The sequence below is a fragment of the Aplidium turbinatum genome, chromosome 8, assembly GCF_918807975.1.
Source record: "Aplidium turbinatum chromosome 8, kaAplTurb1.1, whole genome shotgun sequence".
NCBI classification, from domain to species: domain Eukaryota; kingdom Metazoa; phylum Chordata; class Ascidiacea; order Aplousobranchia; family Polyclinidae; genus Aplidium; species Aplidium turbinatum.
Genome location: NC_137479.1, coordinates 2,074,826 through 2,196,441, shown reverse-complemented (window position 1 = coordinate 2,196,441; position 121,616 = coordinate 2,074,826). Strand labels below are relative to the sequence as shown.

The 121,616-nt window shown below is 39.3% G+C and overlaps 3 protein-coding genes, 1 long non-coding RNA gene and 1 other non-coding gene across 6 annotated transcripts; 1 reads left to right on the top strand and 4 right to left on the bottom strand.

Moving 5' to 3' along the window:
• Positions 1-21,455: 21,455 nt before the first annotated feature.
• LOC145775202 (uncharacterized) lies at positions 21,456-27,992 on the top strand. Its single transcript, XR_014290133.1, has 4 exons — positions 21,456-21,552; positions 22,401-22,511; positions 25,968-26,051; positions 26,518-27,992. It is a non-coding gene; the product is annotated as an uncharacterized LOC145775202 (long non-coding RNA).
• Positions 27,993-28,106: 114 nt separating this feature from the next.
• On the bottom strand, positions 28,107-33,112 carry LOC145775201 (carbohydrate sulfotransferase 11-like). Its single transcript, XM_082586445.1, has 3 exons — positions 32,868-33,112; positions 29,988-30,160; positions 28,107-29,339 (listed from the first exon to the last, which is right to left on the bottom strand). Exons 1-3 carry the CDS (start codon positions 32,982-32,984, stop codon positions 28,571-28,573), a joined length of 1,059 nt encoding a protein of 352 aa, XP_082442571.1. The 5' UTR covers positions 32,985-33,112; the 3' UTR covers positions 28,107-28,570.
• Positions 33,113-41,710: 8,598 nt separating this feature from the next.
• Positions 41,711-41,815, bottom strand: LOC145776489 (U6 spliceosomal RNA). The gene has a single exon (XR_014290274.1). It is a non-coding gene; the product is annotated as a U6 spliceosomal RNA (small nuclear RNA).
• A 10,970-nt stretch (positions 41,816-52,785) lies between these two features.
• On the bottom strand, positions 52,786-63,706 carry LOC145775344 (rab9 effector protein with kelch motifs-like). Of its 2 annotated transcripts, XM_082586626.1 has the most exons (8): positions 63,503-63,706; positions 63,044-63,337; positions 62,551-62,732; positions 61,143-61,318; positions 60,824-60,994; positions 60,593-60,719; positions 57,213-57,447; positions 52,786-56,559 (listed from the first exon to the last, which is right to left on the bottom strand). In XM_082586626.1, exons 2-8 carry the CDS (start codon positions 63,311-63,313, stop codon positions 56,293-56,295), a joined length of 1,428 nt encoding a protein of 475 aa, XP_082442752.1. In that variant the 5' UTR covers positions 63,314-63,337; positions 63,503-63,706; the 3' UTR covers positions 52,786-56,292. The 2 variants fall into 2 exon arrangements, with proteins under 2 accessions (XP_082442752.1, XP_082442753.1); XM_082586627.1 differs by lacking the exons at positions 63,044-63,337; positions 63,503-63,706 and having other exon boundaries at positions 60,824-61,012; positions 61,164-61,318; positions 62,551-63,025.
• A 46,570-nt stretch (positions 63,707-110,276) lies between these two features.
• Positions 110,277-111,250, bottom strand: LOC145775420 (uncharacterized). The gene is made up of 2 exons (XM_082586714.1): positions 111,210-111,250; positions 110,277-110,976 (listed from the first exon to the last, which is right to left on the bottom strand). The coding sequence occupies exons 1-2, from the start codon at positions 111,248-111,250 to the stop codon at positions 110,277-110,279; spliced, it is 741 nt and encodes a 246-aa protein (XP_082442840.1).
• Between the last annotated feature and the right edge of the window lie 10,366 nt (positions 111,251-121,616).

Sequence of the window (121,616 nt, the reverse complement as noted above, 5' to 3'; positions counted from 1 at the left end):
CCATTAATTTTTAGCGAAAAATGTCACTTGATAAGGGCCCCCACTTTCAGCTCAGCCCAGGGCCCCATAAAACCTTAATCCGGCCCTGACTGGGACATACCACTACTACATTCCAGTTGGCGATGACTGTCATTTTTGCATTAATTCAACGTTAGCCAACGTTGGATCGGTGTGGAAGTGGCAAGTTTAGCTGACAGGGGTCTAAAATTATCGCTTTATCAACGCAACTTTTATCAAAGCACGCTTGATATCTTTAAGACATAACTTCCCTGGGTATAATTGAATTTCCGCAAGATGATGATGTTGTTTTTTGCTAGTTTGATTTATTTGTTTTTTGTCATTGTTTCATGTCGTCAAGTTATAGCCTATCTATTTTGTGAGTCGTGCAAGGCCTGGTGTGTTGCGCTTGAAATGGCTTTGCCCGTGGTAGGATTTCTTTGTGGGGTTTTCTTTGCCTGCCTTGCTCTTTGCTATGAGCTAAACGCATCAAGACGTGTTCCCCTTACGACCATCAGCACTCTTGATAACGCACCATGGCCGATCTTCATAGCAACTGTCCATACAAATCTTCAATATATCAGCTAAAGTTATGTAGGCTAATAAAGTTATAGCCTATATATGTTTATTTGTTTTGTAACTTTTTTTATTTTTTTATTTTCCCTTTATATCTTAAATTTTTCTGAAGGTGTTGCGACCGTGCCAAATTTTTTTCAACTCAATAACTTACTTCGATCACAAGCACGTTTTAACGTTCGCGTTTTGTCGCTTCTACCTTTTTATTGACCTTTGCTATGTTGACGTGTATTGTTTTGATATGATGGTCAGAAATAAAAAAACAACTGAACTGAACTGAACTTTTATTTTGTTGCACAACTTTTGAGGTTTTTGCTTGGAAAGTTCGACTCGCAGACAATGCCAAACTACGTAGGCTATCCTGTCAAAAATATACGCATCACAATGCGCTATGTGCGACGTCATAGTTTTTCACTGCTACAAACTGTTTGATTTCTTTTTCTGCTTCATCGTGTGTCACACGGCCGTAGCCCAGAGCATCACGCAGGCTCTTGCTCTATCGCTGAACTCGGCCAAATCCTGTGCAGAGCACCTTGCTTTTAGGTCAGGGCATTCGAGTAGATGTTGCATCGTTTGCTCCTGTTCGCATTTGCAACTTGTGCTCCCGATGGAATATCCCCAGTGTCTCATCAAGGTTTTACACCTGCCAATACCAGTTCTTAAGAGGTTGAGGCATCGCCAATACTTCCACGGTTCACGTTTTTGGGAGGAAGGCTCTCCATGGGTTGTGAGTCCCGCCTGCCATAGTTGAACCCGCACATTGGCGGCGACATCGTCTTGACCTAATGGGACAACTGAAGCAAGGAAACTTTTTCTTGACTTCAGACGCATGTGTGCTGGAGTTTGGCCATACAGTGGGTGTCTCAAATCTATGTCCTGACAAGATCTTTCCTTTCTGCTGGTCACGCTTCTTCTGATGTTGGGGAGAGCAATTCCAGACAGAATGTGCAGCGACGTGATGTTGGTTGGCTTGAGACAACCTGTAATCAGACGGCAGCTTTGGTTCAATATGGGGTCAATTTTCTTGGCATGTGCTGAGCGTTCCCACACTGGGCAAGCATATTCTGCAACCGAATAGGTCCCAAGGGAGGTTCTCTGGTGGTCCATGAGGAAGCTTGGAGTGAATGAGTGGATTGTCAGACTTGTTCAGGGTATGTACAAGCGAACTAAATGCAAAGTACGTGTAGGAGACAGTCACAGTGACGACTTCGAAGTCAAAGTTGGTTTGCATCAGGGGTCTGTCCTCAGCCCTGTAGCCTACTATTCATTATAGTACTCGAGGCACTGTCATGTGACTTCCGCACGGGTTGTTCTTGGGAACTCCTCTATGCTGACGACCTGATCATCATCTCTGAATGCCTAGACGAGCTTGTGGAAAGGTTGAGGATTTGGAAGGACGGCTTGGCTGCCATAGGCCTAAAGGTCAACATGGCCAAAACCAAGATCATGATAAGCGGAAAGGAGTTGCATCGACTTAAAGACTCAGGACGCTACCCTTGTGCTGTGTGTAGGGCCGGTGTGGGCACAAACTCCATCCAATGCCACACTTGCCTCCTCTGGGTTCACAAAAAGTGCAGTGGCCTAAGAGGAGGTCTGAAACCCGACCCATCCTTCAAGTGTAAAAGATGTGCAGGAGAAGCCCGGCCCATAGAGGGTAGAACTATCACTGACATCCAAATAGATGATGGAAAGTTAGAAGTGGTAGACGCTTTCTGTTACTAAGGTGACATGCTCAGTGCAGGTGGAGGTACCGTCCTCAACTCCACTACCAAAGTGAAGACAGCCTGGGCTAAATTCAAACAACTACTGCCCATACTCACCAACAAAGATATCCCCCTTTCCAGTAAAGGCAGGGTCTACAACAGCTGTGTCAAGAGTGTGATGTTGTTTTCTAGTGAATGCTGGGCTGTAACGAAAGAGGTAGGCTACTGGGAAGAATCAAACGAAATGACAACGCAATGATACGGTGGATCTGCAACATCAGACCGCAAGAGAACTAGTAGGCTACACCAGCTCAGACACTCTACTCGCCAGGCTAGGCTTGCGAAAGATTGAAGATGACCTCCGATTCAACCGTCTCCGCTGGTTTGGACATGTTGAAAGGAGCAGCGGATAGATAAATCAATTCCGAGATGTGCCAGTAGCTAGGACAAAGAAGCCTGGACGTCCCAGGAAGACATGGAGTGACAACGTAAACGATGACAGAAAGCGGTGGCGGATGACCAACACTAGCCCCCTAGATCGTGATGAATGGAGACTGAGGATGTGCCTTGCCAGACCCCGTCCTACCCTGATTCTAGGAAATGAGACGTAAAACAGGAAGAAGAAGAATAGCATAAGGCTAAAGCAGTTGACCGTATTGTGTCAGGGAGGGCACCCCAATCAGAGTTTCCGAGTTTCTGTAAAATATTATTTCTAGAAGCCACCTTAGCTCTTACTTTTTCGATATGGGATTTGTATGTGAGAGACCTATCTAATTTGACACCCAGGTAAGTGAGATTGATACAGTGTGCCAGTTTGGTTCCATTCCAGGAAATGTTTAGTTGGCGTGATGCATCCCGGGATCTAAGGTGGAATGCGCAGACTTGGGTTTTATTGGGGTTGGCACGCAGGTGGTTATCCGTGTAATATGTTGTCAACCCGTCCAGAGCATCGCAGAGTACTCTCTCCGTGGAAGTGAAGTGTTTGTGTTGTGTTGTTATACACAAATCGTCAGCGTATATGAAGCTTCTTGTACCAGGATGGATTGGTTATTGGTCGTTTGTATAAACGTTGTACAAAAGATGGGGGCTAAAACACTCCCTTGTGGTAGACCATTTTTCTGCTGTCTCCATCTGCTATTTTTGCCACAAAAATAAACATAGAAACGGCGATTGCTAAGCAATGATTGTATCAGCTTAGTGAATCGAAAGTTCTCGGTGATATTGAGGATCTTTGATATAAGGAGACGATGGTTGACAGTGTCATACGCTGCCGATAGATCTACAAAGACAGCTCCAGTGACGGCACCCTCTTCAAACCCATTCTCTCTGTGCTGTGTTAGATTCAAGAGTTGTCCTGTGCAGGATTTACCAGATCGGAAACCTGCTTGTTCATTGATGAGTTGGTCGTCTATGAAAGGTTGCAATCGGTTTAATATCAGCCTTTCAAACAACTTGAACAAATGACACAGCAAAGATATAGGACGAAAGCTTTTAGGGTCAGTTGGGTCTTTTCCTGGTTTCAACAATGCAATAATTTTGGCTTTTCTCTATAGCTTAGGAATTTGGTGAGAGCTGAGGCAGTTGTTGTAAAACTTTAGCAGCCATCCGAGAGCGATTGAACCGAAATGTTGCGAAAACCGAATTGAACCGAAACCGAAATGTTAGACGAGGGTTGCGTTCATTTTAAAGTCTTATTAGCTGGGTTTTAGACTGCTTTTTCATGTTATTTTTGCTTTTGCCATTTAGAAGGAGTTGACGGGCAATTTGATTGGCAGATACAGTGTAGTGGTGGTCTGGCTTAGTGTAGTCGGCCGACAGCAATTTAATTGTTTTCCAGGCTTTCCGACTGCTGTGAGACAGATCTGTGGATTCGATCATATCTTGCCACATTCTTCTCTTTTCGCTGGCGATAGCTGCCATCACGTTTTCTCCTGCTTCAACTGTAGAGTGAGAGAAAGGATCTGATTGGAACTTTTCTTTATAGTCTTCATAGAGGTCTGCTGAGTCTGAATTCAGACCAGGGATGTAACGTGTCCTACTGCCTCTAGGACTGTTTTTTCTTGACGCTCTTCGTACAGCTTCTATATGAAGTCAGGGTATTTATCTGATGACGTGTGTAAATTGGCGAAGTCAACGTCCAGATCTGAAGTAAATCCTTTCCAGTTAACTTTTCGAAAGTTGTATCGTCGTTGATATGGGACATCCTTTGGAGTAAGAACTGCCTTGATTCGGAGGCAGATTGGGCGATGTTGAGTATGTGGGATTGGATCCAATATGTGCTTCACACAGCCCATAGTGATGGAGTCACTTGCAAAGATGAGGTCCGGGTTTGAGCCTCGTTTCCATCTTCCGCTGTTAAAGGAAGGAGGCAGCATGGAGTCATGTATGAGGTGCAAGTTATTATCGTCAGCCCATTTTCCAACAGCTTCTCCAATCTCCATCCTTAGTGGTGTTTCTATAGCCCCAGCTCGAACTGTGGCTGTTGAAATCACCAATAAACAAGCCAGGCGTACTGCCATTTTGCACTATCAGATCGTTTGGTATGAAGGGTTCATTTGGGGGCTTATAGACAGATGTTACGTCTATTCCATGCAGATGGAGAGTTAGGCATTCAGTGTTATTGCTATCATCAGACGAAACTGAGTTAATGCGTGATCCAGATCTTACGTACATAGCACTGCCATGTTTCCCATGAGGGATTTCGTTGACGAGGTCCATTCCGGGTATTCTTGGCCTGTGGTGTGTAGCACTTCGGTGGGTTTCACTTCTAGTGCTTGTTAGCTCTGGTCGAAGTTACTTGTAGGGAAGGCCACGTAGAGGCTGTCTTCATCTTCCCCCTTTTACTATTTTACCTTTTACCTTTTTCTTTTCCCTTTTTCCACTCACGAACGAAAGCCACTAGCCTGCAGTTGCGCTGTTTCAATGTTTTTCTATTTTCAGTTGTTGTAAAAGTTAATGCATTTTAGCTTTTATTTTATTTTTTCTGAATTGAATGTAGGTGTAGACTCCAGATGCTGAACCTTTTCCTTTCACTGTGGATGTTATGGCACAGGTTATCGTGTTATGTTCATGTAATTGTAAATTAAGTTATAGAAAGCTTTGACCTTGTCGCTTTTGACCTTTTAAATTTAACCTTTTAGCGTCTGAAATGCAAAATTTGAAGGACTTGAGCCAAGGACGAATACAGAGAGGAATTTTTGCGTACGTCCCCTCTTCCAGTCAAAATTGTCTCAAAACTTCAAAAAATGTGGCAAATGTTAAAGAGCTTTTGCTCGCGATTTTAGATTTGTTGAAATAAATTTTTGATTTTAAATTGTGCTGAAAGGCAAAAATTGTGCGCCTTCGGCGCATAACATGCCGCCTAAGACGCTGCATAAGAAATTGAAGCTTTCAGTATTGCAAAGGAAGGACTGGGGGGGACCTCTCAGAGTATATGTGATACGATAATCCAATAAGCCCCCTGTCGATGACAAAACATCGTTCCCGCCCCTGCTTAAATTACCCCCCCCCTCACTCTCAGAAAGTGTCCTGCGCAAATGTCTTGATCTCAAAAAGAACTCAAATCAGTTCATGTGTCATTCATTAAACCATCACCGCAACTGAACTGGAATCATGGCTTGACTACGAATAGAACATGGTGGACGACCACTCAACGACTGGGAAACATTAAACTATAGCCAGTGGTTCTCAAAGTATGGGTCACCAGCACCCAAACATGGGTCGCGCTATGGTGATTCAATTCTGCCCAAAGGAACTTTTTTTTATTTCATTTTTCTAGTATTTTCAATTCCATTATGACTGAGTTATTGTATCATCAGCATTTTATGTGGCTTCATCTCAGTAACCCGGAGTATTGCATCAAGTGGTTTTCTGAGAGATTTGATGGCAGTCAGGTACAGCATAGCCAACTAGCAGCCTAACTAGGCCTACAATAGCTGCTAAAATTCACTTAGTTTTTCAGAGAATCGCGTTTGTTATGAATTTTAGATCAGTGGGAGGCAGACAGTCCAACGAGGACAATAGCTAGGAATGCAGTTTATTTTTTTACGACTGGCCGTGACTGTAATATTTTGCAGGATTTTTGATATAATCATAAGGTAAATTTTCCAAAGCTTTACAAGGAGTGGATGTTAAAAGCATGTTACATAAACGACATCTTCACCAAAGTAAACGATTTTAAAACTTTGTTACGGACAATCGTTCCCCAAATCAATCGTCATATAAAACAGTTAAGGTCTACTTAACCTGGCGTCTTACGTCATGGAATATTGCTAAAAAAATGAGCAGAGATTTCATCATCCTTTTGTAAGACCTGTGAAATATTTGGTCATCCTTTAACACCTGTGGAATTGCTGAACAATGCTTATCAACTATTTGTAACATCACAGATGCAAGTTATGTGGTTTGAAATATCTCAAGTCAGTTTCGTCATTTTAGAATTGTTGCTGGAAAGGTTGGTCGAATATTAAAACTGTTTTGCTTGTGCTTACCAACTAGACAAAATTTCCGTCTTTTATCCCAGAAATCTATATTGTGTTGACAAGTTTTAGTGCGTACCGTGTTGCGCCTCCTTTTCCACAGCCTGTGGCTATTCTTTGCTGAAATACAATTCCTGGAAAGATGTTTTCAGAAGAGTATTTTTTCGGTGTCATCGCAGACAAACGAAAGGATTAGGGAATTTTATGTTACAACTGTCCCACGGAGATATTATGGTTTTCCGCTGTGACCACACATCAATGCAAGGTAGAAATCCAAATATCATATCTCGAGAAGCTGTCTGTCTTCAAAGAAAAGCTGCAACTCTGAAAGAAGAAACTGGAGCGCTGGAGCGTGGACGAAAAGCAGCGTTTCCATCCATGAACAAGTATCTGGAAAAAAGGAATAAAATTTCAATTAGCAGATTTGATGTCATGAAACCCATCTTATTGGAGCATTTAAAAAACCTTATCACGGAGTTCGATCTCTACATCTCGGATATAAATCTGGCATCTCAGGAGTGGGTCAGAAACCCGTTTGGCAAAAATTAACGACATCAGAGAATATTGCAGGACTACAAGTTTACAGGAAGAGCTTATCGAACTGCATCACGATCACTTCCATCGACAACTTTTTTCCTTAGCGTCACTTGGAGAATTCTAGACTTAGGTTAAAAAGAAAAAGCCAATGTAATTAATGACAAAGAGATTAATTTTCTGATCCGGTTTGCAATGTCCATGGCGACCACGTATCTGTGAGAGCAAGGATTTTCGGCACCCATGGTTACTAAAGCCAAGGCTTGCAATCGCCTCGATCCTAGTGACGATCTGCGCATTACGCTCACTAAAACAGAGCCGTGCACTGAAGATATTATGAAGGAAAAATTCCAGTTTCATCAATCACACTAAAATAAATTAATCATTTGTTTGTGATAAATCATTGTTTCGTAGTAGGCTACTGGGTAGACAGTAGAGTTGTAAATGCAAAAAAACAAACCGTTTTTTTTTTAAAAAAAACGTGTTTTTTTTCAAAAAAAACTTGGGCCAAAAAAAACACGCGTTTTTTGTTTTTTTTTGTTTTTTTTCATATTTTTCTGGAAAAGTTGCAAATTTTTTACAATTTGCAGCTTAGTTTCATTATAGTGCTCTTGAAAAACATTAAACTAGTAAAATTGGTTTTATTGGTGTGCTGAAATTCCTAAGTGTGTGTGCTTGGCAGCAGCATATGTTTTTGCATAGCCCTATAGCCTACGTTGTTTCACTTTCTTTTTCATTCTCAGGCATGTTTGTGGCAGTAGATCTAACAAACATTGAATTATTGCAATTTGATACATGACATAATGTAGATGAGTTAATTTCTTTTTCCTTTTATGGAAGTGCCCTTTATGGAAGGTAGCCTACGATGTTAGTATACCGGTAGGCCTACTGGTTATTCTTGTACACACTCCATGGGTTGACGAAATTTTGGCAAAAACAAGATGGCAGTATTCAGAACACACATTACCTTGTTTGTGGTAATTTACTAATGCAAGCTATTTCCAATAGCTTGTTTAAACATGTTTTTTTTAACTGATAGCTTAACAACGATGAATATGCTTTATAAATGTTGAAACAGAAGTATTCTTTTCGTGTGTTGTAAGGTCTTAGACACTTTGTCATTGATGCTTCCTGCAGATCATTTGTGACATAATGCAAGAGATCTTATCACTGATATTTTTAGCTGTCAAAAGTCAGTGCATTTGTCAGAAAAGGTTTAGGTTAATGTTCCTTTCAAATGCCCACCACCCATGTTAACTATTGCTAGTAACTACCAACCATGAATGAAGAAAGTTTCCCTTTAAAGTGGAGTTTTTCAGCACTGCTCGCAGTGTTCACATAGTGAATAAATGCTTCATAATACTTTTCCTGACAAGAATAAAGTTTTACCCATATTAGGCTACCGCAATGCAGGATAAAGATACAAAACAAACATCAAAGATGAAAACTTATTTTATTTGGGAACTACGCTGGAGTAGAAAGGAGTGAGAATTGACCTCTTGTCGTTACGCATCAATAAAACCATGATGCGTAACTTTAATTTTTTTTTTTTTTATTGGGTGGAGAAAAGATTGATGAAAAGTTTGGCAAAAACAGAAAAGTGCTAAAGTTTCAAAGTCCTGAAAACTACAGTAGTTCAATTTGGATAGATAAGTGCAACCATACTTCTTTTAAAAATGTCTATGACAGCACAATGGTGTGATTAAGGGAAAACAAACATGACTATGACATCACAATGGAGTATTGAACCTCTTCAGGGAAAATAAAAAACATCAAAATTTTTCCATCTTTCACTACATTTAAATGTGATTTGGGCTAAAAGTTGGGGCTTTAGCACTACACTGCTTTTGCCAAACTTTTCATCAAATTTTCCTCTACCCAATTAAAAAACCATTTTTTTTTTAAAGTTACGCATCATGGTTTTATTGGTGCATAACGACAAGAGGTTAATTTCTTTTTATCTGAAAAAATAGTTGCCAAAACTTGTTTTAATGTTCATAAACAAATAGCCCACCCCAGAAAACATGGGGTAGAGCTAAATATTATCCAAATATGTTGAGCGGTTCTTGAGATATTGCCATTTCTCTATTGCTCCTTATCTATGAAGCCACCTAGTGGCCAAGGTTACTTCACTTATAACTAGAGAACCGTTTGTGTGATTTTCATCAAGTTGGCACCAAATGCACATCAACTGGAACAACCTCTTGACGTTGACCTGGAAAAGGTGTGGAGTGCTGGTCAAAAGTGCCTTTGTTAAGTAGAAAAACAGGACACTGACCACCTGGTCCTAACATGCCCATTAACCAAAATCCCAGGTGGCTTCAAAACTGTACACGAGTGTGGTACTGCATTTAACAACTGGCTCGACCAAATTACAGACAATACTTGAGATGGGCCAACCATAGGACACTGTTACTGCTATTTGAGACAGTGAGAAATCTTTATGGCTCGTGTGTCGAGACTTGGGATCTACAAAATTGCAATGAAAAAATAGGCCTATACCTGACATATAGTCTCATTTAAAGTAAGTTATACGAGTTATGAGACTGTTTCTTTGTTGAAAGAGACGCTATTGCAATGAGTTTACCCTAATTGCTGCATATTGTGACATTTAATGTCAAAATAGGTAAAAAAAACAAAAAAAACAAAAAAAACAAATAAAAAACAAAAAAAACAATAAAAAACAAAAAAAACGAGCTCGTTTTTTTTAAAAACAAAAAAAACCGTTTTTTTACATCTCTAGTAGGCAGTAATGGGCATTATCGGCGATAATTTACCGGCGATAATTATCGGTGATAAATTTTTATCGCTTATCGTTATTGCTCAATTATTTTTTCAGTTATCGTTATCGCCAAAGGCAATATTTGATTATTCGCCGATAAGTTTTATTTCGGATCAACACACAAGTGGAAAGACCATGAAAAGTAATATTTTTACTAACCACCTAGTTAATGAAACTAAAATTGAAACCAGTTCTTCTTCAGTGCCTGAAGTGTGTGTGCATAGGTTGTTCTCAGGGGAGGGGCACGCTCCACCCCCTACAGCGATGGCCCTGACAACACAATAATTTTTAGAGTTGCAAATTGCCATGCAATGAAATGCATGCAACAATTCTCTTGTTGTTTTGCTGCAATCGGCAATCGCGAGTGTATTTTACAATTAAAATGTAAGCGCACAGGCGACTTTGCTGTAAACAGCCCTTTAAAGGCATACTAAAGGAAAATTTCAAACCGGAATTAAGCATTAAAATGAGTAAACTGAACATTCAAGAATACATTTCAAAAACAATTACCCAAAAAAAAATTGTTTTCAATGGCGCTGGCAAGGCCCAAAGTCCAGTGTTTCATTTATTTTCATTTTTTTCAAAATGACCAAAACGTGCAAACACAGCTCAAGAATACGTCATAAAGTCCAGCAATAACAAAAGCCACGTTACCAATCTGATGTTTTGAGCAAACTGTCTGCTGTTTTGATGTTAAAATGTGCTGTTTTGATGTAAATACATACATAGCCTACAGTCAAATCGCCCGCAGTAACAATTATTGCGTGATCGGTTGATTGCTAGACTTTATGACGTAGACTTTATGACGTTCTTTACAGTCGCACGCTTCGTTGCTCAGGCCAATCTCGTTTTGAAAGCTCTGACAAAAGCACGCGCACAATGGTGGTCAGACCGCAATGGGGCAAAATTTTATTGAAAATCGTTTTATGGTAGCATGTTAAACACAAAGAACGTGGAAAATCGCCAAGTCAGGTTTTTCCTTTAATACCCCTTTAACACTTTAGCTGCCAGCGTTTTGAAAAAGTGAGAGGAGTTCTCCTTTTTCTCTTGTTGCCATGGTAATGAAAAAATGGGTTGCCAAACTGTTGAAACGCACTTTGAAATTTTGGAGCAAATCGGTGTTGCAATTGATCGTCGAAATGACCATTGCATTTACAAGCGCGCCAGTCAGCAAAACAGTTTTTTTGCATTGAATCAACCTGTTCAGACGTGAAATCAATGTAAAGAAAAATAATAGGCCGAGTGATTCAACGTATTCAAACATTGAATCAATGTAAATACGAACTGTTAGGCTAATTCGGTTCTTTGAACAAATCGAATGGCTTTTGTAAATATTTCTCAGTTGCAACCTATACCTGGTCAGCAAAAGTTCCTTTTTTACACGATTTCAACGTCTGGCGACGTTGAAACGATGTAAAAATGACAATTTTTGCTGGCCGATAGCTAGGCTACTGTACGGTACCGAAGTTTAACTTAACCAACTAGGCGATTGCAAACATATTTCCTTTCGATGAAACCTATAGGCTACCACGCTTGGTTTGCCTTTACATTACATTCATAAGTTTTGTTGACATCATAGCATAGTCAATTAGTCATGGCCTATATTCATAAGAAAATGCTTGCTTGGATTTTTTTAGCGACTAGGGTTAGATAGCATACCGTACAGGACTTCTAGCTAGTACCAGTAAGCAGTCTAGTCTAGTGACTCTAAATGAATAGGTATATTAGTCTAAACCTTAAAAAATAATAGAATATTTCAATTACCTTGCTGCATAAAAACTAAGCTCTTTTACATGACCTATGTGCATTGATCAATATACTAGTTGCCTGGCAACATGATCCCAGTCTAAGAATCTCTAGACCTCGAAGTTATTGCTAAATTCCAAGCTTTGTTCACACTGATTGGTGTTTTGACTTTTATTTAATTTTAAGAATTTGGCGGGGAAATGGGTTAAAAATCGTTTTTTTTGGTTGAAAATTGAAGCAACCTGTCAGGCCCCCAGACTGGCAACACATTATGATTTTTGCGGCATTGTGACGTCATGTGACGTTAAATTACATCACAATTGCACGAGCTAACTCGTTTCCAGCAGCAGAACTGTTAAGCAGAAAGCAAAATACAAAGTTTGGAATTTTTTATGGTATTTTCATTTGATTTAATTATTTTGCCTACTGCACGTAAGCGGCAGTGTAACTCAATTGATAAAAGCACCCAACTGGTATCTGAAGGTATAATTATAAGCATGGCGGTTACCTTAGTGGTTTGATTCTAGATCAAGAGGTTGAAGGTTCGATACCCATTGCCGCTGTTGCGCTTCTATTCATGCATAACTTACAAAAAGTTATTATGTTCGATTTTTCGTAATGTTAATGAAAACTGTTCGTGCTGCATGGAATGGGGCAGCACTAATCAAGAAAAAAAAAATTGTTGTTATCGGAGATTATCGGCGATAATTTTATCGTTATCGCTGACCTTTTTTTGATTTATCGTTTATCGTTATCGCTTAACTGAAAAATGAGTTATCGCGCCCAACACTGTGTGTACTGTGTAGGCTACTATGAATCATCACAACCATCACAACGAAAAAACAATATATGACAAACACAGCAGAGGTCTAGAAACAGGTAGAAGCGACAGATAGAAGCGACGTGCATGATACCAAAGCAGGACAATCAGTTTAAAATATGGCACGGTCGCAACACCTCAATAAAATTTTTATAAATTTAGAAGAAAAAAAAGAAAAAAATAGGCTAGTTTTAACAATTTATATGAGTAAAGAAAAAAAAAAAAAAGATAAAAAGACAGTTGCTATGTTGATCGACCTTGGTGGGTTATCATAAGTGTTGATTGTCTTAAAAAGGAAACACTCTTGATGCGTTAGTAGCTCATCCCGTAAAGCAAGGTAGGTAAAGAAAACCCTTGAAGGAAATTCTACAACAGGCAAACCCATTTCAGAACCAATCAATAAATGATCAATCAGAGTTCAGTATTTTATTAAAAATGGATAGAGAATCAGAGTCTTATTTATGGCATATGCATTTCGCTGTACAACTGCAGAGCATCATTAGTGCCTTATTCAAATAGAATCTATTTAAATAATATTTGAATAAGGCATTATAATGATGCTCTACAATAGTAAAGCGAAATGCATATGCTATAAATAAGGCCCTGATTCTCCATCCATTTTTAATAAAATATTGAACTCTGAACTGATACTTGATGGAGAATCGCTGGCCTGCTGCTTCGTAGTCAGGAGATCCCCTATCCTTAATAGAAGTCATGCTTGAAGGTAGCCATGAAGATTGGCTTTCTTGCCTTCCCGTCCACTTAATCTAAATCTTCAACCCCCAGGTGTAAGCCTGGATACGACAATGGAACTCAATAAATATAATGATCAATCAATCAATCAATCAATGGTTTATTTGTCAGTAACAGGAACATAGTACATGTTTGAAATAATATGCAAGTAACATACACAATGCAAAAGTTACACAAGTTCTCATACCGACAGGGAGACAACGGGACGACCATACGATCTACAAGTCAATTACCGCCCTACGGAAATGACGATATTGCCATTTGAAAATACAAGAGAAAAAAAATAAAACGTTAAAACGCAACGCACCAGGTCTTGTAACAAAAAACGATACAACAGGCTACATATTATTAAAACAGCATAGAAATATACTGGAGGGGTGTTCCTCTGATACCATAGTGATAAAGTTTTGTCAGAAGTATTTCATGATTTACTGTGTCAAAAGCCTTTGATAAATCTAAAAAGATGCCAAGGGTATTGCTTCTTTATTTTCCATTGCTTTGTAGATCTTGTTGGTTAGTAGTGTAGTAGCCTGGTTCGTGGAGTGGTTGTCTAAAACCAAACTTCTGGGTGTGAAAGAAATTACGCTGATCAAGGAAATGGTATAACCTTGAGTACATGACTTTTTCTAAGATTTTTGAGAAGCAAGACAAAAGACTAACTGGTCTATAGTTACTGCAATTGCTTGGGTCTCCTTTCTTATTGATGAACAACAATGACATACGCAAATACCTTGAAAGTCTATGTTTCACCAACAGATAGCCTAGGCCAGTGGTAGGCAGGGGCGCCGGAACGATTTTGGACTGGGGGGGCAAGATTACAAAAAAAGGGCACTTTTGTTTACTAAAAGGCCATTTTTTTTCAAGTTTTAAGATAAAATATAGCGATAATGATAATCCGGTATACAAAGAAGGGCATCATGCTATGTTATAATGATGTAACCTACTGTCAAGCCTTAAAGCAGCCTGCGGCCATAGCCGCTAAGTAGTGCTTGAATGAACCGCCGGTGCTACCTCCTCAATCGGCCAAGTTTGGCCGCCGGTCTCTTCTAGCCAATTATTTAATTTCGCAATAGAATGATTGTGGATTAACTGTCGAAAATATGTAGTATCAAAGAGTGACGCAAAATTAGGTCAGCGCGTCATAATCGCCACTGTTGCACTGTGCGGAATATTTGTTATTGATGGAATATATCCATCTGCGATCGCCAGCGCTGTAAGTCTTGTTTGTAATTCCCGACGTTTATTTTAACAAAGTCTTAATCCGAAGTGCTAATTTACATCGGCTGGCAATATTGTCGCTTTTATGTCGATTCGATGTTGTCGGACATTGAACCGTTGTTCAAAAGGAGAACTAAGTTAGTTGACATCAATGGGGAAATCATATTTTGCAAAAATTATGCTTCTTTTACTAATGTCTTTTAGTAATGTACATCATTGAAATAGCTAAAACCTCAATTGCTAAGGCAGCAGAGATCAGATGTCAGTAGATGTAACAGAAAAAATATTTCGCACTTTCTAGTGCATCGTCAGTTCTGATAAAGGGCAGTTAAAGCCTACAAGTAATGTTTTAATCATTGAAATACTTATTTTATTACCTTGCCGTCATCGTCAACACATGTCGAACGTTGTTTTTCGTTGCTAAAAAGAATTCTCTGAGGGGAGTGGCAAACTTCTATAAAATCAGCCACATTGGAGACACTCGTGCGAGTGTCGTTTGAATAGTAGCCTACTGGATTACAATCCCGATAAAGCAATTATTGCGTGGTGCAACGATTCTATGGTAGGACGTCGCCCAGGCCCAGACTTCAACAACGCTAAGTGATCATTTTAGCATTGTTGCAAGTTTAATTCTATTTACTTGTGCTATCGTTAATTTTATTTTGTATTTTGGCCTCCAAGCACGCAGATTTGGCCACCGAGAAGGAGCTCCCGGTAGGCCACGAGCCCACGATGGATGCCGAAAAAAAACGAGTTTTAAGGCCTGTACGCAAACACTTGACTGCCGAGTGACGATGCACGATTAGGCTACCAGTATAAAAGAAGCAGTGTGTGTTTTAGAAATATATTTGTCTGATGGAAACCGTCCTCAACAGCGATGGTCTACTATGTAGGATTTCCAGCCACACAACTCTAAATCTGTGTTTGCTTTCGCACTTTTGGATCACACTTTAGTTAGTGATTAGATCCACAGATTTTATTATTTATCACACATCTTAGAGTTGAAAGAGAATTGAACACCGTCACTTGGTCAAAGAAGTGAAGCAATCGTTTGCATTAGGTAATGTGTGATTTGTTACATAATTATGACGAACGCATTGGTCACTTTTTTACAAGAATTTCTTCACATCTCGAAATGTATTCTTTGCCTACACCCAGGTTTTGACGAGTACAAACAACCTTTTAAGTGTATTGGCCTTCCGCTTGTGTATTGTTATTTCAATAAGCCAAGTTGCAATAAAGGACGGAACGCCCTTCTGAAAAAACAATTATTATTATTCAAAAGAACATTTTCTTAAAATTGCAACCTAACTCACTCTGCAAATCCTTTCGTTTATTTTTCCACTCGCTTAAAATTAAAAGTATGCAATCGAACCAAGTTTAACGTAAACGTGACGAATAGAAACGTTAACAAAACCATATTTTACCATTGAAGTGGTAGAAGATTTCATAATTGCGCTTTATGTTTTAAACAAACAAGCCAAATTGTGATCGCGATCGATGTAACAAAAGAATGTCTACAAACCCATCATGAGTTGATTCTTCAGAATTCATTGTCGTGGTCATGTTAACGTAATACGTTGTTGGTACCCAACAAGCAAAGGTTTCTGTTTTTACATAGTTTAAACGCCTGGCGACGACGAAACGATGCAGAACATTTTTAGCTGGGCAAAGACATCAACAATCTGTGAAGACACAATTCAGTGGCTCTGCCAGACAGATCAGGTCACTGTTGAGAATTGATACATGCAGCTGGGTGTGATAGTGTTGCTGAGAGGCACAAAGTTGGGCGAAGGAAGTAGCTGATAGGTGATTACCGGCTCTTTTCAACCCGGGATAGCGGTGATAATCGAGTTTTGCAGAGCTTGAGTCTACAAGTTGAGCGACTGATGACTTTGTTGATCTTATGCGTTCGTTTCGCGTTTGAATTTTTTATTGGAAATGAATAAATGATTTATGTTGCTATTGCAAGATATTGCTGTGCCTAAAAGCTCTCACATCGTTGACACATCTTTGAAAGAGCTTCATCAATTATTGATGATGCATACTCGCAAGAATTATTCATTTGATCAATCTGATTTACATTTGTTTTTTATTTTTGTCCTGATCAGAGCTAGATTGCATTCTTGAGGAGCCCGTGGATGAGTTGATCTTGAAGGTTAAATCCCAACCGCTCTTTCCATCCAGGCAACAGATTATCGCTTTTCAAATTAAATACGGAATGTTCCAAAGATTGGTTCTAACATAGAATGCTTTCCTTCTTTCAAGCCCACGAAACGTTTGACGTAATGTTGACAAGTTTTTTTGTCCTTTTTTGATACGTATTGTAGATTCCATTTCAGTTTAATATATTTAAAAATGCTACAGGGCGAGTAGTTCTTCTTAGGTAAAGATTCTTTTTGATTTATTAAAAGCTTGTTTTGTACTTTACGAAGGGCTTATAGGCTAGTTTTAGGGTTGTTTCGAGGCTGAGTTGTATCGTAGTATATTTTAAGAATAGATCTTTGGTAAGGTGAGCTTGAGTTTGGTGCATCAACATTCAACAAGGCTCAGTACTGAACTGTGGGGATAGCGTTGCAGCCCAGCCAACTTCGGCAGTCACGTAACCTCAATAGCTCAATTGGTTAGCGCGTCACTTCGTGAACGAAGAAGCTTCATGATAAAGCGGTGCTGGTTCGACTCTCCGGGTGTGCGCTTGAGCAACACGTTTTCAGGACTGCTCGCCATTCAGCGGCACCTAATGCATGGATTTGGTAGAGCCCTGAGATGGCGACTTGGATCTCTATATTATAAACAATGGAGGCCATCCAGCCTGAACGAATACGTCATTTGTTACCACCGAGGAAATATTGCAGAAAGCAAAAATTATTTCAGAAACTGAACTAGTGCGTTGGAAGTTGGTTAAGGTAATGTTTGTCCTCAGACTGAGAAAACTTCTTTGAAGCTTCTTGCTGGTAATTTTTCTCTTTGTATGACCGACACAAGCCGCAAATAAAGTTTCTTCTTGTTGATGTAATTGTCTACAAATGTTGTTATGCTAACATCACTGCATGAGAGAGAAGTCATATGTGTCTTTCCTTTAGTGACTGATGGCCTGGACTTTAATGTATTTTTCTGAACGTGGCCCCGCCCTCGGTTATAACAAGTTTGGACACCCCTGAATTAGAACGTCCCATTGGCGTTCACTTCAAGAAAGTAGGCCTACTCATGACGAATTGTTACAGAAATTTTGCTTTGATTTTATGATTATAGTCAAATATTCAAGAGAAACATGAAGCATTATTTAAAAGCGATCAAGACAAGGTATAGTTTGTTTACATTGCACTGGAAAACAAAATATTTATTGCATTGACACCGACACTTGCCCTTGGCTAATTTTGGGGTGTTGAATTCAAATATACAGCAGATTTTCTTCTGGGAGATACAAATTTTGTGCAATTTGATCTTTTGTGTGTTTTCAAATTTGCAGTTTTTACACAAAATAGTTGATAGGGTTTAATGCATAATAGTCATAGTACGACGTTTTGAGGAAGGGGCAGACTCCCTGTTTGTTCAATAAACGTTTCAATGAAGAAGCATTTGGTGTCACTGCGCAAGAAACTGACATCCCGCGCTGCATTACTGAAGCGCCTGGCAGGCTCTAGCTGGGGGGCGAGGGCTGACACTTTGCGAATAGCAGCCTTAGCCCTTGTCTACTCTTCAGCAGAGTACTGTGCACCTGTCTGGTGCCGCAGTGCTCACTGCCACAACATCAACACTGCCATAAACAGCGCCCTGCGCACAGTGACCGGATGCCTGCGTCCCACACCATTGGACAATCTCCCCATTCTCGCTGGCATCCAACCTGCTGAGCTTCGTCGCGAAGAAGCCACTCTGTCCCTCGGTCGACGGGCACTGGAGCCTAATCATCTTCTCCACCACAAGATCTCTGCCTTCCCAAACGGGCACCCCCGCCGACTGAAATCAAGACACCCATTCGTGCCAGCCGCTCAACTTCTGATCAACGAAGCTGATGAACAAGACATCTCTGCGGCTACTTGGGCGGACCATAAATGGAATTCTGAATGGAGGTCAAGCACCACCAGACTCCATTCATTCATCCCCGACGCCGACACACGCCCCATCGGCCTGACACTACAGAGACAGGCGTGGGTGCGCCTCAACCGTCTCCGTACGGGCGTCGGCTTTTCCGCTCAACCATGCACCAATGGGGAATGGCTTCTTCCTCCTCCTGTGAATGTGGTGCCGAGGAACAGACCGCAGACCACATCATCAATGACTGTACCATCTTCAAGCCACCTAACGGAGTGGAAGGTCTGCGCGTCATGGATGATGAAACTAAAGACTGGCTGCTCTCTAGCAGCCTTCCAGTGTAGTCCGGGAACATCGTGAATCTGGGGTGGTAAAAGGATAGACCCTCGGCCCCAGAAGCTCAGACGACGACGACGAATGAACAAGCAGAAGCAAGCGTGAGTTAGTAGTATAGCCTCAAATTGCAGTATTAAAAAAAGGATAAATAGCTTAAAATAAGCTAATGATTACAAAATGTTTTGCTTTCGGGAGGGTTAACCTCTAAGCCCAACCAGCACAGCTTCATATGGAAGCATAAATGCACAGCATAGCATACGCAAACAATGTGTTAATCTAATGTGAAGCTGCAGTTTTTGTGGGTCGGTTCGGCTAAGCAAGCTGATATACTGTATGATTGGCGAGCTGCAACCCAAGTTTTTGAGGGCGGCATGCGATCGCTGGTCAATAAGTTGTTTACAAAGCAGTCACCAAAGCGAGTTGATGGATGACAGTTTGCATTAAAAAATTTAAAAAAAGCAAAGAAAATCATTTTGAGTGCCGCCGATACTGAAATTTGAAACATTTAACAAATTTGTGAATCAGAGTATGAGCAAATCAATATTGAAGTCCACAATGATCGAAAACAACGTCAAATTGAGCCCTGTTCGGTAAAAAAGTTTCACATGTAGCTCTTATGCTTGTAGATTTCCCCAGGGCAATCTCGCGCGATGTTCCTGCAGTAATCTACTAACAATTTTGTGTCCCATCTACCTTTGTAGCGATGCTCCATGGTGATGAGGTCATAATGAAATCGCTTATATTGTTCGTTGCTAACCGGCCCGAGGTTATCTGGAAATCATCAAGATTGACAAAATAGATTTGATGCTTATGTTCATGAAACGCTAATAGCATTGTAGTGACCAGAATTTGGTAGTTATGTGCTTTTTAGTTACTAAGAAAGTATTATGCATTGCCACAAAAGATAGCCATGCCACTCTCTTCTTGCTTTTTATCTTTTTGACAAATGCTCGTCACGTACCAGAGTGCCAATAGGAGGTTTATCGAACACACCTGTCCTGATTTTGGCAAACGACAACTTGGGAAATGCAGAAAGTATGTATTGAAAGCATTCAATGTCGTTATCGAGTCACTTTATAAACTGTTTTGTCATTCCGAGTTTTATGTGAAGTTGGGGAATCACCATTTTCTCATGGCTGGCGATGAAGTCATGCACAATGCATTCCCTAAAAGTTCCAAAGTACGAGCTAAGCCATTCATTTCCATTTAGGCAAACTGCTGAGAGGCTGCAAAGTAACTGGTGTCGTCTTTAAAAAAAAAATGGTGTCGTCCTAGAAGCTTTCAAATTCCAAAATTATGAGCCTGGTGCTCTCCTTTCATCATTTTCGCTGTTTTCACATGACGAAAACCTATAAAAAAAAAATGGACCGGAAGTTCTTCAGAATGTGGAATTGGTCGAATGGCTAATGGAATGCTTGGATAGGACATCTTATTCTGATTTCTCTTGCCAACTAACTTTGTGTTAACCAAGCAAAAATAGCAGCCAGTTACGTGATCTTGGGGTTTTTAGGCTGCTTAGTATTCCAGTAGTCCCACATGAGCACACGCAGTGCTCCTTCCAGATACCATCAGCATAGTAGGCTGCTTGGCTTTATATGCACGCCGTATACTCTGAGTTGATTAATCTACAAGCACGTCTGCCAACATGCAAAGGGAACAGAAGTCAGTTGAGTCTTTGTGATTGTGGGATGGCACGTTGCGCTAGTCGTGACTTCGAGACCAAAATAAAGATACCCACGTATAGCAATACAAGCATCCACGAATACTTTTCTATAGAAATAAGAATTTTCAAATTGCATGAAAACTAGATGTTGTAGACAAAAACCGACTTCAGATTTGAAATCACAGCAAAAAATCTATCTACAATCAGCTGAAACTAAAATCAAATACAAAATGTTTCCCTATGTCATCTACACGTAAACAATCAACTGTGGTCCTCCCTAAAACTGTTTTCTCGATCTGCTACTATCTGCAATGCGTCATATCTTGAGATACGGAGATGGCGACCCAACCTGAACCTGGTGATTTTGGCGACGTCAATTGCAGATAACGTCGTTATGTCTTCATGACGTTTTCAAGTATTGTGACGTCAAAACAGATAACGTCATGTCAATGGCGGTCGCGATCGACATGCTCAAGGTGTTGCGTTGTGTCGTTGAAGTATGCTCAGGAGAAATGCGACGATGCGCTATTGAAGCAGTTTCTGTAAGCGGCTGTTTGCATTTGGTGTGGAGTTGCAAGTTCTAGCTCTAGCCAAATCTGATATTTTTACATTGATTCAACGTTCGCATACTTTAAGATTGCAAATACAATTCCAATCAGCATTAAGATTATTATTTGAAGTCACATTGTGTTGATTTTGAAAATAATTTTTTGTCGACGATTAAAAAAAATCTTCAAAACTTGATGGGAAAAAACTTTGTTCATAAATATTCTCTGAGGTGTTACAGTTAAATCATATTTTGTGGAACTTACTCAGACTTTGGCTTATATGATGCAAAGTAATTGTAATAATCGTTGTTACTCCAGCCTATGAAGGAACGATGGAAGAACTGCCAACAAACAAAGTGAAGCATGGTAAACTATGTGCACTGCTTATTTATAAACTATTCAACTCTTTGACCATTTGTCGTGGTGTTATTATACTATTTTTATCTTTTTTCACAGGTGCAGATAAAATAATCTGTTTTAGCCTAATGCTGCAGGTTCGATTCTTGACAAACTTCCGGAATCCATTTCCTTTGTCATTGCACATAACAAGAGAACTGCGTTCCGAAAGCTCTTGAAAAACGATTGTTACCACAGCGAACCTGCAGCATTTGGGTGAAACTGATCATTTTATTTACACAATTGAAATAAGTTGCTATCACGCTGCTAAAAGCGAAACTCAGTCTATTCTCATATCTCTTTGATTTAGTAAACCACTGGTTTCTATACTGAGGTACCTGGTGAAGTTTCAAGGGATTCGCAACGGTTCTTGGTTATCCAAATTAATGCTGCAGTCGAATCTCATTATAACTCATTCGTTATAAAATTCACAAGTGCACAACCTTCAATTTAGATGTTAAAGTTATTTTCGGTTTAAACTGAGCCGCTTTAATGAATACCTTAATAACCTTAACACCAACATGAGCGACCGTGACAGACGGCAAATCGTTCAGGGGGTGCTTTTGGACCCCGGTCCAAGATGATTTTAGGAGCCCGAAACCTTTCCAAGGGGCCCAGAAACGAAGAAGTCATCGGTAATTCATGGGATGTAGAGCAGTTTTCTTAATAGAATCTTGATTTAGAGCCAAAGAATCTCATTGGTACTGGGCCCAAAATATGTTCTCAACGACCAACGACCTTGAGTAGACTACACTGCATTTATTTGCAATTGACGTGATTGTGATCACCGCTTAATGCTCTTTGTAACGTTTGTCCAGATTCTATGAAGTCATCAAGACGTTTAACACCTGACTCTCTGGATCTCGACGCCTCTTGCAAGTCTAAACCCTCTTCTTTCCACAAATCTCTTCATCCAGGACAAAGAAGAGGTAATTAGTTTCGAAAGTTAAAGAACCAGAGCTGGCTGGAGGAAAATATCTACAAATGTAACACAGCGGCTGTTATCCTACCAGGGTAGAGATGTCTGGACTGATACATTACAATTCTATAATTTACAGGAAGTACCAAAAAATAATGCACCTATTGCCTACAACTTCTAAATGAAAAAAATTGTTTATTATTACTTTTAACCGTATGTAGAAACTCGGTCTGCAATATGATTGAAAACCCCACATCTTCCGCAAAGTTGATTTGTTTCACCGAGCTTTCTGACCTTGACCTGGTGTTATTTTCGCTCGTTATACAATTTCATTACGTCATTCTCGAACTTCTGCCACTCTTCATCAATGGGTTCATCGAAATATACAAATTGTTTCAAATTCAAAGCAGATGAAAGCACTCAAAATGTTGATCGTTTGACTGTAGTCTTCACTTCCTGGTGATCCCACACGGCTTACGAATGCGGAAACACTTTTAAAATTGCTTAAAGACCACAAGCTTCATGTGTCAAAGCACCATGCGAAACTATTATCTCCTTTAAAACATGGTCAAATGGTCAGTGGCCCGTAATTGTTACGCGCTAGACTCAAAATCAAGCGGCGCTGGTTCCGTTCTCGGGGGTTGGGCTTGAGCAAAGCATTAAAACTACTGCTCTCCAATCAAGGGCATCTAGTAAATGAAATAATTCTTCCAAATGGTTGGCATACGTGCATTGTGTTGTTCCAGATACGGTGTCATGACAAAAGAGTGACGATAGTTCAAGATTAGCACCGATGGAAAACCTCTGTCTGCCGCAGCATATCTATGGAAAGTTTTAGCCAGGTCGCTCACTTATTGTCACTAAGTAAAATGCCTCATCTCGCACAACTCTGTGGTTACCTCAAGACAGGGCGCCGGAGTCGACATCTTGCACATTGCCACCATTGCGCTAGAGTAGATTACCCAAGCAGGCTAGCATCCAGAATACTGCGAACGTGTCTATGAACCCCGTATGCATTGCCACCCCATTGATATAAGTGACGCTTTGCGCATTGCGACTACTGCAGAGTGTAGAGCAGTGGTTCCCAACCTTTTTGTTGTCACGGACCCCTTTAGACAAATTATTAATTCTGCAGACCCCTACCTAAATTTTGCTTAAAACTCAATTAATATACTATTCACTATTGTAATAATTATGCTACTCAACTACAACTGTACTGTGTCATATTGCATTGCCGCTATGACTCCTGCGGCAAATATCAGGTTAAGCAGTTGCTCAAATAAGAAAATGAATGAATTGTTCAAGAAATTCAGCAGTATTTGAATATTAAGGTGACCAAAAGTGCCATGCCGAAACTTTCTCAACCTAAGAAAATGTAATGAGATGGCTGTTGTTGTCTTTCCTGAACCAAACGACTGAACTGTGGTTGAGTTTTTGACAATGCAACACGCATGTCATCTTCAACGTCCAGTCGTCCAGGTGATTTCGATGATTAGTTTTTGTTGTAACAAGAGCGGAGAATTCTGCCTCGCAAAGGTAAGTGGTTATGAATGGTAACAAAACAATAATCACCTGCTTTGCCAAGAATGGGTAGGTTTGCAGTTGTGAGCACCAAAATTCTTCCACAGTTTTTGAATGAAATTCAATGCGTAATAACTCTTTTGATCTCAAATCAATTAGGTCATCTTTACTGAGATAATCATCGCTAATGTTGTTCAAGTCAAAAAGATAAGAATTTCGAATCCATGTTTCAACTTCGTTCGACAGGTGTTCTAAATTAAAATAACGTTGAAATGAGATTTGAAGGGTTTCAAAGTGTACGCAAAATTTTTCTCTTATAGAATTCAAAAGAGTACATTCTCTTTGAGTTTCATTCACAAGATAAGATCTTCTAACATTGGAAAGTTAGCGTAATTACCTGCCTCCAATCTGCGTTGCCAAACCGGCAACTTGGCTAAAAATGCTTTCAGTTTTTCAGCTGTATCAATTATTGTCACACCTGGTCCTTGAATGCCACGATTAACATTGTTAATATGACCAAAAATATCGGCTAACTCGGCCATGCCGTATAGAAAAATTTTACTCTCAAACAATTTTGAGAGGGGACTTCCTTTTGCTTTCAAAAGAGTTGATACCTCATTTTTTAGCTGCTGCAGTCGTTTTAAAACTACTCCTCTAGATAGGCTAACCAACGTAGCTTACCTCAGAAGGATACAAAAGTACTTCGTAATCTGACCCTATTTCTTGGCAGAGCGCTTTAAAAGTACAATGGTTTACAGCTCTGCTTTTGATGAAATTAACAACTTTCACGCAATTCGTCAGAATTTCTTTGAGACTTGCTGGTAAAGTTTTTGCTGCTAAGGCGTAGCCTACCTGTGCAAGAAGCAATGGGTAACAACCACGCGAGGAGCAGCAGCATAGATTTATTTTAGTGCATACCAGTACAGTTTATTCTCGCTGGCTTGAGCTTGACACATTTGCATTTAAAGAGATAAATGGAAGTAAAAAGATCGCTTTTTGTTTTTTTTCTTCTAAAATTCATCAAGGTAATCACGGACTCCCAAATGCTTTCTCATGGACCCCCAAGGGGTCCGCGAACCCCAGGTTGGGAACCACTGGTGTAGATGTTTGCAACCAGCGCGGCCTGCGTGGACAACCTTCTTGTCCTTATGAGAGTCCAAAATGTTCTGCTGCGTCACATAAAAGCCAAGCTATCTCTTTCTAGGGAAGCACGAATTCCAAACACCTGTTCCACTTCAGGTTTTATGAGTTAGTAAGCAGGAAACTTCAGCGACTAAAATCGAGACACTCGTCACCCAAGGTCTGCGCGTCTTGGATGATGAAACCAAAGACTGATTGCTCTCTAGTAGCCTTTCAGTGTAGTGTGTGAAGATTGTGAATCTTGCGTAGTAAAAAGATAGACCCTCGGCCCCTGAGGCTCACACGACGACAACGATCTTATCTACAAAACTATAGCTGATGGGGAAAAAATATTGAATTTTCGGATTCGGTACCCCAATATACCCAAAAGTAGGTCTAACATTCCAGGCACAAAATCATCTGTTGGCCAGTGTTTTCAAAGATTTTTGTCAAACTTTGCGTGACCAGTACAAATGCCTGCCTTGATTTTAGTCACCGAAAATGCTTTCTGACACTTTCACTGACACTTTCATACACCTTAATGTGGAGCAGATTAGCTGTATTCTTAGCCAAGGTTCTGGGCAATTAAAAAATCATGTTTCTCACCGATCTATTTGAAGACTTGACCAAGTTCGAATCTGTTCTTGTTGGAGTGTAATTTTGGTGGACCCCATAATATTAATATTACTTTTGATCTCACCAACAGGCGCTAGCGTATGGATGGCTCGAAATAGCATTACTAAGAATTAGCTACAAAAAATTAAAGTTTTTTTTAGATAATTGAAATAATAAAGTAAGTTCTGTGAATCACGTTTGTCTTTTCCAGACCTTGGTGGAGTTACGCATCAGCTGAGTGACAAGCATAGAGCATTCCAAAGGAGGGACACACCAATGACCATCATAACTCCAGGTCAGTGCTTGGACAAGTTTTTCAGACAATTGTTTTCTGGGCAGCTCTCCTTTGACCTAATTATAAAATTTGCAATAAATTTTACTTGGATGTGGGAAACTGTACTTGAATGGTGTCAGAATGAATAGAATTACAGTTGTCCACCACAAGCAGTAGGCTAGCGCTGACAGGAAAGATCAGGTGGCAGTATCGGAATCGTGCTCGAGATGATTTTAGGGTCCAGGAATTACCAAAACCACCTATTTCCTCGATCATTTTGCAGATTTTACACAGAATAATTTCTTATTTAAAGAAATGGTTTGTCTGGATGTGTGCGTGGATATCGTTGGTAGCGGTTCAAGTTATTTTCTCGACGGTTCTGTCTACAAGTAGGTCAACACAGAACTGACAAAATCAAACTTCCAAAGAGACTTTCTCGTGAGAGGATGAAGATTTCCAAGTTAAATTTAATTTTTTAATTTTCTAGGGGAAAAGGCGAAAAGCTTACATCCACCGAAAATCACTGAAGGTTTGAGCGAAGAAGTTGATGAATCGTGAAGTCATTGATTTATTTTTGGACCTGAATGGTTAACGAGGAAAAGTCTTTGGCCCATAACAAGAAATTATGATTAGCTACTTTCGGTTTAGGGTGTTGTTTTGTGTCGCACTATTGTTATGATGTGAATTTGGTTGATTTCAAACTTTGAGGAAAGCTCTCGATTTAGCGACATCTAGTGGGTGAAATAATTTACAAACAATAACATTGCAAAAGGGGAAATATTACTCTGTTAATCTAGGTGACCGGACCTGCTTCAATATTTCAAAGCCTCTGCAAAAAGAGCTGTTTGCACAAACCTCATTTATGGCTAAAAAGAAACAAAACTCTCCATAAAGAATTTTAATTCAAAATCAAACAAAACTGAGACAACTGATTTTGCCCCGAAAGCGAAAGGAAGTAAAATACTTCAAAGATTTGAAGCTTTTAAAGATTTGATTTGTTTTGAGTTTGTGTACAAAGTCAACTATCGAAATGGTCTGCTTGTCTCCATTCCCGTTTGTAATCATCAGCATCATTTGTAATCATCATTAAAAGTCAAATTAAAATTGTCACGAAGCCCTCGTTGTCGCCTTCTGCTCTGATTTGTTTGATTGATTTGGTCATTATGTTCGGACTAGGAAAGCTTCTTTGAGAGCTTAAACCTGGGAGTTTCACATACTTGTAGAGGCTTTGAACCACTGACGCAGGGCGGTTACCGAGATTGACAAAAAAGTTTTCCGCTTGTTGAAGTGTTGTTGCGGGGGAATTATTCTATCCTCAAGGAGCCACTGAATGGAGAGCAATTCTGAAAACGCGTTTCTCAAGGGTACATCTCGAGAGCCGAACTAGCGTCGCTTGATCTTGAGTCGGGCGCTAAACCACTGAGCTAATGGAGCTGAAACAGTCGCAAACTTGCAACGAAGGGAGAAGACGTGAAGCGTTTATGATGATTCACTGAACTCGGTAGTCACTTAAACATGCTAGTTCGTAGTAAGATCCCAACCGCAGTAATGACACCGCCAACCAATCAGAAACAACACTGTTCGTGACGTCATCACGATTGTGTCAGTAAGCAAAAAAAGCGTAAATATTGAATAAATTATGTCAACGTTTTTTCCGTCATTGGAGTAGCGTTGAGGGCTAGGGCCGGCGGTCATTTCGAAGATGTGGGTTCGATTCCCATGCATGCCATTACTTTTTTTTTCTGTAAATGCTAGACAAAGTTCAAAGCACCAATCAACTCTCTGACTGAATGCTACAAGGGTCAGAAATTATCAGAATTGGGCTAGAAATTATCATGTTTAAGTGACTATAGGCTACCGACTGGTTGTAGGCTACCTACTGAGTGTTTCTGCTACTGCAAATCGTAATATTAACTTACTATTTTATAATTCTTTCTTGATGGCAGAGTGCTGTTTGTTTGTGTAGAATTTTCTAACTAATGACTGTTTTAAGCAACCCTCTCATCTCAGCATTTGCTTGAGCAATACTGAAAAGACAGGCAAAATAGTCATTTCCTTTTTTAACTAAACTGTAAGATCTGTGCATATATAACTTTTAATAGCACGAAGCCGTTCGCACAGTCATTCACTTACATGAGACAAACTGCTGGTCAGGTAACCTCAAGTTCAATGAATACACGTGGAAGGCATTCAACCGTAATGAAATAATAAAGCAGTGTTGCAGGGGTTGGCTACATATAGAACATAAACTACATTTAAAATCAAAGCACTAGTCAACATGATTTTGTTCTGAAATAATGACTTTTTAGACAAGTTCTTTTTTATTCTAGTTCCGAATATAAAGTAGATCCTATCACGTCAGGATTTTTTATAAATTAAAATTTCAACTTGATGCCTGTTAGAACAAATTGTAGTTACCAGTGTAGCCTAATGCAAATGTTTAAACTGTCAATTAATAAATAAGAACTTCAGATCATTCTCTGCTAATAGCTACCATTGCATCCCATTGCATTAATTTCCCAAACAAAGCGATGTTTTTTTTAAAACTGTGGCGGAGCTTGGAAGCCAAATATTTCGTAATCGCGTTTATAATATTGATGCAGCTTGTTGACCAGCCATGGATTTATTTTGACAAAATATTCCGTCGTCGTTTCGCTATATTGAGGAAACACTTTGGAGTTTTTGATGTTCTTAGTCGATTTTGGGAATCGTATGTCTGGAGGAACCCCGAGTGAAGCAAGGACAAAATCAGCTTCCTCTTCAACCAGGGAGATGTTCATGATATAATCGTATTTTATTCCACAAGGAAAGCAAAGATCCGCTTGAGACCTCCAGTGACGTGGTTCTGAGTAATGTGTGCTTATTACCGTATTGTTTGGGTCGATAAGGTAAGTAATAAACTCTTCAAACGATGGGGCGCCAGTTTGGAACCTGAGGCTCGTTGGTACTTGTGCGGTGCGATTACTAGACCGGTAAAACTTTACAATATCCTTGGCAAGGTTTCGAAATATTGGCCCACTCCCACGAGGAAGGAATTTGTCTCTGTATGCCGACACCACCCGCTCGAAGGGATCGCGAATCATCATTATCTTAGTGTAGTCTCGGATGACGCGATTACGTTCTGTATGATTTAGATAGGACAATAGAAGAAGCGGGGTGTTGTGGATAGAACGAGGGTCGCTTGTTCCGTTAATACTTCCCTCCATGGCCCCAACCACTTTCATCCATCCCGACGACGCGACTTTTGGTGTTTGGCAATAAAGCAAATTGTACCTATGCGAAACGTATATCCAGGGAAAGTCTGTGTTCCTGAAAGTAAAAGCTTTGTATAATTTTTCTAACAAGCACATAATCAACAACAAAGTAACTGGGTCAACTGACATTATTTAAATTACAACAAAAACAAATAATACAACAAGAAATTGAGATATATTCTGTACAGAACTGTGACTTCAAGAAAACAACGATCGGTTAAATCCAAAGAACAAGATTGTGTTCTTACATTGTTTCATGTTTTATTTTGTATTTGGCAAGCCTGTCGCAAGGTACAAACATACAAAACTAAGCAACATCACCCACTTCAACAAAAAACCTCCGTTCTCGTTTCATAATTTGACGCAGAATTTAATATGTGTCGGCAGCTGTGGCCGAGTGGTTAGCGCGTTGGCTCGCAGTCGAGAGCCTGCATGTTCGACTCCAGCCACCCCCACTTGCTGTTGTTTCTCTAGGCAAGAAACTTTACGAAAATTGCCTCTACCCAGTGATCGATTTCGAGTAATGGGTAGTACCAAATTTAAGTCATAAGTAGAGTAGACAACCGGAAACTGACATTGCAGTCGGCTGCAGCGTGGGTTAGGTGTACGTCGGAAGGCGTACACCGATGCATAGCGCTCAAGTCCGCTTTCCCGCAATGCAGGGTAAAGATATGAAAAACAAACAAACAAACAAATGTCTCACTTTAAACTACTCAGCTGAATTGGCTTTGTCTCGTTTCTCCGTAAGCACTCATTTCCCACTCGCCATGTTCGCGCTAAAAGCTGAGCATTGATAGTGTCATAAAGATCTGCAAGTGGCTGCTCTTCATGGGGGTTTTCGAATTTCCTTCCTTGGATTTTTTTATGCCACGTTAACTGCGACCAAAATACAACGGAAATCATTTAATGGACCAACGCAATAATTTCAAATCTTCGGAGATCGTTTTCACTCCATCACGGACAATACAATTTTCGATTCTTTACCATTTCTAAACTGACCAGCAGCAGGCAGAGCTAGAAGTATTGCCCTGCAAGGCAGAAAATGAATTTGCTCAAAATTTTGAGATCTTCGCATGAACAATTTCGAAATGAGACACTACAACTCATAAATTTTATGATAAGCGGGTTATACGAATAAAAAATTCTAAAACAAAAACAAAAAATTAAATAGTTTAGCTCAGTGCTTCCCAACCGGTGGGTCGCTGCACATTGGTGGGTTGCGAAGATATTTCAGGTGGGTCGCAAAGCATTTCTAAATGTTGTTGAATGTTAAAATTTTCTAAAAATTACCGACATTGCTATGGATCTCACAAGCCGCAGTTTGGTCTTGAACAGTACTGCGCCTTCTCCATCGCTACTCTTATCTTCACTTCATTTGTTGACTTTCTATTTTTATGAATTGTGCACCTTGTGTTTTATTAGATCGGAAAATTATTGCATTATCATTACGTAACAATTATGCAACAATGCAACAAATATGTAACAATTAAATGTGTTGTGTCACATTAACTATTTCAGTACGTACCGTACGCCAGTAGAAAAGATGCCCTAATAAAGATGTCATATCTCATTGTGGGTCGCACCATAAAACTTGCATTAAAAGTGGGTCGAGAACTGAAAAAGGTTGGGAAGCACTGGTTTAGCTGACATTGTGTGGTTGATGCAAGCTCGTATTGATTAGTAGGCATACATGTTAAGTTGCTCCAGCTCCTGCTCCGGAGCTTATTGATACCACTATTCCGGCTCCGACTCCAGCTCCAGGCTCCAAAATTAGTGAGGTTTCATTAAAATAATGACGACATATCAATTAATTTCTAAAGTTGAAAATTGCCAGCAGTCAACTATTGCTAAAAAATGGCACAACTTTATGAAATTTAAGGTAGCCCACTTTCATCAAAATGTCATGCGGAACTGCGTTTCAAAACATATTCGTCAATTCGACGTCTGATTACGCAAATATTTTCTTAATTTTGGAAGCGTTGCTGTTAAATTATATGAATTCAGCCAATAGTAGTAGAATCTTATGAAATACATAGGAGCCGGAGCTATTTTTCAAACAACTGGGTCCAGCTTCTGCTCCAGCTCCACTTGAATTTCACGAAGAGCTCCGGTTCCAGCTCCATTCAAAATGCACGGCTCCGGAGTTCCTGCTCCTTGTTCCGGCTCCGGCTCCAAACCCTGGTTGATACAAGCTGGTGTTGTATGGTTGATGCAAGCTTGTATTGTATGGTTGATGCAAGCTTGTATTGTGTGGTTAATGCAAGCTGGTGTTATATGGTTGATGCAAACTTGTATTGTATGGTTGATGCAAGCTGGTATTGTATGGTTGATGCAAGCTGGTATTGTGTGGTCGATGCAAACTTGTATTGTATGGTTAATGCAAGCTGGTATTGTATGGTATGGTTGATGCAAGCTTGCATTGCGGGGTTGATGCAAGCTGGTATTGTATGGTATGGTTGATGCAAGCTTGCATTGCGGGGTTGATGCAAGCTGGTATTGTATGGTTGATGCAAGCTGATATTTTATGGTTTATGAAAAGTGGTAATGTGTGGTCGATGCAAGCTGATATTGTGTGGTTGATGCAAGCTGATATTGTATGGTTTATGAAAACTGGTATTGTGTGGTCGATGCAAGCTGGTATTGTGTGGTTGATGCAAGCTGATATTGAATAATTTATGAAAACTAGTATTGTGTGGTCGATGCAAGCTGGTATTGTGTGGTTGATGCAAGCTGATATTGTATAGTTTATGAAAACTGGTATTGTGTGGTCGATGCAAGCTGGTATTGTGTGGTTGATGCAAGTTGATATTGTATAGTTTATGAAAACTGGTATTGTGTGGTCGATGCAAGCTGGTACTGTGTTGTTGATGCAAGCTGGGATTGTGTGGTTGATGAAAGCTGGTATTGTGTTGTTGATGCAAGCTGGGATTGTGTGGTTGATGAAAGCTGGTATTGTGTGGTTGATGCAAGCTTGTATTGTATGGTTGATGCAAGCTTGTATTGTATGGTTGATGCAAGCTGGTATTATGTAGTTGATGCAAGCTGGTATTGCATGGTTGATGCAAGCTGATATTGTGTGGTTGATGCAAGCTGGTATTGTATGGTTGATGCAAGCTGATATTGTGTGGTTGATGCAAGCTGGTATTTTGTGGTTGCTGCAAGCTGATATTGTATGGTTGATGCCAGCTGGTGTTGTATGGTTGATGCAAGCTGGTATTTTGTGGTTGCTGCAAGCTGATATTGTATGGTTGATGCCAGCTGGTATTGTATGGTTGATGCAAGCTGGTATTGTGTGGTTGATGCAAGCTTGTATTGTATGGTTGATGCAAGCTTGTATTGTATGGTTGATGCAAGCTTGTATTATGTAGTTGATGCAAGCTGGTATTGTATGGTTGATGCAAGCTGATATAGTATGGTTGATGCAAGCTGGCATTGTGTGGTTGATGCAAGCTTGTATTGTATGGTTGATGCAAGCTGATATTGTATGGTTGATTCAAGCTGGTATTGTGTGGTTGATGCAAGGTGGTATTTTGTGTTGGTGTAGTCGTAAAATCTTAAATAAAAAAAATAAAGCTCATCGAACCTTTGTGGTCGCTAGATTGAAGAAAATCAAGTTCATCAAAGCAAAAATGAAAAACGCTAGAGCAAATATGAAGCACTTGTTCTTCATTGAGGGTAGTTGTATTTTTTGAAACATCATCAGTGAAGAAGTAACAAGCTCGCAATAAAATCAGATGACATCATTGAGAAACCAATGTTATGAGGAAATACTGGAAGCTAAATAGTCATTTCAACCGATCCAACGAGGACTATCATCCAAAACAGTAAATATGCATCACTTTCTTTCGTTTTACTGAAAAGCAGTGAATATATGTGTAGCAATGTGGTTACGCGTGATTAATATATAATATACCTGAGGTAGGCCTACTGATTGATTGATTGAATCTTTATTCTCGGACTGGGAAAGCTTCTTGCAGAGCTTAATCCTGGCAGTTTCGCATACTTGTAGAGGCTTTGAATCACTGACGCAGGCCGGTCACCGAGATAGACAGAGTGATGTTTCCGATTGTTAAAGTCTTGTTGCCGGATAATTATTCCATCCATTAGATGCCGCTAAATGGAGAGCAGTCCTTAACGTGCGTTGAGGCATAATAACTGTTGTTTAGCAAATTAAAAAATAGCTTAGCTACGAGCATGCTTTGTATACTTGACAATAAAATCTATTCGACTTTTTGTTTCACCCGGTCGAAGTCTTCACAACGCTTCAACCGCAGAAACAGAGGTCGCGACCTTTCAAAAATAAGAGATAAAACTAAGTTGATTATATATTGACAATATTGCCTCTCTGATTTATCTCCACTTTGTCTTTCATCCTCTTGTTTAATTTCCACTCTTCCTCCAACTATCAACAATCAAAGCGAAATCAGAAAGTTTTCCTGCTTTTACAATGACCGAACATACATCAAGGTATCAAGACGTCGTCATTGTTGTTAGCACTTTTCTTCGCCAATTCTGCCCGACTTTGTACACGGAACTTCAAGATCAAGCGAGGCTCGTTCGGCTCATAGGGAGTGCCCAAGCAACCCATTTCAAGGACAGCTCTCCATTCACCAGCTCCTAGTGGATGGAATAATTCCCCCGGCAACAACACTTGAACAGCAATCGGAAACTTAACTCTTTCAACTCAGTGACCTGGCCTGCGTCAGTGGTTCAAAGCCTCTACAAGTATGCGAAATTGGCAGGAATGACCAATCCGAAGCTTTCTCCGAGCATAAAGATTCAAAAAAAACAACCTACTTCCCTTAACCTTTGGAGTATTGTGGAGCTTCCTTCACTTTGGTTCCAAGCGATTGTTCACCCAATTACCCGTACTAATAGACCGAAAGAGCTTTTTATCACAAGTTATGCAACCCGTACACAATTTTAAACTCTCCACTCTCAGTCTCCAGTTGCTTCCTTACAGAGTTGATGCGGATGAGAGACATCCATGGTTTGATGGCAGTAAAGAAATATTGAGATTGCTGACGAGGAAGATTCATATCATTTTATGTTTTATCTCTTTTTGTTTCCAACTTTTCTTACCCGAACCGATGTGACAGTAATGGGCACAACGGGATTGTAGATGTTTCGTCCCTTCTTTTATGTGGTGTCCAGTCGCAAGGTGTTGGTAAAAAACTTTAGATTAAATTGCTTTCTATTGATCAGTCACCGGCGTTCTACTCTCCCAGTCACTACGCTGGCGATTTTAACTGTCAGAGCACTGACTGGGGCTACAACAACACAAGCAGCGACGGAGAATTGCTGGCTGACTGGGCCTCTAAAAACCAACTTGCCCTTCTATTCAACTCAAAGGAACCAGCCGGTTTCCACTCCGGTGGCAGGAGAACAGGAACAAATCCTGACTTGGTTTGCGTGTGTTAACAGGTCTCTTCCAGACAGATGTGTGCTTGAAAAGTTCCAGCGGTCCCAACACCGGCCGTCCCTTATCATCGCCCCAAAACTTGTGGCTCCTGTCCCGGGTTCACAGGTGAAGCGATTGAACTTTAAAAAAGCCGATTATAATCAATACAGCCTCTTGACCAATGAGTCTACTGCAAAGTTACCACCACCTAAAACGTGCAACGTACTGTAGACGAGACATACCAGGACTTCTGAAGCGCTAAAATATCTGCAATACCTCGTGGCTGTCGAGCCGCCTGCATGCCACGCTGAGACTCTGAGTGTGAAACTCTCTGTCGCTCCTGCCTATGCGCCACACCTGGTGCTGCTTCTGGCACCGCCGCCACCAGATTACTCGGACGGCTGGATGCAAGGAAGATCTATAACCCGACTGTACCATGAATGCGATGGAACTTCAAAAAAGCCTTTAAGGTCTCTAGAGTAGGCTGGATCGTATTTCAACTTTTTTTCTTAATCGATTATTAACAGTAAGGAAAAGTTGTGCACTGACATTGTAGGCACAACGCAAAATAATTTACAAAAATTTGAATATCTTGGGGTGCCCCAAAAAAGTTGAAATATTAGAAAAAGTGGAAAATTTCTAAAAATGTTATTTTTTGTTTGAGTTTTTAATCACGTATTAAGAGCGCGGAGAAGTTGCGCACTGGCATTGTAAGCACAACGCAAAAAAGAAATTTCCAAAAAAATTAATATTTTGGGGTGCCCCAACAAAGTTCAAAATTAAAAAAAGATTGCAATTTTTGAGAATTTCATTTTTACATGTTTGTAACTGCACTACCTCTCGCGAATTATCGAAATTACGCAAAAAATCAATATTTACAAGTACAATTACAAGTACATGTAGAATACGCAAACGTTTCAAGTCAACATAGACAATTACAAGTAACCTACATGTAGGATGCGCAAACGTTTTAAGAACATGGTCCAAAATCTTGTTTTGTATTGAGCCGCGGCATGTCTTTCCTGGACTGTTAGTAGCCGACTTCTGATGAATCCATTGCGGTTAGCGGCACCACATACTGCAACAGATGCCCACGAGGACCAGTGGTACTGCCATCCAAAAAATTAAAAAGATGCCGCAGTGGTAATTCGTTTGAGTGGAGTTGACATACCAACCATTGCAACCGTCTTCCAAACTTTATAGAATTATAATTCCAACAGTCGGATAACACCGCCTGCATGACCACTGACCAGTATTTACCACATTACTATCGCACCCCACGGCTGTTATTAAACTGGTGTCTGCTCCTCTATCATGAACTACTGATATTATGGAGTCGGTGATGCTTCTGGCTGTTCTGCGGCTGGACTTAAGTGGCCAGAATACTGAGATCCAGGTTCAGCGATAATACACACATGCTCTTCAACAACAGATCTTTTGTGAGACACCCCATGATCGTTTACTTCAATCTTTAGTGTCTTGTCTTTTCTGCCATCAAAATACAAACTGTGTAAAACGTCCGACCTGGACTCTTGCAGTTCTTCTCGATTTCTACTTCTTGTTCTCCGAACTTTGTTTCTATCGATAATACCAGTTTTATCAGCACTAACTATTACCATACCAACGTCGTGCAATGCAGCAGACGCTACAGCTGCCTCTGCTCGATCAGAGATGGCCTAGCGATCACATATATGTGCTATCGAACGCATCGCCACAGGTCTGGTGGTCTGGTATGGTGGAACGAAATTGGAGTCATGGTTGTCGTCACTGGTGGAGTGGTCGTCCATATGATATGCAGCATTAGAGCTACTAGCTATTGGTTCAGGTGTCATTTGTGTTATCGCGAAAGTTCTGCGTGCAACCGTTCTTTGCAAAGAAAGCGTTTCCTTCGTGTCAATTCCTCAAATGATCATTTTACGCACAGTACGTTGGTCAATCAGGAATCCTTGCTCAATGGTAGGAACTTTCGCGTCTTTTCACATATTATACATTTATCTATTTTAGCACATTTACATGAACATATATCAAAAAGTTTACCGGCTGAATCTCGGAATATATCAACTTTTTCGTCGAAGTTTGCACATTTCCAGATCTTCCTTTGTAGGGTTTTTGCAGCTTCCTATATTCCTGTATGCCTTGTATTTCAGGAAACAGACAACTATGACATGACATCAGCAACGCGAAGTAAATTTTGATTTTCGAAAATTTTCTGAATTTTGAACTTTGTTGGGGCACTCCAAGATATTAATTTTTTGGGAAATTTCTTTTTGTGTTGTACTTAAAATGTCAGTACACAACTTTTCAGCACTATTAATTAACGATTAAAAAAAGTTGATATACGATCTACCCTACTCTACAGCCTCATAACTAATCAAAACGCGGCGGCATTACTATCATCTTGTACAGTACAGTACCGCCAAGGTGGATGAGGCTGGTAAGATTTATTGCATTTAAATTGCGTTGTTTTCTCTGAGTTAAGCGTATGTATTAATCAATTGAATGCTATAGCCTAATTGGCAGTGCGCCTTTTAAGGGTTAACCCTAACCCTATTTACCTAATAGGTGCGCTACCTAATAGTCGTGGTGAGCTGCTTCTACCCGATAAGTTCAGTTGCTTTTTTCACATTATTATTGCTTTGGTTTAAGTTGGTTGGTTGCTTTGTGAATCTTTATCCTCTGACTGACAAAGCTTTGATTGGTTATTCCTTGTAGTTTCGCATACTTGTAGAGGCACTTGACGCAGGACCGGTTACCGAGATTGGCAGAGTGCAGTTTTTTCGATTGTTGAAGTCTTGTTGCCGGGGAATTATTCCATTCACTAGGTGCCGCTAAATGGAGAGCAGTCCTGAAATGCGTTGCTCAAGCGCACACTCCGAGAGTCGAACCAGCTCGGGGTGATCTTGAGCCGGGCGTGTAGCCACTGAGCTAACGGGATTGAATTGCAGTAAAAAAAAGGTGAGTCCCATATTTGATGCAAGCATCGGGGGGTGAGAAGATAAGGTTCTCATTATACTAAGCCTTCGACACTAACGAGAGTAGGGTGGCCAGTTCCTTTCTCTCGGCCGCCTTTCCTTCAGCAACTACCCCACCCAATTTATTACACCCTGGGTAGAGGTGAGCGGTGTTTTTCAACAACCAGCTCAAATCGGGAGTCGAGCCAGGATTGCATGATTGGAAAGCGAGCGCTTTATCTGCTGCACCATCCCATCGCTAAATAATTGCAGTACCAACATGTATTTTTTTAATTAAAATAAACGAGACGATGTTTTACTGTCGATGATAATTCTCTGTTGGATGAAACTTTTTGGATGCAAACTGTTATCGAGTTAACGAACATACAGTATTGCTGCAGTCGCTTGTCAGTAACAGCAAGTTGTTCATGCCTCGTGCTCTGATCACTCCTCGCCACACGTCCAGGAGTGTAGCCTAGTCGTTTTGCCGGTGGCTTAAAACATAAGTGGATAGCACATTATTCCTGATAGCGTCCCCTACAAGGTCGATCAAACCTTTTGCCGTGTTATCACAACTGCAGCAAGACAAGCTATCCCAAGAGGCCGCCTAAAACTCCACGCATGCTGAAACTGAGGGCGTGAAACTCTATAACGCCTTTATCTTCCGTCCACCAAGTGCTGCCTCTCACTCAATCGCAACAATACTGTTCGATGAATTCGATTCACGGAGGTTACTCTCCGAAAATCTGTGACTAGCAAAGATTTAAACAGATTTAGACAGCGTGAGGCGTTAGATCAGTCAATATCAATCCTACAGTTCATCTTCTGTATTCCCTGTTGCCCTGAGTCAGAACAGAAAAACTTTCTCAACTTATTTCCAGAAATAGCAACTGAAATTCAGCGAAACCAACACTGTAGCAGACACTTTCCATCTACACAATCGGGAAGACGATCGTGAGCTGAATGTCCACAACAATGGAAAATGACTGTTTTCCAGCCCTAAACCAAAATACCTTGAGGTGACATTGGGCAGATGGCTCACGTACCGCCACCATTTGGCGTCACCGCGCAAGCAACTACCATTGCACGCTGCCCTACTCAAGTGTCTGGCAGGCTCCAGCTGGGGGGGCGAGGGTTGACACTCTGCGTATAACAGCCTTAGCCCTTGTCTACTCTTCAACAGAGTACCGTGCAACTGTTTGGTGCCGCAGTGTTCACTACCACAACATCGACACTGCTTTTAACAGCGCCCTGCGAACAGTGACCGGATGTCTGCGTCCCACACCATTGGACAATCTTTCAATTCCTGCTGTCATCCAAGTTGCTGAGCTTTGTCGCGAAGAAGTCGCTCTGTCTCTCGATAGGCGAACATTTTAGCCTAACCTCCTTTTTCACTTCAAGTCCGAAAATAACCAAAAGCAAAACGGAAGACTTTTTGCCCCAGAGACTATTTCGAAAACTATGAGAAAGCGCAGCAATAAAATTCAGCAAACTTTGGGGTTATATAAATCGCATTGCATGGCAACCAGTGTATAGGCTAGTATTAGACTTATCAAAGTATGTTGCGAGTTGTAAGAAACCTGATTTACTAAACTTTCTCCGTAAAATTTCCTTTAGCTGCGTTAAATCTTGAATTCTGATTGATCATGACACCCCATCTCCTGCAGCGACCTGCAATTTACAAATAGGCGTACCACACTTAGCACAAACAAATGCTTGCGACATGTGATGGTTATGGTGGGAGATGAAATATTTCACAAGCTCAAAGTGAGGCCTGTATCAAAAGGCCAACAACTGCAGACTTAGCCTAATTAAGTGCTTTCGTATTATTTTATCAACATACCATCAATCACAATAGACCTAGGCTATAGCGAATAAGCTAATTGCACTATTCCACACATTTTCTATTAATAGATATATATTAGATAATTTGCCAATTAAGTCTTTAAACCTGACAAGCTCCTCGACAAAAACACCGCAAAAAAAACTTTTCAACTGTCACCTTTCACGATATTTGTGATAACTTGGAAACAACGCTGACAAATCTAACAACAAAATTAGACGGCTACTATAAACTGGATTGTTTCCAGCTGCCATGTCATGAATAACTTAAAAGGCTTCTGCTGAGGGTTTCAATAATGTATCACCAAATTACGTCATTGGTCAATCAATATCAAATGACGTTATGCAAATATTGTTACTTTTCTTCAGGGGTCACCAACTGGCGGCCCGCGGGCCGCGTTGTTATGTGCGGCCTGCGGAAGGTGTCAGCGCACAAGTATAACCAAAAATACTTTTCTTGAGAAGTTAAAGAGCATGAAGGCAAAAAATACTTTCCGGGAAGCATATTTTCGCTTTGCATACGATTCCACCGATCGACCAATTCTGTTTTCTAAATTGTCTGTGAGCATAGGGTTGCTTATTTTAAGTTTGTAAACGTCATGTAAACACTAATGTGCGTTTCACGTTTATTGGGTTTCACGAGCAGTGTTCCCTTTATGCAAGTTTTTGTTGGCAAAATAGGTCGGTGTGCCAACTCAATTTATAATAAATTGGCAAAATATTATATATAAATTTAAAGACTTTTTCTGGCTGTAGCCTATTATGAAAATATTTAGCGTAGTACTGAAACATGTTGTTAATCAACAATTCTTGCCATGCTGATAAGCACCGCAAGTGACAGTTGTCTAATAATCAAAGAAAGACGGTTTTATAGACTCTCCCAAAAATGATGAAAAACCAACTCATTGCTTTTTTAGAGGGAACACTGTTCATGAGTTACGATAGAAACGTTTTTTCGGTGATTTCCACAAGCGTTTGTTTCATGGTGCCTGGTTTCTTTCTTCCTGTTATTGGAACCTATTTTTCACTGATATGTTTGCAGGTCACTATTTTTGCCTGTATTGCGATGTGCCAAACATTTCCTTGTTTACTGAAACTGTTAATTGCAACTTGCAAGATATCTTTTGTGAAGCGAAGTAACAATACCATACTCTTGCTTGGCGATGAATATTCTGATGAAACCGCTAGCCTCGCTATAAGTGCGCAAAACAAGTGGCCTCGTTTATTAGGCATTGTTGAAGAAGTCAAAAGTGTCGTTAAAGGAGCTTGGCCTGGCAGTAGCGTTGTTCGGTTAATTTTGTTGCTGCGGTATTCTAAGACAAATATTAACAACATGTAACACTGGATACTGGGTACTAAATGCGTTCTTTTCTAGCATAAGAATCAACCTACCTAAAATTTTATTAGTGCGGCCCGCCACAGCTCTCCTTAGTGCCAAAGTGGCTCGCGTGCAAAAAAGGTTGGTGACCCCTGCTTTACTTTATGTCCCATTATGCTAACAGGCCGATGGCGCAAAACTTGCCAGATGTTATCCTTCCAATATAAGTTAATAATTGTTTTTGGTTGGCTAAGAAATAATAGTAACAGGACATTATGGTTTGGCAGCAATGAACCAACGAGGAAGACGACTATTGTTATCTTGCAAACTCAATCAGCTGATAATAGCAAACACTTTTTTTCAACAACCACCTAGACCAGGGGTCACCAAATGGCGGCCCGCGGGCCGCATGCGGCCCGCCACGCTGTATCGCTGCGGCCCGCGGAAGGTATCAGCGTACAAGTATAACCAAAAATACTTTTCTTGAGGAGTTAAAGAGCATGAAGGCAAAAATATTTTCTGGGAAGCATATTTTCGCTTTGCATACCATTCCACCGACCGACCAATCAGATTATAGTTCGAAGTGGGGGTTGCTTAAAGTCATTCCAATGCGATGTCCAGCCACACTGTCCCAGTGGTTGATTAAAACGTTTGTTTTCGAATTTCGAAATTGTCTGTGAGCATAGGGTGGCTTTTAAGTTTGCAAATGTCATGTAAACACTATAGTGTGCGTTTCACCGTTATTGTGTTTCACGAGCAGTATTCCCTTTATGCAAGTTTTTGTTGGCAAAATAGGTCGGTGTGCCAACTCAATTTATAATAAATTGGCAAAATATTATATATAAATTTAGAGACTTTTTCTGATTGTATTATGAAAATATTTAGCTTAGTACTGCAAAAACGTTTTTTTTTTAAGAAATATGGAACGCTTCACGATTTTGCGTGTCATCCTGCGCAGGGCCATGCTAATCTTCTCTGTATCGTTCCAATTTTAGTATATGTTCTGGCGAAGCAAGTACTGCAAAATGTTGTTAATCAACAATTTTTGCTATGCTGATAAGCACCGCAAGTGAGAGTTGTCAATAATAAAAGAAAGACGGTTTTATAAACTCTCACAAAAAGGATGAAAAACCAACTCATTGCTTTTTTAGAGGGAAGACTGTTCATGAATTACGATTTTTCTGTGATTTCCACAAGCGTTTGTTTCATGGTAGGCTACCTGGTTTCTTTTTCCCTGTTATTGGAGCCTATTTTTTGCCGATATGTTTGCAGGTCACTATTGTTGCCTGTATTGCGATGTGTCAAACATTTCCTTGTTTACTGAAACTGTTAATTGCAAGATATCTTTTGCGAAGCGAAGTGAAAGCACCACTCTTGCTTGGCGATGAATATTCTGATGAAACCGCTCGCCTCGCTATAAGTGCGCAAAATAAGTGGCCTCGTTTATTAGGCATTGTTAAAAAAGTCAAAAGTGTTGTAACAGGAGCTTGACCTGGCAGTAGCGTTGTTCGATTAATTTTGTTGCTGCGGTATTCTAACATAAATATGAACAACATGTAACGCTGGATACTGGGTACGAAATGCGTTCTTTTCTAGCATAAGAGTCAACCTACCTAACATTTTATTAGTGCGGCCCGCCACAGCTCTCCTTAGTGCTAAAGTGGCCCGCATGCAAAAAAGGTTGGTGACCCCTGACCTAGACGACTATACATATGGCATAGCCCTGGCGGCCAATATTGTTAATAATAGACTTCATGGTAAACCAAAGGTACAAAAACGCAATAAAGCAAGCCATAACGTATCCAGGAGCTGACATAAACTTTGATTATGGTTATTATAAAGGTACAAATAAAACTGAAAAGAACCAAACGAAAAGTCATGTCAGAACATTTACATTTATTATGTTAGAATCTTTGGATATGAATCAACCTGGAATTGAATTGAAACAAAACAAACAAACAATCTTTGGTGAACAGCAAATTTGAAATACTGAACAAAGAATCTGGACCACAAGAAGGCGACACTGAGCTCATGATTGACAAGCAATGGAATGAAATAAAGAAGAACTTGAATGATGCAAGAAAACAAATTCTAGAAAAAAAAACTTGTGTATTTTGGTTTGTTTTCGTTGAAACAATGTACCTTGCTTTCGTTCCCCGTAGGTCTTCTCTTTTGTGTTTTTGTTAATCAGCGCTTCTCGTTTTGTTTCACAATGTATTTTGGTTGCAGGCGCCTTTTTGATAGGATAGTTTCATTCTTGCGATTTTGAATACACAAACAGAGTTATTTGGCGACGAGGATGGGATTTCTGATCGACTGAACGAGCAGCTTACAGTGTCACGCAGAGTGATCAGGTTTACATTAGTTCCTACAAGTTTTAATTTCTACAAGTTTTAGTTTTTACAATTAACTTCTACGGTACTCAAGATGGAAAAGTTCGTGGAATTGATGCAGTTACAGCTGGAACAGATGCGACAACAAATGCAACAGCAAGAAGAACAGGCGCGACAACAAATGCAACTGCAAAAACGTTATCATGAAGAAATACTGAAAGAGTTGCAACAAAAAGGTAAGTTTGTCAAAGTGTTTTGAATGTAAGCCTTCTAGTCTCCTTGTTGAACTATTTCTTTCTGAAGACCAACTTTTACATTGTCTGGTTCCTCTTGGAATTTCTGCTTTTATGTGAAAGTTAGGTGTCCTTCCTTTTTTTGTTAGATCTGCTACTGCAGTGGTTTTCAAACTTTTTTTTGGACTGCGGCACAAAATAAACAAGCTAAATTTTCCTTGAAATAATCCCATCTAAGTATTACATCATGCACCAAACATACTAATATATATATATATTTTTTTTTTTTTTATTGCCCAGCAATGATTAGCCAATGTGTGTAGATTTATTAGCAAAATAGTAAGATTGTAAGTACTCCTACTGGCCTTCTGGTTCTTGTGTTTTTTGTCCACAGAAGTTCTACAGAGTCTGCAGAAGTTTTTCCATCCTTTTTGACCAATCTCCATCTTTCGGTGAAGCGGTGGCCATGTGCTCCAACCAGTTGTTTTATTTCAATATCTTGGACTGGATCGTCATGCTATTGTCTGATTGTTTATCTATTTTTTTAACGTAATATGCCAAATTGGATATTTTTTGTCACTTTAATATGGTTTAACGTGTAAAACATACGGTAACCCAAATTTATCATATTACTGGTACATACCACTACTACATCCCAGCTGGCGATGACTGTCATTTTTGCATTAATTCAACGTTAGCCAACGTTGGATCGGTGTGGAAGTGGCGAGTTTAGCTGACAAGGGTCTAAAATTATCGCTTTATCAACGCAACTTTTATCAAAGCACGCTTGATATCTTTAAGACATAACTTCCCTGGGTATAATTGAATTTCCGCAAGATGATGATGTTGTTTTTTGCTAGTTTGATTTATTTGTTTTTTGTCATTGTTTCATGTCGTCAAGTTATAGCCTATCTATTTTGTGAGTCGTGCAAGGCCTGGTGCGTTGCGCTTGAAATATCTTTGCCTGTGGTAGGATTTCTTTGTGGGGTTTTCTTTGCCTGCCTTGCTCTTTGCTATGAGCTAAACGCATCAAGACGTGTTCCCCTTACGACCATCAGCACTCTTGATAACGCACCATGGCCGATCTTCATAGCAACTGTCCATACAAATCTTCAATATATCAGCTAAAGTTATGTAGGCTAATAAAGTTATAGCCTATATATGTTTATTTGTTTTGTAACGTTTTTTATTTTTTTATTTTCCCTTTATATCTTAAATTTTTCTGAAGGTGTTGCGACCGTGCCAAATTTTTTTTCAACTCAATAACTTACTTCGATCACAAGCACGTTTTAACGTTCGCGTTTTGTCGCTTCTACCTTTTTCTTGACCTTTGCTATGTAGACGTGTATTGTTTTGATATGATGGTCAGAAATAAAAAAACAACTGAAACTGAACTGAACTGAAATCTACCGCACACATTGTTTTTAAAACAATGCTGTTCACTAACCTTTTGATCGAAGCTGTTATGGCCTAATGCAAAGCTTCCGTTTAATCAATGTATGCCAGTAATTTCATTCACTTAGTCAACCCCGATGGCTCAGTTGGTTAGCACGTAACTGCATGAACGAAGAAGCTTCAAGATCAAGCGGCGCTGGTTCGACTCTCGGGGTGTGCGCTTGAATAACGCATTCTAAGAACTGCTTTCCGTTCAACGGCATCTAATGGATGAAATAATTTCCCGGGAACAACACTTCAGCTATCGGAAACTACGCTCTGTCAATCTCGGTAACCGGGCCTGCGTCAGTGATTCAAAGCCTCTACAAGAATGCGAAACTGCCAGGATTAAGCTCTGCAAGAAGCCTTCCCAGTCCGAGGATAAATATTCAATCAATCTCTTGTGAGCATGAAAAACGCTGGAAATTTACGAACTGAGCATCCACTGCAGTTTAGTTCATCAAAGACGGCATCGGCTATGATACAAAGCAATGGCAACCTTTATACACAGGTCATGCCAATGTGCAGCGTCGAATTTGACTGGAGGTCGGTTGGTTGGGTTGGTTTTGAATCTTTATCCTCGGACTGACAAAGCAAGCCTTGATAGGTTATTCCTGGTAGTTTTGCATACTTGTAGAGGCTTTTGACGCAGGGCCTCTCCGATTGTTGAAGTGTTGTTGCCGGGGAATTATTCCATCAACTAGGTACCGCTGAATGGAGAGCTGTCCTGAAATGCGTTGTTCAAGCGCACATTCCGAGAGTCGATCCAGCGCCACTTGATCTTGAGGCGAGCACTTAACCACTGAGCTAATGGGGCGATCTATCAATAGCCAAAAGTGCTAGTATAAATTGGTAGTTTAAGTCGTACTATAGTCTCGGTGTATTTTGTGTTATTTTGAGCTATTTCGGGCTATTGTTACTATACAAATAATGGACAAGATTTTGGCACTTGTGCAGGAAATCGAAAAATCGTCTGGAAACACTAGTGAAAGGGTCAGTTTTAACATAGAATTAAGAGTTTTGCATTGATTTGAAATTCAGCTATCACACTTTGGCAATTTGTATTCTCAAAACTATTATTTCAAAAATATAATGTAGGCGAAGTGTAGCTTAACGCTCAAAATCAAAAGTACAACCGTCTCCAATTTGTTCGTTAGAAAGGTCTGTGTAGATATAAACCGCTATGATACAAAAATACACATGCTACTGGAATGTGAAAGGTGTGCCTGGTCTTGTGTGCAAATAGCCTTTATTTGGGTCTTCTGTCTCTGCTTGTCCATTATACACTCGAATTGCTCTTATGTTTGGGGTTGGTAAAATCGGTTGCGCGGTTGGTAATGTTTGAAAAAGTTTAAGGAGCATTAGAAAACATCATCGATCAATAGACATAAAGAAGTCTGCATATCTTCATTAACTTTTAAATGGCTATAGAAGTGGACTTATTGTATCGTAGTTGACGTGCTAAAAATGCAAAACTGAATAAATAAATTCAAAAAAGAAGAAAAATAATCTAAATGCAACAATTAATGTAGCCCAATTGCATTTTAATTTGATCTTGATGACAACAACAAATTCGTAGAACAAGCATAAGATAAAGTTCGTCTTTGACTCTTTTCTTCTGGTTTAAGGTCCCTGTGCAAATACAGTATAGACTTCATGATCTCACAGTCATTTGGTGACCAATTAAAAAAGGCCATTTCTTTAAATATCTTAATTGGTGAAATATCAGCTGCTTTGATTTTGCATATTCACATCAAGAGATGGCAGGTCTGGTAACAAGATGAGATTCGAGTCTCCAATCTGTCTTCTAAAAGAGAGTACCGTACAAAATAAAAATTTTAATCGCCTAAAAAGCAAACGGTCTTGATAACGCACGAGCTGTGATGTTCGATGACAACTGTTCGTTACCGCACCGGCGAAGACATTTAGATCACTCCAGCAGATGGCGCAACCCAAGGAACGGCTCAAGGTCTCGGCGCATATTATGAGTTATTATGACGATAAAGGAAATAAAATGAAAGAAGTTGCTGGCCGTTTTAAGACAGTGAAAAGGAAAATGTTGTGGCGTGTTTATTTTCAAGCAATGAAAAACGGTTACAGTCATTGTCTTGTCACTGAACCGGCGATAAGACGTCAAACATTCGTCTTCAATTTCTTAGTACGCTTCCAACGACAACGTTCGCGGAACCGATTGGATTCTGACGTTGCTGAAATTCGCTCCAGTAGTGAAGGTTGTTTACCGGCCGCGTGTAGATGCGATCTGTTATCACCCCTGCTCGCCCGGGGTTGAAGCGGTCTCCGAAAGAATATCGCGTCGGGGGTTCCACTTTTGGATAAATTTCTTGAGGCCAGTACTTAAACCCTTTTTTAGCATGAATGTAAAATGACGTTGGTTTGTTATTCTTTTTTAACCCTGACCTAACTTCAGCAGATTTTTCTTTCACATAAACATTGTTGGCAACCCTGTTTTCCGATCTCTCAAACTTCCATGCTTCTTGGTTATTGCGCATAAATTTTTGATCTTTCTGAAACTTGACGTTTTTGTGTTTATTTTCTTTGTCTGGTCCAAGAACTGACTTCAATTGAGTGCTTTCATACTTTTCTGGATTGGGGTGCTTTTTAATTCGAGGTAAAGCGATGGGGTTACCGAAGTCACCGCTCCAGGAATACATTCGGGTGTCTCTCTCCGTTTCTGCAACTTGATTGATAGTGGATGGAAACATTCGCCCATTCCATGACTCCATCTTGTCTAGCCATCGAAGGTAAGCCAACACTGCCGGAAGCTGGGGAACTGACATCTTCAAGTCTCGGTGTAACGACTGAACGCTTCGAAAGGCGCGACTCTGCTCGACTTGATTAACAGATCGTGGTTTTACATCTTCCCTTGCACAAGTTTTCTGGGTTTTGGAAGACACTGGAGCTGACTGCCTTGAGTGTTTTTTGTCTGTTTGCCTCATCATTCTGTAGCCTGCACTAAAAATCTGTCGCTGAATGAGCGCCTACTATTGAAAAACATCGTTTTTCTTTTGATGCGAAACAAAAGAAAAATTAACCTGTTGCCAACAAGAGAACTGACGTGTAACGACGCGCTGCCATTGTTTTGGAAACAAGAAACAATAGGTTTGATTCGTTTACGCCACATATTTAATGACATGACTCTTTTTTTCTTTCGGGTACAAGGCTTATTCAAGATCGAACTTTTACATAACTGTGTCAAGCTCGCCAAGTTTACTGTAGTCACTTGGGGTTCGCACTTACCTTGGAAACCAGTGAAATGGTGTACAGAGCCATGAGCGTCTTTCACGGTCTTTGTATTGGCTGCGTGTAGACTACTTTATTTCTTTACTGTTTGAGCAACCAAAGAAATCAAGAATCATCAAAAAATATTTTCAAAAATGAATCGCAGCTTCGGCGACTACTATCATAATGGTGTTTAAGCAAACAGTTGGCATTGTTTTGAATTTATTGCGTGATGAAAGAAAACTTCTCTGTCTGATGCTCAGTGTAATGTTGCGTGTTGTAAAATTTGAATCGCCCAGTTACACTTGCAAGTCAAAGTCAAGTGTTAATATTATTGCAGGCCTTTTATTACAACCAGGGGCTCCGAGAGGAGGGGTATGCCGGGGAACTTTCCCTCATAGCATAACATTGTAAAGGAAAAACATTCTGAGGACTGCTCTCAATTCAGCGGCACCTAATGGATGGAATAATTCCCCGGCAACAGCACTTCAATAATCGGAAACTTCACTTTGTCAATCTCGATAATCTGCCCTGCGTCAAAAGCCTCTACAAGTGTTTTGAAACTACAAGGAATAACCTACTCAAGGCTTTGTCAGTCCAAGGATAAATATTCAAAACCTAATTTTAGGGCACAGAAATTTGTAAAGAATTGTTTACCATTCACCACCATGACTCAAAACGCCACGTTTAAAACTGATTGAACAGCATATGTATGATGTGCATTAAATCAGATGTTGCAAAATCTTTTTTAGCTTACTTGACTCTGTGACCCGCAACGTTGCATTGCAAAAGGTCCGGAATGGATTGAATGCTTTGTTGAGCTATTTTCATTGCCTGTGTTGTGTGCTTATAATTTTTTCTCCACTTAGACTAAAATTACCAGCTACAACAAGTTTGATTCGCGTCATGATTAAGACGATTAGGCTACTGGCACCGTGGCACGCAGACTTGTCAGTAGGAGGAGACGTCATCACCAACCCAACAACGGCTCTTCCAAGATTCCACTCAACAATCAGACAAAAGTGGACAACAGGATCATCAGCAAACACGCCCGAACTGCCCAAACACTACATAGACAGGATACTTTCAGCAGTCCTGGATGCCCACACTGCGAATCCATCATTCAGGACGTCGATCACCTGGTCAAGGATTGACTAGTCATCACCAAAATCAGTGTCGGGATATGGAGCAGTAGGCCTATGTGTAGATGTTGATATATGACAGTATATGTGACGACATTTTTAAAGAGCTGGTTGAATGTGCCAAAGGCACCGCGTATGAGATGTGCAAACTACAATCTTTTCTAGAAAAAATAGTGAACAACCTTAACAATTTTGCGGCAAGTGTAGTCGAGTGATTTTTGTTGATTTTCATATTGAAAGAAGTTTTTTTTCATATTGATATGTTGTTAAAATCTAAACTTCAAAGGAATTAAATTTCACGCTGAGGAAAGTAGACCAATTTCAGCTTAAAACATATCATGCTATGCGTGATACAAATTCGTTGCTTTTATTTTTGCTGAAAAAAATTTTTGGGGCCCGTTTTAGGTATTGTTTCCCGACTAGTCCTGATTTCTCTCGGAGGCCCTGATTACAACCAACGAAATAAAACTTTTCTCTCGGTCTTCTAGGTTTGGTGGCTTTGCATTTGATATTGTTTATAACACTGTTTTATCGATGCCTACTTTAAACCTTTTGGTTTTGTCATCTTTTCTTTTTGCAAAAAGAATTTAGTGCACACTTGAATTACCTGCAAACATCGTTTGGTTGTTATTTTAATTTGGACACTTGTCGCAAGCAATCACGAGTTAGATCCATTTCCCTTGGACTTAAATAGCATTAGCGGCGTCTTTGCAAAAGTTATCTTATTGATTCAAGATCGATGGAATTGTTACAATTGGAATTTGATTTCATATTAGTGGAGGAGTTTAGGTGCTCACAGCACCAAACCTACACAACATTGTCTAAGCAAGCGATCAACATTTGCTACCGCTTACCTTTGCGAACTCGGATCGTCAGCGCTTGTAACAAAGCAAAAACGAGAAATCGTTTGAAGCTTGAAGAAGACATGTGGGTTGCATTGTCGTATAAACAGAGGTGGGCAGTAGCGCGCTACTGTGGTAGCGCCGCTACTATTTTGCTAAAAATAGCGGTAGCGGCGCTACTTTTTAGTTGGAGTAGCGGCGCTTTTTTTTTGCCAAAGTAGCGGTAGCGGGAGAGGCGCTACTTTTTTTCAGTCGTACTCCGCTACCCGCTACTTTTTAATTTAAAGTGAAAAAAATACTCGTTTTTTTCGCAACTCTGGCGTTGTCAAGCAGCTATATTACTGTATATAGCCTATATAATCGGTTTGATTGCAAAGTTTCGGTTTTTTATCGTATTGATTAAAGTAAAACTGTTGACAAATGGTTAGCTAAGATATTTGTTGCTGATAAAATTTTCTTACACGATGGTTTTTATTAAAAGAAATCATTACAGGGCAATTTTGTGTGATTTGTTTTTCTTACAACTTAGAAGTTACGACGTAGTTTATCATCTTTCTAAACAGCTCATTTATTTCTAGCTGACGTCAACTTCTTCGGCGAATATCTCCGTGTGATGAAGTTAATCTGCCAGGCTTTAGACATCCTCCAAGGCGTATTACGGAGTCTTGCTTCCAACCATTACAATTTGCGCGAAGAAGTTAACCGAGATCAGTGATCTTGTGACTTGTGAGGAGTTGAGAGTAAAAGTTCTTGAAGGGGTGAAGAAATGATTCAACAAATGCTTCAACAACATGAAATGCGTTATGGCATCATGTCTTCATTCCTCCTTCAAGACGTCGTGGCTACAATTTCTGCACTTACGTTTCCATAGATGATGCTGACGCCGTGCGAGAAAAAGTCAAGACAGATGTAATTCGACTGTTGCGGGAGACATCAACCTGGTTGATACCGAGAAGAGTGACACCAACACCAGTCACGACTCCGAGAATGAATTTTTTGGTGTGTTGGCATCCCGTGAAACGTCGGTGCAGAAGGAAACAGCAATTGTGGACGCCTTTTTTTCGGACAGGAGCATGTCCTTGAGCTTTTCGAATATCGAGTTAAAACCAGTGGCGTACCGTGACCACTTTGACAGGGTATTCAGTGACGGCAAAGCAACAGCGGGGGGTCTGGGGGGCCTCCCCCAGAAAATTTTTAAAATAACATTGAATTTGGAGCGTTCTGAGAGCATTTTCAGCACAAATTCTGAACATGAACAGAACTGACAAAAATAATGTTGTCGGAATGGAGAAGAATACAAAATAGATATTTATTTGACAGCGCCTATTGAATGAAAGACTTAATAATGTCAAACATTAAGTTGCATTTCTAAAGTCACATACTTCAGTTCACTTTTTATTTCCGACCATCAAAACGAACAATTATTACTTGCCATAACACAGCAGGAGTCTGAAAAAACGCGAAAGTTAAAGCGTGCTCGAGATGGAAATGATTTACTTCATGCAAGGATTAGGCATGGTCGCAACACCTTGAGAAACGTACAAGCGAATTAAAAACAAACAGGTGAAAGTTAAAACAAAAAACAATAGCAAAGCAACTCGATAATAAACAAGAAAAGAAAGTCGATTGCTATGTTGGTCGGCTGTACGTTTATCCGCCGTACTACTTAGTAAAAACGAAAATGTTTAACACCTCGACTACAGAAGGAAAATTCATCTATAGCATAATTCGATTCTTCTTGTTTGTGCAATACATTTTTGAATTACATCGTCGTAGAAAGCTTGCTGTTGCTTCAGTTCTAGCAAAAGTTGTTTCCAACGCTGATCACCTCAAACTCTAATCCAACAAGCTAAAACTTGCTATTGCCTGGGATTCCTCCAATGACGCGCCAAGGTGTGCAGATCAGCGAGTGCACAGCCTGGCTGACCTAAAACCATTGCTGTTTTCGCTGCCTTGTGACGTCATTTTTCTTAATTGTTTATTTTAAATAGCACTCGCCAAGTTGTCAGTGCACACCCAGCTTAAAGGTAATGACCGAAAAAAATTAAAGGCAATGACTTCAAACGTTGGAGTATTAAAATTAGAAGGGGACGAGTTTTGCAATTGAAAAGAAAGCAATCGACAACCGATGGAAATTTCCTTTTTTTCTGGATTTCTTGGGGTGTGCAGTGCACACCTTGAACACCCTGAATATACGCCACTGGTTAAAACATCTGTTCATTAAATACAATTATACAACACCCCCATTCCTTCCAGTGCTGCAGTGGAGAGACTTTTCTCTGTTGGAAAAGATGTGCTTAAACCAAAGCGGGCAGGACTTCGTGACTCTCATTTTGAAATGCTCGTGTTTTTGAAAGATGCATAACAATAAATTTCCTTAGAATGTGTTTTATGCAACGACGTTAAAATGACAGTGGAAACGAGTGATAACACATTTTTGAAGAGTGTTTCCTAGTGCCATTTTAGACAAAAGCAGCGGAAGAAGTAGCGGTAGCGCGCGCTACTTTGGTCCGAGTAGCGGTAGCGCGCTACTTTTGTAAATTGGTAGCGGGTAGCGGTAGCGCGCGCTATTTTGATCCAAGCAGCGGTAGCGGGTAGCGCGCTACTTTAAAAGTAGCGGGTGCCCACCTCTGCGTATAAATGTCAACCATAGGTCAATGTTTGGTTCAAGAAAGGCAACAGCAGCTTTCTCATTAAACTTTTTTCATGTCTGTCTTTTTTTCACATGCTACAGACCTTTTTCTAGAACGTTCAAGTCTCGCATGTGTCGTTTGACAATTTATTTCAATAAAATTCCAGCAGCTGTCGTGTAGCTAATATTAGATAATACAATACATGTCCCTCAGTGTTAGGTTAAACATAAAACAACAAGATATTTTCTAATCAAATTCATAGATTATTTTAAATTTCATGCTTGAGTGATACAGAAGTTCTCCATATTCAAAGGGCCGTAGCTTAAAAAATACTTGCGGTACCCAATTTTTTCCAAATTAGCACCATTTCGCTCAGAAAAATGAGCTCTACAACTGTACAGTAGGCTATGTAATTTTGTGAAAATCTGTGGCAATCTGACATGTGGAGTAAGGACATCCCCGGATGGTTTACAAACACTAATTAACAAAACTTCAGACATCAGTGCAAAATATGGAATTGAAATTAATGACAAAAAAACAAAATGCATGACTATCTCCAAACAAAGTCCTGAACCCCACTTTGTACTTCACCAGGGAGGCAACACAATTGAACAGGTGTCTTCTTTCAACTATCTTGGTTCTCTCTTAACAGCGGACGCACGATGTAGGAAAGAGATACGAAGAAGAATAGGCCTAGCTAAAGACGCTTTTAATAGACTACGACCTATTCTATTGGATCGCAAGCTTTCTATTCTTCTGAAGGTGCGACTTCTCAAAGTGTTAGTGTGGTCTGTTCTCCAGTATGGTTGTGAAACATGGACTTTCAACACAGAAACCAGGCGTAACATTGAAGCAGCAGAAATGTGGTTTTACAGAAGAATGCTCAGGATTTCATATACTGATCACATCACAAATGCAGAAGTTTTGAACCAAGTACATCAAGATAAGGAACTATTGAACAACATAACTCAAAGGCAACTCAAATTTCTCGGTCACATTATCAGAAAGGAAGATTTCGAAAATCTCTGTCTAAGCGGCCGCCTTCTCGGGAAACGTGCTCGTGGCAGACAAAGAACAACATTTATATCCAATTTCAATACATCAATCAGCCAACCAAGAACACTTTGGGACACTGCGCGACAAAGGGAACACTGGAAAAAATTTACGAACTGAGCATCTAGTTCATCAAAGGCCGCATCGGCTATGATACTGTTGATGATCACATTGTGTTTACATCATTTAAGGAATGCGTATTTCTTAATAATTGAATGTCATCAGATAATAAAAATACAAAAAATAAAGGTTGATAAAAAGTAACCTATATAATTTCATATCAAAAGCCATACATAACTATATCCAGTGGTGGAATGTGATGTCACAATGATAAAAACAACTGATATTCAAGTTTAGTATCTGTCTATCACCTAAAAAGCACGGTGCAAAGTAGGCTATCAACCTTAAATTTCTAAAAACGCATATTATATACCGCTAATTAGGCTACACTGATTGCAGTTCCACGATGGATTTTCTCATGTTCTAAATGGGTTTTTATGAAAGCACAGGCCCGGATTTAGGGGGGGGGGCAGGTGCCCCGGGCCCTTCGACTTTTGAAGGGCCTCCCTATGCGGGAAAAATGTGTTTTTGTGTTGTTATTTTTCTTTTCAGTCTTTAAAGTTTCTGCAAAATGCTGTACAGTGCTAAATTAATGGTACTGTAGACGTAGAGGTGGTCTTTCGCGCCGTAGGCTTGAAAAAAAATTTTTGTACGGGGGCCCCCCGATCTAAAAGTGCCCCGGGCCCCCCATTATCTAAATCCGGCCCTGTGCAAGCATGAACACCTGAAAGTTGGTTTTCACCCATTTGTTCGAAAAAAGACTACATTTTATGTTTTGCAAGCGCTGCTGATATGAGAATGTAATTTCGAATAAAATAATATGATACAAGGCTCTCTGCAATGACAGCACAAAAAAACTCTATCAAAGACAACAGTTTGCGGTTGAGATCTACCAACACATGAATAAAGAACACGTTTGTGGAAGTTTCCAAATTCCATAGCTACATAAAGCCTTGAAATGTAATCAGGCACATTTACGGCAATGTTTGCTCATTTCATAGAATTTTAATTTATATTGGTTTTACATGTCTTTTGTCAGTACCGGTCTTAGAGTATTTTGGGCCCTGTGCTGAATATGCTTTGCGGCCCCCAATGACAATGATCCAATTCAGTAGCGTAGCTAGGCATTTTGAAAAGGGAGGGAGGTATTGACGGTTAGCGGGCGAAGCCTGACGGCGTGATCGGCGAAGGCAACACTCAGCGTCGGAGGGTCTAGGGGCAGGGGCGCCGGAAAGATTTTTGACTGAGGGGGGCAAGATTATGAAAAAAGGGCACTTTTGTTAACTAAAAGGCCAATTTTTTTTCAAGTTGAGATAAGATATAGCGATAATGCAAATCTATCAGCTCACTATGTATTGAGTAATGATAGCCTACAAGTGTCCAGTATACAAAGAAGGGCATCATGCTATGTTTTATAATGATGTAACCTACTGTCAAGCCTTAAAGCAGCCTATGGCCATGGCCGCGAAGTAGTGCTTGAATGACCGCCGGTGCTACCTCCTCAATCGACCAAGTTTGGCCGCCGGTCTCTTCTAGCCAATTATTTAATTTCGCAATAGAATGATCGTGAATTAACTATCGAAAATATGTACCGTAGTATCAAAGAGTCACGCAAAATTAGGTCAGCGCGTCATAATCGCCACTGTTGCATTGTGCGGGAATATTTGTTATTGATGAAATATATCCATCTGCGATCACCAGCGCTGTAAGTCTTGTTTGTAATTCCCGACGTTTATTTTAACAAAGTCTTAATTCGAAGTGCTAATTTACGTCGGCTGGCAATATTGTCGTTTTTATGTCGATTCGATGTTGCCGGACATTGAATCGTTGTTAAAAAGGAGAACTAGATTAGTTGACATCTGAGGGGAAAACATTTTTTGATCATATTTTGCAAAAATTATGCTTCTTTGTAATGTCCTTTACATCATTGAAATACTTATTTTATTACCTTGTTGTCATCGTCAACACATGTCGAACGTTGCTAAAAAGAATTCTAGGGGAGGGGCGAACTTCTTTAAAATCAGCCACATTGGAGACACTCGTGCGAGTGTCGTTGGAACGGTTAGATGGTCCCGCAGTACTGGATTACAATCCCGATAAAGCAGTTATTGCGTGGTGCAACGATTCTATTGTAGGACGTCCCCAGGCCCAGACTTCAACAACGCTAAGTGATCATTTTAGCATTGTTGCAAGTGTACGGTATTGTATTTTAAAACTTTTACTCTTGATGACTGTAACCTGGTTGGTGAATCAGACACCGTCACAAGCTGCATAGTTCTGAAACAATGCTGCGGTCTACTAGGCCTATGGAATTTTTAGGTTCTGCAAACACACATTAGAATTGCTACTTTTGCTTCGCAGTAAACAGTCGCTGAACGACAACTGTCAGTGCATTGCAAGTGCCATGGGGAGGTAAGAAAATAGATAATTATATTACTTGACAAAAAACCCAATCACCACTGAAGATTTGAAATGCACTGTATACTCCAGCCTACGTTCCGACTCTGACCATCCTTGTGACTTTCATCACAAAAGGTCATCTAATCTGAGAATGAGTAGGTCATCAAAAACATTTCCAGATGTATCCATCCCGCCGAAGATGATGCAGACAGGGACGGACGATGCGTTCCCACTCGACGCTAACGAACGTTCAATGTTTCCAGCATCGTGATTGGTCATTTGCCCGTTCACGTGCGCGTAGTCCCCGCCACGGCCCCACGAATCGACAGGGATAATGTGGGGTTGTGATGAAACACTGGTGACAACTTGCTTGGAAGAGCCGATGCCGTCATCCTGTGGTAATACAGCAATGCTATCAAAATTAAAGCAGCTCAAGGAATACTAGTGGGTAGCCTAGCTTAAGTTTTATTGAATTTTGAAACCATGAGAAGCCAACAATGCATTTAAAGTTAGTGTAGAAACCCTGTCTACAGAGACTATTTGAAATGACCACTAGCAAACTGGTATAAAAATGCAGTGTATGAATGGGAGCTAGCAAACATGTGCAACAAAGGCAAATAATTGGACACCCACAAAGTAAATGGCCAAGAATCATAATAGGAAGAAAGTACACAAAGATGAAAAAGAAAAGGTTCAAACCTAGACAAATAGGCTAGCGCAAATCACCAGGTGACACCAAACAGGAATCAGAGAACAATGGCGTTTATGACAAATTAACTGTGTCTTTCAGCATGTGATCAAAAACTGATTTAAATTTAACAATGTTCCAGTGCTGAAACATAAAAAAACAATATCAATAGGAGATTAAAACGCACATTTACTTACAACAGTGCTCTTTCCATGGCGGACAAAAACCAAAAAACTAAATTTATCGAAATCTACATGGCGTGCCTTGCGGAAGGCGGTAGAGAGCACCAACAAACAAAAAAGGGAGCAAAGGAAACTGGCCGCTACAGTTAGATTAGAAACCAGCAAAGTGAAATAACCTGTAGATAGCGAAGACCCATGACCACCATGGTGTGGTCCAACCTCGGAGTAGGGGAAGGCCCGTCGAACTTCAACTGCGTCCACACTGACGTCACTGTGTCGTAACAATGCATGTCATCGAGCGCACCAGTAGACGACATTCCTCCCGATATTAAAATGGATTTGTTGAAAACGCAAGATGCATGGGCGGCCCGAGCACATGGGGCGCCAGAGATCGACTTGATCTTGACGCAACTACAAGAAGACGCAGGTTAGTACGCAGCCGCAGATAACCGCGAGGCCGATGGTCAGCAACCTTTGCAGCCAAAGGAGCCACTTTTTAAAGTATAAAAGGAATAATACGCCTTCTTTCCACAAAGATAAGAGTTAAACTGACTGGTAAAGCGGCGGTCGAATACTTACTCTTCTCCAGTGAGTATGTATTACAATCCCACCTATATTTTTTGTTTCTATTGATTAATCGAGCCTCTGCTCCACATTTTTATTTGAATTTTGTTTGCCACGAGAACCAAATTATCCTTAAATAGTTGACTCTCTTCCTCGTGGTAGACCCCAATTTTATCCGCTCTGCCTACTGGCAGACCGGGTATAAGAGTCAAGTACCTGCGCCGAGGTCGCGTGAGGGAGACGTGGGCGCCGCCCGGCGGTCAATTACTGCCGGTTCCAGCGTCCACACGCGACGGGTCGCCCGGCCCGTCGCAGGCCATCTTTCTGGGCAATGCAGAAAGAGCTTGTCTCCCTGGCCCGCTCCGCCATTCTAAATTTGCGGACGGGTCATGTAACGTTTTCGATCCACACTCTCCCTCCACAGGTACCTCGACTCCCCAGCCTGGCCCCCGCGACCTAAGCTGGTGGACTTACCCCTCCGGGTGCATCGTCACCCCTAAATCACGCCGCTCCCCGCCGCCGCGGGGTGTGGCAGGCCGGTTTTCTAAAGTCTTCGACCTGGCTATGTTTGTTTGTGCTCTCTCGCCGTGTCAATTATTTGTACCCGTGCGCTGTTGATGCAAATAAAACAGTTTAACACTAGTGGTGCGATACTGACGAGCCCAGCCTCATGGGCGAAAGGCGGTAGAAACACGGTGTCTATCGCTGTCAATTCTTCCTACAAATCGGCTGCCGAGAAACAAAGCAATAATCGCTCGTAATCCAAACTGTAGGTTAAAATCCCGTTGGTGATGCGAGCACCCATGGTTAAGAACTCTTGTTTTAGTTGAATAAAACAAGCGTACTGATGAAGCCTTTTAGATCGCTTTTTTAGATGTTGAAATTGAAATTAAACTCAATTCTTTTGACACCTGGATTTGGCGAAAACCTACCAACACTGGCTTGCTTTTAAATTATAATAACGCTCTATGTCCTAGCAAATGGAAATCTGGTTTAATCCTGTGTCTGTTATCTCGTGCTCGTTTGGTGTGTTCTGATGATCAGTTGTTTCAGAAAGAAATTGAAAAACATGTTTTATTTAAATGGATATTCTTTTCACTTTTTCAATAAAATCTGAAACACGTTCATAGCTGATAAACCAAAGGACACGCCTGAAGAAGTAGATTCTAGTTATTTTATTAGTATACCCTTTCTAGGAAAAGATTCAACAAGTTTTGCAAAAAAAACTTCCTAAACTTATGAAAAAGAAATTTTCATGTGACATTCATCCTGTACATAGTCTAAAACATTTAAAGTGCAACGATATTTTCAACTGAAGTCACCTCCCCCCTTTGCTCTTTCTTCGATGCTGTGCATAAATTTAGTTAACCAGACATGCATTGGTATGTCAACCAGACATTTGTTGACAAGGGCCTGGAAGCACTTGCTTGTACCCAAACTTAACAACCAAAACTGCAATTAAAGAGCACATCGCCTCTTGTGAAACGTGCACTGACAATGTCTCGATCGACCAATTTAAAATCATCTCTCGAAGCAGATTTGATGTTCAGACTAGGATCATGGAAGCCTTGAGAATCAAACGTAACAATCCATCTCTCAACCGGCAGTTATTCGCCTATGGTTTATCGTTCCTGTTGTGTGTGTTCTAATTGTTTATCCAATGCATGTAGTTTTACACCTCATGTGATCTGTTTCCCACTGTATACTTTACTCGTAATCATTCTTGTATCATTTGTTCAGTTTGTGCTTTTCAGTCCTGTACAGTTGCTGTACAGTGCATAGTCAAATTTATCTTACAATTTTTCATTTTATGTATATTGCTGATTTAATTCCTGATAAGGACACAACACACGTAAAAACGTTTGAGGCATTATGGTATATATTTTGTTTTGTGTGTAATAGCCTACATTTATGTTAAACCCGTTAAGATTGCTTTGTTTTGCTTGTCTATAATTCAAAAAAGCAAACTCTCCACCAAAGATTCATATTAATAAAACAAAACTAGAAAAATCAAACAATTCGTAATTAGCGTCTTGTTTAAATTCACAAGGACACAAAATTGGTTGGTTTAAATCTTCATCCTTAGACTGAGAAAGCATAGCTGATAGATTATTTCTGACAGTTTTGCATACTTGTAGCCTCTACAATGTAGAGGCTTTCAACCACTGACGTATGCCTGGTAACCGAGATTGGTGGAGTGAAGATACCGCATGTTGTTAAAAGTATTGTGGTCTGTGAATTACTCCATCTACTGGGGGTGCTGAATGGTAATGAATTGAGGGCAGTCCTGAAATTAGTTGCTCAAGCGCACACACCGAGAGTCGAACTGGCGCTGATTTCTTAGTGCACAAAGCCGCTTAACCAGCTGAGCTATTGGGGCTTGGTTTTACATCTTTATCCACAGACTGACAAAGCCTTGATTGGTTATTCTTGGTTGATTCGCATACTTGTAGACTGTGTGGAGGCTTTTGAGGCAGGGCCGGTTACCGAGATTGACACAGTGAAGTTTTTCCGATTGTTGAAGTCTGGTTGCCAGGGAATTTCTCCACCCATTAAATGCCGCTAAATGGAGAGCAGTCCTGGAAATGCGTTGCTCAAGCGCACACCCCGAGCTGAACCAGCACCGCGTGATCTTGAGTCGGCCGCTTAACCATTGAGCTAACGGGAGGTTCGGTGTGCACTCTTGATTTGTTATTCGGAATTTTGTAAGGTTTTTGTTTCAAAAGACTGTGCAGGGTTACCAAGCGGCTTAACATTTAGCTGTGTACAATTATTTTTGGACTGGATTGGAAATCTTGAAAATAAATCTGAACATCTCGGTTGGTTACCTTTCAAGGCATCCATTTTGAACGTTTTTTAAAAATTAAAATAGCTAAAAATCAGTTCCAAGAGTTACCAGTAGACCGTAGCACAACTTAACTGAAGCAAGCGCAGTAGCAACAAAAGACCAGGCGTAGTGTTGATCCGAACTACTGCTAAGAGCATTGCTTACCTGTAATCATTCAAGAGAAGACAGTGCAAGTCCTTGTGAAAGGTGGCCCCTGACATTCCCCCGTGGATAAATAACTGCTTGTCCACTAGCGCCATCACGTGACCATGCCGGACACTCGGGGTCTCACCTCAACAATTGCGAAATATTAAATATGACGTCATGGAAAACTCACGCACAGCTGAAACTACAAACCAGTATTGGATATTTTGATGACGTGTGATTACGCAATACCTTTCAAGGTTGGTTGCGTCCAGCTGTGACTTGTGGAATTGAAAATATGGAGCTGAGCATCAGAAACCGGGTCCGGCCCGGTATGGCCACCACCCCAAACGTACAAATGTTCTTCATCAGAGGCGGCACAGTGAATGGTCCTTGGGGATGGAGGGGTACCGGTGCATTCCACTTGGAGGCACCTGCTTTCTGTAGAAATACGGGTTTCATTGCATTGAGAAAGCTGCGATTTCATCGTGGTGGACTAAATTAACAAAAACATTTCTGAAAGTAAAACTTGAAAGGGAAAGCCCCTTAATAACAAGATGTAGACTTCAACATGTAGCTTGTAGAAACCAACCTTCCTCTAGTAGCTGGACATCATTCAAGTTGTTTGACTTGTTCGCTCCACCGAATATATATACTCGGCCCTGCTCAGTGATGGCGCAGTGCTCGTACCTCGCGTTTACCCCATCTAGTGATAGTTTTGTCCAAACTTGTTTCAACAAGTCAAGTCTATAAATGACAAAAAAGTGAGCCATAGGTAGAGCTCGACCGATATATCGGTCAGCCGATATTTATCGGCCGCGGAATGGCCCGTTTCGGTGAGTCCGATTCGGTGAGTCTGATCCCTTAACGGGGGATTTTTTCAATTTTTTTTTTAATTGTCTGGTACCGTAGCCTAATTATCATTGCCGTTTTAGGGTTAGGGGTTTGGGGTTAGTGTTAGGGGTTAGAGGTTAGAAACTCACCAAATCAGACTCACCGAATCGGACTCACCGAATAGTAGCAGACCCTATCGGCCGATATCAGGGGTAGCCGATATATTGTATCAGCTATTTTTCGCCGATAAACATCGGCCAGCAAAAGCACACTCAAAACCAGCCATACATGCCTTTAGAAGAAGCACAAGTTACTCAAACGTGCTTGCAAAGAGCGCATTTAAACTCTCTCGTTTTAATTACGTGCACGCGGCTGCACACAATCCATTTTTGCACGCAGCCTGTGGGTATGCTTTTGAATGTCTTGTTTTGTGCACGTGGAAGGGCGCTCTTCTAGATGCCTACAAAATTGGTGCTGCCTGGTTAGAGTTCGCGCTCCAATTGCTGTATTTGTGCTTCTGTTTATCGGGCTAGTGGCGGTGACACCGATCTTTGTGCGAATCCTAGCAGAAACTCCTGTTACGTTGGACGGCTTTACCATGACAAAAGATATTCTCTTTTAGGCATGAATGCTGAGAAACTATGTTTTTGAACTACAATTTGAAACTGTTGAACTTTGATTATTGAATTGAACACAAAACAATATACCATTTGGTTGTTTCTGTTTTTTTAGTGATTAGTGTTAAGAATAGTTTTTCCATTACAGCAACCAAAGATGCATAAACTTTCTTGGACTGGTTGGCTGCTTAATAACTTTGTTGGTAACAAATTTTTCGTAGTTGATACATATCGGTATCAGCCACGTATCAACCTAAAAAATTCATAAATATCAGCATCAACATCGGCCTAAAAAAGTGATATCGGTCGAGCTCTAGCCACAGGAGAGCAACACTGCGAAGCTCATAGAAGGAGGACGCATCAAAAATAGTTACACCAAGTACTGTGCCTACCAGCAGCTAAAGTGCAGTCCCAGTTAGCTAGAGTTGTCGTTTTTACATTGTTTCAAAGTCTAGCGATGTTAAGACGATGTAAAAATGGTAACTTTTGCTGGCTGGGTTGTTATCGTTGATTTTCAACTGGCATTACCTGTAGACATCTCTATATACGGTCGATGGGTCTGCTCCACCAATCACATACAAGCACAGTCCATCATTGCTGACTGTGCACGCATGGCCAACCCTTGGGGAAGGGCCACCAGGACATGAAATAACAAACCACAACCTACTCGTTGGCTTATCGCCGCTTTCTAATATCGGGTGCAATTCCATCTACGTAAAAATGGTTCACATTGATTTAGATCACGTCACCCAATTAGAAACAAACGCAGAAAAGCACAATACTTAAACAATATTTACTATACAGTAAAGACTTCCATGAAAAGTAATTGCAGAGCAGAACAACAAGGCAGCAAATAACGCAACATAAAAATGCAATATTCGCTCAACAACATCGACTGCAAGAAGTTTTAATGCTTTTCAGCATGAAGTAGTTGTCTGATATTTCTGCAAATAATGGATCATGTCATCTTTGAAGTTGGAATTAGTTCATTAGTCTTTGTCAATCATGCTCCGTCATTCACGTCCTGGACCTGTTGGATGACAGTGATGTTGTCTCCTTTCAACATAATACGCCCAAGTGGACGACGAGTTTGTTTTTTGGTGTGCACCTCTTCAGAGTCATCAAGTACCAGGTTCATGTACTCATCAAAGCCGACAATGTGGCCTTCAATGCGGAAGTTCACCTGCTCGTAGACCCAGATCGAGACTCGAGAGCGGTTCTGCAGGTAGCGGAATATCAGGTTGATGGGCTGGACCATCACTTTTTGAACTTTCTGTCCTTTATAAGCCATTCTTATAAATTAATTCAAATTATTCTGAAAAAAAGAACACGTTTTTGATATTGAAATATTACCTAGATAAGCATTCAATACATGCAGCAATCCTTTCAAGGACCATTTGATTGTAGCAAGACTGGTAACCTGTTTTCTAACGAATGTTGCATGAAACATTAGACTTTGATATACAACACTCGGACTCACCGAATAGTAGCAGACCCTCACTGGTACACCTTTCTTTTGCTATTTTCTTGCCCTAAAGTCCAGTGGTTCCCAACCGGGGGAAAATTCCCCACTAGGGGGGGAATTTTGCAATTTTCAGGGGGGGAATTTGGTTTTAGGATTGTAAACCTTTTTAAGCCTTTTTAAGCAAACACCAGTAAGTTGGCCTAGATTGGAGCGTTAAAGAGGAAATTATTATTAGATTAACTCCCGATTATTTTGATATCTTCAACACCCAATGAACTCCAAACAATGTTGACTGAACTCGACGAGACAAGCAAAGAGGTCGGTCTCAAAATGAATTTGACTAAAACACAAGTTATGTTCAATCACCATGTCAAAGGAAACCAAAACATTACATTAGATGGAACCAATCTCCAAAACGTACACAAATACACATACCTTGGTCAAATAGTAACCACATCACCTGATAAAGAAGAAGAAATTAAAAGAAGAATTACACTTGGTTGGCAGGCATTTGGAAGAGCGAGTTCAATATTTAAAAGTAAATTACCGATCTCAATGAAAAGAAAAGTATATAATCAATGCATTCTCCCAACAATGACATACGGAGCAGAAACATGGAACTTAACGAAAGCACTCACACTCAAACTACGCACTGCACAAAGATCACATGAAAAAGTACTCTTAGGCATTACGTGGAAAGACAGGAAACCAGCCAAATGGATACGACAACAAACACAAATCAAAGACATCATTGAAACAATAAAAAGCTTAAAGTGGAATTGGGCAGGACATATCATGCGAACAACTGACAACAGATGGACAAGAGCTACTGAATGGATACAGCTTGACAATAAACGCAAACGAGGGAAACAGAAAACAAGATGGCGAGACGAACTCTACCAATTCGACAAACACTGAACACAAACATGCAAAGACAGACAAAATTATAAAGATATGGGGAAGGCTTTCATCCTGCAGTGGAATAAAAATGGCTGACAATGATGATGATGCTATAAGCAATCATCATGCTATAACAATAAACCACTGCCCTAAACACTAACTTTCACGGTTTAAAGTTAGAAAATAGGAAAGCTATAGGGCAATTCCACGTTAAATGTACTCCAGTGGTAAAAAAATAAAAATAAAAAAATAAAAATAAAAAAATAGAACACTGAAAGGTTTTAACTTGTAGTGGACACCTTGAACTTTCATGAAAAAAAGTTTTTACAAGTTTTAACCTTGGAAAATATGTGTTTTTGGTGCATCTACTGAGGTACCTTGAAGAAACAAAAAAAGTTTATATTTTAAGTAAATTTTCAAATAACCCCCAATTGGCATAGAACAACATATATTTGTGATCTGATGAGTTTTCTGAACAAAATTAATGTTCTTCTAAAGATTAACATTATGTGAAATTATGTAAAAATAGTTTTATGGTTTGTTTTTGACAATTTAAAGAAGACCGGAGGACAATGTCCCGTTAGTCACATATTTTCACAAAACATTTGTTCTCACCAAATTGTCTAATCCCTCAAATGCCATACTCCAGGTTAATTAAAGACTCCAACAGTACTGTACAGACATCTTTCACAATTTAAAGAAAATTAACTGTGTATCTATATTTTAGTAAAAAACGTTTTCTCCCGTTAATCACGCTGTCCCGTTAGTCACAATATGTCCCGTTAGTCACAAAATCTCATGCCATAAGAAAGTATCTATTTTAATACAATTTGGGTATATATTTATATGATGTTGAAAGACACTTTTATTTCATGACAATGTTGATGTTTTATCTCATTTTCTGTATGGTTATGAAGCATAGGGCTGCTTACCTACTGTATACGGAATTTAGCGGGTGCTGGTCCAATGGTACCAAATTGGTAATTGGTACTAGCAATTTTTTTTTTTGATTTAAGGAAGATATGTAATATGAAATGCAAGTTATGGTTCATGCTAGTCCTTTAACAAAACAAAAACGAATGTATACATAGCTTGTTTATACAGATAATACTAAATTTCTTGTATAATGTATTGTATATACATATTGAATTATAATTGCTCTGGCTGTCCAAGTGGCAAACAGACACACTATTTCATCCTCTAATGCTTCCTCAATCCTCAAGTCTACCACATGCTCATAAAGAGAGGCGATGTGGGTAGCATTTTAAATAAATACTACCAACAATACACCTTTTAAGGGCTTGGGGAGTGTGCTAGATAATTAATCATGCACTGGTAGAGCTTGAATGTAGACAACCACAACAATCTTTTGTATGATTATGATATTATCAATAAACTAAAAGTTTGGTTGTGGTGAAAAATTGTTTTTTAGATATTGTCTTTTCAGTGACACTAATAACTATTCAAAAAGCCTGATCTGTTGTTAATGATAAATAATTTGTGATTATTATTTATTTGTATCAGACAAGGTTGTCCATATTAAAACCAAAACACAAAAAGACAAAACGTGAGGAGTCACTTGGATGACATGTGCAACAAATCATTGTAGTGCTTAAAAAATGTCGTTTTATAGAAAGCGTCTGAGGACATTAATGCTATGATGAGAGAATTGAGAGATTAGTAACAACGTTTCACAAAGGCATAAACTGTTTTCCGCAATAGAGCATCAAAAGTTATAACATTTGCATTAACTTGACATTCACATGCACTAGTAAAGCGAGGCATATTGTGTAGAATACGAAATGAGTCATTATAGGCAATTCTAATCCGATTGATCGTAGAACAGCGATAATTGTGCCAGAGTTGACAAGCATAAAGAGATGTACAGTAAGAGCGAAACAACACATTTTTTACTCTTTGTGAACATTCGCTATATTTATTTTTTAATTTGTTTACAGTACAATAAAGAGATTTAACTTGTCGCAGTATGTCCTTGTCATCTGATAATGAGGACATGATATACACACCTAAAAACTTAATATTTTCTACAAACTCGATCGGTTCTTGATCAACAATAATCTTTGGGGAAGCAAACAGATCGAAATGTTTGGGCTTAAATAACACCCCAACGGATTTTCTACAGTTAAATGTAATGTCATGTTGCTTAGCAAAGTCTTGGCAGATTTCAATCAATTTACGTAAACCAACAAGGCTGGGACAAAAGCAGCAAAGGTCATCAGAAAACATAATGTGATTTACCAATGCATTCCCTACATAGCAACCCGCTTTAGACATGTTAAGCTTTTTGTATAGATCATCAACATAAAGGGCAAAGAGGTATGGACTCAAAACCCCACCCTGCCTCACCCCATTTGAAACATGAAAAGGCTGAGAGAGGTGGCCACCCTATTTTACACACATAGTTTGATGACTGTACCAATGCTGTAACAAACGGACAAATTGCATAGGCACTCTTCTTTCAATCATTTTTTTAAACAAGTGTGATGATTAATTTTATCAAAAGCTTTAGAGGCATCTAAAAACATGGAAAAGACAGGAGCAGTAATAAAGATGGCCAAATCTGCTGCTGAAAGAAAAAGGAAACAGATTCCAAAAATGAAAGATAAGGGAACCTATGAAAATTACTTGAAGCAACGGAAAGAAAAAATGAAAAAGTTTAGAGCAAAACAACATGAAGTTATACAAAAAAGGTCAAACATTGAAAAAAATAAGGTTGTTGAAGCAAAAAGAATGTATGAGCGACGGAGAAAATCTCCATACCGAGAAGCACTGAAGAAGATTTCTGACTCAGTTGCTCCTTCTTCCTCCCAAACTGTTACAGTGTCTCTCTCAGACTCTGCCTTCAGGAGCAGATCAAGCTACAGTAAAGCTGTAACACATGCGAAAAGAAATCTACCATATAGCCCAAGCAAAAGGCGTGCAGTTGTTCGAAAACTTGCCTGGGAAGAAATGACCAAAAAAACCTTTGCAGTCAAAATAACCAACCCAAAGAAGAGAAAACTAACAGAAATAGACAAAATGGATATAAATAATTTCTATCAGCGTGATGACGTCTCAAGACAATCACCAGAAGTGAAAGACTGCATCAATGTTGTAATTAATGGAGAAAAAGTATTTAAGAGAAAAAAAGAGAAATCATTTATATAGTACGGTACATTATTTCATTGAAGTAGCTAAGCAGTGGTGCCCCAAAGTACTGGCACCCATTGAAATGTTTCTGTGATTCACCTGGGGTGCAAGACTCATTTTAGTTTTACAAATTTGTGTTACAAATTTGTGAAAGTTGTTACTCAGTTCACTGATTAATACAAGAAAACAACAAAAAGATAATGAAAATAACATGGATGTCCCGTTAGTCACAAAGGCTATGTCCCGTTAGTCACAATGACACACTTCATTTATGATGCAACTACTAACATACACTTTAAGACATTTCCAAACTAAACCATGCTGACATTGCCTTGATATTTACACTACACAATACTGGCATTTCAATAGAATTCGTGCTGTCAATGAGCAGACTTTTGAATTTGCATTCACAGCACCAATTTTTAAGATTTGTCCCTTGTCCCGTTACTCACAACAAATTTTTACATTTTTGAAAAAAGTAAAAAGTTCATGAATTTCTCAAATAGTGCAAAGTTTAGGTCCAAGTCACTGATAACTAATCTCATAGGTTTCATGTTTTTACATCATCTTATATTTCTTAATTACATCCAAAAGCAGTCAAAATGTCCCGTTAGTCACATTTGGAATTGCCCTATAAGGTAAAGTTGTGAAAACACTATTCACCAACATCACCTTGTATTTTTTGGTCGAATCCAATCTATGGCGTCATGGAATTTTGACGATTAAAAAAGTTGTGTGGTCCGATAACTCATGTGTAATTGACAAAGTGGCCCGCGACAGCAAAAAGGTTTGTCACCCCTGGCCTAGGCCAACATAGACTATGTGGTTAGGAGAGTAGGAGCTTATTGCTTGCCTACTATCCCTTCTCTGTCTGCCTCAATCATACTTGCAATCATTATTTGTGTTTTGATTTATTAGTCTGAATTGATCGATTGAGTCGGGATAAAAACCTGATTTTTGATTGATTATGATTCTTCAGAACGATTAAACTCAAATCCAAAGTACACACATATCGGAAAGTTGTCCTGGCATTTCTCTACCTTGCTTTACTGATATATACTGAGTTAACACAAAAAGGTAAATGGTCTCCAGAGACAACGGCCCCCGGCAAAGCAACAATCAAAAGTGAAATGTCACTACATATATTGATTTCCATTAAGGATAAGCTAGGGGATCTCCTGACAAAGAAGCAGCAGGCCAGTGATTCTCCATCACGTATCAATTAGTCATTCTTTATTACAAAAATACATGGAAAATCAGCAGAACCCTATTGGCATATGCATTTCGCTCTAACTGTAGAGCATCATTAGTGCCTTATTCAAATAGAATCTATTAAATAGAATCAAATAGAATCTATATATTCTATTTGAATAAGGCACTAATGATGCTGTACAGTCAGAGCGAAATGCATATGCCAATAGGGCTCTGCTGATTTTCCCAGTATTTTTGTAATAAAGAATGATTAAGGTGAAATGTCTTAGTCATCAGGCAAGCCAAGTCACAGAGAACAAAGAAACAACACAAATTCCATGTTACTTAAATCAGCCAGCCAAGTTACAAATTCATCACAATTACAAATGAAGAGGGCAATTGACCCGCCGAAACACTATGTTACAATCGTTAGTCAGCAGTCAGAAAACTATGCATTTCACCATCACAGACATCTTCATCTTCGAAATTAGCATATTTTTACTTTGGCAAAAACGTTGCCGAGGCCAAACAGCAAAAGTTGAAATTACCTCGGCAATTGCTGTGAACTTTATTACGAAAAGATTTTATCAAAACATGTAAAACGAGAAGCTAAAAATAGAGTAGTCTATCACGACCGCACTGTTTGATTTGTTTTTTGTTTGTTTGTTTGATTTGTTGTGATGTAATAATACCAAAAGTAGCGATAAAGCGAGCAACGCGATTACGCACACTGTTACAGCAATTCACGTTAAATAACTTCTGGGGGGGAAAGAAAGTTAATTTTGGGTTGATTCAACGTTCGAGTCAGCACAAATCGATTTCATTTTTTCGGCGGGTTATATTGTGTAACAACAATGCCCAAAAAGAAATTTACGTTTGTTTTACATTAATTCGACATCTAGCGACGTTGAATTGTCATAAAATAACGTTAATTGCTTAACCAGGTACCCGTGACAAATTAATAGCTCTCTGCGAGAAGATTGCCCTGACGTGTACACAGGCCCGGATTTAGGGGGGGGCAGAGGGGGCAGTTGCCCCGGGCCCCCCGACTTTTGAAGGGCCCCCCTACGTGGAAAAAATGTAATTTTGTGTTATTTTTTCCTGTTGGCCTTTAAAGTTTCTGCAAAATGCTGTGCAGTACTGGACTGATGCTACTGTAGACGTAGTAGAGACGGTTTTTCGCGCCGTAGGCGCAAAAAATTTTTTGCACGGGGGCCCCCCGATCTAAAAGTGCCCCGGGCCCCCCATCAGTTAAATCCGGCCCTGCGTGTACACAGGGCTGCGATTTTTGCCTTTTTCGGTGACGAGGTCACTCGACACGCGCCATCACTATTCGACAAACGCCGTGCCTTAAGGAAAAAAAAAGGAAAAAAAACTGAGAGGACTAAACGTCGTCAGGTCGCGGAACAATCGTAGGGGGCATCACGTGATGCAATCATAGAAGTGCTGACATACGTAAACTTTTTTGCGCCAGGTACTTCAAAGCAAGGTCTAAAAGTGACGCTTCACACGAGAAACTCCCAAGGCGTCAGCGCCGCCATTTTGAACACTGCGGGAGAATGCTTTGATCGAAGTTCCAACGCCTGGCATCAAACATTTTGCCACACACGTTTTTTGCTATTCGACACAACGGGTTTCTTTTATAGATAACATAACCGAAGTAGGCTACTTTTAGTTGTCAACGTGTTTGCAAGTTTGTATTTATGTCTGACTTATGTACTTGTTGTTCAAAGCTTGCAGAAATGTTTTGCAATGTGAATAAGGAATAGTAGACAGATAAACACGGTTGCAACTTGACTTCCATCCACTAAAAGGGTTTCTGTGATTACGTAATGGGCGATTTTGCATTTGCATTCACAAAAGCACACAACCCAGCTGGCAAAACCCGTCGTTTTTACATTGATTCAACGTCTGCAGACGTTGAATCGATGAATCTGCAGACGTGATCGATGAATCTGCGGAATCAAAAAAACGAGAAGCGAAAAATATACTAGAGTAGTCTATCACGAGTCACTACCGCACTGTTTGATTTGTACTGATGTAATAATACCAAAAGTAGCGATACGCACGTTGTTACATTAAATCACGTTAAATAACTCAGAGGGAAAAGTAAGTTAATTTTGGGTTGATTCAACGTTCGAGTCAGCAGAAATCTATTTAATTTTCCTGGCGGGTTACATTGCGTACCCAGACAGCAAAAATCATCATTTTTACGTTGATTCAACGTCTACAGACGTAAAGTCAATGCAAAAATAACAAATTTTGCCGCATGCGTAACAATGCCCAAGAAGAAATTTACGTTTGTTTTACATTAATTCGACATCTAGCGACTTTGAATTACCATAAAATAACGTTAACTGTTCAACCAGGTACAGGTAACAAATTAATATCTCACTGCGAGATGATTGCCTCGATTTACGTTTACACGAACATAATTTCGGCACAATTGAGATACTTCGAGCAAACACGAGTCTGTTTGATAAAGAACTAGCTGTCAGAATCGGAATCATAAGACGCTGTATGGGAGGATGAAGCTGTCGCATCGTCACTGGAATACTTGAAGACGCAAAACTGCCCGTTCATGAACGCGCAATGCCATATGATCAGAAGCATTATTTTTCTTTTCTGCCGAAGAACCATTTATCTAATTTCGTATTACTTTCTTATCCTGACCCCGTAGCTTTTCTAATTCCGATTTGTTTCCGACATAAAATTCTTTACAAATTTTGCAAAATACCACACTAACTTTTCCTTCTGTTTGATAATCTATAGCAGGTAAATTCCGGTACACGACAACTGGGCGAGACAAAGTGGGCGATACCCACTTGGGCGAGACCAGGTGGGCGACGGACCAGGTGGGCGACGAGTCAAGTGGGCGACGAGCCAAGTGGGCGACGGACCAAGTGGGCGACGAGCCAAGTGGGCGACGGCCAAAGTGGGCGACGGAATCGAAAGTTTAGCCGTTCGGAAAAATATAACTTTTAATTTTTACTTTAAAATACAATGATTGATTTGTGGAAGGGAGACAATGAGAGTTCTCACGCTGAGTTTCACGAAGCATTGGAAGCAACATTTTCATTATTTTTTGTAGCCTAGTAATACTAATAGCGCTTGCTGTTTGATGTTAATTTGCATTGTGACATCATCTTGACACATTATTTTGCAATTTGCGGCGTCAGGGTTTATCGTGAAGCTTAAGAGAAACCTCTCAGAAAAGAGACAAACGAATAGCCAAAGAGTGGTTGAAGTCAGTTATGAACGTTCCCTAACCGTTAATCAAAGCTTGTCAGTATAAAATATGATTTTTAATTTTTACTTTAAAATACAATGGTTGATTTGTGGAAGGGAGGCAATGAGAGTTCACGCTGAGTTTCACGAAGCATTGGAAGCAACATTTTCGTTATTTTTTGTAGTCTAGTTATAGCGCTTGCTGTTTGATGTTAATTTGCATTGTGACATCATCTCGACACATTATTTTGCAATTTGCGCGTCAGGGTTTATCGTGAAGCTTAAGAGAAACCCCTCAGAAAACAAACGAAAGGTCAAAGAGTGGTAGTAAGAGTAGCCTAATTGTAATCAAAGAGTTAGAAAGGAAAATGCCGCAGAGAGTTGTTGCAGCAAAATTTGATGTGGCACAGGCGCAAATTTCACGGATATGGAAGGCACGGGAAAAGCTCTTGAACAACCATCGTAACAACAACATCGACAAAGCTCACCTTAAGCAAGTAGAAGTTGTGTTTTATTTCCAGCAAACACAACTTCTTCTGTCCATCTTTCAGACCAACGTATCATCAAGAATTTCAAACATCATTATCGATGGAGTATGTTGCAAAAACTTCCGGTCACCATCGATGCTAATAAAAACGCTGCAGCCACCAACATAGCACGCGCAATCTGTTTGTTTGTTTTTTCGCTGAGACTTTTCGGTCATTTGCCCGAAATGACTTGTAAAAATTCGGTCATTTTTTCTGATGAAAATATTTCCTTTCAAGTAGCTGATACAAACCAAAATTTGCACTTTCTGACTCGCTACAACATTAAGTTTCGCTGAGAAACGTTGTCGTGTTTTACCTGAGAAAAGTTGGAACAGACAAACGTTTCTTCAACGTTCATCAGCGAAACTCAACCTTGCAACACTTGGCCGAATTGACTATATATTTGTTTGCACATTTTGACCGAATTGGCTATATTTTTTTCGGACATTTTTCTAAAAAATCGGTCAATGACCGAAAAAAAAACAGCGCACAATTAGTGTTCTTGACGCTATAAATCGTATGTGCGCGGAAAATCCAATGTCTAATAGAGACTTGCCATTAACTTACATTTACAATGTTGTATGTGAAAGTACCAATAAAACTTTAATCCGAATGCTCTAGTCTAGACGCTGCGTAGCCGCATCAGCAGTTTACAGAACACATTGTGACTGACAGTCATAACTAGGGCCATTTTGTTTATGACCTAAAAATTGAAAAATATGACTTTAGTTTTAGATATTCTGTCAAAAATTTTATTTTAATGGATTATTTTTAGAGCATCAAATTTATGCTAATCTCCGTAGTTAATGATTCGTATGTAAGTTTTTACATGTATTTTAAACAATAACACACTCGAACAACTAACAAAAACTTCTGTTTCGCTTGAAAATCACTACAAACATTCAAATGTCTAATGCATGTACCTACCAAACCAGCTACTTAGTAGTTAAGATCTCACCACTGGCTGACCTAGTGACCTACCGCAAGTGTTTATAATATTCAGAGACTGGATTGTGTGTTGCAAAATAATGTGTCAAGATGATGTCACAATGTAAATTAACATCAAACAGCAAGCGCTATTACTAGACTACAAAAAAATAATGAAAATGTTGCTTCCAATGCTTCGTGAAACTCAGCGTGAGAACTCTCATTGCTTCCCTTCTACAAATCAACCATTGTATTTTAAAGTAAAAATTAAAAGTCATATTTTATACTTCATTCATAGCTTGTCACGCCAGTGTCGGAGCCAGGTAAGAGCATTGTTTGTGATGTTTTTGAGGTCGTTGTCATCACATGAAGGGCTAAGGGGGCAGTTGGTGAGGATGTGCTTCATTGTCTGATTGTCTAGGCCGCAATCACACATTGGGTCAGGAGTCATCTTCCATCGGAAAAGATTGCTTTTATTTCTCCCGACTCCGCAGCGGGCTCTGTTTAGGCAGCACCACTCTCTTCTCTCAAGGGTGGGAGTTTGTTGTAGACTTTCGGAAGGACTTGGGATGGCAGGATGTTGTGTCCTATCGGGCTCAGAGGTCCACATTTCTAGTCGTGCAGCTGTCGCGCTTGTGTGTTCCAATGGGCCGACTTTGATGAAGCTTTTGCGTGACTTGAGTCTTGCTGGGATAAGTTTGTGTTCATAGAGAGGGTGGCGTTGGTCGGATATTTGTTTTACTATATTTTATACTGACAAGCTTTGATAACGGTTAGGGAACGTTCATAACTGACTTCAACCACTCTTTGGCCATTCGTTTGTCTCTTTTCTGAGAGGTTTCTCTTAAGCTTCACGATAAACCCTGACGCCGCAAATTGCAAAATAATGTGACAAGATGATGTCACAATGCAAAGCGCTATTACACAAAAAATAATGAAAATGTTGCTTCTAATGCTTCGTGAAACTCAGCGTGAGAACTCTCATGGCTTCCATTCTACAAATCAACCATTGTATTTTAAAGTAAAAATTAAAAGTCATATTTTTTCCGAACGGCTAAACTTTCGATTCCGTCGCCCACTTGGTCCGTCGCCCACTTGGTCCGTCGCCCACTTGGCTCGTCGCCCACTTGACTCGTCGCCCACCTGGTCCGTCGCCCACTTGTCTCGTCGCCCACCTGGTCTCGCCCAAGTGGGTATCGCCCACTTTGTCTCGCCCAGTTGTCGTGTAACGGGTAAATTCCACTTTTTAACTGTATCTTCTTTCACGATGATTTATATTCGCAACGACACCGGTAGACAATAAGCATTCGATGAAAAAATAACATTTGCGTAACAATTAAGCCAGTATTCATAAGGTGGCAAACTTTTTACAGTTCACAAGAGCATTGTCAGCGCATAAAATAGCTTGCGTGATGCTCTGGGCTACCGCCGTGTGACACGCGATGAAGAAGCGCATAAAATTTCGTTTGATTTAACATTAAAGCATACGGCAATTGTTGCAGCAATCCAAGGTGTGTTGATTTGGCGAAGGCAATGTTTTTGCTGTCGTAGATGGAATCACTTAACCAGCGTGCGATTAAAAACTTAAAGTAAGTGACTCTGATGCCACACAACTTGTGCGGTAACTCGCGGCCAAGCGCTTATAATCTGACTCTTGTGACGTCATATCACTATTCGACAAACAAGCGTAGAATTTTTGGTCGTTCGACAAGAAAGAAAAAATCGCAGCCCTGCGTGTACAGTACACTAACATAATTTCAGCACAACTGTGAGCAACACAAAGTCTGTTTGATAAAGAACTAGCTGTCAGAACCGGAATCATCAGATGCTGTATCGGAGGATGAGGTTGTCGCGTCATCGCTTTCGCAATGGAGCATTTACGTTTTGCGGCTTTAGTGCATTGATACCCATCCACACGCCTCTTTTGCAAAGCTCTATCAAGGTGTTGACCAGGGCTGCGATTTTTGCCTTTTTTGGTGACAAGGTCACTCGACACGCGCCATCACTATTCGACAAACGCCGTGCCTTAAGGAAAAAAAAACGAAAAAAAAAGGAAAATAAAAAGGAAAAAAAAACTGAGGACTAAACGTTGTCAGGTCGAGGAACAATCGGGGGGGGCATCACGTGATGCAATCATAGAAGTGCTGACTTACGTAAACTTTTTTGCGCCAGGTACTTCAAAGCAACATTGGTCTAAAAGTGACGCTTCACATGAGAAACTCCCAAGGCGTCAGCGCCGCCATTTTGAACACTGCGGGAGAATGCTTTGATCGAAGTTCCAACGCCTGGCATCAAACATTTCGCAACAAACGTTTCGTGCTATTCGACACAACGGGTTTCTTTTATAGATGAAATAACCTAGGCTTCGTTGAGTTGTCAACGTGTATGCCAGTTTGTATTTCGCCGTTTGAGCCAATTAACAATATTGCTCTGGTAAAATGACTGTTGGATACTTGCTATGAAAGTTTTTCACATGTAAAAAACAGCCTAGTTTCCGACCAGATGTTCAGAAATACAGATGAAAAATACCGCTATTTTTATCGAAAGGAGTTCTCTTCCAGAACATTTTGAACACTGCGGGAAAATGCTTTGATTGAAGTTGTAACGCCTGCTATCAAACATTTCGCCACACACGTTTCGTGCTATTCGACACAACGGGTTTCTTTTATAGATAACATAACCGAAGTAGGCTACTTTTAGTTGTCAACGTGTTTGCAAGTAAGAAGTTTGTATTTATGTCTGACTTATGCACTTGTTCCAAGATTGCAGAAATGTTTTGCAATGTGAATAAAGAATAGTAGACAGACAAACACGGTTGCAACTCGACTTCCTTCCACTAAAAGAGTTTCTGTGATTACGTAATCATGGGCGATTTTGCACATTCACAAAAGCACACAACCCAGCTAGCAAAACCCGTCGTTTTCACATTGATTCAACGTCTGCAGACGTTGAATCACAATGCATGACATGTATAAACAAGTTTGCTGGCTGGGAAGTCTGGACATCTGCAGGAAATTTGTCTCACACCAGGCGAGATGCCATCCTTTGAAAGATTTGACAATGATGGATTTATGTAGCCAGTGCATGATGACGAAAACAAATTTAAGATTTCCTTTCCGTTATATAACTTAAAGCAGGTGATTGAATCAGGAGAAAATAATCGCAGAAGCACACAAGAAAAGAACACAAAAAGCCTACCTATTACGCAAGATTTCTACATCAAGAAAATAGCCTAGTTTCCGACCAGATGTTCAGAATCAGAAACACGGATAAGAAAGGTCGCTATATATAAGAGTTTGCATCTAGAAGAATAGTAGGTAGTCACTGGGAGTGGCAAGGTAATAGGCAAGTTGTAAGAACAGCATAGCTTTGCCCAACTACAGATAGGAAAATCTTCAGTTAGTCAGTATCCTACAATGACTAAAAAACGAAAGAATCCTCTGACAACACGGATGGCAAAAGCTTCGGTCGGTCTTACCGAGAAGCGGTTAAGGTTCAGCAAACAGCGAGTGAAGTGCGGGTTCTGTTCGAAAGAGCTACCGAGAGAAGCATTGCCACGTCACTTTGGAACTTATCATTCAGGTAAACTTCCGGCTAATAGCGTTTAGTAGCCTAACGTCGCAAAGCATTCTCAATTTTGAACATGTTTAATTTAATAGTGGTAAGCAAAAGCATGCTTAGTAAAATGTGCCTACTACGTTTTCACTTTTCAACAATAAAATTTTATAGATAAACCCGTTCAAGTGCATAAGGAACAATGCATCGATACATTCTTTTCTCGACGAGACAGTGATAACGTTTCTGAGTTTTCCAAAGCACAACCAACAAGCAGTTCAAGTTTGGTCGGTGAGCTTCCATCTACAAATATAAGGTCAGGCCCTGGCGATAGCACGGCTTCACTAGATGTTCAAGCTCATCAGGAAGTTGCAACGACCTCTCAATCTCATGTTGAAGTACCACCAACATTCCAACAATCGAAAGATCTAGATCTGAAGTTGGAACGCTCTCCAACAAGTTACGAGACGAACTACGGTAAATACATCTAACATCTTCGGCTGGTTTCTGTAACTTGCAGTGCTGTATATCCATTCTTCCCTAAGAGTTTTTAACACAGAAAAAATTTAAATCATAGAAAAATGACTGACGTTATAGTGGGAGAAATTCGATGCAACAGGGCAAGTTCCTCCGCCAAAAAGCAAACATCGACTATGAATCAAGCATTCGCTTTAAAGGCAAACCTTCTCGCCATTACAAATGCGATGAACGATGATGATGCGACGAACGATGAATAGCATCAGAAGAGCCGTTTCCTTCGAATGAAAGTTTGTGGTACAATGTCCTCACAAAGGAAAAATTTTTCCAGGATTTAAGTGAGCTCACGCACTTCTGCTTGAAGTACCTAGTGCGCTGTTGCAACGAATGTATCGTCGAGTCTTTCTGCTCCAGCTACGCACTGCACGACTCGCGATTAAGGTCGCTGTCTGACGAAGCTATTCAAGATGAACTATTCGTTGGCATGTGCGGTCCACCGATTTCACTGGCGAAACCATTGTTGCGAAAAGCACTTGACTCCCTGTTCCCAAATGGTTGGCATTTCTATCTTCAAAAAAAAGTACGGAAATCTCCTGTCTTAAGTCATACAGAGGCAGCAAAATCAAGATCTAGCAGCAAGCATGCCCTGGCATTAATGTTTGTGTTGTTACTAATATTTTTTCCTTTTCACTGTTATTAATTAATTCGTTCTTGTGTTACTTTACGTGATTGCATGTAGTTTGTTGCAATGTTGTACGAAGAGGCTTGTTTGCCATCTCGGCACACCTTGCACGCTGTAGGCCTGTAGCATTACGCCATTGTTTTGTATTATCGTGGTATTGTTCCGTTTTCTTTTATCTGCAATTCATTTTTTGCGATATCTTTGCTGTGTTTCTTGGTAACTTGCATGTTTCGCTTCTAACTGTGTTTGCATGCGGGTACAGGTACATGCATAACCACTGGCGCCCGCCGGACATTTCAGGAATTAAAAAAAAAATTTAATGCAATTTTAAGTCCCAAAATTTCTGTAACCATCTGCCACCTTCTAATACTAGCCTACTTACCTTATTCGCAGGGTTTTGTCGCCATATGATAGGCCCTACTAGACCTACTAGTTAAGCGATTAGTTTTCGTCAATTATTGCCATTGTTACATTCATGCAACGTTAAACAATGTTGATTCGCCGTTAAACAAGCAAAAGTGTCCGGCCGCGCCGTTTGTCTCCACTCTGCCACTCGTAGCCCAGTGCTATAAATCAAGTAAATTGCGCAAACCTGCGAGGAACTTCATTCACGGCAAAAGTCTGACCGCAATTTCCACTGCTTTTACATCGTTTTAACATCGCCAGATGTTAAATCGGTTTAAAAACTGTAGCATTGTTCCTCAAAGGAGTAATTTTCTCTCAAACCACGTTATCAATTAACTCTGCTGCCAAAATGCTCTATTTTGTCGTCTCCAATCATCACAGTTGCGTCTGTTACGTCACTGATATTAAACTGTGCACACCTGTTGGTTTGGCGGGATGAAACCGTTGGTTGTCATTAGTTGCAATTCAGCTCCTTCGTTATATAACTGTTCTGATTGTAGATTCAATGTAAGCTCGGTTCAATAGCGCAGTTTATCGCTAGATGGCTTCTCGGGAGCTGAATTGTCGTAAAATCGCTTCTGCGTTGCATTACAGAATCTAGTTTCTTATCTGTGCGCCCGCTAGGAGCGACTTATCGTATGAACCCACCGATGTATTGTGTGTGTGCAGTGCCGGTCTTTGGGATGTGCGAACCGTGCGATCGCACAGGGCCCGCAAATTAGGGGGCCCGCAATTTACTCAGAAAATGCAGTAATTTTGTCATTTTTAAAGGAAAAATTCAACAAGTGAATTCAGCAAAGGAATTCGCAACAAGAAAACATAGAGACTCAACGAATTCAACCTATTTCGTCGCCTGAATATTTCGTACCCTGAAAAGATCGAGAAAAAAAAACGACATAGCCGAAATCGCTGATCGGAGTTGCCGCAAACATTTCAAAATTTCTCGATCTTTTCAGGGTACGAAATAAGTCGAAATTTAATTTTGTTACACGATTTCAGGGGACGAAATAGGTTGCATCCAGACTCAACAATCAACATACTGTAGAGACATAGCTTTATTTCCGAAAAATGCCAAAGAAAGCATGATCTTATCCTTTTGCTATGCCACCGGACAGCACCATTTCACAGTAATATTCATACCTAAATTTTTGTTGAACATGCTCTCAGAATGTCCCAAATTCAAAGTAATTTTTTGAAATTTTTTGGGGGAGGCCCCCCAGACCCCCCGCCGCTGGTTGTCGTCTTTGGCGATCACGCCGCCCCTCCTCTTTCAAAGTACCTAGCTACGCCACTGAATTGGATTATTGTCATTGGGGCCCGCAAAAGCATATTCCGCACAGGGCCCGAAAAACCCTAAGACCGGCACTGGTGTGTGTTATCGTGTTGTATCAACAATTGCAATGTAATTATGGAACTGGTACAGTATTGCAATTTTCCGGCATGTTATCGTGTTGTATCAACAATTGCAATGTAATTATGGAACTGGTACAGTATTGCAGTTTTCGTCCCACAACCCGCACATACCAATCACAAACAATATGCGGAACTGAATTACCAGGACCAGACGTTGTTGCGTACCAATTATATTTATTACTTGTTTCCAAATCGTGTTAGAGGAGACATAGACTTAAATGTGTAACAGAAGTGATGAAAGCAGATGTCATTGTGACAGAAGTGGTTAAGCTAACATTCTGTATACATAGATCAAGCACTAAAGTTGCTCCACAAAAGGTCTTTTTTATTGATTACCCAGCATACAAGTCGATGTCATCAGATAGCCGAGACAAAAACAGGTCACGCCAAGTTAAGTCAATTTGAAAAGGAAGGAAAAAAAACGAATCTTGCCACGCTAGTCCTTTTATCACAAAAGTATTCATCCGCGCGAGTGTTGCCAGGCGCCATGCTAATGAATTAAAACTTGAAACAGTTGAGAGTACGGTAGGCTAAACAATTGAATTAAGATAACTGCACTGCAGAGTGCAGAATATTGGTTGATGACGAATGCGAGACAGCAGTCGGTACAAATGTAAAACTAGGCTAGCCCAACAACCTAGCAAAATCGCCCTTTTGAAAAACGCACAAAATAACCTTTATGACGTGACAGTATGTGTTCGCCCGCCCAGCTATTTTGAAAACTCGGCGCCTATGTGCATAACCATTAACGTGGTACTATTCTAAGCGAGACTAAAGAGATACCAAAAGGAAAAATTCTCTATCACGCAGTAATTCGCGGCCAAACGCTTATAATCTGACTCTTGTGACGTCATACCACTATTTGACAAACAAACGCAGAGTTTTTGGTCGTTCGACAAGAAAGAAAAAATCGCAGCCCTGGTGTTGACTAAGGAACAAATGTATGCCTGTGGCATAACGACTGGGAGCATAGGCGCCGACTCCGGGGGGCGAAGAGGCGGCGCCCCCCGCAAATTATTTAAAAAAATCCTAAATCAAATGTTTCTAAGTTCAGATTTGCGTTAGTTTGACCTTCATTGCGGATTGATCTCAATTAAAAGATCTACTTGTTGCAACAAGATTCCTGCTCCTAAGATAACAAAAGAAACAAAAGTACGGTAGCTGATAAACGCCAGCATGGTGCCATTGAAGCGTAGTAACAATAATTGAAAAACGTTTTTCTTGATTTCTTTTGCTTTGTTTTTTCTTGGGAGTGTCAATAACGAGGTGCAGTTTGCTTAGTTTAGTATCTACGCGTATTGAGCTAAAGTTCAAAGTGACCAGCATATATAATTCGAAGTAGCCTACAGGCCTCAAAATTCGTTTTTGTTGATGGCGGACAAACGTATCCGGTCTGAGCAGCTATCTCGGCGGACAAATCAAGTCTCACGGCGGACACACCAATTTTAGCCGTCGATCGTCATGCTTAATCACTTTATCTTGATAATAATAATTCTTCGCCATTTCAGAACTATAACTACGGTTTTAGAAGGCTTTTTAAAAAATCAGTAAAGTCACTCTGAAAGGCTTTCATCAGACCAACGACTTGCGCTTGAAGACGATGTAGCTGCTTAATACGCCACATAACTGATTAACTTCCACCAAACGAGCTCGTGTAGCTTCTTGCGTCACAATGGTCTGGGCACGAGTCGGAAAATTTCTACACCAACGCCATTATTTTCTGCTGTGCAAAGTTTCACTGGGATTTTTCTTTAGGTTTATTTTTGCGTGTCATGTGACTGTGAGCAAACGTGAATTTTCCTTGGGTCTTTTCTTTCTCAGTTTAATACCAAAACTTAACAAATTTTGTTGCATCTTGCTGTAATAGCCTAGCCTACTTGTATAATCTAATTTAGTAACCAACCTTGCCGTATCAATATTACTCGGAGATCAAAGCCAGACATTGTGACGTAAAATTTGAACTAAATTGCGCGTGATTAGTGTAGAACTAGAAGTACCTGCACTCCTATCGATTCTTAGCATAGAATTCACCTTTGTTACGCTGATTCAATGTCATCAATCGTTGAAGCAACGTAAAAATCGAAAGTTTTCCTCCTTGAATGGAAGCAAAGGGATACAGTATTCACACTTTGTAGATGCGTACTAGAATGCGCTGGAAAATATATTATCGCAAAATTTGTATCGCTAGTTCCTGTGTTATTTCTCGGCGGACAAATATGACCGATCTAGATGGTACTTCCCGCGGACATCACAACATGCTGTGACAGCGGACATGTCCGCCGTGAATTTCGAGGCGTGAGCCTACATTATAAAGCTTGGCGATCCTACATTATAAAGATCCTTGGGGAACGTTCAAATATTACGTAACGCTTTTTTTCCGAATTTTTGACCCCCCCTTCCCCATGTAACGCCAACGTAACGCTTTTTTCAATCCCCCCCTCCCCCATGTAACGCTTTTTCACTACGAATTCAGCACAAAAAACTACCATTCCGTACTCGAAAGCGTTACGTAACGTTTTGCTTGAACCCCCTCCCCCCCGATGTGACGCTAACGTAACGCTTTGCATAAACCCCCCCCCTCCCCCTCGAAGGCGTTACGTAATATTTGAACGTTCCCTTGGCGAGGCCTACATTATAAAGCTTGGTTATAAAGCTTGGCGATTGCTTGGCGGCTGACAAACATCAGCATTCTGAATGTAAGTAATCGGTCGGCTAGAAAGTTTGCCCCCCCGGCAATTTTCAAAACCCGGCGCCTATGACTGGGAGGAATGTCTAACGCTAACCTTACAAGCGCTCGTGTGGCCTCGGCACTTTTATTGCAGATGCTATTGCGCCATTCATGCATCTGCGTCGGCAGTCACCTCGGCCCTAACCCTAACCCGAGGCTAATTTCGAAGACTGCATCTTGAATCCATTACCACTACCACACACCTGGCTATGTGGCTAATGCAATTTCTAAACTCAAGGTTCAAATCAAGGCGATCTCTATAACAGGCCTGGACACCACGCGCCCCCAGTCAAAAACTGGAGGCGGATGGTATAAATACACATTGTCTCAATAAGACTACATATTTTTGGAGTCAAGATATTTTCTGCTAAGCATGGGCCAATAGCAACTATTTGGGGGTAAAGCAGGTTGTTTACGACATCATAATGATATCATAGAAGATTATAATATTTTGTTTAATTGATGCATTTATAATATATTATATACCTTGTAAATGAATATGCTTTGCTGGTTGGCAGCACAAGGAAAACAGAGAATAACACAAAACCTTGAAACTACTGTAACTCAGCTTATTGCATTCCACATAGAACAGGAACAACCAGATTTTTCAGTACACAAGCAGTCAAGCGGTTATTAATTAATGCAACAAGCTTTGTACCTCAAACATCCAATATATATATATAAGTGAATAAAAAAAATAACAGTTAACCTCTCAAGTACATGTAGCTCCACACAGAGTGAAATTTACATGCCTTTTGACTCTTTTTTATTTCTTTAAAAGTATTATTGACTCAAAAAGAATGTCTAAAAAGACATTACAAAAAGCAACTACGGACAAAGGCCAGTGTTTCGATCTTCCGATCTCTTCAGCGTAGTAAGGTGAAAGTAGAAAGTTGTCTTGAAGCGTTGGTTGAGATGATGATTTGAAACTTGAGTGATTGTTGTGAGACAATGAGACTGGATTTAAGTTTTAATTTTGGACCTCAGCGAAACGTAGTTTTACAGCCTATTTGAAGGTGTGATTTTTTTAAAAGAATTTGTGCTAAGAAATGGCAGGCATTTGTTAAAAATAAAAACTAGAAAAAAAGACAAGAATTTACAACTGAGCTAGGACAAAACAATCATCTGAGATGGATCTAAAATACAAGAAATTAGATTCTAGCGGCACATATAAGTATTAAAATTCAAAGAAAATGAAGGGGTGTACCAGCAAACATCTATAGGATTGGCCCATGATACAAGAGAAGGATCCCCAGAGGATACAAACTGATATGAATGAATCAACAAGTGAATAAAAAAAATAACAGTTAACCTCTCATACTTGTACTTTACTTACTTACTTTTGTACTTTACTTACTTTTACATACTTGTACTTTTTTTTTACTTTACTTTTGTATTTTACATACTTGTACTTGTTGATTCATTCATATCAGTTTGTATCCTCTGGGGATCCTTCTCTTGTATCATGGGCCAATCCTATAGATGTTTGCTGGTACACCCCTTCACTTTCTTGGAATATATATATAACATTGCTTAATGCTTATTAACACATAATTGACAACCGTCATTCTGGCAGAATAGTTTTTCCGCTTTCCGCCTAAAAAAGTCATCCGTGAATAAGTGCGAGGCATAAATGCGACCTGACATACCTTCGAAAAACCTTAAAAAAAACAATAACCCGCAACACGTGCCACTTAAATTTTACATGCTTCGGATTCAGCATTAAATTACCTTTCCAGGGATGTGCATCAATAGGTGGGCATTTAAAAGGAACTCCCAGCAGAACGCTCCAATTATGCAGGATATATTTACGATAAACATTAAAATAATACGATTTTTGCATAATTGACACCTCTTCAAACATCTTGAAATAAAACTTTAATCCGCAACACGTGCCACTTAAATTTTGCATGCATCAGATTCAGTATTAAATTACCTTTCAAGGGATGTGCACCAATAGGTGGGCATTTGGAAGGAACTCCCAGCAGAACGCTCCAAAGATGGAGGATATATTTACAATAAACATTAAAATAATATGATTTTTGCATAATAGACACCACTTCAAACATCTTGAAATAAAACTTTAATCCGCAACACGTGCCACTTAAACTTTGCATGCATCGGATTCAGTATTAAATTACCTTTCAAGGGATGTGCACCAATAGGTGGGCATTTGGAAGGAACTCCCAGCAGAACGGTTCAAAGATGCTAGAGGAAATATTTACGATAAACATTAAAATAATACGAATTTTGCATAATTGACACCACTTCAAACATCTTGAAATAAAACTTTAATCCGCAACATGTGCCACTTAAAGTTTGCATGCATCGGATTTAGTATTAAATTACCTTTCAAGGGATGTGCACCAATAGGTGGGCATTTGGACGAAACTCCCAGCAGAACGCTCCAATGATGGAGGATATATTTACGATAAACATTAAAATAATACGATTTTTGCATAATAGACACCACTTCAAACATCTTCGAATAGAACTATAATACGCAACACGTGCCACGTAAATTTTGCGTGCATCGGATTCAGTATTAAATTACCTTTCCAGGGATGTGCACCAATAGGTGGGCATTTGGAAGGAACTCCCAGCAGAACGCTCCAGAGATGGAGGATATATTTACGATAAACATTAACATAATACGATTTTTGCATAATAGACACCACTTCAAACATCTTGAAATAAAACTTTAATCCGCAACACGTGCCACGTAAATTTTGCATGCATCGGATTCAGTATTAAATTACCTTTCAAGGGATGTGCACCAATAGGTGGGCATTTGGAAGGAACTCCCAGCAGAACGGTTCAAAGATGCTAGAGGAAATATTTACGATAAGCATTAAAATAATACGATTTTTGCATAATTGACACCACTTCAAACATCTTGAAATAAAACTTTAATCCGCAACACGTGCCACTTAAAGTTTGCATGCATCGGATTCAGTATTAAATTACCTTTCAAGGGATGTGCACCAATAGGTGGGCATTTGGAAGGAACTCCCAGCAGAACGCTCCAATGATGGAGGATATATTTACGATAAACATTAAAATAATACGATTTTTGCATAATAGACACCACTTCAAACATCTTCGAATAGAACTATAATACGCAACACGTGCCACGTAAATTTTGCATGCATCGAATTTAGTATTAAATTACCTTTCCAGGGATGTGCACCAATAGGTGGGCATTTGGAAGGAACTCCCAGCAGAACGGTTCAAAGATGCTAGAGGAAATATTTACGATAAACATTAAAATAATCTGATTTTTGCATAAATGACACCACTTCAAACATCTTGAAATAAAACTTTAATCCACAACACGTGCCACTTAAATTTTGCATGCATCAGATTCAGTATTAAATTACCTTTCAAGGGATGTGCACCAATAGGTGGGCATTTGGAAGGAACTCCCAGCAGAACGCTCCAAATATGGAGAAGATATTTACGATAAACATTTAAACAATATGATTTTTGCATAATAGACACCACTTCAAACATCTTGAAATAAAACTATAATCCGCAACACGTGTCACTTAAATTTTGCATGCACCGGATTCAGTATTAAATTACCTTTCCAGGGATGTGCACCAATAGGTGGGCATTTGGAAGGAACTCCCAGCAGAACGCTTCAAAGATCCTGGAGGATATATTTACGATAAACATTAAAATAATACGATTTTTGCATAATTGACACCTCTTCAAACATCTTGAAATAAAACTTTAATCCGCAACACGTGCCACTTAAATTTTGCATGCATCAGATTCAGTATTAAATTACCTTTCAAGGGATGTGCACCAATAGGTGGGCATTTGGAAGGAACTCCCAGCAGAACGCTCCAAAGATGGAGGATATATTTAAGATAAACATTAAAATAATATGATTTTTGCACAATAGACACCACTTCAAACATCTTGAAATAAAACTTTAATCCGCAACACGTGCCACTTAAACTTTGCATGCATCGGATTCAGTATTAAATTACCTTTCAAGGGATGTGCACCAATAGGTGGGCATTTGGAAGGAACTCCCAGCAGAACGGTTCAAAGATGCTAGAGGAAATATTTACGATAAACATTAAAATAATACGATTTTTGCATAATTGACACCACTTCAAACATCTTGAAATAAAACTTTAATCCGCAACACGTGCCACTTAAAGTTTGCATGCATCGGATTTAGTATTAAATTACCTTTCAAGGGATGTGCACCAATAGGTGGGCATTTGGAAGAAACTCCCAGCAGAACGCTTCAATGATGGAGGATATATTTACGATGAACATTAAAATAATACGATTTTTGCATAATAGACACCACTTCAAACATCTTCGAATAGAACTATAATACGCAACACGTGCCACGTAAATTTTGCGTGGATCAGATTTAGTATTAAATTACCTTTCCAGGGATGTGCACCAATAGGTGGGCATTTGGAAGGAACTCCCAGCAGAACGCTCCAAAGATCCTGGAGGATATATTTACGATAAACATTAAAATAATACGATTTTTGCATAATTGACAACTCTTCAAACATCTTGAAATAAAACTTTAATCCGCAACACGTGCCACTTAAATTTTGCATGCATCAGATTCAGTATTAAATTACCTTTCAAGGGATGTGCACCAATAGGTGGGCATTTGGAAGGAACTCCCAGCAGAACGCTCCAAAGATGGAGGATATATTTACGATAAACATTAAAACAATACGATTTTTGCATAATTGACACCTCTTCAAACATCTTGAAATAAAACTTTAATCCGCAATACGTGCCACTTAAATTTTGCGTGCATCAGATTCAGTATTAAATTACCTTTCAAGGGATGTGCACCAATAAGTGGGCATTTGGAAGGAACTCCCAGCAGAACGCTCCAAAGATGGAGGATATATTTACGATGAACATTAAAATAATACGATTTTTGCATAATAGACACCACTTCAAACATCTTCGAATAGAATTATAATACGCAACACGTGCCACGTAAATTTTGCGTGCATCGGATTTAGTATTAAATTACCTTTCCAGGGATGTGCACCAATAGGTGGGCATTTGGAAGGAACTCCCAGCAGAACGGTTCAAAGATCCTGGAGGATATATTTACGATAAACAATAAAATAATACGATTTTTGCATAATTGACAACTCTTCAAACATCTTGAAGTAAAACTTTAATCCGCAACACGTGCCACTTAAATTTTGCATGCATCGGATTCAGTATTAAATTACCTTTCAAGGGATGTGCACCAATAGGTGGGCATTTGGAAGGAACTCCCAGCAGAACGCTCCAAAGATGGAGGATATAATTACGATAAGCATTAAAATAATACGATTTTTGCATAATAGACACCACTTCAAACATCTTGAAGTAAAACTTTAATCCGCAACACGTGCCACTTAAATTTTGCATGCATCGGATTCAGTATTAAATTACCTTTCAAGGGATGTGCACCAATAGGTGGGCATTTGGAAGGAACTCCCAGCAGAACGCTCCAAAGATGGAGTATATTTACGATAAACATTAAAATAATATGATTTTTGCATAATTGACACCACTTCAAACATCTTGAAATAAAACTTTAATCCGCAACACGTGCCACTTAAATTTTGCATGCATCGGATTCAGTATTAAATTACCTTTCAAGGGATGTGCACCAATAGGTGGGCATTTGGAAGGAACTCCCAGCAGAACGCTCCAAAGATGGAGTATATTTACGATAAACATTAAAATAATACGATTTTTGCATAATAGACACCACTTCAAACATCTTGAAATAAAACTTTAATCCGCAACACGTGCCACTTAAATTTTGCATGCATCGGATTCAGTATTAAATTACCTTTCAAGGGATGTGCACCAATAGGTGGGCATTTGGAAGGAACTCCCAGCAGAACGGTTCAAAGATGCTGGAGGAAATATTTACGATAAACATTAAAGTAATATGATTTTTGCATAAATGACACCACTTCAAACATCTTGAAATAAAACTTTAATCCGCAACACGTGCCACTTAAAGTTTGCAAGCATCGGATTTAGTATTAAATTACCTTTCAAGGGATGTGCACCAATAGGTGGGCATTTGGAAGGAACTCCCAGCAGAACGCTCCAAATATGGAGGATATATTTACGATAAACATTAAAATAATACGATTTTTGCATAATAGACACCACTTCAAACATCTTCAAATAGAACTATAATCCGCAACACGTGCCACGTAAATTCTGTATGCATCAAATTCAGTATTAAATTACCTTTCAAGGGATGTGCACTAATAGGTGGGCATTTAGAAGGAACTCCCAGCAGAACGCTTCAAAGATCCTGGAGGATATATTTACGATAAACATTAAAATAATACGATTTTGCATAATTGACACCTCTTCAAACATCTTGAAATAAAACTTTAATCCGCAACACGTGCCACTTCAATTTTGCATGCATCAGATTCAGTATTAAATTACCTTTCAAGGGATGTGCACCAATAGGTGGGCATTTAAAAGGAACTCCCAGCAGAACGCTCCAAAGATGGAGGATATATTTACGATAAACATTAAAATAATATGATTTTTGCATAATAGACACCACTTCAAACATCTTGAAATAAAACTTTAATCCGCAACACGTGCCACTTAAATTTTGCATGCATCGGATTTAGTATTATATTACCTTTCAAGGGATGTGCACCAATAGGTGGGCATTTAGAAGGAACTCCCAGCAGAACGGTTCAAAGATGCTGGAGGATATATTTACGATAAACATTAAAATAATACGATTTTTGCATAATAGACACCACTTCAAACATCTTCTAATAGAACTATAATACGCAACACGTGCCACGTAAATTTTGCATGCATCGGATTTAGTATTAAATTACCTTTCCAGGGATGTGCACCAATAGGTGGGCATTTGGAAGGAACTCCCAGCAGAACGGTTCAAAGATCCTGGAGGATATATTTACGATAAACATTAAAATAATTTGATTTTTGCATAATTGACAACTCTTCAAACATCTTGAAGTAAAACTTTAATCCGCAACACGTGCCACTTAAACTTTGCATGCATCGGATTCAGTATTAAATTACCTTTCAAGGGATGTGCACCAATAGGTGGGCATTTGGAAGGAACTCCCAGCAGAACGCTCCAAAGATGGAGGATATATTTACGATAAACATTAAAATAATATGATTTTTGCATAATTGACACCTCTTCAAACATCTTGAAATAAAACTTTAATCCGCAACACGTGCCACTTAAGATGTTTGAAGAGTTGTCAATTATGCAAAAATCATATTATTTTAATGTTTATCGTAAATATTTCCTCCAGCATCTTTGAACCGTTCTGCTGGGAGTTCCTTCCAAATGCCCACCTATTGGTGCACATCCCTTGAAAGGTAATTTAATACTAAATCCGATGCATGCAAAATTTACGTGGCACGTGTTGCGGATTATAGCTTTATTCGAAGATGTTCGAAGAGTTGTCTATTATGCAAAAATCGTATTATTTTAATGTTTATCGTAAATATATTTTCCATATTTGGAGCGTTCTGCTGGGAGTTCCTTCCAAATGCCCACCTATTGGTGCACATCCCTTGAAAGGTAATTTAATACTGAATCCGATGCATGCAAAATTTAAGTGGCACGTGTTGCGGATTAAAGTTTTATTTCAAGATGTTTGAAGTGGTGTCAATTATGCAAAATCATATTATTTTATTGTTTATCGTAAATATATCCTCCATCATTGGAGCGTTCTGCTGGGAGTTCCTTCCAAATGCCCACCTATTGGTGCACATCCCTTGAAAGGTAATTTAATACTGAATCCGATGCATGCAAACTTTAAGTGGCACGTGTTGCGGATTAAAGTTTTATTTCAAGATGTTTGAAGTGGTGTCTATTATGCAAAAATCATAATACTTTAATGTTTATCGTAAATATATCCTCCATCTTTGGAGCGTTCTGCTGGGAGTTCCTTCTAAATGCCCACCTATTGGTGCACATCCCTTGATTGGTAATTTAATACTGAATCCGAAGCATGCAAAATTTAAGTGGCACATGTTGCGGATTAAAGTTTTATTTCAAGATGTTTGAAGTGGTGTCAATTATGCAAAAATCGTATTATTTTATTGTTTATCGTAAATATATCCTCCAGCATCATTGAACCGATCTGCTGGGAGTTCCTTCCAAATGCCCACCTATTGGTGCACATCCCTGGAAAGGTAATTTAATACTGAAACCGAAGCATGTAAATTTTAAGTAGCACGTATTGCGGATTTTATATCTATTCGAAGACGTTTGAAGTGGTGTCATTTATGCAAAATCGTATTATTTTAATGTTTGTCGTAAATATATCCTCCATCTTTGGAGCGTTCTGCTGGGAGTTCCTTCCAAATGCCCACCTATTGGTGCACATCCCTTGAAAGGTAATTTAATACTGAATCCGAAGCATGTAAATTTTACGTGGCACGTGTTGCGGATTTTATATCTATTCGAAGATGTTTGAAGTGGTGTCAATTATGCAAAAATCGTATTATTTTAATGTTTATCGTAAATATATCCTCCAGGATCTTTGAAGCGTTCTGCTGGGAGTTCCTTTTAAATGCCTACCTATTAGTGCACATCCCTTGAAAGGTAATTTAATACTGAATCCGATGCACGCAAAATTTAAGTGGCACGTGTTGCGAATTAAAGTTTTATTTCAAGATGTTTGAAGTGGTATCTATTATGCAACATTCGTATTATTTTAATGTTTATCGTAAATATTTCCTCTAGCATCTTTGATCCGTTCTGCTGTGAGTTCCTTCCAAATGCCCACTTATTGGTGCACATCCCTTGAAAGGTAATTTAATACTGAATCCGATGCATGCAAAGTTTAAGTGGCACGTGTTGCGGATTAAAGTTTTATTTCAAGATGTTTGAAGAGGTGTCAATTATGCAAAAGTCATATTATTTTAATGTTTATCGTAAATATATCCTCCAGCATCTTTGAACCGTTCTGCTGGGAGTTCCTTCTAAATGCCCACCTATTGGTGCACATCCCTGGAAAGGTAATTTAATACTGAATCCGAAGCTTGCAAAATTTAAGTGGCACGTGTTGCGGATTATAGTTCTATTCGAAGATGTTTGAAGTGGTGTCATTTATGCAAAAATCATATTATTTTAATGTTTATCGTAAATATATCCTCCATCTTTGGAGCGTTCTGCTGGGAGTTCCTTCCAAATGCCCACCTATTGGTGCACATCCCTGGAAAGGTAATTTAATACTGAATCCGATGCATGCAAATTTAAGTGGCACGTGTTGCGGATTAAAGTTTTATTTCAAGATGTTTGAAGTGGTGTCTATTATGCAAAAATCTTATTATTTTAATGTTTATCGTAAATATATCCTCCATCTTTGGAGCGTTCTGCTGGGAGTTCCTTTCAAATGCCCACCTATTGGTGCACATCCCTTGAAAGGTAATTTAATACTGAATCCGATGCATGCAAAATTTACGTGGCACGTGTTGCGCATTAAAGTTTTATTTCAAGATGTTTGAAGTGGTGTCAATTATGCAAAAATCATATTATTTTAATGTTTATTGTAAATATCTTCTCCATCATCTTTGAAGCGTTCTGCTGGGAGTTCTTTTTAAATGCCCACCTATTGGTGCACATCCCTGGAAAGATAATTTAATACTGAATCCGATGCATACAAAATTTACGTGGCACGTGTTGCGGATTATAGTTCTATTCGAAGATGTTTGAAGAGTTGTCTATTATGCAAAAATCGTATTATTTTAATGTTTATCGTAAATATATCCTCCATATTTGGAGCGTTCTGCTGGGAGTTCCTTCCAAATGCCCACCTATTGATGCACATCCCTGGAAAGGTAATTTAATAATGAATCCGATGCATGTAAAGTTTAAGTTGCACGTGTTGCGGGTTATTGTTTTATTTAACCCTTTGTGGACCGTTGGTACATATGTGTACCATGAACTTTTTCCAAGATTTCCAATCATTTTTTTGTAGTTATCAAAAAGTATTTGTCTCTAAACGTTTCTTAAATAGATATTCTATTTATAAATAAAAAAAATGTTGAAATTGCATTTAGTTTTAGCTTTGCTTTAACCCTTTGAGGACAGCTGGGACATATGTGTTCCATAAAATTAGGTTGATTACCCCCCAGTTACCTATAAAAATTTGCCACTGCTGATACCCCAACGTAGCATTAGATGTCTATGCTTAATTTTAGGATAGACATCCTTTTTTAATTTTTTTTTGCGTAGGTGTTGTTTATATGACATTTGAAGAGTAAACAAACAAATTCTACATAAATATTTTTTTGGGGAAAATTAATGGTCTTCAAAGGGTTGACTGGTTTTGTTTGGTGAATTGGTCAGGGTTTGAAGCGGTAAACTTTGAAAGATCAATAAGACAAGTAAAAAATTAAAAAAAAATATAATTTTTATTCTACATCAATGTTTAGTGATCAATCTGACTTATCCCATCAGTAAAACCATAAAAATATTAAAAAAACATGTTGCTAGACAATGCCAAACTTTTGTGGTACACATATGTACCAAAGGTCCTGAAGGGTAAATTCTATTAGTCTAATGGAGGGATATAGTGATGCGGGAAAAACTTAAAAATTAAGACTGTTGTTGTGAAATTTTAATATAAATAACACGTAATATTTTAGGAATGTATTTTAGATCTACATGCAAAGGTAAATTTAACTGATAACATTACTTCCGGTTGAAAAATTTCTATAATTTGGCGCAAATTATGTCAATAGGCCTACTGTACAAGCAACTATGATTTGCGTTGTCGTCGCCGTGTGAGCCTCTGAAAACAGCTTCACCTAACCGAATAACTTTACAGACTTTTTGAAGCTAGTTTTTATTTCGCAGAGTAGCGATGAGCCATGAATGTAGAATTGTTAGCTGTAGAGTTAGGGTATTCAACAGGTTATAGGAAGTGCTAGTCCAGCCTAGGGCATCTCAAAATCACTTGAACCTTGCATGCAACGGCTAGGCTTGTCAAGACTAAGCTCAATACTAGTAAAGTTTGTTTCCAAAGCAATACTATTAGGTTTTTTAAAATACAGCTTAGGAATATCAACTTTTCAATAAAGTTTGAATGCATTTTTTCAAAATTTGAGGTAAAAACATGCTCAGAACGCACCAAATTTAATGTGATTTTTTCAATTTTTTTTGGAAGAGAACCCCCAGACCCTCCGCGAAGTCGTTCGCCTTCGGCAAACTGAGCGGCAGGTTTCGCCCCCCCCCCCCCCCCCCCAACTATTCATTGCAGCCCCACTGATCACAAACAGCACCAGCCGCCACTGTGTAAAACCATTCCAGCAATGATACTAAATTCATTACCCTTAAGGACCAATGGTACACATAAGTACCACAGCGTAACTTCTATTTGAAATAAAAAAAAAATAATTTTTTTTCAGATACCTCTTCAAAGTGATAAACTTGTAGTAAAAATCATCAATATTTTAATAAAACATGTCTCAAAAGTTTATGGTCCTCAAAGGGTTAAGGTTTTTCGAAGGTATGTCAGGTCGCATTTTATGCCTCGCACTTATTCACGGATGACTTTTTTAGGCGGAAAGCGGAAAAACTATTCTGCCAGAATGACGGTGGTCATAATTGATATCAGAATGGCCCGTTTCGGTGAGTCCGATTCGGTGAGTCCGATCCCTTAACGGGGGATTTTTTTTATTTTTTTTTTTTATTTATCGGGTACCGTAGCCTAATTATCATTGCCGTTTTAGGGTTAGGGGGTTGGGGTTAGGGGTTAGAGGTTAGGAACTCACCGAATCGGACTCACCGAATAGTAGCAGACCCACTTGATATATATACAGCTTCTGCCTTTTAAGGCCAAACTTGTACATTTGACATACAATTCTCAAGGGAATCACTTAAATACAGTAGGTTGTGACTTGTTTTACTTTGTTTTACTAGGCTACTTGTTTTACAGTATCAGGTTTGGTGGCCATGCTTAACTATACTTATCGATGCAAATACCGCAATATTAGATCTTTTTATGCACGTCTTAAACCATTAAGGTTTTGCCACCTTTTCCTTTTGTTGGTTTTGTTACTGTATTTCTTTTTTACAATATCATTTCTTTTTGCGTTCTGACAAAGAAAAATAAATTGAATTGAATTGAATTGAATTGAATATTGTTTAATGTTTAATATTGTTTATACATGTTGGCCTTGTTGGGTGTGATTGAGCAACGATCTATGATATGCATTCAATTGGGTCCACACATATTAGGGGGTTGCTGTGTTACCAAATACGAGGCCAACATTAGAAGTTATGTGTTTTTAGAATCACAACTTTTCAGAATGAACAGTTTGTAGTAGCGTACTGTATATGAAGAGCTTATTTCCAAAACCACTTACATCCACTTTCGGTGATTTTGAGAAAACCACGAAAAACGTTCATGACAGTTTCGCTTGGTAAATGTAATGCACTTTTGATTTCTGACGATGTATAACTATGATACCTACTGAATTGAGACATGACGTTTGTCCAGATCTAAGGAATATTGGAGGACTTAGAATCGCCTTTTTATAAAATTAGAAATGTGGATACAGTATAAGTGGTTTTGGAAATAAACTGGAGAATCAAAATTGCTAGAATGAAAAAAAACAATTTTTCAAACCATTTTTCCAAGTTGACCACCACTAATTCATCACCACAATCCAAATCCATTTTAAACAAAGCAAAAACACAGCTATGAAGCTCAAGTAGGCTACTAAGCACCGTTAGTAACTGCCACAGTAGGCTGCAAGCCGCAAGCCTACAACACTGCTTATTTTTTTCCTCCATGTTTGGGTCTTCACAACTTTTCATGTAAAGCATTTACAAATCTGAAATTTGGTATTCTGATTAGGAAGCAGCCCTAGTTTTCATATCTACCATCAAAATTGCTAATTTTAAATTAGTTTTAGATATAGAACCTTTCAAAGATTGAAATTTTTTACATTTGAAAAAATTATATCGATTTTTGATGTCCGCTATCTCCCAAACCAATAGTCCCAGAACTACCATTTTGCATATCATTATTCTATACTAGTTGATAATTAACCCTCATGAGACTGACACCAAACAAATGTGAAATTATTGAAGTTTGGAGGGTGCAAAGATGAAGCCCGAGCAAAAAAGTTCAAAATGCGCATCTTGTGGTTAATATTTGACCCTGTGCAGGGTCGATCGTATCTTTTTTTTTACTAGCCCACTGGACTAGTTGCTCCCCATTTTCACTAGCCCGCACGATTTTTCACTAGTCCGACTAGTTTACTGACTTTTCACTTGTCTGATGACGTATTAAGATAAGTGTTTTGGCTTAGACTGAAACTAACTAAAGTAAAGGCTTACAGATTTTAGTACGCACAAGAGAGCAACAATACGCACAAAAACACCTTCTCGTACTACAGACGCAAACAATGCAATTTTAAAACATAAAAAAACTTTTCACCGGCTAATATTTTCACTAGCCGATCGGACTAGTACTGCAATATTTCTACTAGTCCGCGCAAATTTTCACTAGCCATTGGCTAGCGGACTAGCGTTAAGATCGAACCCTGCTGTGGACAGTCATTCAGGAAGTTGAAACTTTTAGGAAAAAATCTTCTTTGCCTAAGCTATAAACAGTTCAAATTTCAAATATGTAACCCAACTCCTTTAATAGTAAATGCAGCTGTGAAATCATGAGCTTGACCACCACATGCAAAAGTCTCGGGGGTGTGAGGTAGGGCTGTCTTTAAATGTAGCAAACCTAGCAAACCTCGCAAACCTGGCAAACCTCGCAAACCAATGATATCTTTTTATAGATGAGAATAGAACATCTGCAACATCAACACTAAACAAGTAACATGTTCAAAAGGGTTTTAAAAAACATGCACCCGATAACTAAAGAGCCAAGAAAGTTAAAAGAATACAATAAAAAATACCATCTGGCAACCTTGTGGTTTGCGAGGTTTGCTACGTTTGCGAGGTTTGCTAGGTTTGCTACATTTAAAGACAGCCTGAGGTAGTGTGGCTTGCTTGGCAAAAATGAAAATGTTTTAAATTTTGCTGAGAACACCCTTTTAAATGGTGAGGTTGTCAGAAAAAATAACTCCTGCAAAACATTTTTAAATTTGAAATTGATTTAGGGGTGGCTCTCTCCCCCTGAAGTTCTGCGCCCTCCCCCCAAATACCAAATCTTTATATCTCAAAAACTGCTGGAGCTAGAGATACAGTTTTTGTGTCAAAAGATGCAGAAAACATGATTTCCTATCTGCTTTCTGAACAGTGATTGTGCCTACCTTGAGTAGAAAAGCAGTTATTTAAAAAAAAACTGTTTTGGGTATATAATCTAACACAAAACAACGCTGAACAAGTATTGTAGTCCAAGCTATTCAATACACACAAAGTTCATAAACTAACTTGTATAACTGGTTAGTTTCAAGATAAAAATGAAACTAAACAAACAAGCAAGCAAACAAAGAAAAACAAATGAATCAGTAATAGGTAGTAGCACAAAGGGGTGCAACCTAGTTCGTACCCTGAAAAGATCGAGAGAAAAAATTAAAAAAGCCGAAGTCGCTGATTGCAGTTTAATAGCACAAAGCCGAACTCGCTGATCGGAGTTTCCGCAAACAAATTCGAGGGTTAGGGTTAGCGGAAACTGCGGAGAAATATTTTCAGAAACTGCGATCAGCGAGGGTTCGGGCATAGATTAGTCTATGGTTAGGATAAAGGTTAGCGGAAACTGCGGTTAGCCGAAACTGCGGAAAAATGTTTGCGGAAACTGCAATCAGCGAGGGTTAGGGTTAGATTATAGATTACTCTATGGTCAGTGACGATCGGTGAGGGAAAGCAAGGAAAGCAGTGCTTACCTGAGCAAAAACTATGCAAAATATAATGACTGAATTCTAGGTTTAACTTCTTATTATTATTATCAAGTCTATTTTAACTTGAAAATTACTGTGTTCCTGACTAGAATTACTCGTAACGCTTGTGAGTAGTCTAAGTCCTCACCAAACCGCATTTCTTGCCTATAAATGCCAATTAACGCAAACGCTTTTGTCAGAAACCATCACTGAAGCTCCAGGGAAATCAACTTTCAAAATTGCTTACCCTACATTGAAAAACGCCTTCGTTTTATCCAATCCTCAATCGTTTTGCAAAACGACACCAGCTGCTTAGCCAATCAGATGTGTTATCTGGTGTTATGGTTAAAGTTGCTTTCCCAGTGACGTCAATGCGTATCTCATAGCGGCTGCTTTTGGTTTCAGGCGAAAGGAATACAGCCTCTACGCATGAGTGATTTTCGGGCTTGTAACTATAGGCTACTGAGTACGCTGGCTCTCTTACCAAAAAAAACATAGATTCTACAATAAGACATGCAATTCCAAAGGGTACATTAACCAACCAGTACTGAAACAGCACAAGTGTTTGTTAAATTCTTTGGGTCAATAGACTGACATCACAAGTTCAGAGCAAACATACTTGTGTTCTTCAAGAATGGACTAGCTTAATTTATAGGCTAATTATTTGCTCTTTACTAGTGCACCAGTCCAATGCATGTCGTAAATGCTTACAGATGACATTGACAATAAGTTTTTGTGCTCAGTCTAAAAATGCAGCTAACATTCTAGACTAGTCCCAGTTTGATTGATTGATTAAATCTTTATCCTCGGACTGGGAAAGTCCGAAGATTTTGTTTTGGAAATGCTCTCAGAGCGCACCAAATTGGAAGTGTTTTTCAAAATTTTCTGGTGGAGGCCCCCCAGACCCCCCGCTGGAAGTGTTGCCTTCGGCAACACGCCTTTGGGCTTCGCCCGACGGTTACGCCCCTCGTGCCTACTACCTTGCTGCAACATATTTCCAAGTTGCTTTCCCAATGGTTTAAGCCACCGAACGTCACTGTCTATGGTTAGGGTAAAGGTTAGCGGAAACTGCGGAAAAATGTTTGCGGAAACTGCGATCAACGAAGGTTAGGATTAGAGAGCATAGATTACTCGATTGTTAGAGTTAGGGCCTGTTGTATTTCCGTTTGATTAACTTAGATATACCACACTTTAATAGATTACACACAGACCACTTTATTGTACTTTCTCTCAGCTAAATCTATCTCATGCTCTAGTCTCGTAACAGTCGCACGTAGTACAAACGATAGGCTAGTGAAACGTAACAATGGTTTCTATGACGAAACACTACAGGGCCGAGTTAGGGTAAGCGGAAACTGCGCTTAGTGGAAACTGCGGAAAAATGTTTGCGAAAACTGCAATCAGCGAGGGTTAGGGTTGGGTGCAACCTAGTTCGTACCTTGAACCATTCGTACAGTCAGTTCGTACCCTGAAAAGATCGAGAGAAAAAATAAAAAAAAAAGCCAAAGTCGCTGATCGCAGTTTAATAGCACAAAGCCGAAGTCGCTGATCGGTGTTTCCCCAAACAATTTGAAACAAACTCAAGGGTTAGGATTAGTGGAAACTGCGGTTAGCGGAAACTGCAAAACTGCGGAAAAATGTTTGCGAAAACTGCGATCAGCGAGGATTAGAGCATAGATTACTCTATGGTTTGGTTAGAGTTGGAAAAACCTAGAACATCACACAACTCAGGCGAAAGAGAAATTGAAAACAGAAAACTAATCGGGAAAAAATCATGGTTTGCGAAAATGAGAGAACTTGTATACCTGGGACTGGTATATAAGTCCCCCCCCACCCCCCTTGGTAACTCATGACAAAGCCAGGACTCAATGGACATGGCTCTTTCGCCTTAGTTGTGTGATGTTCTAGGCGTTACCGTTAGAGTTAGGGTAAGCGGAAACTACGGTTAGCGGAAACTGTGGAAAAATGTTTGCGGAAACCACGGACATATTTACTGAGTAAATATATCCGTGGCGGAAACTGCGATCAGCGAGGGTTAGGGTTAGAGCATATGTTACTCTATGGTTAGAATTAGGGTTAGCGGAAACTGCAGAAAATGTTTATGGAAACTGCGATCAGCGAGGGTTAGGATTAGAGCATATATTACTCTATGGTTAAAATTAGGGTTAGCGGAAACTGCGATCAGCGAGGGTTAGGGTTAGAGCATAGAATACTCTATAGTTAGGGTAAAGGTTAGCCGAAACTGCGGAAAAATGTTTGCGGAAACTGCGGTCAGCGAGGGTTAGAGCATAGATTACTCTATACTTAGAGTTAGGGTTAGCGGAAACTGCGGCCAGCGGAAACTACGGAAAAATGTTAGCGGAAGCTGCGATGAGCGAGGGTTAAGGTTAGGGTAAGGGTTACGGTTAGCGGAAACTGTGATCAGCGACTTCGGCTTTGTGCTATCTTTCTCTCGATCTTTTTAGGGGAAAATTTTAATATGTTTGCAGAAACTGCGATCAGCGACTTCCGCTTTTTCAAATTTTTTCTCTCGATCTTTTCGGGGTACGAACTGAGGGTACGAACTAGGTTGCATCCAGCACAAAGATGCATCTGCAGTGTAAATTTATGGGTATAGCAGAGTATGATGAGAAAAGTATAGCGTAACTTACTTTGTGCATTATTGGATGAAATACAATGCATTAACTATTTGTATACTATACAACTGATATCAGCAATGGCAGCTGGGCTAACTGTTATAGTAACTAATGCAGTAGTTGCGCTAGGCCTATAGCCTGGTAACCGGGAGCTGAGCTTTATCAGCTAGGATGCAACCTAGTTCGTACCCTGAAGATCCAGAAAAAAAATTAACAAAAGCGGTAGTCGCTGATCGCAGTTTCCCCTAACCGTAACGCTAACCCTCGCTCATCGCAGTTTCCGCAAACAGTTTTCCGCAGTTTTCGCTAATCCTAACCATAGACTAATCTATGCTCTAACCCTAACCTTCGCTGATCGCAGTTTCCGCTAACATTTTTCCGCAGTTTCCACTAACCCTTACCCTAACCATAGAGTAATCTATGCTCCAATCCTAACCCTCGCTGATCGCAGTTTCCGCAAACATTTTTCCACAGTTTTCGCTAACGTTTACCCTAACTATAGAGTAATCTATGCTCTAACCCTAACCCTCGCTGATCGCAGTTTCTGCTAATCCTATATTTTTGTTTTTCCGCAGAATTTGCGGAAAAATAAAATTTAGAAACAAATATTTTTCCGCAGTTTCCGCTAACCCTAACCGGTAGGCACTTTTACATCACCCACTCGTCGAAGAGTGCCTGCTTTCCAATGTGAAATTGCTTTGTGTTTTAGTCACTATTTTCCTTATAAACTCCATTGATTGCAGTCATTAAGATTCTTCTTGCACTCAGTTCAGTTGCAGAAGAAAAAATAGTATTAGCAGAGGGTGGGAATCGAACCCACGAAATCGGAATTACTACTCCTCTGCCCTAACCATTAGGCAACGGTGGTTGTGGCAAAGCATTCAGTTAAATTTCTTTGTATCAAAATTTTTCGATCAGAATATCACGTGTCGAGTCACATGACTGAAATCAGCTGAATCGCGAGTGAACATGTCACGCATGATTGCGTACCTCTTCGACGAGTGGGTAATGTTAAAGTGCCTAACGGCTACCACCCTAACCCTCGAGTTTGTTTGCGGAAACTCCGATCAGCGAGTTCGGCTTTGTGCTATTAAACTGCGATCAGCTACTTCGGATTTTTTAATTCTTTCTCTCGATCTTTTCAGGGTACGAACTGTTCAGGGTAGGCCTACGAACTAGGTTGCACCCTATCAGCTAGGCAAGGGATGGCCAAATAATTTTGGCCATGATCCACTACTGCCAAATCTGACAACTTAGAGATCCACAATGAGCTGAAGATGTACATTTTTCCTTTTGTATCATACAAAAAACATGCAATTATTTGGGTGCAAGTATAAAATCCGCCACCCTGGTCAACATGACGTCACAAAACAGACGCTACTATTATTAAAAGGGTGAAAAAAAGGAAGGTAAAAAGCGGCGGAATGGAGGTGATAAGGCGGAATGGATATGGATTTTTTGACAATTTTACTGTGTTTTTACAATAAAAACATTAAACCAACATCGAGTGTTGAATATAACTACCTAGAATGACATAAACTTTACCAAATTGCATCAATTCAACTAAAAATTTACCCAATTAAACTTTAAAAATAAAAATATGAAACGTTTGCAACTAAATGTGTTGTAGCTATCTAATTTCTGCTCGCATTTTAATTTACACAATAAAAGTACCAATCTAACGCAACTGCAAAAAGTATGTCTTGCTTTATGCACGTGGAAAGTTTCAGGTTTATATCTTATCTACAAAACGGGCAATGTGTTTCTCGGCAGTCGAGTGTTGCAGGAACTCAGCGAAAGACACGTGTTTAGCCGCTCGGCGACACTTTTTTCCAATGCATTGTAAAGGCGAATCGATCCTCATTCAGTATACGCAACCCCCTGTTTGCAGTGATCGGTAAATAGTGCTTCTACTAAACTTGCTGTAGTTTTCTCGTTTCTGCTCGGATTTTAACAATTTTGCCATCGTTGGAAAGCACGATCATACATCTACACGAATCAATTAAACAGTAGCACAAAATAAGTACTAGCTTTATCTTGTGATAACTTAAACTTCACCAACTTGTACCAATTCTCAGCAACTTACTTTTTGCAATAAATACATTAAATCTTTGCAAACTGAAAGAATATGTCTTGCTTTATTCAACTGAAAAGTTTCAGGTTTATATCTTATCTATAAAATGGGCAATCGTCATTCAAACATAGCCGCCCAGCGACACTTTTTTCCAATGCATTGTAAAGGCGAATCGATCCTTATTCAGTATACGCCACCCCCTGTTTGCTGTGATCGATAAAAAGTGCTTCCACTAAACTTGCTGTAGTTTTCTCGTTTCTGCTCGGATTTGAACAATTTTGCCATCGTTGGAAAGCAAGATCATGCATCTACACGACTCAATTGGCTACAAATCTAAAACAAGTAGGCTACCATCTTTTTCTTGTGATAACTTAAACTTCACCAATTTACATCTACAAGTACATCTAAGATCATACATCTACACGAATCAATTAAATGCAAGCACAAAGTAAGTACTAGATTTATCTTGTAACAACTTAAACTTCACCAATTGTACCGATTCTCAGCAATTTAATTTTTACAATAAAATCATTATTCCTTTGCAAATGGAAAGAGTATGTCTTGCTTTATGCACCTGAAAAGTTTCAGATTTATATCTCACCTACCAAACGAGCAATCGTCGTTCAAACTTAACCGCCCAGCGAAGCTTTTTTTCAATGCATTGTAAAGGCGACTCGATCCTAATTCAGTATACGCCACCCCCTGTTTGCTGTGATCGGTAAATAGTGCTTCTACTAAACTTGCTGTAGTTTTCTCGTTTCTGCTTGGACTTTAACAATTTTGCCATCGTTGGAAAGCAAGATCATACACCTACACGACTCAATTGGCTACAAATCCAAAACAAGTACCATCTTTTTCCTGTGATAACTTAAACTTCACCAATTTGTCCTAATTCTCAGCAATTTACTTTATACAATAATTTTTGCTAATTTATTAAATTTTAAATAAATTTATTAAATTTTTGCAAATGGAAAGAGTATGTCTTGCTTTATGCACATGGAAAGTTTCAAGTTTATATCTCATCTAAAAAACTGGCAATCGTTGTTCAAACGTAGCCGCTCGTCGACACTTTTTTCCAATGCATTGTAAAGGCGAATTGATCCTTATTCAGTATACGCCACCCCCTGTTTGCAGTGATCGGTAAATAGTGCTTCTACTAAACTTGCTGTAGTTTTCTCGTTTCTGCTCAAATTTTAACAATTTTGCTATCGTTATAAAGTACGATCATATATCTACCCGAATCAATTAAATGCAAGCACAAAGTAAGTACTGGATTTATCTTGTGATAACTTAAACTTCACCAATTTGTACTGATTTTCAGCAATTTAATTTTTACAATAAAATCATTAATATTTTACAAATTGAAAGAGTATGTCTTGCTTTATGCACCTGAAACGTTTCAGATTTATATCTCATCTACCAAACGAGCAATCGTCGTTCAAACTTAACCGCCCAGCGAAGCTTTTTTCCAATGCATTGTAAAGGCGAATCGATCCTTATTCAGTATAAGCCACCCCTGTTTGCAGTGATCGGTAAATAGTCCTTCCACTGAAAGTGCTGTAGCTTTCTCATTTCCGCTCGGATTTTAACAATTTTACCATCGTTGGAAAGTACGATTATATATCTACTCGAATCAATTAAACACAAGCACAAAATAAGTACTAAATTTATGTTGTGATAACTTAAACCGATTCTCAGCAATTTAATTTTTACAATAAAATCAATAATCCTTTGCAAATTGAAAGAGTATGTCTTGCTTTATGCACATGAAAAGTTCCAAGTTTATATCTCATCTACAAAACTGGCAATCGTCGTTCAAACGTAGCCGCTCGGCGAAGCTTTTTTCCAATGCATTGTAAAGGCGAATCGATCCTCATTCAATATACGCAACCCACTGTTTGCTGTGATCGCTAAATAGTGCTTCTACTAAACTTGCTGTAGTTTTCCCGTTTCAGCTCGGATTTTAACAATTTTGCCATCGTTAGAAGCACAATCATACATCTGCACGAATCAATTAAACAGTAGCACAAATTAGGTACTGGATTTATCTTGTGATAACTTAAACTTCACCAATTGTAACGATTCTCAGCAACTTAGTTTTTGCAACAAAATCATTAAATCTTTGCAAACTAAAAGAGTATGTCTTGCTTTATTCACCTGAAAAGTTTCAGGTTTATATCTTGTCTATAAAACTGGCAATCGTCGTTCAAACGTAGCCGCTCGGCGACACTTTTTTCCAATGCATTGTAAAGGCGAATCGTTCCTTATTCAGTATACGCAACCCCCTGTTTGCAGTGATCGCTTAATAGGGCTTCCACTAAACTTGCGGTAGTTTTCTCATTTCTGCTCGGATTTTAACAATTTTGCCATCGTTGGAAAGTGCGAGCATACATCTAAACGAATCAATTGGCTACAAATCCAGAACAAGCACTATCTTGATCTTGTAATAACTTAAACTTCACCAATATGTACCGATTCTCAGCAATTTAATTTTTACAATAAAATCATTAAACCTTAGCAAATTGAAAGAGTAGGTCTTGCTTTATGCAACTGAAAAGGTCAGGTTTATGTCTTATCTATAAAGCGAGCAATGGTCGCTCGTATTTGGACAGCACTGATACATCTCACATCTAAGAAAAGAGCAAGATGCTAGCCGTTTTTGTCATTCGTCCAGTTCAAGGAACAAGCAACACAATTTCTACCCTTCGCATTGGGATTGTTTGGGGGGTAGCTCATAGCCTTCCTACCAGTTCTGTAGCCAAGGGGGGTGGAGTTGGGGGGTTGCAACCCCTCCTTTAGCACGCGTGTGACGTCACGATATTGAAAATGATGCTTTCAGTCTTTATGTCTTTAAAACAAAGTTGGCTTAATTTTAAACGAAACTGCATTAAAAGAGCGAGTTTTGCCAATACCAAACATTCAAATATCTCAACCTGGAATTCGCAACAAGAACACATAGCGGCTGTAGATGTATGATCGTGCTTTCCAACGATGGCAAAATTGTTAAAATCCGAGCAGAAACGAGAAAACTACAGCAAGTTTAGTGGAAGCACTATTTAGCGATCACAGCAAACAGGGGGTGGCGTATACTGAATAAGGATCGATTCGCCTTTACAATGCATTGGAAAAAACCTTCGCTGGGCGGTTAAGTTTAAACGACGATTACTCGTTTGGTAGATGAGATATAAACCTAAAACTTTTCAGGTGAATAAAGCAAGACATATTCTTTCAATTTGTACAATATTAATGATTTTATTGTAAAAATTAAATTGCTGAGAATTAGGACAAATTGGTGAAGTTTAAGTTATTACACGATAAATCAACTACTTACTTTGTGCTTGCATTTAATTGATTCGGGTAGATATATAATCGTACTTTCCAACGATGGCAAAATTGTTAAAATCCAAGCAGAAACGAGAAAACTACAGCAAGTTTAGTAGAAGCACTATTTAGCGATCACAGCAAACAGGGGGTGGCGTATGCTGAATAAGGATCGATTCGCCTTTACAATGCATTGAAAAAAGTGTCGACGAGCGGCTACGTTTGAACGACGATTGCCAGTTTTGCAGATAAGATATAAACCTGAAACTTTTCATGTGCATAAAGCAAGACATACTCTTTCAATTTGCAATAGTTTAATAATTTTATTGTATAAAGTAAATTGCTGAGAATTGGTACAAATTGGTAAAGTTTAAGTTATCACAAGAAAAAGATGGTAGCCTACTTGTTTTAGATTTGTAGCCAATTGAGTCGTGTAGATGTATGATCTTGCTTTCCAACGATGGCAAAATTGTTCAAATCCGAGCAGAAACGAGAAAACTACAGCAAGTTTAGTGGAAGCACTATTTAGCGATCACTGCAAACAGGGGTGGCGTATACTGAATAAGGATCGATTCGCCTTTACAATGCATTGAAAAAAGCTTTGCTGGGCGGATAAGTTTGATCGACGATTACTCGTTTGGTAGATGAGATATAAATCTGAAACTTTTCAGGTGAATAAAGCAAGACATACTCTTTCAATTTGTAAAATATTAATGATTTCCTTGTAAAAATTAAATTGCTGAGAATTGGTACAAGTTGGTGAAGTTTAAGTTATCACAAGATAAATCTAGTACTTACTTATTGCTTGCATTTAATTGATTCGTGTAGATGTATGATCTTGCTTTCCAACAATGGCAAAATTGTTAAAATTCTAGCGGAAACGAGAAAACTACCGCAAGTTTAGTAGAAGCACTATTTACCGATCACTGCAAACAGGGGGTGGCGTATACTGAATAAGGATCGATTCGCCTTTACAATGCATTGGAAAAAAGTGTCGACGAGCGGCTACGTTTGAACAACGATTGCCCGTTTTATAGATAAAATATAAACCTGAAACTTTTCAGGTGAATAAAGCAAGACATATTCTTTTAGTTTGCAAAAATTTAATGATTTTATTGCAAACATTAAGTTGCTGAGAATCGGTACAATTGGTGAAGTTTAAGTTATCACAAGATAAATCCAGTACCTAATTTGTGTTACTGTTTAATTGAATCGTGTAGATGTATGATCGTGCTTTCTAACGATGGCAAAATTGTTAAAATCCGAGCAGAAACGAGAAAACTACAGCAAGTTTAGTAGAAGCACTATTTACCGATCACAGCAAACAGGGGGTTGCGTAGGCTATACTGAATGAGGATCGATTCGCCTTTACAATGCATTGGAAAAAAGCTTCGACAAGCGGCTACGTTTGAACGACGATTGCCAGTTTGTAGATGAGATATAAACCTGAAACTTTTCATGTGCATAAAGCAAGACATACTCTTTCAATTTGCAAAGGATTATTGATTTTATTGTAAAAATTAAATTGCTGAGAATCGGTTCAAGTTGATAAGGTTTAAGTTATCACAACATAAAGTTAGTACTTATTTTGTGCTTGTGTTTAATTGATTCGGGTAGATATATAATCGTACTTTCCAACGATGGTAAAATTGTTAAAATCCGAGCGGAAATGAGAAAGCTACAGCACTTTCAGTGAAAGCACTATTTACCGATCACTGCAAACAGGGGTGGCTTATACTGAATAAGGATCGATTCGCCTTTACAGGGGTGGCTTATACTGAATAAGGATCGATTCGCCTTTACAATGCATTGGAAAAAAGCTTCGCTGGGCGGTTAAGTTTGCGAATAAAGAATAGTTTCATTTCAATTAAACTAACTTATAACGAAAGTCTAGAAAACAAAACATGAATTAACCTCCTTTTAACAAAGATACATAAACTAACAAAACAAACAACCTGACGGTAGGTTAACTACAAGGCTACTGTGAAACACGTACAGTTTGTTGTAACAATGCAACAAACGGTTAGCAGCTACAGGCAAGATCACGTTGCATGCCGTACAATCACTTTAGGTATACTACATTCACCCCTGCTAAAAGAAAACACAAACACATAGAAAACACAAACACATACAGCCTACCGAAGAGTAACAGGTAGTTTACAATTTTACGGTTAAAGTGATCAATTCCAAACAATAAAGTTCGATTAAACTACAAAATATCGGAAAAATACTAGAGCAATGTATTGACAATGATTGTTAAACATCTCCGTATCGTAGAGGAGGCACCCCTTTGTTGCAACGAGATGACCTTCTCGGATAGCATTTTTCAACATCGTCTTCGTCATCATGACGGCCGGGCGGCAACTTTACAAAAGGTACCATTAAAAAATCCCCTTTGAAGTTTGATTAGTAATTACAGAAGAAAACAGAGCAATAGCAGTGGTGGGAATCAAACCCACGTCAATGAAATGACTAGGCCTACCACCGCCTTAACCCTCTGCGCCAAGTCAGGCAGTGGCAAACCGATAAGTTAATTTCGCTATTATAAGCCTTTTTCTTTTGTTGCTCAAAGGGGATTTTTTAATGGTACCTTTTGTAAAGTTGCGGCCGGGCGATATAAGGGACGGATCATTTGTTTCAATTGGGTTCACATTTGATGTACCTACTTCCGAGATTTCAATTTCATTATTTGAATGATGGTCAGCTGGAGGATCAGGAGTGCTTGGGCATGGAGCGATATCGCGAAGTGAAACAGTCGCTTCCCGACCATTGGAATAACGTACGTTCGCATAAGTTGGATTAACACCAAGCAATTCGACTTCGTCCACCAGTGGAGCGCTCTTATCAGTGCGAACAAAACGTTTGAGATATACTTTTCCAGGAACAGTCATCCACGAGGGAAGCGATTCTCCAGTGCATGAAATTCTCCAGTCGCTGAAAATTAAAAAAGCGTTCATGTGGAATAGCATTTGTGGATGTGCAAATAAGCGATCGAATAGAATGCAGGGCGTTGTCTAATACAGTTTCCCAGCGCGATAACGGAACTTGACCAGTTTTTAGAGCTAATTGGACGGTTTTCCACACTGTGCCTACAGTTCGTTCAACTTGCCCATTTCCAGACGGATGGTAGATGCTTGATTTACTCGATGCAATTCGGCGTTGTGTCAGATACTGTTTGAACTGCGTCGAGGTAAATGCCGATCCATTGTCGGAGTGAATGAATCCTGGTGTTCCACACAATGAAAATAAACCATCAAGCGCTCGTATCACAGAAGTTGTTGTCATGTCCTTACAGGGAAAGGCAAAAGGGAAGCGTGAATATTCGTCGATCACTACCAACAGGTACTTATTATTCGTTGCTGACAGCACCGGGCCTTTGAAGTCTATACTCAGTCGTTCCATTGGCTGGGTTGCCTTGATTAATGTTCCACGATTTTGGCAAAAAAAATGCGGTTTGACTTCTGCACATATTTTACATGCTGAGACCATTTTCTTTACGTCGTTTGTGGAGAAGGGCAAATTTTTGGATCGAACGAAGTGTAGCATCCTAGTCACTCCTGGGTGGCAAAGGCTGTCGTGTATGTCATGAAGTGTGCTTGAACAAGGCAATGATGAGCAAAATGCTCTGGTGAAAGTGTCCGGGCCAACATTTCTCTGGCCGGGGCGATATTTCATTTCGTAAGAAAACGAACCCATTTCCACCCGCCATTGCTGAATTTTATTAGCTTTTATTTTGGAACGGCGACGGCTGTCCAGCATAAAGGCAACAGACCTTTGGTCAGTAATCAGTGTGAACGTTTTTCTGGCCAACAAATGCGACCACGTCCTGACGGCCTCAATTACGGCTGTAGCTTCTTTCTCGTACGCGGGATAGTTTAGCTCACTCCCTTGTAAGGTCCGCGACATGAATGCAACAGGGCGGCCACCTTGATTAAGTGTAGCAGACAAAGCAATATTAGAAGCGTCACACTCAACGACAAAAGGTAGACGTTCGTCTATTGATTTCAGACCTGTATTTTCCAGTTCCAGTTTCAGCTGCAAAAACGCTTTCATAGCTTCATTTGAAAGGGGAAATTGCTTTGTGTGGGCAAGAGGCCGAAGTTTGTCCGCAAAACAGTGTATCCGCTTCGCATAATACGCAAACATCCCAAGCACGCGTTTTAGTGAAGCAGCGCTATTTGGCGGTGGAAAATCTTGTAAGGGACGCATGCGCTCAGGGTCTGGTTTTATGACATCGTTTCCTACCACGTATCCAAGAATCTGAATACTCGATACCGAGGAAATAGTTTTGGTCTCATTTAGAGTAAACTTTCGTTTTCGGATCGCCTCTAGAAAAGCTTGCACATTTTTATCATGCTGTTCTTGATCACGTCCCGCCACGGTAACATTATCCAAATATGGAAATACGTCCTTTAACTGCAATTCTTTGACCATAACCGTAAAATTGTAAACTACCTGTTACTCTTCGGTAGGCTGTATGTGTTTGTGTTTTCTATGTGTTTGTGTTGACTTTGGAAGTCTAATCCAAGAATGACGTCACTATAGAGATTTTCAAGGATATTTAGTCTAGTCATGTCATACTTGGTTTGATTTATTTTCAAGTTAGCCAAACAAAATCCGGTAGACTTCATTTTTACATTGGAAGCAGCCATTTGAACTTGCTGGGATGAAGGATAAACGCTTAACTGTAAGTTCTTAGTTCTTGCACACTGTTGAGTCGATGTAACTTTCGGAGCTGCCGGTGTCCATTAGAGCGGTGAGGCATTTTCCATTTAGTGTGATAGGCAAACATGCACTCTGTAAGCTTCCAGGACATGACGCGGAAACAGAGGACTGCAACGACGTCGTAGCCAGGGATGTTGAGCTACTAATTTGACTCTCTTGCGTATAACTCTTGGAGGAAGGCACTTTAGAACGGCACACCTTAGCGAAATGGCCTAGTTTCCCACACGTGAAGCACTGAGCGTGCTTAGCTGGACATCGCCGTCGATCGTGATATTTTTGACCACAGAAGTAGCAAGACTTAGATTTTGATATGGCTGCAGACATGTTCCAATTTCCTAAAGCGCTGTCTTGGTTAGGTTCATCATGAACGGGAGTTAGTACAACGAGGTCATCCACTCTTGGCGTATAGGCTGCAGAGTTTGCCTGTGCCGTGCTTAAAGAGTTTGCGATATTAAAGGCAGCCTCAAGAGTTAGTTCCGTGCTTTCCAATAATCGCTGGCGGATATGGTTTGCAGTCAACCCATTTATAAAAGCATCTCGAATGAGTTCCTCACGGTACCTCTCGGCAGTGACATCCCTTAGTTCGCAGTCTTTACTAAGCGAATGTAATGCTCTCTTAAAATCATGGAGAGACTCCGCTGGCTGTTGTCTCCTTGTAGCTAACAGATGTCTTGCAAATATCGAATTTGGGTCTTTATGTACACTCCATTTAGTTTCGAGATTGCTGCTTCGTAGCTAGGAGAGTCTTCTACCATTTCATAGACATCTGGGTTAATATTGGCAAACAACACGCTGAGCTTGTCTTCTTCTGCAATCTGGCATTTTTGTAAGAATAGATTGAAGATTTTCAACCAATGCTTCCAGACCTTTGTTGCATTTTGCGCGTTGGGCTCTGCATCAAACCTTGCCGGCTTCAATATGTCTTTCAGCGTGCTAGTTGCCATAGTAAGTTATAAGTTAGTTTAATTGAAATGAAACTATTCTTTACATTGTATTTGCTTTATTAAAGCTTAAACTAACTTATAACGAAAGTCTAGAAAACAAAACATGAATTAACCTCCTTTTAACAAAGATACATAAACTAACAAAACAAACAACCTGACGGTAGGTTAACTACAAGGCTACTGTGAAACACGTACAGTTTGTTGTAACAATGCAACAAACGGCTAGCAGCTACAGGCAAGATCACGTTGCATGCCGTACAATCACTTTAGGTAGGCTATACTACAAACGGTTATAGGCGAATTCTTCGTAAACAATTCTTCGTAAAGCAATTCTTCGTAAGCAATTCTTCGTAAAACAATTGTTCGTAAACAGTTGTTGGTGAAATGAAATCCGTAAAAAAATTTTTCGTAAAGCATTTCTTCGTATACACCAAATCTCCATTGCATGCACGAATAAATGCTTTGGGAAGAATTGTTTTAGGCTACAAAGAATTAACTTTACGAAGAATTGTTTTACGAAAAATTGCTTACGAAGAATTGCTTTACGAAGAACTGTTAACGAAGAAAACGTCGGACACCAGTTTGAACGACGATTGCTTGTTTGGTAGATGAGATATAAATCTGAAACTTTTCAGGTGCATAAAGCAAGACATAGGCTACTCTTTCAATTTGTAAAATATTAATGATTTTATTGTAAAAATTAAATTGCTGAGAATCGGCACAAATTGGTGAAGTTTAAGTTGTTACAAGATAAATCTAGTACTTGTTCTGGATTTGTAGCCAATTGATTCGTGTAGATGTATGATCTTGCTTTCCAACAATGGCAAAACTGTTAAAATCCGAGCAGAAACGAGAAAACTACCGCAAGTTTAGTAGAAGCACTATTTACCGATCACAGCAAACAGGGGGTGGCGTATATAGTCAGGTTCGTTATGTAATTTCGTTCAAAATTTTTGGAGATTAGCAAACCTATACATTTTCGGAAAGCTTAGACCATGAGGAATCCGAAAAACTTTGATTACATTTGCAGAAATGTCCCCATGGCCGCCATTTTGAATTTTTAAAATGGCCGTTTCAAAATATATATTTTGATATATCTCGTCTCTTAATAAACTTAGAAACTTTATCAAACATGCTAATTATATGTTTTAAGGGTCAAGAAATCCATTAGAAGCATGCCTAGATACCAGGCGTTAACCACTTTGCAATTATCCGCCATATTGGTTTTCAAAATGGCCGCCGAAATTATATTTCGTTACATTACTACTTATATACAGTGTTTATAAATATAAATATGGAATAAAAATTTGCCAAGCTCAGGCCTTCGGCCTTTCGTTTAGTTATTTCATTCATAGTTTTGAGTTTGTCCCGGATTATGCCCAAGAAATTATGGTAGCCTAAGTCTATTTCTATAGTGAGTCGCATAGTTTATATTTTTACCGTATAATATTCTGGCAACAAACGAAATACAATTTTCACTCTCTTTCAAAAAAAGAAGAAAAATAGTGTGAACTTAGAGTTAGACTGAACCACAGTCTTTATAGAGACTGCGACTGAACTGAAAATTTATTCCTATTCACAAATGTGTTTCAATCGTAGTGAAGATAATGAGTTACACGTGTTGGTGTTGCGACTTACGAAACAGTAAACACCATAGGGATGGGACTAGATTATTAGCTAGCTCAGCAGCCAGCAGGGCTTCCACTTGTGAGGAAATTTCTTGATTTGAGGAAATCTGACTTCAAAATGCATGAAAGAGGAAGTTTTTGAAGAAATGGGGTAGAATTGGCAAAATTCTTAGTAGTTCTAAAATATTTCACATTTTTCAAAAATAATTTTTTTTTACAGATTTGCCAATACAAGCAAGACTGCCTATTAAGCTTTTAAACTGGTTTGTTGCTTGGATGCCTTCGCTTTGAGATTTTTGCTAGCATAATACCTACGGTGCCAAGTAAACAGAGATGGTGGTAACCAACCAATAAAGCAATTGGTTTTAACTATGCAAGTTGAAAAACTTTGTGCTAACCATGAGCTTATTATGTTTGAATATTGAATGCAGAACTCCCGTAGTTTTGAGAGATTGAATAGCCTAAGTTTTAGATCTGTTTTGTAACAAATTGAATATGAAATGAAACAAGTTTTGTGTTGAAGCAAAGCAGTTTTATGCTGAACAAGCTACACTTATCAAATCGTTTCAAGTTAAATGAAAACTTGTTTTTGCAATTTTGAATTGTAACAAAAATAATCAATTTTGCATTGACACAAAATGTTTGAAAACATGTTTTTCGACTTGTCGCACTGTTAAGTGGCTGTATAAGAATAGGGCAGTGGCTATTTGACCGGCTCCGGTCTTTGAATCTGAAACACTATTTGACCGGTCATGACGTCATTACATAAGTACTTTTTTCTTTTTCTCTTTCAAAGCAAAAGACGTGAAGCGCCTATATAAACTTCTAAATTCAACACGTTTTCTTCAACTCAGTCCGTGGCGCATACGCTGCGTCTCGAGTTGCCATTCTAGAGGGGATGAGTTCGATGCTATCCGGAAGCATTGACTTTTTTTTCATTTTCTTTTATCTAAACTTTGAACCGAAGCGCATTTTTGTGGTCAATTTTTAATTTGAGTAGCCTACAGCCCATTTTTTTATGTCTTTTCAAATGTGAGTAATAAAGTTAGAGTTTTTTTAATTTGCTGGAATTTGAGAATTTCTCTGGGTAATTTTCCGATCGTCATAAGTGACCGTGTTTGCTGAACGACCCTACATTTTTGCTCTCAAGTTAGTTATATTTTTTAAAGAAGTATTGTATAGGCTATAACTAACTTGAGAGCAAAAATGTAATTTTCTTTTAAAAAAAATGGACGATTGGAAAATTGGACCACTTATCACTTAACTTATCACGGAAAATTACCAAGAGAAATTCTCAAATTTCAGCAAATTAAAAAAACTCTAACTTTATTTCTCACATTTGAAAAGACATAAAAAAATGGGCTGTAGGCTACTCAAATTAAAAATTGATCACAAAAATGCGCTTCGGTTCAAAGTTTAAATAAAAAAAAATGAAAAAAAAGTCAATGCTTCCGGATAGTATTGAACTCATCCCCTCTAGAATGGCAACTCGAGACGCAACGTATGCGCCACGGACTGAGTTGAAGAGAACGTGTTGAATTTAGAACTTTATATAGGCGCTTCACGTCTTTTGCTTTGAAAGAGAAAAAGAAAAAAGTACTTATGTAATGACGTCATGACCGGTCAAATAGTGTTTCAGATTCAAAGACCGGAGCCGGTCAAATAGCCACTGCCTAAGAATAGCCCACTCAATGAAATAAATGACAGCATTACTGCATTGTGTTAAAATGCAAAGTAACTTTTTTGAAGTAGTTTGTTGATATTTTCATAAATATGCAACTTGGAAGCTATACCGTACCGTTACTGTATATATCTTACATTTGTATGTTTGTACTTTCTAAGTTTTGTAGAATAAGAACCAACTTTTTCAGTCAATCATCATCATAATCCATCGTCGGTTTGTTCCCCACTAGTGGGGGTGACCGATTGTTTCCGCGCAGCAATTGTTTTAATCCCTTTTCTCCATTTCACCCTGTCCCTTGCATCTTCCTCCTTCAGTCCGACTTTTTTAAATTCATCCTTCACTTGTTGTTTCCACGTTCTTCTTGGACGACCGTGTTTCCTCTTCTCATCCACCTTTAGATCTAGTGCCTTTCTAAGAAAACTTCCTTCCTCCCTCCTTATCACATGTCCATACCATCTTACTACCATCTCATCTTACACCATCTTACTCATTAGTATGTATATTGCGTGAGTAAATTTGGGTGGAAATTTAGTTTTTCAAAATGAGAAAATAATGACTTGGTGGTACTAAGAAAATAGTGTTTAAGATTAAAAGACTGGAGCCGGTCAAATAGCCACTGCCTTTATTAAATGATCTAGAATAAAGTTTTTAAAAGACAGTGGCTATTTGACCGGCTCCGGTCTTTTAAAGGGGACCTGAAATAAAAAATTAAAATTTTTTTGGTGATTCTTTAGTGTATAATATAAGTATTACTGTATATTTTTCGAAAAAAATTTTTGATATGCCTTTTTGTTTGGGAGATATAACCAAATGAAAATCGGCCACGTGATGGCGCTATTTGTCTTGTGACGTCATCGGCTGGCAACCAAGTAAACAGCTTGATGCATTTGCCTTAAAAACGTCGCATAGGTCATTGTATATTGAGTAATAATAGATCAGCATAAACAAGATGTCTGAAACAAGACAAGGATTTTTCTTTGAACCAAAAAGACGGCGACTTGACAGCGAAGAACATCATTCTGATTCGTGCTTTGACAACACCAGTTCGGACAGCAGTCGGATGGAAAATTTGCATTGAAAAAAATGCAGGAAAATAATTTGCTTGAACCAAGTGGTTTATATCAACTAAAAGTAGCCTATGTATTCAGAGTTGCCTAATATGCCTACCCTGCCAATGTTTTACTGTCCTACTGACCTGTTTCAAAGTCTTGTTGTTTTCTTGCTTTGCTATTCGATCTAAACGCCTGAGCGTACTCACAAACCTATACCTAGGTCGATCGAGTTTTGTGGGTACTGTATTGACAGTGGCTTTCACATATCTTGAAAAATCAAAGGCAGAAGAAACAGCTTCAGGGATGAGCAGGTGTCTGGACTTGGTGCCTTGTAGCTCTGCCTGTAGATCACGTTGGTAATCGCTGGCCAGAAAATTATTGCTGCACACACGGCAGTGCTTGTTTACAGGTGGATTTTTGAGTTTCATCGCTGAGATCCATTTCTTCAGCTTGTCGTCATTATTCAGAGGTAAACGGTGAAAGGATACCCCTTTGACGATTCCTCGGTTAGTACAACTGGGAGCAATACAAGAAGCCACCATTTTAAAGGTGTAAAAACTCCCTTAGCACAAAATTGTTTGCTGTTTCGGTAGCCTACGCGATTTGTTCCGTGTTTGCACGCAAAACAGTAGACCTTAGATGCGGTTTTGCCAGCCAATGACGTCATCAAAAATTTTGACCAATCAGAATCATTCAATTCAAAAAAGGTTATTTTAGGTTTTTTAATTAATGGTAACACAAAAAATAAAAAAATTGTTGGAAAACGTTGTATTTCAGAAAGATCTACAAATACAAAAGCCATGTATTTTCGTTGCAGTGCACCTTTAACCCTATTTCCTGTGGGGGGGTCGGTGGGGACTTGGTACTTTTCAAAGCAATATCATTAAAGAACTACGCGATCCACAGCTTTAAAATTTCTTGACTTTTCCTAAAAATTATTCAAGTATTTATTCCGCTTTAAATGACGTTGCTATTGTCCATAGTTTTAAAGATATTACATGATTTTCATAACATACTCTGATATTTTAGCTAGCTACTAGCTAGCCCTTTTGTTTTCAAATTATACGGATTAATAGGATTACTGAGCGCCGCCGCCGTGCGTGGTCTGCGACGCAGATATCTCATGAGTTGGTTTTGTTGTGAAGCATTCAACAATGGACTTCTATATAGTAGAAGTCCATGATTCAACCGTAATGATTCCGCCTTTGTTTGCAAACTCGAGTTTTGAGTTGCTTTGATTAATCTTTTAATTACATCTGAGTTTCTTTGAAGTTATCAGAGAGCATCCGATAAGCTATGCTGAAAAAATGTAATTTTACGTTGATTTCTATGGCGAATACATTTTGTTTCTAACTTATAACAAGAAGCAGTAGGAAAATTCTTGACAAAACTCTGTTTATCTCATAAAACAAACAGACTGATGTGGTAAGTTTCTTGATTCTTGTCGGAAAGCAAGGAGTGCGTGCTTGAACCGCCAATAAACTTTTGCATGTACCATTGTACGGTCTGTACACTTATATTCACATGAATATTTATGGATGTTGTGAAAATGTTTTATGAAAACGAGAGATTGATGGATACTGAAAAGAACTTGACACAGACTATCAAAGCTGCTTGGCTTTTGTGGAAAAACACGCGCAGCTAAATTATTATGCTTTGACAAACATTGTGCATATTGTATCAGCACTGAATCTTTACCAAAATGGTAATTTTGCAGTTGCTTGAGAGATTACAAAATTATTTTTTCTCTACGAGAGTTTGCGCAAACCCTTTATTAATTTTTCAGAAACCCCAATTATGATGTAATGTTTCTTCCCTTATACCCCAGTTCTCAATCACGGTGGCCTTTCATTACTAAAACCTACTATTATGACACGGAATGGCCCGTTTCGGCTAGTCCGATTGGGCTGATCCGATTCGGCTAGTCCGATTCGGCTATTACCCTTTTCGGCTACAGCCCGATTCGGCTAGTCCGATTTGGCTGATCCGATTCGGCTAGTTCCCTATTGGGCTACAGCCTTTAGCGGTTAGTTCCATATTCGGCATTTTTTTGAAAATCCAACGATAATCCTTCTGTAATCCAACAAAATCCAACATCGTTTCTTTTGCATTCCGACAAATTTAGCGAAAAATGTTTGAATTATTAAATTTCTTTTATAGTTGAAATTATCGAAGCTTTAGATGAGTGGGGTTTTGACCTAACCCTTGAGATCTTAAAACTAAAAAGCGAATTAAATTTATTTTTGAACTATTAATGTTTGCTCAGATGAAATTGACATGTATCATGCGTCGCCGTCTGCATGCAAACTTAGAATATATTAGAATCCTCAACTACTACAAAATTCTAAATCCAACGACGCCTTCTGTTTATTTACAGTAGAGAATTTTGTATTTTGATCTCGAAGCTTTAGATGAGTGGGGTTTAGACCTAACCACTGAGATCATAAATCATATTTATGACACCGGCATAGGCGCCGACTTTTAATTTTGCACGGGGTGGCGGATAGCACAATATGGCAACCTAAAAACTTTCAAACTGCATGTTTTTGTTTTTTTACTAAGCGTGTTTCGTAGATGCAATTGTCTTTTCACACCTGATTTGTAGCTCGATTATTTACAAAACAACTTTACAACAAAGCACAGGAAGTATGTGGTGAATTTTATTGTCACGTTGTCGCTCCGACATTTAACATTTGGCAAAAGTATTTTTGCTAACAGCAGCTCTGTCAATCCAACTGTTAATCAACTGGTCAAGTTGTAACCGTTAAGCTTCAGCTTGATAAACATTTAAAATTAGGATGTGGTTCTATCGCTGTTGCGTCATGGTAGATCACAAGTAGGTTTTTATGCGCCTGAGTGCATTACTAGAAGGCAACGATAAGTATATTTTCACAATGCAGACCACGTTTGGAAGCATTAATGAGATTGTTTCATTGCTTGCAAATAGATCAAACAGTTGCGACAGTTGAACGCTTTTTCGGTGGCATCTTTAAGCTGAATAAAACTGGAATGTCGGGGAAAACTTTTACTGGACGACTTTTTGTAATTTTTTCTATGATGTAACAAGCAACTCCTAACTTATGTCAGACCAATAAATTCCCTCCTCAAAACTTTTACAGGACAACTTTTCGTAATTTTTTCTATGATGTAACAAGCAACTCCTATGTAAGACCAATAAATTTCCGCCTCACAATTTGTCACGCATTGACACGCAATATTACATTATTACTGCATGAAGTAGATAACAAAGTAGAAATTAAAGCAAGAAGTAGATGACAGTACACTCCAATTGAAATCGGAAAATAATTCAAAATGCAAAATCTTGACTAATTGAAAAAGGTTGCTTTCATTATTGGAAATTGGCAGGGGGTGTAGCTTTCCTCGAATAGAATCATATAAACGTGTAAATTTGCAGAACGTTAAAAACTGCTACTTTACTAGGTGCACTTTTTAAATAAAAACTCAAAAAGTTTCGAAAATTGCATTTTTTTTAATAAAATTTGAAAATAGATATTCATTTAGGAGGTGGAGCTATAAATCATCGAGATAATTTTATTTCCAAGTATTTTATAGCTGTCATAATTTATAGCGATATTATGAGCAGTTTAAAATTTTTCAAAAAAGATTTTTGAGGGAGGCAATGGAAAGATCGTATTTTATTGATTAATAAATCCCATTGTAAACCTAACAAATGTAACAATGACTTATGACAAGTAACAAATAAAACGATCGCAACAACAAGGAAAAAACTCGTAGCCACGTGTTGCGTAATCTTCACGTAGCTTGCTTGATGTTACGCGAGTATCATGCTTGTGACAAAAACAATCATTTTCTTCGCAATACTGTATTGGTTCACCCCTTGCTTTACGTTGACTTGAAGCGAAAACCAATGATCAAAAAAAGATTTAAACGTCCGTTCAAATTACATTTATTTGCAGTAAGTAATGTAACCTAAACGGGGTGGCTGCCATCATGCCATAGAGGTTATGGGGTGGCGTGGCTGGCCACCCCGTAAGTCGGCGCCAGTGGATGCATTAGACATTTGCATTTTTGTAATGATTTTCAAGCGAAACAGAAGTGTTTTGTTAGTTGTTCGAGTGTGTTATTGTTCAAAATACATTTAAAAACTTACATACGAGTTATTAATTAGAGATTAGCATAAATTTGATGCTTTAAAACAAAGTCATATATTATCATATATTTCAAAAAATAAAGTCCTATTTTTCAATTTTTTAGGTAAAAAAAATGGCCCTAGTAATAAGTAATAGCACAACGTCACTATCAAAGCAGTTGTAATTATTAGATTAGGCCAGTCCGTGGTGCATTCCCAGGTCCAACGTCAATGCAGGTGAACAATGGTTGCGATTATTACAATTCAAGTACTTGACATTTCTTGGCACATTTTCTCAACTGATCAAAATATAGTCATCATAACACACATTATTACCTGATTTGTTGCCACACAAGTGTGGATGCGAGCCTTGCATTTCTCATCACGTCGGGAACAACGCCAGTATTTCTTAAGCCCGTCTGAACTATATTGAGCTAGTTGAAACATGTAGCCATCATGTAGAAAAACCTCACCTTTGCGCTGCGTACTAATCGATTCCTCTGCCATGATCAAGTAACATCAACTGAGAGTCTAACGAAGGAACTAACCAAAGGAATTTCAGGTCATGTAACGCCGAAACCCAGGTTTACTCTGAACTGCCACTTAGGTTTTAACTTCATCTTTTATGGCAAACGCTATTTGGCAACTGTCCTTTTTTCGTTGACACGTTTTGGCTGAGACTTCATCTCATTAACCCCTATTGGTAATCATGAAAATTGTTATTTTCATGTAAAACACATATTTTGAACGAACCCAGACATCAAAACTCGTCATTTTTACATTGATTCAACGTCTGCAGACGTTGAATGAATGTAAAAATGACGTATTTTGCCGTCTGGGAAAGCACTCAAAGGTAAACACTGGATAAAATGCAAGAATGCAAAAGATACCATATTGTTGAATTAAAATACAAAATCCTCTAAATAAACAGAAGAACCGGACATACATTTCTCTGTTATCATTTTAATGTAAAAATTCCTTTTGTGGTCCCTTTGTCTGAAACAAATAAAAACTGTGCTGTTGAAATTTCCGATTGTAGTTTTGGTCTCAATCTCATCAACATGATTCGGAGTAAGCTGTTTGTTACGTAATTCACAAGGCTAATTGTTCTGTGGAGTGACCATTCTGTTGCTCCGGTTTTTTTTGGTAAAGTTATGAATATAGAACGTACCATATCACTAGGGATGTAACCGGTGTCATAAATATGATTTATGATACTCCACTCATCTAAAGCTTCGAGATCAACTATTGTGGAATAAAATACAAAATTCTCTACTGCAAATGAACAGAAGGCGTCGTTGGATTTAGAATTTTGTAATAGTTGAGGATTCTAATATATTCTAAGTTTGCATGCAGATTGCAGACGGCGATGCATGATACACGTCAATTTTATCTGAGCAAACATTGATAGTTCAAAAATAAATTTAATTCGTTTTTTAGTTTTAAGATCTCAATGGTTAGGTCTAAACCCCACTCATCTAAAGCTTCGATGATTTCAACTATAAAAGAAGCGATATTACAACATTCTCTAAATAAACAGAAGACGTCGTTGTCCATTTTATGTGAGCAAACAGTTAAATTTAATAGTTCAAACATTTTTCGCTAAATTTCATTTCAATTTGTTTTTCTTTGTCGGAATGCAAAAGAAACGATGTTGGATTACAGAAGGATTATCGTTGGATTTTCAAAAAAATTGCCAAATAGGGAACTAACCGCTAAAGACTGTAGCCCAATAGGGAACTAGCCGAATCGGATCAGCCAAATCGGACTAGCCGAATCGGGCTGTAGCCGAAAAGGGTAATAGCCGAATCGGACTAGCCGAATCGGATCAGCCCAATCGGACTAGCCGAATAGTAGCAGACCCATTATGACAATATGACACAACATTGAG

What these genes read in the sequence shown, in the direction of transcription:
- LOC145775201 (XM_082586445.1), bottom strand. Translation starts at nt 32,984, where the DNA reads ATGATGTTTCAAAAAATACAACTACCCTCAATGAAGAACAAGTGCTTC. An exon ending in TCAATCTAGCGACCACAAAG is followed by an intron (nt 30,161 to 32,867) that starts GTTCGATGAGCT and finishes TTTTGGTCGCAG; the next exon opens with TTAACGTGGCATAAAAAAAT. An exon ending in ATTCAGCTGAGTAGTTTAAA is followed by an intron (nt 29,340 to 29,987) that starts GTGAGACATTTG and finishes TTTTACTTTCAG; the next exon opens with GAACACAGACTTTCCCTGGA.
- LOC145775344 (XM_082586626.1), bottom strand. Translation starts at nt 63,313, where the DNA reads ATGGCTTATAAAGGACAGAAAGTTCAAAAAGTGATGGTCCAGCCCATC. An exon ending in TTGGTTTCTACAAGCTACAT is followed by an intron (nt 60,995 to 61,142) that starts GTTGAAGTCTAC and finishes GGTGCCTCCAAG; the next exon opens with TGGAATGCACCGGTACCCCT. An exon ending in CTTCTCTTGAATGATTACAG is followed by an intron (nt 57,448 to 60,592) that starts GTAAGCAATGCT and finishes GTCTTCTTGTAG; the next exon opens with TTGCGTCAAGATCAAGTCGA.
- LOC145775420 (XM_082586714.1), bottom strand. Translation starts at nt 111,250, where the DNA reads ATGGCAACTAGCACGCTGAAAGACATATTGAAGCCGGCAAG. An exon ending in GACATATTGAAGCCGGCAAG is followed by an intron (nt 110,977 to 111,209) that starts GTTTGATGCAGA and finishes GATATTTGCAAG; the next exon opens with ACATCTGTTAGCTACAAGGA.